The 109,204-nt window shown below is 32.4% G+C and overlaps 5 protein-coding genes across 10 annotated transcripts; 3 read left to right on the top strand and 2 right to left on the bottom strand.

Annotated features, from left to right (window-relative positions):
* The first annotated feature begins 3,352 nt into the window (after nucleotides 1–3,352).
* Nucleotides 3,353–44,973, top strand: LOC131853324 (paired mesoderm homeobox protein 2A-like). Its single transcript, XM_059204184.1, has 4 exons — nucleotides 3,353–3,581; nucleotides 17,042–17,238; nucleotides 38,091–38,307; nucleotides 43,903–44,973. Exons 1-4 carry the CDS (start codon nucleotides 3,353–3,355, stop codon nucleotides 44,103–44,105), a joined length of 846 nt encoding a protein of 281 aa, XP_059060167.1. The 3' UTR covers nucleotides 44,106–44,973.
* A 4,233-nt stretch (nucleotides 44,974–49,206) lies between these two features.
* LOC131853217 (muscle-specific protein 20) lies at nucleotides 49,207–51,380 on the top strand. The gene is made up of 4 exons (XM_059204049.1): nucleotides 49,207–49,308; nucleotides 49,629–49,840; nucleotides 50,157–50,277; nucleotides 50,868–51,380. The coding sequence occupies exons 1-4, from the start codon at nucleotides 49,279–49,281 to the stop codon at nucleotides 51,057–51,059; spliced, it is 555 nt and encodes a 184-aa protein (XP_059060032.1). The 5' UTR covers nucleotides 49,207–49,278; the 3' UTR covers nucleotides 51,060–51,380.
* A 22,245-nt stretch (nucleotides 51,381–73,625) lies between these two features.
* Nucleotides 73,626–84,973, top strand: LOC131853300 (muscle LIM protein 1). 6 transcript variants are annotated; one of them, XM_059204160.1, is made up of 12 exons: nucleotides 73,626–73,734; nucleotides 74,337–74,470; nucleotides 76,589–76,751; nucleotides 77,751–77,874; nucleotides 79,165–79,261; nucleotides 79,472–79,556; nucleotides 79,749–79,817; nucleotides 81,068–81,364; nucleotides 81,725–81,857; nucleotides 81,941–82,128; nucleotides 82,849–83,002; nucleotides 84,137–84,973. In XM_059204160.1, exons 2-12 carry the CDS (start codon nucleotides 74,356–74,358, stop codon nucleotides 84,257–84,259), a joined length of 1,548 nt encoding a protein of 515 aa, XP_059060143.1. In that variant the 5' UTR covers nucleotides 73,626–73,734; nucleotides 74,337–74,355; the 3' UTR covers nucleotides 84,260–84,973. The 6 variants fall into 6 exon arrangements, 5 of the variants coding, with proteins under 5 accessions (XP_059060143.1, XP_059060138.1, XP_059060141.1 ...); XM_059204155.1 differs by lacking the exon at nucleotides 79,472–79,556 and having other exon boundaries at nucleotides 79,721–79,817; XM_059204158.1 differs by lacking the exon at nucleotides 79,749–79,817.
* On the bottom strand, nucleotides 83,155–83,843 carry LOC131853304 (selenoprotein F). Its single transcript, XM_059204163.1, has one exon. The coding sequence runs from the start codon at nucleotides 83,708–83,710 to the stop codon at nucleotides 83,201–83,203; it is 510 nt and encodes a 169-aa protein (XP_059060146.1). The 5' UTR covers nucleotides 83,711–83,843; the 3' UTR covers nucleotides 83,155–83,200.
* Nucleotides 84,974–86,261: 1,288 nt separating the features above from the next.
* Nucleotides 86,262–93,805, bottom strand: LOC131853305 (DNA repair protein complementing XP-C cells homolog). The gene is made up of 10 exons (XM_059204164.1): nucleotides 93,258–93,805; nucleotides 92,052–92,167; nucleotides 91,501–91,777; nucleotides 89,756–91,285; nucleotides 89,373–89,662; nucleotides 88,743–88,984; nucleotides 88,029–88,254; nucleotides 87,488–87,656; nucleotides 86,909–87,063; nucleotides 86,262–86,545 (listed from the first exon to the last, which is right to left on the bottom strand). The coding sequence occupies exons 1-10, from the start codon at nucleotides 93,622–93,624 to the stop codon at nucleotides 86,348–86,350; spliced, it is 3,570 nt and encodes a 1,189-aa protein (XP_059060147.1). The 5' UTR covers nucleotides 93,625–93,805; the 3' UTR covers nucleotides 86,262–86,347.
* Between the last annotated feature and the right edge of the window lie 15,399 nt (nucleotides 93,806–109,204).

Below are 109,204 nucleotides of genomic sequence, written 5' to 3'. Positions count from 1 at the left end.
AGTGATCACATATTTTATTCTGGCGTGTTTTTCATTCAGGGACAACTAACAGTAAATACGTGTACATTAGAGATGGTTCTTCTGAACTCGCCGCTCTGATAATGAATATTTGCGTGAAAATAACATCATAAATAATTTCACTGAGAAGGATAAGCTATTTTTTCAAGTGATTTTATAGCAATACCTTATATAAATATACAATAACTCTACGGTGGCTCACTTGACGTGCTATTTTCTTGGAGTAGGAATATTATAATTGACGAAATAATGATCCATCATAGTGATAGCCGATTGTTCAGCATTAAAAAAGGTCGTACATTTGCTGTATTAGATAAGTATTGGCCAATGGCTTCTTGAATATAAAAGAGAAGAACAAAACAATTATTGTAGAATAGGTATTCTACAAAACTTCAGGAAATGCACAATATCTTTTATTTTACCTCAAAACTAGATCCAAATTGTGAAAGAATTTATTAAGTTTTTCTAATTATTCGACTTTTCGAAAATACATTTAGATTCAAATTAATAATCTCTTTTGTTATGTAATATTCTTTTACCAGTGGTTTTAATTATATTTAACAAGAGATTTTTTTTAAAATTACCACTTAACGTAGGTTATAAAAGTCTTTATATTTTTAGTTCACAGTGTGTAGAGTGGTATGAGTTATATATGAGTTATTAATGTAATTTTAAAAGTCAAATAAAGAAGTAGTAACTACTTAATGATAGTTTCTGTTGTCTGAACATATTAGTCTTATTGTACTTTCCTTACTTACTTCAGACATTAGTTCCAGAATATTCAATCTTGCACGAAGTAGTAGGTACCTGAATATGTAGTAATGAATACCTATTAAGAATACCAAAAATTTTACATTCTTGATCTAGAAAGGTTATATAGCCTTTGGTAACTAACTCAGTAGTAAATAACTCAGTTCAGATTAAAATAAATTACATTCCATTTTAAAGTCATCATTTTAGTTATTTTATCTTGATATGTATTTTACTGTAACATACATAACAATGTAATATTATTTCCACAAAATAATAGACATCAAGTTCTTACAACTTCGCAGATTTTTCAGAGAAAATCAGAAACTTGCAGAAACAGAAAAAATACTTGAAAAGACTATTTACATATTGAGAAGCTTTCTTTTGAATGCAGTTTTGTACAAAATGTTAGTTTGTAAATATTGCTGTACTTACAAGTTTTTACCAGGAATATATTTATTGATCTGTCTAATATCTTTGTCCCAAATATCAGATATGTTTATTTCAAATTTTATATCAGTTAGTTGAGCCATTAATCGCTGATATTTTACCGGGAATATTTTACGCACACACCCAAGTTTTATGAAAAATATTTTGGAACGCAGAAGGACAAACATGTAAATATATAAATTACTAATTTTATTTACCTATAAAGGCTGTAATTGTAAAGTGCAAGATATATATTATGACACCAGCGCGTGTGAGCGGTAACGGCAAGCGTACAAGCGTACAAACTGGGGTAAAAGAGCGCGGTGGAGAGCGTTCGCTCGTATCCCGCGGGATTTTCTGTACACTTGGGATGTCTGGGATGCCGCTGCGCAACGCCGCACCGCGACGATTGTCGTTGCAATGTTGAAAATATTTTATGCGCTATATTCTCATGAACCACCCCTTCTTGGTGCATTTACCACCCGCAGCGATGTGTTGTTGTTGTAATTCTAATATTCATTAAATGTAGTTACAGAATCAGATTCACAGTTACAAGAAATTATATTAATGAAAGTGTGAATACCTACTGGAAAATTTATCGACCAGTTGTATTTTGATCTTAAAAGCATATTTAAAGCAGATAGATATATCTACAAGTAAGAAGTTTTATATTGAAATACACAGAAAACGAAAGTAACGGATGAAAAGGACTTTTAAAATAATTACAGGAAATTAGGAAAAGGTATAATAAAGTTTATTTACTTTGTATATTATTTTATAAACGTAAACCTAATAGGTAGTTTTGTTTTCAGTATGTTATATAGTAGGTAGTAGGTAATATAATGGTTATCTTACACACATTTCCATTGTAATATAGATAAGATATACCTAATATGCCAGATATTTTCACTCAGTTTCTAGTACTAACGGAACGTAACTAAGAAATGCTACTTAGATGCTACTACGAGTAGGTAGTTCATTTTTTTGTTGGTCCTGCGTTTGCGCCACGCGCCGCCGCGTCATCATAAGCGTACCTAATAAAAACCGCTGTAAAATTATAGTTTTTTTAAATTGTTTGTTGAAATCGTTGAACATTTATAGATTCTTTTTATTGTATTTAATTATCTTCATTATATAGTAATACACTACTTATTTTCTACTTAATATTTAAAGTGCTCATTATTACCATCAGAGATTCAATAAAATCTTTAGAAGGACTGTGCAATTTAGTCTGTTTAAACCTACTTCTGCAGGTTGCTAAGCAAAACAGTTTGTGAGCAAAGATCACAGTGAGATTACTGAATATGATTATGGTATAGGTAGGTTTACATTTACAGAAGTCAGATTTAGTACCTATAGGTACTATATACAAAAAGAGTTTGGGTGCAATAACATCTTATAAATACAGGTAAAACAATAAATTAAAATGTTTACTCTAGGGAATTAGATTTTCCAGTAGAAACATCATTATTATTTTCTTCTGTATAATCATCATTATTTTCTATTGGAATTATTAATTGTTAATGTTACCAAAATCAAAGTACCAAAATGTATGAAATACGAATTGTAAAGTTTTTCAACTTAAAAGTTACAGAATTTCAATGAAAAGCAATGAATACATACCTAGAATCATTCATTAAGTGGGTACCTGGATCGTTAATTACGACTTTTTTATTTTCCTCAATGACAAAGGAACTGTCGGCGAAAAGAAAAGTAGACAAGTGTCGTGACACGCACCCCTATACGAGGGGTGCGGGGCGGGGTGCTCAGTCGACCAATGAGGGTCTCAGGCCAAGCAAGCGGTCGCGGCCATTGGCTTGTCATCGGGGGTGCGCGCCCCGCCCCGTCCTCGAGGTTCGCCCTTATTGAATTAGGCTTATCATTCGATTTCGAGTGGGGCGAGCGCGCGGTCCTCCGCGCCCGGCAAAAACTATCGCACGGATCCGATACCATCTGTAATCGGCATAATTCGATATAGTCACAGTTCATCCAATTATGCGGTTGTGAGCCTTGGCGCTGCAGGCTTCGACAGAAGACGCACGCGCCCCGCGCGGCGCGGCGCTCGCCGTCCGCTAAATTTCCAAAACAACCGCTGTTTTTGTCGGAGCACATGTTAGGAAGTGAGCTGGTTAGATAGCCAAGGCACTTAGCAGCCATGGAGTACGGGTACTTGAGTGGGGCTGGTGGCGGATTTGAGAGCGGCTGCCTAGGCTCCGGTGGCGGCGAACTGTCGTGGGGCGAGCTGGCATCATGCGGCCAGATGTCGCAAGCAGCTTATCGCTATCAGGGTATGCGCTACCAGCCACCACCGCCACAGTGCGCGCGCCCTCAGGACGCGGCTATGAGGAATCATCATATTTTCCCGCCAACCATGAATTTACAACGTAAGTAATTTTCAAAGTTACATAGAAGTTTTTTCCGACGGCTACGTACTAATTATGTACCTGTGACCACAAGAATCACACCCGGAACTTCGAAGTTTATTGTTGCTGTCCGACCCTTATAGGCCACAGTATGATGATATGTACCTACTATACTCGTACTTTCAGTGTAAGCGCACACAAATGATGAGGTATACTAGACGTTGGTTTGCTGTGAAATTATGCGTAATACTGTATACTGTAGTATAATTTCGTGATGCATATTCTTGTAAATATACCATATCATATGTGACAATAGGTACTTCATATCAATTATGAAATACCTATTGTCAATATTAATAATACGTCTAGTTTAAATGTTTATAATAATAAGTTTCATTTAAGAAAAATATTGCTATTATTAGAGGGTTATCTATTTGTATCTGTATTTTAATAAAATCAAGTTGAAGTTCGAAATGCAATGTAAATTCTTTCTAAAGCTGCACGGTAGTAATTCAATAATAAAATAGGTTAATATAATTAAGTACAACAATAAACGTTTTGTAAGAAAAGTGTAGACCGCTGCTACGAGCCGGCGGGTGTAGCGACGTAGAGCATTTGCTACGTGGCTTTTTTATCCTACATAAAATACGTACGTAGGTATTATTATAGTTTCAAATATTTGTAACATCATTCTGATTTATTTTATTAACCGTCACATATGTCTATTCATTTATATTTTTTTATGTGATTGATTTAGGAGTGCAGCAAATACTATTTCGTCATTTATATTTATTATATGAGAGTATAGAATATAAATTTATATTAATAATAATAATATTTCCTAATAAAACATACATACGAGAAAATAACGTTGCTACCAGGTCTGCAAGCATCTAAAGTATATTGTTTCTATTGAACGATACTCAATTCATTGACTGTTTTATCACAGATATGAGAATATGTTTTTGAATTATGTGAATCGATTTTCATTCTTCTAATGAAAAGAGTATTTTATTTTCGTATTGAATTCTAATTTATTTTCTAATGCCCCATTTGGATTAAAAAAAAAACTTTTTTTTTTTATTACTTTTTCACCAAACACTTCTCAAAATGTAAATGTTTCTTCGGTGATGCTAAATTAAAAAATCTTTTAAAATGTTAACTTTATAGGAAACATGCGACTAAATATTGTGGACATAACGATAGGCATTTGAATTCTGCAAGGTCCACTATTTTTATTACAATAAACGTTTTGAAGCATTTAGCACTATTTTAGTATTATTATTATTATACATATGCCATTATGTCATTAAATATATCTCTAAAGAAAATAGTACTCTAAATAACATATAAAGGATTATCATCTCTAAGATAAGCATTTATAGCAGTAGGTACTTCACTTTGACTTTACTGTTATTAAGACGTTGACTTTGGGAAGATGAAATGCATTATTTCATCTTAACGGCCAAACCATACTGCAGAATGGTAGCCCAAAATAGAATATACTGGAAAGCATTAGAGGATGACTTTGCCGCAAGACACTCTGTACTGAGGGATATAATATAAAGAATAAAATACATATAAAATATGAATCCGTAATAAAATTAAAACAATGAACAATTATGTAAGTTATATTAGTAACAATAAATCTATTTTGTATTCTAATAATGGGGACAAGTAAAATATATAATATAAAAAAGTGCAGTATAAATACTTCTTCATGTTATTGCTGAGATGTAATCAAAGATTAATTCAAATCGAAGGGCGACTGAATTTCATATATCCAATTTAATACTAATACTTAATTACTCAAGTAAAACCTTGAAATAAGGCGTCTGTGTGCACTTCAGTCTCACCAATTTAAGACACCAAGCTTGCTTTGTAAGCCGTCTTTTGGTTGAAGTTATAAGTTGCAGTGAAATTACAGTCTATGGAGGCATAACATCTTAGTCCTCGAAAAGCAACGCATGAGTGATATCACGGGCATTACATGACAATGTGATGTTCACGGTTCTGTTCATTTTTGTTACTACTAGGTGTGTGTTAGTAAATATTTTATACTACATAATTGATATACTCAGAAGCTTTGTATAAGCGACAATATTAAGAATAGTATTTTATTACTTTCGTATTGTAATTTTGTTTAGATGAAATTAAGTGACGTGTATTAAAGGTCTTTTTAATATTCCGTAACGTTATTTTGTGTCTCACTTTTTATGCATGATTGAGATGTGCAATAATATCTAAAATAAATATTATTATCTGTTAAAATTTACGTCTATTTTTATTTTATTTTTAATTATTAGGTATATTAAAATTTCTTCACTGCATGTAAATTGGTCTTTATTACCAAGAAAGTTCATTGATCCGTTATAGTTCCGAGGCAGTTACTAGAAGCGGCAATAGTTGATTTACAGACTAATTTATATACAATGGAATATTTACATGTATTAGATACATTCATTTGTTAATATGTCATTATCTAATGTCCTCATCTAATACTATGCTGTTTAGAAAAATGCAGATAATTTGATAGCAGACTATTAGAGTCTAAACCGCTGTAACGAATACATACGTGTATATTAAATTAGCACTCTTTAATTTTCAACGCACACTCTAGGTTTTAACTGCTATTATTTATTCTATAACTACCTGAATAATAGTAAATGTTTTACACATATCTTAATATGTAAAACTTTGCTTTCTCTGTTGATAAGCAAATGGTGTCAATACATTCAAGTAGAAATATTAATATTTCTTATAGATACTACAAAATTACCTAAGGATAACAAGTGTAGATTGTACCTATACATACTTGAATTAAATTATAAATATATAAAGTTCAGGATAATACACAACAATAGAATAGAAAATTATTTATTCAAATAAACTTACATTGAAGCACTTTTGAATAGTCATTACATTTTTTTAATCCACCGGATTAAAAAGGAAGTTCGGAAAGCTGTCTCATCACAAGAAGAACGAGCAAGAAACTTGCGTGTTGCTCTTTTAAATAATTTTATTATTACTTTACATTTTTAAGTTTAAGTATGTGAATACAAACCACCAATTAGCACTAATTCAATTAAATACTCAAATAGAAAAAATATTTAATATATAACTAACTTAAAAGGTTAAACAATTAATAAGAGGAAATCAGTCATAGTGATTAGAGCAGACCAGTCCCTTCAAGCAGCACCCGTTCACGAGTATGACGGATGAGCCAGCCATCACTACGCTCGACCATATTTTAGGGAGCCCAATGACCCGGCCCACCACGCCGCCACAAGTCTGGACATTTTAGTGAGCATGACTACTCAAAACACTAGTCCACGTCAAAGCTACTTACAATTGCCATCTGATAGGTATAGTATTCACATTTTACATAAGAATGCATGTGGCAATCAATACAAAAACCGCTACGCTTACATATTTCTAAAATCAATCAATTAAATCAAGAAAGCAATGAGAAAATTAAATTATAACGTTGTATGCTAATAAACTAATTATTTACTTGATATGTTGTCATCTATGAATTCGTCTATCCTGTAATAGGCTTTCTTACATAAAAATTGTTTAATATAAGATTTGAATTGCCTCTCTGTCAGATTTAATGCAGATTCTGGCAGTTTATTATTAAATTTTACGCAATTACCATAGAATGAATTACTGATTTTGTGCAGATGGCATTTAGGAAAAATTTGCTTATTTATATTGCGTAAGTTTCTACTTGTACAGTCTTTGAGTTTTTTAAAAGTTCTTCCGTGTATACATGATATTTTCATAAATGTATTGTGAAGTAATAGTAATAGTAAGATATCCACCTTCAGAGGACTTTCACAAGCAGTTGATTAGAATAAATCAATTATACTTAGTAAAGAAAAACTTGAACAATTTTTTCCACTGAATGAACTTATGAAAAATGTAGTAATAGAGTCTACAAACTTTACAAACCAAAATGAAAAATGCGTATACTATATGTATCAGTGTAAAATATCTTTTTATACCTCTTTTCTGTAGTTTTAGAACTGAAACCATTTCCATTTGCTGAATAAGTATTCGGGATTGGACTAGGGACAACGATCACTAAACAAAGACTAGACGTGTGCTGGGCGGGGCGGGTGCAAGTCGGGTCGCGGGGGTGTTCTTGCCGCGTGAGCGATTGCGCCTCTAATTGGCAGTGGCGTCCGCGAGAATCTTAAGGGGAGGACAACGAAGCTCGAGCGAGCCTTCTCCACGTCTTGTGGCTCTCAGCTCGGCGTGGACCCCTCGCCTCCCGACCCGCGGACGCAATTGTTTCACCTCCGGCGACTCCCACGCAACACAATAACTCACCTCGAGCGGCAACGCTCACGTAATCCCGAGTAAGTCGGGATTATACCCGTTAATCACGCGGAAATTAATTACAAGTTTGCGTATTAATTGTAGTACAATTACAAGAATTACAAGGTTAGGATTGTGATTATTTTGTTAGTGACGGGTTGCTGTAATTATTGTTGTACTATTATTACATTTTCCATAAATGTTGGGATGTAGAATAGAATAGAAAATAATTTATTCAAATAAAGTTACATTGAAGTTCTTTTGAATAGTCAACACTTATTTTCTTTTTGTCTATCGTTCATTCCGAAAGCTGTTTCTTCACAAGAAGAACGAGCAAGATACTTCTAACATTGATTTCCCTTTACAATAATATGAATAAATTGCATTACTTATTATTATCGTATTAAAATTAACTGAAAATTATATTAAGTGAATAGTAAATATTCAGTCATACTCTGAACTATATTTTTTGTATTTCAAAGAATATTAGCGATCCGTACCGAATTCGACTAACTATCAAATAATATATACTCAGATTAATATTATGATCGATATTAAAACATTCTGTTTTACGAGTACCTATTCTTACTATCAGAAGTAAAATTTGGTAATTCTGTTGAAATTATTATTATATTATTAACCCTATTAATATTACAAAAGCGAAAGTTTGTGAGTATGGATGGATCGATGGATGGATGTTTATTACTCTTTCACGGCAAAATTACTGAACGGATTTTGATGAAACTGTACGGTAATATAGCTTTTACATTAAAATAACACATAATTAGGCTATAAATTTCATGAGAGTGAAACCGCGGCTACTGTGTATATTTATTATTGTACATATTAATAAATAATTACTGGCATATTGAAGATATCAAGACAAGACATATAACGTTACTTCTGTTATAGACCACCTCATATCGAAAAATGCCATATTACATTAAACAATAGTAAATATTTTTATTTGTCTCAAACAAATAAATACTTTGAAGATATCAAAGATTACAATATTTTATTATTTCCACTTGGTGAATATTGTCGTTTTAACATTTTGTTCATTACAGAAGAAAATGTTTGGTGCCCAACTCGATATCGCTTTTTCTATTTCCATGTCTCCTTTGTATGCAAGTGGACGGGTTAATTCGATTTGGTGCCAGGACGGAGGGCAATATTTTATCGCATCATGTGATCTATTCTGTCCCAGTATAGTATAGTAGAGTGGGCCATAAAAAAGGCAATATCTCACAGTTGAGCTGCGCCGGGAGCCGCGATCGTAACTTCCACAATGTTACTGCGGTGCGGCACACTCGACGAGGGTACCCACTTTTATTTTTACGAAAGAAATTATTGTTTTCTTTCCATCGTGTACATTGTAACACATGAAAATGGCTCTAGGTGTCGTCTAGACGGGTTTTATTATTTGGACTCTTAATAAAATATCTCCGTTTGAATGAATAGTATACGTAGAATCTACCTATATATACATACATATATTCGTAATATTGCATGGATGATTGATTTTAGTTTTTATAAAAATAGGTCAAATTATAGTAAGGTTTATTAACAGGTTTTTTCCGATTTTATTTATGCCTTTTAATATCAGTATTAATAGTGTAATTAGTATAATACTTTAGATAATATTTTTCATAAAAGTATAAAATATTTTAAATTCATTGACTTGTTTTTACATAAGAATATAATATTCTGATTATTATTTAAAAAAACAGTATGTATCTAATAATTTTTGGGATTAGCTGATATATTATATCAGCGATAGGTATTTTGTTCCTTTTGTTGGTGGTATTTTTTACTCCAAAAACATATTCATTTTTTTGGTTATGTTTGTGCGATGTTCACTTCAATCAGTTAAAACTTTTTCATTGTATTGTGAATTATATTTAAAAATTAAATTAAAAAAATATATATTGATAATATATTATGGGCTATGGGTACAGGCAGATAAAACTGTTACTGTTACTGTGCAGCTACTTCGTTAAATTGTAACTTGTTTTAACTATAACACTTTGGTTTTCGATGGACCACTATCACAGATTTTATTAACTGTAGGTACTATATTATGAGGTATACAGAATTGTCGTGGAGTTAGTATGTCGTAATTATTTAATAACTGTCATTTTCAGAGTATAAAGTAGGTAGGTAATTTAATTGTCAGTTACTTTTTTCATTTTTTCGTACAGGTTTTAGTATACCTATACCATATCATCAAAATTAATTGAACATAAACGATTTTAAATACTGCTTTAGACTATTCCTATACTAAAACAATGTTACTAGTTAGTTTTGTCTCCTTCTAGGAATATGAGATTTTAGATATAAAAACCATGAATGTGCCTTTTATTATTATTTTTGCCAACAAACCACGTTGTAATATTATTTTTTTATGATTACCATAGCTACAAAAGCGCGTCCCGCGCTGTGTCGTTCTGCCTCATTCCTTTACAATTTAACTGCGACGTCGATGTATTCCCATTTTACTGCCACCATTACACAAATTTACCCACATGTTTATTTGCAATATAAAATATATTACCCTATACATTACTCTGCGTATTTTATAACTTCAAATACAACAAATATCGAGTTGCATTAACCGGTAAAGTTTTTCAACTATTTCAATTCTGGCTATGTGAAACGAAATAGGTTCTTGTAGTAGAAAATGGCTAAATGATAAATAAATAAATAGAAAAACGTTTATTTCAAAAGATGACACATAGTTACAATTTCTTTTCCTGAATATAGACAACTTTATATAATTCGCTTTTTAATTCAACTTTACATAAATCATTAAAAATAAAAACTATGACTACTTGTGTTAAGTGAGAAGTGTCGGTAGGTATACTTAATATTTCACTGAAAAAGTCAGTAAAATCAGAGTACATTAGTGTAATGTAATTAGAAATAATTTATAAAGATTAAGTATAATACTTAATACTTAAGAAAAAATATAAATAATTCACCATGCACAGAGTGGAACTGAAAAAAATATCCGAAATTCCTGTTACTTGTTTTTGTAGTACCTAAGTAGTATTTCTATATTTTTATGTGTGTATGAATGCATTGGTAAATATTATGTGAAGTAAAGTACTTGAATGATATATTTCAGGCAATCTTACAGTAAATTTCTAACTCATCTCAGCCCCTAGCCCCTAAATTCGTCCCACGCGGACTAGAAAATAAGAATAACAATTATCTTTCTTAAACTCAAATACTACGTATACTTATATAGATATATATACATTGCTCTAAATATCTATAAGGGCCCTTGACTTTTTTAATTGTTCAAATTTGTCTCGGGTAACTAGAACTGTGACTGAATTTTAACATGCAGTGAGTTAAGGAGACGCATTGTGATGTGTGGGATTTTAAATGCATAGTTGTAAATTATACATTAAAGAAGAAAGAAATTGTTTAGAAGACATTAAAGAAAGAAATTATCTGTCTGTTTGTTCTTGTAAATCTCTGGTACTTCTAGACCGATTTTGACGAAAATTTCACTAGATAGCTAATGTTATAAAAAGAACCTTACAATACCCCAAGGTTCCCCTTATATTAGAAATTTTATCATTTTAATAAAGAAAAGCAAAAATATAAGAGGTCTGTGATGAAGTCAATTCTATTATAACATTTAAAATAATAATATTTTGACTAAAAATGTTAACTGTAAGAACAACAAGTACATATAGCAAATCATTTAATTTTTTAACGGACATACAAGAATGTGACTGTATAAGAGTTTTATACCTTATGATAGCTATCATCCTGGAAATAAGAAAAATAAAACAATAAAAATATTATTATTAACAATAATTCCAAATTAAATAAAAGCAACTGATGTTTACATTAGGGACGTCTGATATACAATACTGAAGAAACGAAGGAGTCTTGTGAGTCGGTAGCGGGCCTTCATTAATCTACTTGAAGGTAGCCAACCCTTCTGTAGTGGGGCGTGTGAGCGTGTGGCCTCGAGAGTCGGCGTCGGCAAGCAATATGCTGCCAGATCGCGATGACGTGCCGACACCGTCTGCATTATGAATGTTGGAGAACTTTTCGCGTGACGCGAGAAAAATGAACCACGGCTCGCCTAGATGGATTGCGATACAATTTACTACGAATCTGTATGGTGAAAGCTGTTGACAGGAACTGATTTGCATTGATTTTAAATTTATATGACACGTTATAGATACTAAATATTAAACAGCGTATTTTGTTTTTTTTAATGAAATGGCGAACAATCTTACTTCGGCTTATCTGTAAATAAGTGTCAACTGTCTATATGTATATAACAGCATAATGGGTATTATGTTATAAAATATAGCCCGTGGTAACACGCTATTCTGCAGAACTAACTATGCTGTCACTGCAGTAGCCAATAGTATAAATAAGTCATAAAATGTATTTAGGTCACGTTTACTAAAAATAATTTTCTATGTAACCGCAAAATGTCTTAAAATGCAAAGTCCTTAGCGCCCTCCAAGCAGTCTCGCCGTCTAGTAATTAACAACAGGCCCCGAGCTCGGTGGGGGGAAGTCGTCTAGAGAGCATTTCAGTACAGGGAGAGAGGTGCGGGGGTTGTGGATCATATCACCTGTGAATTAATCGGTCTCTGACGATTAATTAGCGCCACGTGTTTCGGGTAACGTGACTTGTGTTAGCACGGTGTTATATATTTATTTATACGTAGATATATCTGTATTATAAAAATATACTCATTGTTGGATTTGATCACGTTGCTTAAAAAGAATTAGAAATAAAATGTAATTATTTACATTTTATTACACATAAATATTACTTAAAAATAAATGAATAAATAGCCACTATACAACACACATACCACAAGAAGCAGAAAGAAGAAACTATATAAGCAGTGTTCGCGTTTTCGAGGAAAAAATGTTGTTGATAAAATTTACAATCAATATAAAAGACATGTTTGTTGAAAACAAAATAAAAATTGAAAATGTAGAATATATAAATCTATTAATTTTGCACTCAAAGTCTAATTCTAAATACGATCAAAGTATAAATAGATTATATTATCGTGCTTATGAAGTATACAAGTATTTTCTTTCTCTTTATCTATATATAAGATTTGGATATTTCATATATACCAATAAAGATAAGATTTGATTGTTTGTTTCTTTGCATTGAATTAGCTCGGAAACTACAATATCGATTTAAAAATATTTTACCATTAGAATCTTATTATAAACATTATCCCTGATGAACATAGTCGATAGAATTCGAAAACCTTAGGAATTTCTATGAAAATTCGGAAACTGCAGCAATTATAGACAGTAGAGCAAAGTAATGTAGAACTGTTTAATAGAGGACAGCATTATCAACAAATTAAAAAATATGAATAAAATAAAGAATAAATTTATATTTTGAATTATATATTTTTTATATTGTTGTGAAATATCTGTATAAAGCTAAGGCGGTTCGCCTGTATACTACATTGTAGTACAATATTGTTTTGATACAATTCTTTTCATACCTAAACATTACAAAATAATGTTAAATCTGTTAGATATAACTTAAACTTCGCAGTTACAATGACGAGGCAGAGAGGCCTGACCCATGAACTGCAAACCCAAATTAAACATCTTATGAACAGAAACATCTTGCCAAGATCCTCTTCATTAGGTTCTGCAAATTGCGGGGTAGGGGGTGAAGTCGGGAGAGGTGGGGCAGTGACACGGCGTTATGCCTCCCGCAGCCCTCGCAGCCCCAGCAGCCTCTATTAATAATGCAAATGAGACCGCAGCTCGGCCAAGAAGCGAGTCTCGATTAATTCCGGTTCATTTGAGGTAATTGTCGTGCGGTCTGTGGTCCGTTGCGGCCCATTGCTGCACGCCGCCGCCTCTAATTTCTAACACTTGTTATGGTTCCATGGGATTTTATAACTAATTACGTTAGTAGTTAGCCATAAAATATTAAACTTGAAACGCATTGCAAGGAATTATATATCGTAACTAACACTAATAACTTACATAACTAAATTAATGGTTTACACTTAAATATACGGTTAGATTATTTATTTGTATAGGATTTTCTATATCATCCTAAATATATAGTTAGCTAAGTATCTCTTACTAATAGTATTATAAAGAGTTTTGTGTTCACCGATTCCTAATGTATGAGCCAAAACCAGTAGTAATTTGCATAAAAGAATTATTATAATATTTTGAATTCATTTACAAATTGTATTATTATACGTAACAGTAATGTAGGATACCATTGGAAAAAATATAGATCAAATATAGATAATGGTATAAGTTTACTACTATTTTCTATTTTTATAAGTGTATTTAAGTAGCAAAATTTCATTATTAACTATCATAATGCATGCTCATGGTTCTTAGAGTTATAAACCGAGAAAGGAAATGAAAAATTATCACTGAACTATATATAAGATATTGCAAACCTTTATTTTATTCACAGTGAATCACAAAAATAATTAATTGGTATTTGATTTTCCAATAATGATTTTATATAAGCTGTAACGATGCAATAACTTCTTGTAATAGATAATGTAACGTACAAAATGAAAAGAAACGTTACATTGCCGCGGATACATGGCCGTAGCGAGCTACGATCGATACCTACGCTACGCGACAGGCCAGAGATAGCTACGAGTTTTTCTATCACACTTTACGAGTATGTTTCGAAGTACCTTCTCCAACAATCTATAGAATAATATATATGATTGAGAGTACTGCGATTTTATATACGTAGAGATGCACATGACTAAAATATGTATATTGCAATGGCTTAATGTAATTATCATATGTATAATATATAAAAATCATATTAATGAATGTAATCAGGAAAGAACAGTATAATCAGTATTTTTTTAAAAAAACGAACGACTACAACAATTTTATCTACAGAAATGTGAATATAGATTTGTCATGAAGGTACTCTCTTAGAATAATTAGCAAATTCACAAAAAGAAATGTAATAAGTTTATTTCAAAATCAATTCTTAATAATTTAGTGTCAAAAGTGTGTAAAATATTTCTATATATTTGTTTTTATACCGCGTTTCAAAATGCGGGATGGGCAGCATCTTCGAATTGAATAGGATAGAATAGAAAATCCTTTATCAAAATAAACTTAATTTAAGCACTTTTGAATAGTTATAACGACTTTTTATCTACCGCTCATTCGGAAAGCGTCTCATAACAAGAAAAATGAGCAAGAAACTTGTGTGTTGCTCTTTTAAATAAGCTTACATTTTCAAGTCGAAACGTGTGAATACATACTACCAACTAGCACTAATTTATTAGGGTCAAATATACATACACAATATACATACATAAATTAGTCGAAGTAATAAGAACGAATATAATTTAAAACTTTTGCTTCATCCACTTTTGACTGTTGATAGCTTGGTAGGTAGTGGCCTTATAGCTAGTAGTAACCACATTCAGATATTTGTGTAGTATTATGATATTTTTTGATCGCAATGTGTACAATTTAAAGATATCCCGGTGCGTAGTACTTTAAAATTTCGATTATCTTTGCCGATGTCCTGATATTTCTTTAAAAGATCATATTTCTTCTACGACCTATTACGACTATTATTACTATTACTATTAGGACCTTTTCCTATTCCATTTTATTATTATAAATTGTAAATAAATATATATTTCATGAAAATATAATGGTAGGTTAGAAATATTAGAAACTAATAATATTGACTGACCAGACCAAACTGATAAAAACGATTTGTTTTATTTTTATATTATTTTTGATAAATCAAAAACAAAATTCCCAAACTTTTTGTGTCGTAGACCCCTTGCCATATTTTTCGATAGACCCTCCATTCTTACCTGGTATTGATTTTTTTTTAAGTTTACAATTTCTAACTGTAGTAAAGTTTAGTGTTAAAAACATAAAGTAAAAGCAGTAAGATGACCGCTGTCGTAGATCCCTTGCAGTTTGTCGTAGGAGTCGATATAGACTACTTTGGGAATCACTGACGTAGGTCTATTACAGATACCTACGTCATTATTCATCAGAATTATTATGCCTATGGCAATTTTCGCCGTACGTAAAAAACAAATGAACATATGCATTTTCACATTTGTAGATAACATTCCTAATTTATACATATAATATAAATGTCGTATAAAATAATATATTTTTTATCCTAATGAATAATATACTAGATTTATGCTAGTCAATCAGCAGGTATTTTACAATATTACCGAAATACCGTTAACGTGTGTTACTGTTATATAAATGATAATTGCTAACTACTACTTATAAATTAATTGTAACAATTTTCAGTAACGTCACAATGTTTAGGTATAATCGAGTGATGTAGACGCCTATTTATTTCAATACCATATATATAGGAGGTAGGTATATATAAGAGGGCGCGACTACGAGAGGGGAGACAAAAATGGCCGCATACAATACTTGAGCATCTACGAAGAAAGCTCTATTTTGGAAGCAATATCGCTTCTATATTTAATTTTTTCTTCATAATAGAAATGCTATTTTTCTTTAGATATCAAAATTTTTATTTAGATATATAAAGAAAAATGTAGATTATTCAATTAATGTAAAAAATGTAGACTATTCAACAAACTGTTCCTAATAATTAATTGATTTTAGAAATGTTTGTTATTATTATCCTTGCCTTGTTTGTTGTTATTATTAAACTTACGTGACATATACTTTTGTGTGTAATATGATATTTTTACATTTTATCGTATCATTTCGATCGCATGTGCATCCTGCGATTATAAACACCAAAAAACAGGATACGAAAATAAAATAAATAATTAAATTAATATAGTTCGACATTGTAAAAAAGGGACTATTGGCCCTTAATCAAACTATTCGACTACTACATATATTAGACACAATATCTTTATGATTGATTGAGTATCCGTACATGTTTTTTTCCGTAGGGATTTAGGAATCAATTTCACCTTTGGAAAGTTCTGCCTTTTTCTACCTATTTTCTTTTACATTGAAGCTCTATTAATATAGTACAATTTCATACTTACTTTGTCTTAAGGGAAATGGGTTAGAAATAAATAAAATATATCGCAATACACCTGTTCGATTTCATTGTCATGTGTGTTTTTTAGAACGGTATAAAAGTAATTTTATTTTCAACAGCTGGACTACCTTACAAAGTGTACGGCAGCCATGAAGGTTCATTGACAGAAAAACGAAAACAGCGACGAATCCGCACCACCTTCACTTCTGCGCAACTCAAGGAGTTAGAGCGAGCTTTTCAAGAGACGCACTATCCTGACATTTATACTAGGGAAGAAATTGCTATGAAAATAGACCTAACAGAAGCGAGAGTACAGGTACGTAACTTATAAATTTATAATTTCAATACATTCGTTTCGAAACAAAATCGTAATTTGTGTAAGTTACATTATTACTGCACGATTACATAATTAAATTGTGAACGAAGAATATCAAGAAGACATTATTTAGAAGAAAAAATTACGCAGCATAAAATAGAGGCTCGACAAAAAAAATACATTGCTTTTCCTGCGCTGTCCGTCACATTTCCAGAGGCCAATTAATGTCTAGTAATTCGGCTGCGGCTGACGGGCTGCCTACGTAAAAAAAGCAAGCCGACATTTCGCGGTTAACTCTAGTTAATTTCATAATAAGCGCTCATTTTTATGTGAGTCGGGTGTAGGAGACGTGTGCTCCTTCTGAATGTTTAATGCAATCCAGAATCGGGAGTGAGCCGCGCCCGCCCTATAGTTATCTGATCACGTATAAAACCCAGAGGCGACGCGCGACCGGCGAACTGGCGACCCGACGACCTTATCTCATATTCTGGGAGATGACGCCCCCGGCGCAACCAGCGCTCTTATTGTTTCCAATGGAACAACATAGCACTTACATTATCATTCATCTTCATTTTTGGAATATATTTTTACCTAAATTATAACTTTGGACTGATATATGCTGGAAATAGTAAAATAAAAGTAAAAAATATACTAAAGGATTTAATATATTTTTGCTACTACCTTATGCAGGTATATTAATGACATCGAAGATCGATTGTAATGTGTGTGCAGAAGTGTACCCATATACTTACCTACCTATACTTTGTTGCGGTCTCACACCACCATATTTCCGATGGTTGCGGCTTCAATTCCTCGCACTAGACAAACATTTGTATTTATGAGTATGTCTGTATTCTATGTATGTATTTACAGAAAAAGTATTTTAGTATCTATCTATCAGTTGTCTAGGACTTAAAACCTGCCTGCCAAGTTCTGCCTGCCTCTGCCCGCTTAGCCTGGGAGTAGTGAATTGTCCTCGGTTATTATTAGTATTCCAATTTGAAGGCTGTAATAGGATAGTAAAATTATTGGGTACCGAGACTTCTATATGAAACTTATTTGTTTTAAGGACTTGAATTCATAGAAATGGTAATAGACAAAAGCTATCAAAGGAATTACAGAAGATATTGTGATGACCTGCTCATAAAGTCTATTGGGGAAGGTTATCAGTAAATATGATTAAATTAGGTCTGTAATCATATTTACATTTTACACTTAACTATCATTTTGTACCTACACCAAGTAAATATGTATACACATTGTGGATACATAACGTCGTATATATTTACATATATATCTGAAAAACATGGCACCCTCCTGCAACAACGAGCGCTCATTACGTTAAAAAGTGTATCGGAATGGCGGGGGCCGCCATAAATATCGCGAGCGGTCGCGTAACTCAAGCGCGCGCGACTCCTGATAATTAAAACTCGCCTGGAAAATACAAATTTACACGATACGATTAAAACAAAGCAAATGCATCGCGTATACCTGCTTGTATCTTGAGTTTACATTTAATTTTATTATAAGTATTGTTTTATAACTGAATGTAGTGTTACCAAATATATTTTATATCGACATATTAAAGTTTTACCATAGTGTTTCGGTTTCTAAATTAGGTTTAAATACTTTACAAATAAAACATATTAACAGAGCACTTATTACATAGTTAATATGATTTCAGTAAAAACATGCTATAGCAAAATAAATGTGAATACCTAAAACAAGACCATAAAGCATATTCTTAATCAAAAGGCTTGCAAACGGTATTAAAAATCATTTTTACTACGTAATTGAAGACACATCGCTACATAAAAGTAATTGAGTGAAAATACCTAGCCGTTAGCCCGCGGTGGGCGCGAGGAGGGTCCAACACTCCAACCACACTCGCTTTTCAATTATTAATATTCATTCCCCAAATTTTACTTTGCATTGCGATGGTGAATTTTCCTGTGTCGACGACGTGACTACACGGGAAAAATTAAAATCATTTGTAAATTTTTATGTAAGAACAACAAAAATGTTTATACGTCATCCATTTTTGGTGTGTAAGTTTTTTATTTATATTAACTAAAGTGAAATAATGCACGAAATTAAAACTACTTTTCTTTCATTCACTTCCTTAACTTTATTGTTAAATATACTTGTTGTGGAATTACATTATTTTATAGTAGAGTATCTTCAAGCTCCATCATTAAAACAATATATACAATAAAAAACATTACACTAACAAATATTTAATTTTCAGGTAATAATATCATATGGAAACAAATTCACGCCCTTTCAAGCTTATACAAAATAAATGTTGTAAAAAAGAAACATTTTATAGTTCGTAGGTACTGAAAGGAATCTCTCAATTTATTAGTAAATAAACTCAGTTAAACCAAATGATTCCAATATACTTAAAGTTAAAAAACATATAGAATAATTTATTTTGGAGCTATATTTTATATCTCATTAAAAAACAAATATTACCTGTAACAGAAAAACCTTAGCCAGAACCTGTTATATATATAATTATATGTATCATTTTCAGTAAAGAATTCCAGTCAAAGTTCAAAAATCCTTTAATATACATATACTAACGGTTTTTTTTTATTTTATCTACACGTAAATTCATTAGAGGCTCTTGGCAAACAGAGTAGGTACGATGTAAGCGTAAAGCAAACGCGCAATTCGTTCACATCATGTGAATAAAAACTCGGCCACCTGCTCGCTTAGAGCAAAAGGAATCATTTGAAAAATGACCAGCTGCTTTTTAATGCAGAGCGTATTTTTTCTGTGCCCACGTTGTCATAGGGATGGGGCAATTTAATCCATCAAGCCATGTAGCTCGAAACCATCCCAGCCAATAATTTCTGTTTTACTACAGAACATTTTGGTTTTATTGTTATTCCCATGTGGTAAAAAGATTAGTTTATTACAAAAATTATATTTAAAACAATAATACAAAATTCTTAACATATATTTGTCTATAGACAAAACTATAGACATTAAGATTATTAAGAATTCTTTATTCTATATATTATTATTCAAACTATTGGAACTGTCTCTAAATGCTATTTTTTACCGACTTTAAGTAGAAGAAGAGACTTAACTTAATTGAATAAACTATTCATGTGCCTTATAAGATAACTTTGATACTTTTACAAGTTTGGTAATATTTTTGTTGACACTGAAACTTATGTATCTCTGTAATATATTCGGCATTGTATGTGATATATGATATATCATTTTATCAACTATGTTTTTGCATAGTCCATTTGTTTAATTGTTTACGTTCACATTAATTTTTACCGCCCTAAAAATATTTGTTTCGTTTTTATTTTATTATCAATAGCATTGGTTTGTATTGGTCTTATACCTATAAATTCTAAGTCTAAGACTAGTTATTTAACCATTTATTGAGTCAGTTTAAGACGTATTCAATAATTTTGTCTAAAACTAATGTACATAGGCATATATCTCACATAAAATAACATGTATACATATCCACAATGGTGAGGTAGTGGGCACTCTGTATTATTGGTGCGATTGTAACGGTCACTTGTGACGTCACGGGAGACGGCACAATAGCCAACAGAAGCTCCCGAGGCTTGCAATAAAGATTGACGTGCCGGGCACCGCCGCCGCGCCGGGAGCTGCCAGCAAAATGTCAATCCAGCTTTCGATCTTACATCTTGCGCCTATACTCTCTGTGGGGATTTGCACTCTCTACTTCAATATATAATTGAATTAATTAATGTATAACGCAATCTGTATGGAGCAGTAGTCGCCCAGTGGCCATATTTTTTATTTTGAACGTTAGTATGGTTTTTGATAAAGAGTTTACTCGTACCTTTATATTCATAGTAGTTCTTTGTATTTTACTTCATCTACATGTTTATTATATATTATTTAACGAAAAATCTATATTATGTACGTTATTGTGTTGCTATGATTCAATAATTTCAAATTTCAATATGTTATGGTATGTTTTATACGTAATATGGAATTGGAAAAGAGCCCACGAAACGTGTACACACAACAAATGTTGTCAAATACAGAAATTAAATTACAAATAATTAAAACAATCTGAAATTTAATAATATTTATCTATTAAGTCTGAGATAAAAAACATATAACATAATCTGTTACTTATCTCAGAGACAAATTTAACATGATTTATGTCGCCACATTTTTGCAATTCTTAAATAATGTTGTGGCATCGAAAATGGATATGAATTACCCATATTTACAGTTTACTTAGAAATAATGTCTTAAAACGCATTAACTTAACATTAATAAATGAATGTTCATAAATATAGGGATGTTGGTTTTAATTAAATATATATCACTAAACCCATAGATAAGATAATATTACATACGAAAACATAAACTAACTGCCTTTGTAAAACAAATGAACTTCGTATGGTGTCAGATTTAAAAAAATACACGTATTTAAAATATTCTATTCAGGTAATTAAAAAAATATTTGGTTTGTAGCTTTATACCGTAAAACGTAAAAAAAAAATACGAGCTAAGTTTCTTGTCAGCTCTTCTCATCTCGAAATCATTCCGAACTGACGGTAGATTTGACATATCATATGAGTCTGTAATAAACCTACATGAATAAAAATATTTTGAATTTGAATTTGAATTCGTACTTAATGTACGGGTACATAATATACAAACGTACGTGATGTACGGGAACCATATAAAAGTATTTTTATGTTGTGGAATATATGTAGGAAACTTTATAATGAGAAACCCATTTAAAATTTAAAAAAGCATTCAACAAATCGGCATCGCTTCACTACACAGTTACAGCTCGAAACATTATTAGAAACTTTAACATTTACACCTATCATTTTAGTCTCTGAGATTAAAAAAAGACTATATTCGCTATAAAACTGTTCACTTTATTATATCGTCCAGTAATTTCAATTAAACAGATTACATGTCACATAATCAGATAAAATCTGTGATAAACAAACAATTATGAACTGGCTATTGTTGAGTTTGACATTAAGGGGTGTGATACGCAAGTAGAGTATGAGTGAGAGATGAGAACTGTAGTTAATCTGATGGTGGGGATGCACCGAGCAGGTGGCGCACGCGCCGGGAGAGTCCGCACGCGCCAAGCACGCGTGCACTCGTACCCTTGAATGATTAGACACACTTGCCACAAGTGTTTGTCATTGCCAATCGCAAATGGGGTATAAAATCAGTCATTTTGTTTTATAACGCTATCGGGATTGTTATGAAACCATAATATTATTATTGGTCTATTATTCTGTATACATACATATTTTTAGGTTATGTAAAAGAAGGAGTCGAAACATAAATTTATCAGAGAGAAGAAGTCGTTTGGACAGCAACGTGCTTTGATTACTAGATGACAGTGACGACATTAAGTATATAAGATAACACCTTAGTTAGTCCTTAGAAATATGTGTGTGTGCAATAGACGACATTAACCTTAACAAAATTACTTAGTACAAATGTAATATTAGATAGTACGATTTTCGTACAAGATACTTTATATTACAATTAGGAATGGAATTGGCGAAGACTATTACCAACCTACTAAGACATTGTATATAAAAAATACAGTAGCATACATAGAAAATTTTGTTTTTGAAGTCTATTGTATACTACAAAATGTATATATATGTGTAACGGAATTATAACAGTTATCCGTGACGTCAATAGATTTTTTAAAAATAAAAGCGAGCCTACAGTGGCCGTGATACATGTTTACTTCAAATTTTATTGATCCATGAACTCTTTAGCTGTGAAAAGATGACAAACAGACAAACAGACACATTCGTATCTGTAATATCAGTATGGAGTACAGGATATCAATAAATATAAATTGTTTGTTTGTTTGTTTTAAAGACATATTTACTCAAAAATAGTTTGTGTAATACATCGCGGTTGATTATTTCTCAAATCGTAATAGTGTTTAATTCAAATAATAGCGACGAAGTAATGGTAGGTTTAGCGTTAATCCCTAGTTAATCGCGTTGATTGCCGCCGGTTGATGCTACGAGGATCAAGTAATCACTTAAGCGGTGGGTCGATTCGTCCCGTTCCTCCTTTCTTGCTCGTGCCTCGAGGGTGGTGTGATTGGACCATAGACATAGACAACTACAATTTTCGGAACAGTATAATCGTTTTTAAATATTTGACAAAGTAGTATAAATTACAGTGATTTAATTAATACTTATTAAATATTATATTTTTTGTGTACTAAATCCAAATCACATCTGTTACGTAAAAAATGCCAAAAGTGAAGCATTAGTGATTTTGTATTTGAAGGTTTGACAATAAAAACTCACACAGACAAATTAAATACTCTTCATTTTAATTATCCTAAATTAAAATTACAAGTTTATGGTTTACAACAAAATGGTTTACTTGTGTATTTTATTTATGGATGACTTGTATGCGTACCTATGTTTTTGGCCTTTTAGTCTACAATATAAAAATAAGTCTGTGTAATAAAGAGTTGATTTCGCTCAATACCTACAGTTTCATGTATGCTACTTCAACATAATGTTAAAAGATAGAGTCACTGTCACTAGCAGTGCCTACGGTTTCATCCGCTTGAAATTTATAGAATATGTTATTCGGATGTATAAGTCATATTACTCTAAAGTATTCTCAAAATAAATAAGCTACTGAACGAGTTTTTACGTGAAGAAATAACATATATATCCATCGATACTTACAAACTTTCGCGTTTATAATATTAGTAAGACAATATTTGTATATTGTATTTAAAACTCGATAGAATATTATTATATTTTTTATTGTACTCATTATCAGTACCACCAATTATTAAAATATTATCATATATTCTTAATATAAAGGAGAAGGATAAACACAGGTACAGAGACTTGTGTTTCGCCGATCTATCTCCTCGAAAATGTCTGGACTAATTTGAATTAAATAATAATTGGTTCCTGGATTGTTTGAAAACCTGTGTAATTGATAATAAATTAGTTTAGAATAATAATTACTTGTATATATTACAAATAAATAAACACAAAAACATCATTCTATGATAATGTAATAATATTATTACATCTCGAAATTAGCACTTGTAATTATCATTTGCTTCTATTTACATAAAAATATTACAATAGGGAAGTTACGTTTGTTAGGTTATGTGATAATGCACGAGGGGCTTGACATTCGATACGGTAGACAGTAACAAGGTCGATATCACCGGACAAGCATGTCAGATTACGCCGTGGGAAGTGTCAGTGGAGTGCTCCACGCCTCTCCCACGGGATGCAGATAAATGATAATTCGTCTCGACTAACCGATTAACATCTCACTGATATTTTTCGCACGAGTTACACTACTCTGTAATTTGCACACTCGCTATTCCTTTGAACTATTCGTCTTTAACTTATTTCGAGATATATTTTTAAACGACTTTAAAAAGAAGGCCATTCTCAAACGATCCTATTACCTTCTAAGTACGATATATTTTCTAAGTTACATTCTATTATGATCGTTTTGTAATAAAAATATTTTGGTTCATCGGGTTTTTTGAATACTGATTCTGTATCTTGCGGAATAAAATCTTGTATTATTACTATAAGCGAAACAAATATCTGTGTAAACAAATTACAGTTAATATAGTGTGACTATAAATCAAAATGTACTGTGATATATAAACTATTATAATCAAATGATTGCTTTCAAAATGTGGAAATAGGGGCATAAAATTGCATTTGTAGTAAGTATAATTCCATAATACATTATTTTTCTATGAAAAGCCATTCTTCTTCTTTAGTTATTCACGATAAAGAAGTGTTGCAAATCGTAGCAGGCACTTAAAGTGATTAAAAAGTAGAGTGAGGATGCGTAGCGGGGCTACGGCGTGTATCGTAGTCCCCAACGGAAGTGAGAGTAGGTACCACTTTACGCGTCACCTTCGCTGCGCCGGGACTACAAACTGACTATCAAATTATATATTCCTCAGTAATATATAACATAGCGCCTTATTTGCAACGAAGTTCAATAAAAGTGTAATTGTCATTTTGCCCGTATTTTCATATATACACGTACATATATGTCACATGACATCCTGACTAAACTTTTAAAACCGATTATAATTATACTATTTATTGTTACAATTTATTGATGTGTTCGATCTATTAATTTACGACGGTAGATTTCATAGTCAAATAAATTATTTAACCAAAATTAGTAATATTTAATATAATAATATTTATTATAGTAATATTTAATATTTCTGCACATGACAACGTGGGAATCCTAGTTTTTATTTTTCTCATATTAACAGGTCTCCAAGGTATATACACAAGCCGCCCTCTGCCACTAATAATTATAGTCCTAATAGTATCTACGAACATTGCTATAATTTTATTTTAGGCGACACATTAATTTCTGTTTCGTTCTCCCCGCTGTGATTTCAATATTTTTGTCACTGTCATCGACCACCCTATGCGAGGAGTAACTGTACTGCAATTATTTTTCATTTAGCTCGCTACTTGTTTTGTGGTCCCGAGGGATGTCGCGAGATCAAGTACAGCTACAGATTCCCTGCATTGAAACTATAATTTGAATGTGAGAAAATTGTTTCATGGTGTGGTACTAGATGTCTTGGGACTTGTAATTTGGAACAACCCTCGTATCAATAATGTGCTTCTATGCTATGTTATTTTTAAAATGTTTTCGTTGTTCTATGGTTATGTTCTATTCTATAAACCTAATTGATATATTTTTATTTTATTCTCAAAAGCAAAATTATACTTCGACGACAATTCTTCGACTTCGGAAATTAATAATGTTGCTGATTTATTTATAACGATTTAGAAATTTAAGATTATTTTTTACCTAATTCTAATTTAAGCAGCAATTCCAATGTAAGATGCTTTTAATAAATAAGATCCACGTACTTTATTATTCTAATAATAATATTTTAGTTGATCATATTAAAAATATTATCGATATTGTTTTATTCTTTCTATTCGAAAATATATTTATAGATTTAAAGCACATAAATAAAAGGAATTGTGAACTGAAATCCAATATATCAGACAGTTCATTAATGTGTAGATACCATAGAACAATTGCGGCAAAACTATTCACTCAATAAATTTTAAATCTCATTTTTATCAACAACTATTCGTTGTACCTGTTTTAAATCACGATTCATTCATCTTTTTGTATTTATATAGTCGACATCACTGGATAAAAAATAGTTTATTATTATTATAATAATTCAAAACAGCAAGTTCATCGTTGCTCTATTGTGGGTTCTGGGTCCGTTAGGGGAGCATAGGCGAGCCGTCAGAAGCTATCAAACTGCACACAATATATGGATATCATAACCGATTCACTCGGTTTGTCGCAAGGAGGGAAATGGCAAGCAATAATCTGAAATAACTACAATTTAGAAGTCACGAATGTATTACGTTTCTATAAATATGCACATATTTATGGGAGCATCATTACTTAGGTGTTGTTTAAGTACAATATTTATTAAGTATATTATTTTCTTCATATAGACGGATACATAAATTTATTTATGGTTTTGTTTTACAAAAGATTGATGTTAATCGTGATAAATTTTATATCAGACCACGCGATTTGAGATACCTACTAAATATTTTACGAAGACTTAATTGTAACCTTCCCAATATCCTATGCCAGTTGTGTCGATGTCACTCGTAGATACATATATATAAAGGTAGATAATATTTCAAAATAAGGTTTAAGATTAAGGTTAAATAATAAATAAAAAATTAGTAAGTAATGACATTTTGTTAACTATTGGGGCAATAATAATATTGATATATCTAATTTCTAGGTATCTTTTATATTGTAAGTCCTAAGTCAGTTAATTTTATAAATAAATTACTTACATTTTAGATTTGAGTTACATAGTATCATCATATTTATGATAGTTTGTTGGAGGTAAGACAATTTTAATATACATTAAAATAGATGAATCGATAAAATTTAATATACCTACTTGTAAAATACTACAAGTTATGCTAGTACTCTATCAATTTCTTAACAAATAACATACATTTATTTTCATTATGGCTATAGGTTACAAACACATTAACATTTGGTCAAAGTGTTCTTTAACACTATTTTGTTCTCACGAATCATTTGGCAATTACGTATGGGCGACTCTATCTGTGTACTGTCATCGAGGGGTATGTAACAAGCTGACGCGGTGCGGTCATGTAAATATTATCACTGTGTATCCAACTTTTTTCTTTATGTTTATTAAGAATTCGAACATTCATTTTTAGTCATACTGAGCGCATTATATATTTTAATAGTACAATTAATTAATTTACTCGCGTCTTAGTGAAAAATAAAAAATATTACTGTAAATAAAAAAAGCGTTGATATATAAAGAGTCAATGTCGGAAAATGAAGTCAATTTGAAATCTAAGAACATTGATGGTTAAAAATCTATTTTTAAGTTTTTGTCTAGCATCATTAATATCATCTTAACAGGACTCTATCTATTCACAATTGGTCACGAATATGTTCTTATACGGAGTTGATTTAGACATGTCAATATGGTTTCATAACATATGGATAAAAAAATGAAAACTCATAGGTTTCATTTTTTTATCCTGATGCATTTATTTTTCGATGCATCACCTTGTATCTTGTTCTTTGTATATTACAAGAAATAATTGGTATAAATACCCTTAGTGAAACTCATCAATATATATATTGTATCTACATTTGTACTGTTATCTAGACATATGGTTTACTAGCAGTTGCCTTAGTCTGCTTTTTTACGATAAGAAATATCCATCCTAATATTACAACCTATCGTTATATCAAAATCCGTAAAAAAGGTAATAAACACATAGACATAGTTTTAATTTATAATATTAGTAGATTGGAATATCTAAATTAAATTTAATTCAATAAACTAATTGATTAAACATAAGGGTTCAAAATACTTTAAAATAACGTTCCGGCAATAACGTCGAATACAGTCACAGTTAGAAACATCTGCCAATTGCGATTACTATCGGTTATTTGTCGTGTCGCGTGCCGTGATCGAACTGATTAAATCCCATTGTTTCGCGAAAGCACTCCAAATACACATAGATCACGGTGATTCGTCATAATCGATTCAAATCTGTTCCATTTTTAATAGAGATTCGAATAGGGAAGTTCCAAAATGATTTATAGTGAAATGCCAACTCTACGATTGAATCAAAATTATTAATATAATAGATTTACTTACAATTTCAAATATAAAATATATTTTTATATTTGTTTATTGCTTTACCTGTAGGTACTACTATACTTTGTACTAAACATACAAATGTAATAAAAATATATTATTATAAAATATGTAGAAAGAACGGTTGCATATATCTACGATTACCTCATTAAATTGGTAGAGAAAAAATATGATAAACATGACTAGAGGTTAAATGAAATGGGTGTTTATTTATGAATCTACAAGATGAAAGGGGCTGCTAGCGGGTAATCGAGCGTTCAGGGTAGCCATGGACACATCTGTCATACAGTTTGTAATATAAGAGTCCTTTTATTATCTAGTGCCAGTATTAAAAAATCATTGACTAGTCGATTAACATGTTGGAAGCTAAGTTAATGTTAATTTTAAAATTAAAATATATGTATAAATATACATTATTATATATGACTAAGTTACATCACTGGTACTGAGATTTTGAATAGGTATCGCAATAGGTAATGAAAATAAATTTGGTATGTTCTAATTAAAATATTCAAAGGAAAAAGGCTGTTTATTTTACTTCCACATTATGTAGGCGTTTTGCTCTATGTTTAATTGAAGAATCTATACTAATATTGTAATACGAAAGAGTAGCTGTTTATATATTATTACTTTTTGATAACTAAATTGCTGAATGGGTCATAATAAAAATTAACCGGTGGATAGATTGTACCGCAAGGAAGTATAGATTATCCTTTATCTAAAGAAACAAGTCGCATGGATTTATGGATCCATGCATGGATAAATTGTGTATGAATACAACTTGTTTGGAATAAGTAAAACAAATCTTTAATCAAACGCGTAGGTATATATATAATACAATAAACAATAGCGGAGTATAATGATTTAACCTACCTGTTTATTTAATCAAACAAGATGAGTTTGCGTCAGTACACCTGTCATCAGAGCTAAATGTTGTCGAATAGCCGACATACGGCCTGAATAAACGATGTATTCATCTCTTTATTATGATGTGTTAGTCCCGGATTATCAGCAAATGTTAACACATGTTACCAGTTACTAAAAAAAATAAAATGATCATGGAATGACGTAACGATTGTTTTGACTATAAAGCGAAATGAACTGTAACGTCCTACAAATAGGTTTTATTTATCAACTTTGGTAAGAAGGTGATAGAGTGGATGGATTATCGAGGGTAGCTAATATTATTCCGGGGCGTTTGGTGTTGCCTTTTCATCCGCTAAGTATAAACAGGGGGGTGTGTTCGCGAGGTTTGATCAAGCTCGACCGCTTCGTAAAAGATTAATTTACTCTATACCTACTTTATTGACTAACGAAGTGAAACAACGTTTATGTTGTATATATTTTTTAAGTTACTTTAATTATTATATATTTTGAGAAACTTATCATATTAAGAATTATACATATATGTAATGGCTAGCTAGATTTATATTCTATGTGATATGTTCTCCAAATTTTTGAAATAGAACATTGGTAGTGTTATTTGATGAAGTTATATATATATTATAACGATCAAAGTGGCCGTGGCGTGTCGTGGCGGGTGGTAGCGGGCGGTGGTCGTGGCGTCAGCGGTGGCAGCGGCGGTGGTGGCGGGAGCGCAGCGCAGCCCGAGGCAAGCCGATGCCGGCTACAGTCAATATTTGCCCGCCCGCCCGGGCCCGGCTAATGAATACAATTAGATCATTCCGCGCGGCCTCACGTTTTTCATACGCCTCGAGGGTCCGCCCTCTGACAACGTGTCAAATAAAGACGCGTGTCGACCCAAACCTCTGTACATAACCTTAGTTGACAACGCAAATATATTCAAACGGCTATGTTATCGTATCAAGTTAAAACTTAAGGTGTAAAATTAATTAAAACATCATGCAAACAACGCGAGTCGAAACGGATTTACAGTATTTTACAGACAAACACTTAATAGGATAGTTTGCAGTTATACATGAATAGAACAGGAACATTTTAATACATTTATTAGACGTATTGATTAAGTAATGTGCATAAATGGCTAGCAAACCCTCTGGTTTCCGCTACGTTAGCTGCGCACTAAATATTTTTTATATTACAAGTGCTAAATAATGGTAGTACACGTGACACTCCCCTAGCTAATTCGATGAAATATGGTGTTAGCTCAATGATTTTCAACTTTGTGCTTCTTTTATCATTTTATCTTCATAAATAGGCATCTAATTGGAGACCATCGTGTGCTATGTTTTAGTTTCAGTCGTTCATTAGAAAATTGAAGACAAAGTTACAAAGAGTAAGTTTGTTGTAGAGTAGAAGGAGTTGAATGTACAGAGCAGGGTTGACACAAAGAGGTAACAAGCCGTGTACAGGATAAGTTGAGCTGTATACATTAGCCACTGTTTGGTATTTGCCCACCACGACAGCGCCACATGGCGACGCAAAGCTTTGTTTATTTTAATACTCAACCATTGTTGGTTGCCACTGTTTGTTGAGGGAACTGTATTAGACTACCCTTTGTACAGTTGTATTTATTGTAAAGTAACTGACAGTAGCCGTAAATAAATTGAATGGCAGAGCTTTAGCATCGATTACGTCTATTTTACACAGTAGAACTGAAATAAATATTGCATACCTACTTAAGAGTCTATTTCTTATTTTTTTATTTTTGGTGGAGTATTTGTAGAGAATTCTGGTTATACTTTAATTACAACAATAAGGTTTAACATAAAGTTAGGTACCTACAAGCCAGATTCTATTTAGATATCTTCAGCATTAAAGGACTTAAAAGTGAGTCAATATTATATTTTAGATATTCATAAAATGAAAATTACCTGTATCCTATAATAAAAAATAAAACATATTTTAAAAGTCACCATTGTAAGAAGATATGATTTTGAGAATTTGGGCCTTTAGGTTTGTTACGATACGATGTAGATACCTATAATTATTTGAAAATACAATAAATTCTATTATATTACATCGTAGGATAGATAGGATTGTTAAAACTTCTTTTATAAACGAGTGCGCAGTTATTCTAGTAATCGTATTGACAACCCCCGTCAAAGACTGACTAAACTACGAATATACTAATAAGGATAACTAAAATTGCAGATTTCATTCTTTCATTATTGGTTTTGACCTAATTTTGGTAATGCATTCCAACGAGATGGCATCTGCAGAACGTGTGCATCTCGCGTTTAATTACATTTGTCAATGTTCTGACCGCCCCGCACCCCAGTGTACCACGTCGCGCCCGCCCTCACGTTCGGGTTCATTCGGTTCATTTGCAAAGTGCATTTCGATGCCATGCTCGATTGTTCCAATCCTCGGCTTAATTGCCTGCTCGTTATTTATTATTGACATTAGCTTGCACATTTACTAGTATTTATCTCGTTTCATTAATACAGTTGTTCACTAAAATAAATCTTCAATGCAATAGATAGTTATATATAGGCAATGATAGCATTGGCACGGTAATTTTATCAATTCTAAATGTCGAATTTACTGCCACAAAATTTGATGAAATATTTACTCTAGGAGCACGCATCGCATTCGATAAACATCGTAACAAATTCCTACAAACACATCGGCGGACGTTTATTTGCCTCGGGCCCACGCTCGGCTTCACTTCGACTTCACATTCCGCTCGCCGTCGTATCGGTACTCATTTGTATTGGCGGCGGCTCTTGTATTATTTGTTTGTTTGCGAATGCCGCATACGTTGGTAGCTTTGATTTTTTCCAATTCGGAAATAATGCGGAAGGCGTGGAGCTCAGGGCGATCGGGTCTTATCGACAGTCGCGAGCACCAATCAAGCGTATTGGTGTGTTCGTTAGTCGCCGATGCCGGCGAGCCTTGCCGCTTGGTTAACCTGGGCACGTACGTGGGACCTTTCCACTCGGTGGCACTGATTTTCTCTTAGTTCCAATAAAATGTTGAAGTTCAGTATTCTTCGTATTAATTTATTCGTTAAATGTAGGTACTACTTTGAACATATGCAGATATTAAATATTCCTAATATATTTTTTTTCTAATTGGAATGACTACCGGCCCACATGATTATTATTTAACAACCGCAATTTTACTCATACGTTGGCAACGTATTCCAAAGGACTAATATCATACTAGAATATAGTAAGTAAATAATATTAAGTAATTTCGCTGTCTAATCTTGCACCCTACAATCTAAGCTCACCGTACAAAGACATTTCATATAAAACCAGATATCTTCAGTAGGTATCATAAACATTGTAGTATAATTTCAGACGCCAAGTAGCTTGTTTGTATGGGTAATAACAATAATAAGTATAATACAAAACATAAAATGTTTCTACTGTGTAAACTTGCATTCTATAGATATTCATTATAATCCGTATTGTCTCATTCATTACTTTTAAATTTTATTATTATATAAGCAGCAATTGTATTAGTTTTTAATTGAGACAAATAAAGATGATTATTATTATTATTATATCCGCACAGAGATGTCACTGTGATTGGGATTGGAAATACAGAAGTACCTACTCGTACATAGGTGATGCCTATAATTTTGTACGTATATAGAAGATATACGTTGGTAACTATTTTTTATGAGGTACGTAGTTAAAAAGTCTTTTAATAAAGATATAAATAATAATTTTTCCGTGATGACTAAGCACTATAATTGCTTATATTTCGTGTAATGGAATATATGTGATATTATAATCGATCCTTTTTCTTTAATCAATGTTACGGAAATTGAATAAGGTGCTGCTGTCGGCTGAAGCATAAAAAGTATATGTAAAAACGTATGTTATTAGGTATAGTTATTTGAGTCTTAACTTACCGCTAAAAAGATTCCATTTATCGTATCTCCTCAGTTTCAAGACACTCTCCTTGATGTGAAGCCAAATCTCGAGGTCCTTGGCGTTGATATCCAGTGACGTTCAGTTTTGCGGTCATTTGGAGGACAAGGCTAAAATAACCTCAAAAAACGTTGGTGTGCTCAGTAGAGTGAGACCGTATTTCATGGCGGCCCATCGCTTGCAATTATACAAAGCGCAGATCCGGCCGCACATGGAATACTGTTCTCATCTCTGGGCGGGAGCACCACAATACCAGCTACTTCCATTTGACTGCATTCAGAACCGAGCAGCCAGATATCATTGGTAATCAACGTCTATGTGACAGACTCGACCCATTGGCTTTACGGCGAGATATTGCATCTCTGTGCATTTTCTATCGCATATATCACGGGGAGTGTTCTGAGGAATTGTTCGGATTAATACCAGCTGCTGAGTTTCACCACCGTACCACCCGCCAGAAACTGAAATACCATCCTGATCATTTGGATGAATGGCGGTCTTCCACAGTACGGTTTTCTAGAAACTTTTTGCCTCGCACAACCACATTGTGGAATCACCTTCCAGCAATGGTATTTCCAAACCAATACGATATTGAAACCTTCAAGAAAAGAGCTTATTCCTTTTTAAAAGGCCGACAACGTACTTGTAATTCCCCTGGTGTTGCGGGTGCTCATGGGCGGCGGTAATCACTTACCATCAGGTGAGCCGCGTGCTCGTTTGTCCCCTGTGTTATAAAAAAAAAACACGAATAATTTTATGGTAAATAAAGGTAACTCTGTACATTGATCCAACAATCCGACAACCACATAATAATAATAATCCAGGACAATTCACATAACGCCCCCTAGTCCCTAGCTAAGCGGAACTTGTGTTAAGAAATGAAATAGGATAGGTAACTGATACAAATGCCTAAATATTTTTTGGGGAAATATATACATAATATAGGAAATACCCAGCCCAATACAAAAAATCATACCTACTCATTTTGCTAGACAATCTAGTGACGGTTGCTGAAAAAACTGCTGTACCTATTTACCGATATTGGCAACGGTAACCATTTATCATCAGATGGGCCGTATTGGCGTATATGGCCGCTTGCATGCCACCATCGTACAATTAAGATAAAATTATATCGCTGTACTCCATTCAGCTCGCAGTACAGCCAGTACAAACTAGGTGTAAAACGTCAACAGTAAATACCTTTATTTCCCATAAAATTATTCATGTTTAGACCTCATTACCTTTGTAATATATGTGTACTAAACACGAAACATAAAAAAATAAAGATTAAATATTAACGTATGTAAGTTGGTATGTACGAGTATATGTATAAAATAAATACCGCGTAAAAGGCGCGTTACTGAATTTGAATGTTTGTATCCATATAAATAAGTCATTTTCTATGTTGAAATTAGAAATAGCCTTTATAGAATTGTCACGAGCAAATTCACGATATAAGACACGTTGTTTTCATTTATAAATAAAGTATATACTTAGTTACTAAAACCCTGCGTAAATACATACAGATATGTTTTTACGGTATAATATGTTTAGTAAATGTCAGTAGTAGCTGGCACATATTAAATAACACAATATTTATTTATCATCAGGGTGTGTTGCTTCTAATGGGCAATTAAATCATAATGATTTATGTTTATCTAAAAATAATTTTACATATACAACATAATATGACAGCAATGTGTCGCTATGGACTGTATGTCATAACACTTGCAGCATTTATTATGGGATCAAAAGCTATACATGTCTGTCAGAGTGACAGATTTGAAATTGTGAGACAAGATTGTGGAGGGAAGTTGACACAGACACGCGGATGAGTGTAACTCCAGGCGGGATGCACCTGTGCACTTACTGACATACAGTTGGCATCAGTCTCCTCTATACCCACATTACTAGCAACAATATATCTTCAGTTTCAGTGTCAATGATCACACTACATGTAGTATTAGGAGGTCATATCCCACAAACAGAACTATTTATATACCTTCGTGATAAAATAATAATGAATTTTAGTGACTATCAAAGCCCCCGACATTTTACAAAGCAAAACATCTTACTTTACAACTTTTTCAAAGTCGTTTTCGTGGGTACCTCTGTTGAACTTATTTCTACCGCTCAGTAGGTAGCTATGTAAATTGAGTATCAGTTGAATAGTCAAAGTCAAATTACACGGTGTGGGGAATGTCATCTTAGTCCTCCGAAATAGTAATGCATTTAGGTATAATAGGTGATATCTGTGCTGCTGTTCACATATATAAGCGACGGTTACCTTTTACCATCGGGTGGACCTTTAGCTTATTTTATATTCTTCTTCTTATTCGATATGCTCTTGACAGAACGGTCGTGGTCATTATGTAGTGAAGTGACAGGCAGATATCATCCGCCTTATGACAGTTTGCCGTCTCTTGCTTCACTCGTGGAGTGGACCGCCTACCGATGTTTTGATTTGGTCGGCCCCTCGTATGAGTGATCGTCCAAGGTAGTAATTTGACATTCTAGTGACATAAAAGAAAAATCTGAACCAATTTTGACGGTTCTCTTATATATCTGTAGAGTCCTATTGGTCCTAAACTAATTTCGTTGTGAGTTAAGTCGATTTACTTTTTGTGAAAAAACAAATTATAATTAGTAGTAGCTACGACCTAACAACAACAACTTAGTAACAGGAATCTATTAGATGTTGGGGAAATTAAATGTAGAGAGTAACTATGTCGCGATGAAATCATTATGACTGTTATACAATGTTCTGTAGTGGTCACAGATATTTTTAAGCCAAGAGCCATTTTCGGATGTCTGTACAGAGTATCTCTGCTAAACAGTAATAAAGTATACAAATCTTTCTAGAATATCATTGGGTCATTAACGTTTGTCACGATCATTGCCAAGGCGAATTTACGCCGACATTTGTGGGTGTAGTGTAATTGTACAGAATTATGTATTTTGATGTTATGGAGACTTATTATTTATGACGTACGGTTTTAGGCGTAGGTATTTTTTCTGTAGTTGCACAACAAGCCTTGTTTTATATATAATTTGTCTCAAAAGAAAGACAATACAGCAAGCATATTAAATTTCGATGGAATAAGTTATTTTGGGATTCAGTAATTACAATTATTTCCTTCATATCTGTCAAGAAAATAACAAACATTGACAAATGAAAAACAATCTTCTTATACTCATTGTTTACCTGACTGATGAAGTAATAATATAAAAATAAAAATATGTTATATATATAATAACATGTCATTACATATTAAAAAAACACTCTTGAGGAATATTTCGATGACATAGATGACATAGACACACAAGGTGTACAACCTTGTCTCTATGTATGTCACTGAGGTTAAAAGAAAATACATTGTACATTTGTGCACGCTAATATAAGTAATGATTTAACCGGATTTCAGTAAAGTAATGGTATTGTAGCTAGCTTTCTGTAGTTGTAATATCTTAGTGTTTGTTTCGTTGTAATCGGTTTGCACATAAAAAGTTACCCATTGTTACTCCGAATACCGTACATACGAAGTCGCAGGTTCAACACTACCTTAATAAATGTACTGTCGTTATTGGACTACTGTGTAAATGTAGTAATAATAGTTTATAACTTGCATTATATTTGCTCAATAAAAATAAATTTTGATAAATAAATTTTATATCCGTAAATATTAACACCAATAAAATTAAAGTTAGTATTTACGGCGATAACGGGATGATTAAGTAAGTGATATAGTCGTTAGTCGTAACATTTGAACTTTCATTTTAGCCAAATGAAGAAGGATAAAGGCGAGCAAACATCATCAGCGTACATAGCGATGAGCAAATAAGGTATGCGTACATATGATTGTAGCAGGTCGGCAGTCAGCCTCCCGGGGTTGCGGGGAAGCGGATACCTGTGACGCATTTTTTACTCGTACCACTGCCCAATCAGCGCCAGTGGCAGTTGCAATTATCTCTCGCTACAAATCGAATTATGATCAATTCGGATTTGCGCGCATTCGAACGAATATAAAACGGTTTGCATTAAAATTTGGCGCGCGATGCACGGGATGCGTTCCCATTAGTCGGGTCGTGAGCTAACTTTGTTTGTTCACTCGTACACACGTCCATCGCTGATGTTTTCATTAACTTTTTGTTGTTTACAGTCTTATTTACGTAGTTATACGCATCATTGGTGCACAACATTTTAATTGTACATTAACTGATTGTTTTATGTATTTTTATTCCTGGTGTGTGTGATGAAGAAATGATGTGCTATTAGTATGTAATGTACCCAGGTGACGATAAAGCATGAAAGGATATAGATATAATCATATCTCTTTTGAACACCAACTAACTTAAATTTTGAACTCTGTCTAATATGATTAGATAATTCATAAAGTTTTCAGATTCAAAGTATTCAATAACTTGTCTAAACAAAAACCGCTAAGTTAGAAATTTGAAGTTTGTAGAGGAATTTGATTTTATAAGTTGTGTGCAAAAATAAACTTGATTAAAAATTATATCTAATATCTTAATGAGAACTTTGTCTTCGCAATACAGTTGCTAAGTCTTTTTTAAATGTTCCTATTAATTTGTTATTAGTAGAAGCAGAGCTACATCATGACGATATAGTACGTAATACAGTCTTAGTCTTGACTCTCTATGACTTCTATGGTGAGGTTCAAATTTATACATACCATTTTTCATGAGGCAGTCAGTTCTTTCGAATTAAAAAACAATATATTTTGTATTTAAAATTTACTGGAATTCAAATGTATTATTTTTTTAATTTTCAGGTATGGTTCCAGAACCGAAGGGCAAAGTTCCGAAAGCAGGAGCGTCTAGCACAGCAGAAAGCGGGTGAAGCCCCAGTGAAAGCAGAGGGCAAGCGGGACAAACCGTCTTCTCCAGCAACATCCCCTCATCCGGCGCCACCTGCATCGGCGCCCCAGCCAGCGCACCATGCTTTGCCTCATTTATCTCCGCCCGATTTGAAACCTATCACGTCAGCAGGTAATTATAATAAAGTTTTCAAGATTGTTCTTTTACTGTCCTATCTGTATCCCAGATACGGTATTCAGAGGCATCGTAAATTGTCGAAATCGAGATTTCGTGGTGGACGCGACACTTCCCTTGCTCACATTTTGCTGTGTGTATTTAAATCCAAAATGGCAGGGGTCAAGCCTCTACCTCTATTTCTTTCTCTTGTAATAATTTAGCTTTTATAGCCGTCCAGATTCTCCTACTGCGTCACCGGACAGTCAATCAGAAATATAAATTAACGCACATTTTTTCTTGTGGTATTCCGGCCAGATTAGATGTGACGACTTTTTGTCAAAATTTGTAGTAACCACGAGGCCGTGACGCTTATTTCGTAATTATGTTTATTATAATTCTGTTATTTTTTAGTGATTGTGAAAATAAAATAAAATATTAGTTCGGCCTTCGGCCTTTACTCATGAAAAGTCATGTCGTATATATAATACCTATTCTGTGTTACTACTAATATTTTATTTTATTTTACGATTAATATATTTCAAATATAAAATGTAATAAATTAATCACAGGCAACTTTCACAATATTCAAACTAGAGGCATACCTAGATCTTACTGCAAAGCTTCAAATTTTTATTTCGTTATTGCATTACCTAAATCTTGCTTATGTTAAAAGCAATATTTAAGGAATGTCAGTTAATACTTATTCGAAAATAACAATTATTATTTGTGATATTACAAGCACGATTTCATAACATTTTTTTATTTGGCAATACAAACCACCAGTAATTATTTGTGTAAGGTATTTTTAAAATTTCATTTAATGTTATTATAAATATTATTCAGTTTGTCTTAATTACCATTTCTTATGCTTTACTAACGAAGTTTGCTATACATATTATACGATAAACAGTTTTGAAATAAATAAGTAGTCACAATAAAATCACACCGCAACTGCTATAAATTGTAGTAAGTGCGTGATAAAGTATTCTGAGCGCATCTTTAATTTTACGCTTAAAATAACGGACGGGAAAACGTGACCATGGCGGTCTTCTACAGGTAGCTAGTAGGTACTTTAGTATCTCTATTATATATATAACTATTAAATATCTGTGGAATTAGATGTACTTATTAATATTATATTTACGGTGGTAAAAAAATATAAAATATATAACTTATCAGGTACACAAAAGCAAGAGTGATAATTATAATAAAATTGAAGTTTTATTATTTTTATTTATATACATACATTTTAAAGCGAATGTTTGTCTGGCTGTCGATTAGTTTGTTACATTTTTTCGATTAAACGGCTGAACATATCGTAATGAAATATGATGTGAAAATAGAATGTATTACCATGTTTGTAGATGACATAGTTTTATCTAAATAAAACCAGACGTACTTAGTTGCGGTTAGTTGCAAGTATTCTATAAATATAATGTTTAAAACGAACAAATTTAAATGGATTTAACAGAAACCGAGAGTATCTACCTATACCACTTATTTTTGCTCGCAATTTTGTTGGCTTGAAATATGTTGATATTCCTGAGTATTATATGCCATGAACTAATATCTATTTTTACTCGATTATTTTGGCTTTGGATGACGTGGTCAACGAAAAAAAACCGGCTAAGAACGTATCGGACAGGCTTTAATAGGAATCCGCAGATTCCATGTTGATAGAAAACTATCCATCACTATACTTGTTCTATGTTTAATTAAAAAATAAAATGAAAAAAACTAGAAATTTTTCTACACAGAGAGTCTTAGTTTAGCGCCTTTAGCGAAAAAAATGTTAAAGGAAATCTTACCTATATCATCTCATATAGTGAAAATAAAAATATATATTTTTGTAGTTGCAATATTTTTTTCGAATAGTTAATAATATGTTCTTTTTAGTTACGGTGTTCATTATAATTAAAGAGATTATGCTAGTTAGAATATTTAGAGACATAAACTTCTTAGCACTCCATGGATTTATTGTGTATCTTGGGTCAGGTCCATTGCGTGGCATGAAGACAATTTAGAACCTATGTGGACTATTTATATTATATAACTTAATACTTATACAATACAACTACTTATATACTTAAGGGGGTCTTCCTATGTGACGGCCTGTTTTTTAGGGATATTTTAGGATTTTTTTTCTACGACCAGTAAATATTTAGAGCTTCAAGTTTTTTATCATTTATTAACACATATTTGGACAGTATAAATATAAAATTTCAGCTAAAAATATTCAGTCAAACTAGAGTTACAGCGCTCTGAACACCCCCGCCTCGAAAAAAAGAGCTCCCACTTCCTCCACGATTCCGGCTGATCGGCTTATCTGAAAAAAAAAAAAACGGCGTTTTAATTTGTAGGCTTAAAAGCACGGAATGACCTATAATCAAATGAATATAAAAAAAATTGGATTTTTGATAGACATTTGAAATAAAAGTTGCAAATTAGGCGTTTTTTTTTTTGTTTTTTGCTATAAAAAAATCGAAGTTTTGAAAATTTTCGATTGATGAAAGTTCATTCCATGCGTTTACATATATTGAGTGTGCCCTGTAAATTTCAAGTAATTCGGTCCAGCCGTTTCTGAGATACAATGGAGGAAAGTTTGAAAAACACAGTTTTGAGAAAAACGCGTTTAAAGTTTCAAGTCCGTTAAAAACTATTAAAATATCAACTTACTCTCAATCGGCGATGCCTGGTCCATAGAGTATTCCTTCCTCTTCCTCGTGAAACTCTTTTAAAGCAGATTGTTCAGCTCTTGAGTCAATCCTGGCTTGTTTAACGACATCACTTACGCGCCGCTCAGAGCGTAAGATTCGCTTTTCATCCCGTTTCTCAAAATACGCTTGGGCTTCACGACCAACAGGGCATCCCATAATCGACATAACTTTTAAAATACCTTGAAAACCTTCATTAAAGATAATAACTGCTAAGTAGCTAGCAATTTCAACAACTTTGGGACCAGAATGAAGATGTTTAGGAGCGAAAGTCCAAATCAAAGAATTCAAAGATTCGTTATTGTTTTGTGTCTCTGCTCCTAAACAACGAATTAATAATTCGTCTTTCGATAAATCTTCGAAAACCGGTTTGATAGCTTCTTGGACTTGCGGAATTAGAGGTGGTTTATCGTGATGAAATTGGTCCAGTTCATTATTAGCTTCAGCCTTATGCCATTTACACCAACTGTCTTCGCCTTCTGGACAAAATTGATGCTGAGGGTTTTCATCAGAAGAACATTTGTGATAGTACGTTGCCCAAACTTCCTTTCTCATATCTTCAAGCGAATCTGGATGGCGTCGAATTGCTAATCCGTAGAATTTTGTAATTTCTTGGATAACTTTATCAGTAAGTTTACCTGCTCCTTTTCCTCCTATTCCTTTATTGGTTTTATCCTTTTTAAGTCTGTAGAAACGTGTCTAAACTTGTATAAACAAATATATTAATAAAAGGGAGGCCAGGTATAAAGCCGACGGTACACAATAGGCCCGGTCTCTAACTGCCAACTCACCGCTCCGAACCGCTCTTTCTTTTACCTGCTGTATCTTTAAAACGACTTCGAATTTTCTAAAATCGCTTTACTACCGTATTCTAGACATGTTAAGGGAGCAATTTATGAAAAAAAAAAATCGATTTTTTCAACCCATCACATAGGAAGATCCGCTTAATAATATAAAATAAATAATATTTTCAAAATAAAATGGCCTAAAATACATAGAGTATTTTAAGCTATTTTATTAACATTAGCTATCTACGAGCGAAAGCCCCGTTAAAATTGGTCTAGCCGTTTCAGAGCTAAGCTAGAACAAATTATTTAAATAAAGTTTTAGATGTAAATACCGTACATACTTTCATATGCATTTAGAGGAAGGCTATTAATTTGAAATTCCAAACAGACACCTCAATTTTATTTTGTGCATACATTAACATTTTGTTATATAAATCAAATAAATAGTTTATAGTGTTGATTAGAATTAAATATAAATTTTAGTAAAAAAAAAAACATTTTGTCAGTTAGCTATATAATAATAAACATACAGTCTGAAGATATTGACAAATCAAGAGTAAAAAATTAAAATAAATCTTATGTCATTACAATATCATATTACACCTTTAATGTTACACGAATTTATACTAGTACAAAATACTTACCTACAAAATACGTACGGAACTACCATTAAACTAAACGGCGATGTAAATAAACCACAGCGGAAAACGCTGTTTACAATTTTACCAATGTTATATTTTGGGCGGGGGCATATCAACTGAAAACTTACGGCTGTTGCATTGATTGCTGAAATTATAGAACGATGACTCACAACTTCAGAAACATCTACCAATAGCCGGAGTGATTACGTTATTTTAGTTTACAAGTTTTGTTTGCGTAGGCGCAAATAACAAGGCTTTCCACAGAATAAATATTCGATTAGAGGATTGTAAATATAGAATGTATGAAAATGTGACTACCGTTAATGATGTGCGTGCGCCATTTAAAATTGAGTATTCTGTATTTATAGGACAGAGGAATTTAGGCCAAGTTCATCATAGTTATTTGAAACATATCTTGCATTTAATTTTCTATACTTTGATACTTCTTTTATAAAACCTGGGCAATTGTATAAGTTAGAGTTCTTTTTCTTTTTTAATTATTATTATTATGTTTAAGTATTTATAAGAGTTAGGTTCGAACGGTTAAGATACCGGTTAAGTTAAGTAGTAAGGCAGGACAGTAGCTACTACGCATAAAATAAAATTGTCTCAGACTGGGTCTTCATACCCGTATAACATTTTCCTAAGCCGATACAAGCACTAAATTTTAAGCGAAGTTTAGCACAATATATATAATTAAAACAGGTATATTTTTATTATATGTATCGATAGGAAGGGTACATATTCTATTTTTAGTATAGGTAGTTTATTTTTTTAATGCAGTAACGTCCGTTCGTGGGTCGCATTGTGAGAGATCAGTAGGTTCTGCAAGCTCCATAACACAACATGGTTTACCGGCTAATGGCGAACTTGCGGCCATATTAATCACATTACCGCCACCCACGCCCGCACGCCGCCGCCGCAACGCCGCCAGATTTTCACTTCGGCTCATTTGCGCTAATTGTGCGCGCGATTGTCACTCAGGCTTGAATAAACAACGGAGCTACGCGGCAAGGATTAGGTGATTAGCGCTTAATTGCGTTACCACGATTGTTTCATATTCGCCCGTCGAGCTGCAGTCTGATTTTGTATTCGGACAGTTTTGTATGCACGAGTTTTGGTTGTTTGGCGGAATCACGTTAGCAATAGGTGATTTAAATGATTAAATTAACTTATTTTAACTAAACTAATAAATCAATTTATATGTCTCGATAAGATAGCTCTGCTTGAATCAAATTTTATTAAGCGTGATTGTCAATTTATTTATTGATTGATTTCACAATAAGTCTTGATAACAAATTATATATATATTCTTTATTGTCACTAATTTCATATTGTAAATTACACATATATTCTATAACTGCTTCATAGGATCTTCCATGTTAAAACATTAGCCCAATTAACTAAACTTGTATTATATGTATTTCAATAATCGATTTAACTTACATTTTTGTTTTTTTTTTGTAGCAAATAAACTATGTGACGAGCTAAATAATGGTGGTGGTCCAGGTATACCGCCCGTGAGTGGAACTGGCAGTAGCAAGTGGGCCGGCGGCTGCGGCCTGTTGCGACAGCCCTCAGGATTCCCACTGCTCGGTGTCGCGCCTCCGAACTACCTGCTCTCAGATCATCTTGGAACTCTCGCTAAAACGAACAACCATCTTTTCTAATGGGTATAAATCGTATTATTAACTCACTGTTTTTCATAGCTGAGTTAAGGGGAGGAGATATCACAATAAATAACCATCAATTTTCGAGCATCCTAGAGACATCTGAGTGACAAATTGAAGTGAACATGATGCTTAAATTACGAATGGTAAATTGTGTGATTTCGCTACTAGTGAAATTAAATTACAAGTGCCAAAATGTGTCCATTTAATTGTATTATTGCAATAATAAACATTAAACGAAGTTTTAGATGTATTTATATTGCTAAAACGGTTACACGATCTGGTTTTCATGTATAGAAGTGTAATATTTCAAACAGAGTGTATTGTTAAGAATTCTTGTATTAGATACCAATTAATTGATTTATTAGGTCAATATAAAATAAAATTTTGTGTGATAATGTCTGTAAATACGAACTCCAAAACATCGTATACGTCATTGAAGTATACTCACTTAATTGTAAACGAAAGAAAATAATTAAATATAAAGTATTGTATTCTTTTTTTATACATTAATGTCGATTTTTTTATATACAGAATAATTTGTTTTTGTATTTTATCTGTAAAGGAATTATTAAAAGAACTATTTATGATGTTTCTGTGTCGATGGTTGTGTTTGATTGTGAGCGTGATTTGACATCAAAATATTAACAATCTAGTCATAAAATACATATATACATTAAATATAATTTATCTTTTGTTGCGTTTATAAAATTTTACGTACCTACATTCCAAAGTAATAGTTCTTAGTTAGGTATATACAGTGCAGACTGGCGTAGTAGAATGTGTAAATATGTAATCTAAAGTAATTTGTAAATAATACATAGCGATGTACCCGAGTGCATGTATGTAATTAAATTGAAGAATTTGTGGAGGGTGTTTTAATAAAGACATGAATAAATCTATTGATTTACTTTTAATTTTTATCCCTATCGTTGTATCGTCATCTTCCTGCTTGTCTTATCCTTGTTCTATTGAACATTTGGAGTCGGCATACTATGTCTCTGTATATATATTATTTAAGAATCTGCCTTACTATTACGACTGGCGTGTGCCTGATATCAACATTTTTTTTGTCAACAATCCTGCGCTCAAGTGACTGTAAGTGGTAACCGTCACCACTATGATAAATAACACTATGGACGTCGGGAAATTCATACCTTTGGTGTCATTATTTAGAAATATTTTGGTTAATGACTGAACCGTCTATAGGAAGGCGTAGGAAAAAAAGGACGAATTTAAAAAAGAAATATTTATAGTAGTTACTTGATATATCGAAGGATTTGAGGGAAGAGACTTCAATTATGAAGGACACTGGTGTATATGTAGTGTCTGGTATAGGTATGTGGAGTATTTGTGCCTATGCATTATATCTACTTTATGAGTACCACTATGTAACCATTTCACATAATAGTCATCTATTATATGTCAGGATTCAACCCACAAAGTTACATTTCATTTCCGATATACGTTATTCTAATTTCTCGAAATGTTAGAACGAAAACGTCCTACTAATATTATAAGCGTGAAAGTTTGTTTAGATGTATGGATCATACATATGTTCATATATGGATGGATGTTTGTACCTTTTTAAAAAGCGTCAAGTTGATCGAGAAAAAAATTTTCGATTAGAGAGCTAACTTGACTCTTACGATCTATACAACATAGATCGTAAGATTTACAATAAGATAAGGAATAGTGTCTATTTATATATTATATATATTTCTCTTAAATAGTTATAGTAAACCTATGTAATATATATTTATATAATAAGATTTTATAACCAAAATAATAAAATACTTCTTCCATTTGGATACTGTAATAATACACCCGTATTTACGTCAAAATAAAGACTTTTTATTTATGCACTAAATTTATTTATTTCAAAATAAATATGTTTAGGTATCCGTTTTAGTATTTAAAATAGTTAGATTTTTATAGATACTAATCCTTATTAGTCCAAAATATAATCCAATTCCTTAATTGGACATATAGTTATGACGATGAGAATCAACTTTTCCAAATGAGGCAGAGGGCTCATTCTATGTATATCTATTCTATGCTCATTCAGTGATAGTATACGAGTACAATTTAACAACGCTGATTACGTGATTATTTATTTCTTACAAAGTTACATATCAGGAGATCACTTATAAAAATAAATTCGCAGATTAAGATTCGCGGGTTGTCGCTAGTGTATATGTTTCAGTACGAAAAGCAAATAACCAAATTATTTTTATACGCCACGTAAATGTTAGAGTGAATTTGAAAGATTACGTGCGTGGGCAAGTATGGTACGCGCGGCGACAATGATAACTCAGCGGGCACTCATGACGCGCACGAGTGGGCGGGGCGGTGCGCATCGCGCCGACTGCCAGAGCTTTTGACTATAGATGGACTTTGACACATAAAGAAATTATTACTATACTATCTCACAGTGTAAGAATAGTTACTACACTAATCGAAATATAATAGCAGTAAAGTTAAGAAAACATATAAAATAAACGTACACAATAATAAACTAGAATAAGCTTTTTCTTATAATTATTTTTTTTATATAAAACATAGAAATAGATACCTGGAACTTTACGGATTTACATCAACGTTTATTTCTCTATATAAACCTACTAGCGGCCCAGTACTCGTGTTTCGTATGGATTTTCAGTTAATAAAATATTGTGTTTTTAGAGGAATGTTTTTACACACACACACACTTGTCGAAAATAAAATGGCAGTAAGGTTAAGAAAAATATAAAATTAACATACACAATAATAAATTTTAATAACAGATTTCTTATAATTATTTTCTTCTTTAACACTTAGAAATAGATAGTACATGGACATCTTCAGTTTTACATTATCGTGTATTTCTCTATGTAGGTATGTAGCGGCACTGTTCTCGTTCTCGTTCACTGTTGTCGGATTTTCAATTAATAAAATATTTGTTTTTTTATATATAAAATTTAGTATAATATAAGTAATAAAATTTATGTTCGTTATTTACTTCAATAACGACTGTTCGTTTTTAAACTAAATTTTTATAAAATTTATAGATTTTATTATCCGATAAAAATATGGATACAACTCCACATATAATCTGTGGTTGGTGGTGAGGTCCGAATTTTGTTACTCAAGGGAAGGTTCTGAAAGGTTTTTTAATTTAAATTATTTAATTAATAATACCACCACCATCACCGTTAACTTCAATTCTTATTTAATAGCATATTATTAAACGATGGAATTGTCAAGGAAAAATTTTAAGCTATTTAGCAAAAATCAGTCCAACAATTGCAATAATATTTTTAGGTATAAGATATAATATAAAAATCCAAGTGAGTAAAGTAGTATGAATATTTAGTGGGTGATCAGTTTAGATAGTTAATAGTTACATTGATACAGTCACAAGAGAAGATGAAGGAGTTAATAACTTATTTACAACTTTTTTTATTAATAAAAAGAAACAATTTTATCTATAAGCAATAATAATTTCTGTTTGGTAAGTATTATATACCGTAGGAACTAGTGTACTAATACTACTACTTTTCTATTAGTAACACATGAGATGATTGTTATCTTTCTACAACACGTGGATTTGTTTATCTAACGTGTCTCTGAAAAATTATGTGTTCGACAGGAACGCAATCACTTTCAAATAATCAGTAAAATATAAATATATGTATACAAGTTAATTATTCTTGTTACTTATCTTAGAAGCTTTTCAACATTATTACGACGTCTCTATTATAAAATTAGGAAACATATTTATTTAAAAATTATTACATGTAGCCTTTTATTTACACGTAACTATTCTTTAAAGGTAAACTATATCTAAAATGTCTTAATCAAAAATCTTTTTATAATCTTTACCATTCTGATCACTCACGAGTGATTCTGGTCCATAGTTTTCCTAGGAAACATATTATTAGAAGTTATTTATACATATAGATTATAAGCGCAAAACTAGAAAAACATAACCTACTTCGTACTTTTCTTTTATTAATTATCTCCAACCATTCACAGGCAATTAGAAGTAGATATATGGATACAGATAAAACTGTTGTAAAATATAGTGACACAAATTCACACATTTGTTATTCCGGCAATTGACAATAATCCACGTACATCGCGTGTTTGATGTGTATGTACCTAGTTGTTCAATTGGCTTAGGGTAGCGTAATTAAAGTAATTTATATGACAGGAGAGAATTCAGTCTTTATATCTATGAATCTTTCATTTGGAATACGAATGAATTTAAAAGTATCTTAAATAATTAAACTTAACTTATTGACCTTTGTCATTATGCAGAACTGTTTTTTTTTATTATATGAAAATTATATACTCTACTTACGTATATTTAATACTCTACTGTAACTATATTACAGTGCATTAATTTCAAAACATTTTTGGTGACTTACTAAATAAAAAAAACTAAACAATTTAATATGGAGATTCATGTCTACTAATCCTCATTTCTATTTATCAGATATCAAAGTATTCATAGATAATAAAAATGTAAGGTATCTAAATATATATATTATTACTTATAAATTCGGGTTCCATGACTCCTTCTAGTATGGATCTGTTGAGTACTAGGCATGCAACTTAGAATATACCTCTAATTGTATCTATTTCTTCTTTTATTCCACTTTTCAAATGTAGTCTTTCGTACACGTGGTATGCCGCAGGGCCATGTATTTGTAAGAAAAACTACTTTTAAAGTCAGTCAAATGGATAATCATGTTATGATGTCAAGGGTAAGCAGTAGGGTTTAAATTAATATGAAATTCAGAGTCTTCAAACGGGAAATATTTTAAATCAAAGTAACAGAGTAACAAATGTAACTGAAGATGGAGGAAGAAGAGGGTAGGTACCAGTAAACTAAAGGTTAGGAAGGTTTTATTGAGCAACATGATAGTGACTGATAGTCGAAATAAAGAAATATTTTAATAAAAGTGACAAAGAAATGTATCACAACTTTGGATAAAGGTTGTTGAGTCAGATTATTATTTGTAGCAGACTGATCATCGCCTACACCCGCGAGTTTTCCAGAAGGGCGCAGCCTGCGAGCGCACTATAAATACGTGGACTCAGTTTTCAGGAGTTCAGTCTAGCGGTGCTTCGGAAAGCGCACTATATATCCTCTTAGTATTAACCAGACACAGGCACACAACACAACATGTCTCTGGAACGCCAAGTCCGCGCCAAGGTAAATATTATTAAAAAAAAACTAAAATCTATAAGAAATTACCAAACATCTAATTTGATTAACTCGTTATAAACTTAAATATATTTTAATAATTATATTCTTTTAAAAATATAATTTAAGAAATTATAAATATATGATAATTAGATAATATCACAACACTAAATAACAACCTTGTATTTGTATTTTAAATATAAAAGTATGTTTTTATAAATTTCTGATAACCCATAGCACAGCATAAATATTATAAAAAAAACACTAAACATCCAGTATGGAAATTCATTTTTGCATTTAACTAATTCGCAAATTGTTGATATTCACAGCTCGCTTCCAAGCGCAACCCTGAACAAGAGCAGGAGTGCCAGCAATGGATTGAAACAGTCCTTGGTGCCAAATTCCCCCCCGGTGAGGCTTTTGAGGATGTCCTGAAGGACGGCACTGTCCTCTGCCAGCTTATTAATAAGCTGAAGCCTGGTTCCGTTCCCAAAATCAATACTTCTGGTGGACAGTTCAAGATGATGGAAAACATCACCAAGTGAGTAAAATGTCACTCTCATTGTATTTAAATATTTTTAAAGTTTTATCGGTGTAGTACAGCTAAAGGAGGCATTTACCTAAAGTCATACGAAATTAATCAGTAGGTTTTTCTAGTTATTTGTGTATTCCTAATACTATTTTTACATAAATATAACTATTCAGTATACTTAAACATACCAAGAGATTACTGACATAATATTTTCAACATTGATTGTTTCTACTGAAAGCATTTTTTTAGAGAATTAAGTAATTTTATATTTGTATTGCTTTAAATATTACGTATGAGTTTGCAATGTATTGTTATCTTGTTACAGCTTCCAAGCAGCCATTAAAGCGTATGGAGTGGTAGACATCGATGTATTCCAGACTGTCGATCTCTGGGAGAAGAAAGACATCGCGCAAGTAGTTAGCACGCTGTTTGCTCTGGGTCGTGAGGTAAATAATTAAAAACATAAAGTAAACATAAAGTTTATAAAAGTAGATAGAATTTAATCTGTAGTTATATCTACATAAACTTACTTAACAGCAGTTGACCTTAAGATAAAAAGTTCAAATGTTGTTTTCGCGTTATTAATACACCTGCGTATCCACCTAATCATCAACATAATCCATGTTTGGTGTTTAAACTGTGTATATATAGTTTAATAGCACATTACGCACGGACCTGTAGCAGTACCTGAAAGCAGCATTTGACAGTTAATACACTATAGCAGCGTAAACTTTAGGAAAGTTTACGATCACCATATTTGTTTATGATCAACAAGCACCAAAATAGAATCGTATCGTTATGAAAAATAACGCGTTTACAGTATGTTAGCTTGATACGTTTTGAATTTGAGAAGTTGGCAGCTTGCCAAGTTCAACAAAATTTACGAGTTTTGTGCCACATTACCTCAGTTTTCATAAATATCCAAGGCCACGTGGTTAGGTAGAGGCCGAATGGGGCTATTTAGGTTCAGTTCAAATATTTCCACGCATTGTAAAATTCCAATAATAATATTCTTTGTTATTTTTGTCTTTAATAGACCTACAGGCACGCTGAGTGGAGTGGACCATACCTCGGCCCCAAGCCCGCTGATGAGTGCAAGCGTGACTTCTCCGAGGAAGTGCTGAAGGCTGGTCAGACCGTTATCGGATTACAGGCTGGTTCTAACAAGGGTGCCACCCAGGCTGGTCAGAACTTAGGTGCTGGCCGCAAGATTCTCTTGGGCAAGTGAACTACTCGCCACTCCATACGCCAAGTGATATTAATTTGTAAGAATTTTGTACAAAACAAGTGCGGACGCTGTATGAGAGACTATAAGCCTAGCCTAGCCAACATATGAAACCTTTGAAGTGATTATGCATTAGATATTTAGTTTCATTTAACGTGAAAATCCTTACGTGTCTGTAAACATTATTTTGTGGTTATAGATGTCTCATTGTCTTATTGTTCCATGTAGCGCCATATGATTTTGTACGTATCTAAGTATTTAGGATAAGTGAAAATATTTATTTCCATTTTATTACCTTTTTATAATAAAATGTATGGTATATAATTTTATTTTTTTGAATACAAATAAATTTACCTTTTAATAAAATTTTACCTTAAGTCTATGTGTTTCGGAAAACAAATCACTAACACTATGTAATATTATGTTAGCTGTGCTAACACTAATCAAATCACAACACTATTTTGGTAAACACCACCTTTTTGATTGAAAATTACATTACAAACACAGGGCATAATCTTTTTTGGCGAAGTAGGTATGTTATTGATAGAATAAGATTTGGATTAGTATTGCACACTAGCCTGATTATCATTCTATCAAGCACAGCCCAAACCTACAATATTTTAGTCTGGTCAAACGGCAAAACGACAATAGAGGTTACTACTATTAGGTTGCATTCGAATCAATGATGACCGGGGATATGCTTTTAATTTTCCAACGATAAATGTCTATTAAATATTCATTGAAGATAAAACTTATGAGAATGTTTTTTTTTTATTTTATTTATTGTTACAGTTGAAGAAGTAAATAGTTTATATATAAAATAATACATATATATATACAAAAATAATATATATATAAAAGTCGTGTTTTTACTTCAACTCGATTTTGTGCTAAAAGAAGCACATACTTATCAATAATAATATCTCCGGACACAGCGCCATCCCAAGATAAACAAATCTTGTGTTATGGGTACTAGACACCTTATATAAATACCTACATATATACATATTTTTATTGTAAATGCACCTATAATAGATATAAAAAATACACAGACCGATACAAACAATCATATTCATGAATACAAATGTTTGTACCGTGCGTGTATTTGAACCCGCGACCATTCGACCCGCGAGGCGGTATGTTACACCGCTAAGAGCACCGAGGCCGTCAAATATGTATTGATATTGTTGACTTGTTTTATTAGATATGTCAAGCCTACAAGATTGTCTGAAGCAAATAATGTTTGGTGCACAATGCGACATTTTAGAGAAGTTAATTAAAAAAAGGATTGACAAACATCTTGTTAATACGAAGTATTACATAACAGACAATTTGGATACAAAAGACATGTTGGAACATCGGATGCTATCGTACAACTAATTGATGATATAATCGTAAAACTTAATCAAAAACAAAAAATAAGTGGACTGTTTCTTGATTTAAGCTCCGCATTTGACTTGGTGGGTCATCAAATATTATTTACAAAATTAGAATATTATGGTAGGTATACGTAACAATGAATTAAAATTATTAAAATCATATTTTAAAAATAGAACACAATACGTTGAAATAAGCTCATCGTATATCGATGATGTCATTTCGTAATGATGTATAGATCAAATTTGACATTAATTGAGCGTGGTGTGCCGCAAGGTTCTATATTGGGGCCATTATTGTTTCTTCTTTTCACTAATGATTTGATTACATTCATGCAGAATTCAATGTCTGATTTAAATTTAATAGTATTTGCAGATGACACAAATGCTGTAATCTCTGCAGATACATTGCAAATCTTGGAATATAAAACAAATCAGGCACTAAAATTGTTTAATATGTGGTTTAGAGCCAACAACCTAAAAGTGAATGCTAAAAAGACAAATGTAATTTTGTTTAAGTCAACAACAAAACAAAAAGACACGATGGACATAAAACTGGATGGTGCACCAATAGAGTTAGTAGAAACAGTTAAGTTCTTAGGAGTACTTATAGACTCACATTTAAATTGGAAACCCGAACTAGCAGAAATAGTTAACTCTGCGTGATGAACTAAATATAAATCATCTCAAGTCTATGTATACGCATTAGTTGATTTTTTTTTTGTGGAGATAATGGAACTCTGCGGTTTACGATGAACTAAATATAAATCATCTCAAGTCTAACACAATGTACCGCGTGGAGGCATTAGTTGAGCAATGGGGTTATCCAAATTGCGATATAGTATCCAATTATGGGGTAATAGTTTCTATTATAATGTAAATTCTGCTTTTGTGATTCAAAAAAGGGCAATTAGGACAATAATGCGCATTCCACAAAGGGATTCATGTAAGAATTATTTTAAAGAATTAAGAATTTTGCTAGTGCCTTGTTTGTACATTTTGGCGACTGTTTGTAATTTCATGAAAAACTTAACCCAGATAGAAACTAACGAAGAAAGATTCATCCGTGAAAGTACTAGGAGAAAAGATCTGCAATCCCAAATGATTCCTAAATTCACAATAGTTACACACAGTACGAAATATCAATCTGTAAAATTGTTTAATAATTTACCAATACATTTAAAAACTGTTTATAGTTTCACATTGTTTAAGTCCAGATTGAGGTCATATTTATTGAATAAGTGTTACTATACCGTAGATGACTATTATAATGATGGACATAAAGACTTATGAGGACCTACTGCACTATGCTGGCTGACATACCTAGATTTAATATTTAAGTTGCTATTATGTTGTTGACAAAAATTTACTGTAATGTTGCAATTATGTTATCCTACACAATTAGTTTTGTTTTGGATGAAAAATAAATAAATAAATACCCTTTCTCTCAATATAAGCATTAGATCAGATCAGTTAGCCCATCATGAGAAATTCACAAAGAAGTTACCATGACGGTTTCCGAGGAAAACGCGTGGAAGTCGTCTTAACCCATGTACCATATGACATCCCTGACAAAGGGATATATTTAGTTACTACGAGTACTTATATCTTTTTCAGCTGTATTCTTCCAGCCTATAATAATGTGTGTAACATAATAATAATATATTGGTTAATAATAAATAACTGTTTAAATATTTGAATGTTAAGAATAGAGACTTTAAATATTTACAGTTTCTTAAAAGGCAACATTGTAGTTCTCCTAATTATTATTTTTAATATTGATATTATCAGTACAAGCCAGTCGGTACGAAAGTAACGAGGAAATTAACATTGCAGTAAACAAACGTGTTTTTAATTACAAATATAAAAAAATACATGATATAAAACTATACTAAATTACTATCTACTTTAGATTTGAATGATTGAGAAAACACGAACACTCTGCCATCTATCTGCAATGTCGAGCAGTATTGCTGCTATGCTGCCGCCATTACTGCCAAGAATAACGGCTAACGAGAATAACGGCCACTGCCGTACATCGTAACTGTGAAAATAGCCTGTCGTTACTTTGAAATGTAACCTCAAAATAACTATTCCTCGCTTCTCAATTTCAGCTTGCGTTTTATTTATAGAAAGTGATTATAAAAGCCTGCGTTATTCAGTCAGTTGCGCGCAGCGGAGCCTTACGCACCGCCGCGCTCACGCTGCTTCCACTGCCAGATGGCGTGCAGTTCATTTAAAACGTTAATTCAAAGAAGCTCCGTTAGATGGAGCTTAATTTAATAAGATGAATATATAAAATAGATGTATAATTTATAATGAAGACTGATTAGGTAAGTACGCATATCTGATATAGCATACAATTTGATTTGATATTTAGCATCCACTATATTAAATAGCAACTGTTTCCTATATAAAGGAAGAGCACTACATGTGGCACCGGTGATACTTAACCCTCATTCGATGTCATCCCTGTGATCTAAGATGTCATGCCTTCGTATCCTGTAATTTCAGTGGCGTATCTCGTCATGTGAAACACAGCTTCGGTAAAATCAATAATAAAAAGTAATTAATAATTCGTAAATATCAACAATGACATTAAATTTTATAATAATAATATTTAACTTTAATGCACCAAAATAAAGTTTAACACATTGCGGCGTTATCTACCAGTCAACTATGAGTGGTGCAGAGTAACATTGTTGCCGGTGCACAAAATATAAATGAGACACGTAAATTATTTAAGGCTACAAATATATAAATAACATAAATACTTATGATACTTGATGATAATAAATATATTTTTTCTTATTTGTTATTATTTCTGTCTAACATATTGTTGTTTGTATTAGAATCCTGACGTAGAATCTACATGTGACTTCTATTTTTCATGATAAAGCAAGAAATCTATGCCATATCACATATGTTATTTGGCTAGTTCAGGATTTATTTCTATAGTGTCAAATTTAAAATAATTGTTCTAAAAATAGTGTGGTATAATTTATCTTTTTACAACAGAAACGGAAAATATTTACAAAATACTATAAATCTATGATAAACAATACCTATATTAGGTATAATATATATTTATGAATAACATTCAGAAACTCTTTCTGGGATTGCCAATTAAAATTAGATTACCACAACTTATTATGTTACAAGATGTAACAGCTGGTATGTAACTCGCAGCAACTCAAAAATAGCGTAAATGTAAGCAGGCGGCCTGTACGAACCCAAGTCGTAACTTTATGATCTTAAGCAAGTCGGTATTTTGTTAGTGCATTATAAATAACGATAGTTATTATAAGTTGTTTACCTATATTTTGTCTCAAATTTATAAGAGTATGAAATAGATTTGTAATTTATTTCATACTCTTATAAATTTTTAATGAATTTAAATGATTAAGTTATACCCAAAATTCAACAGTCAATTAAATGTATTCTAATTTAATTAATCTTTTGTATAAATTTAATTAAAGGATAAATTATGTTATAATACATTAGTGAGTATAATTGTAAATATTATTTTCCATTATCAAAATTTTCCTGTATTTTTTTTATAATTTCATTCTTTCTCTTTCTTTCAAGTTATTTTGCCAGGGTTGGTAAAAAGAGAGAGAATGAATGAAATACATAGTAGCATTAACAATTATTTTCAATAACTAATTTTTATAAAATGGCACAAACTTTTATTCTTTCTATTTATTAAAAATCATTGTTTAATAAATTGTGAGTAACGTCGCCACAATGTCGCGGGTTGTATATTATTAGTATTAGTGCGTCTATTTTAAGATGCCATTATTCACTGTTGATAAACAACAAACTGCAATGACAATGTTTATTATTAGTATTGTCAGCTTATGACGATTCTGTGAGTTGGCAAGTATAAATTGTATTAGCAATCGGGATAGGTATTTGTCTAATAGTGGAGACTAGAATTGGGAGATGACGCATACGCTGGGCATCCATCCACTTGCGTCATCAACGAATATCAGCTACTGTCAACGAACCCTCGGACTAACCAACAACTAAACTTTCCATGACAAACGGTATCCATTACTATTCAAAAACACTTTTTCAATAAAACTGATATGTGTTCTGATCATAATTTAATTGTAAGTCTTTCCCTACTCTTGTAAATATTAAAGATATAATAATCGTTACATCGTGTGTATATAGGTAATAAATATTAGAATAACAATAGGCGGCAGTTATATACTCAGAGACACTTACGGACGGTTAGATATTGGGCTATGTACATGACCTATACAAAACTTCTGTACATTAAATTTTGTAGTGTCGGCGCTAATATTTGTTTTTCACCAAGTTATTGAAGTCGCTGGCGGAAGACGTAAACTAAATATTTGTTTTTATCAATTATATAGGTGTCCATCATGTGTGAATTATAATTAATCTAACAAGAAACATTTATCGTCATGCTTGTATAATCGCCGTTGAGGATGTGTCGTAATACTTGAATATATATGAGATTAGCAATTATTTTTGAAGCTTAAGAGAATATTCGTATCCGATACTGGTAGGGGTTTCAGTTTCACAGTTCTTCAGGTGTACTTGATTAGTCTTATATTTCCATACTGTAATTATTATAAGACAGCCCAATATAATGGTATAATCGTAGTATGAAATAGGAACGATTTTGAGGTTTGCTCGTGTGTAGGATGCTGCAAGATCACCTTGTGCTGAATTTCATGATCTTGTAAGTATTGATTTAAGATTTACATAACATTTTATGGTCAGGAGTCATATTCTGGGAAATTGCAGTATCTTCAAGGTTGTCCTATTATTATTAATGTTAGTTATGAATTCCGTAAAGAAAGCAGTTTACTTGCTACAGAAACCCATTCAGAACGATATCGTAGTAATCTCTCATCTACTTCCATAGCCAAATTTAACTGTTGACAGACTGGGTCGATAGATTGCTTGAATATAAGATTCTGGCATGACCAGAAGTTGATGATCCATCTTATCTCCGCAGACATGAATTTTCATACTTCGGGCATTCTGCTCTATATACACATAACCTTTCCTGTTAGTTTAATCAATGGATAAGATTGAGGACCTGCTTATATTTATTGGGAGCTACAGCCAACTTGTATAAATCGTAACTATCTGAGGAAAATATGGGTATTTTAAAACTAATAACTATCTGATTATCTGAATAATAGAAACCTGGCTTAATTATATCGTAGTATACCCTAAGTTCTAAGTTTAATATTCTATCCTTACCATAAATCTTAACTAACTTCTGGACCATTTTGTTTAAAGTATCGATTTTAATCATAGAATGATGCATAGAAGAAGCGCGAATGAAAGCTAATATATTTTCGATTCTAAATAGTTCATTTAATACGTCGTCTATATTTTCAGTTATAATTGCTAAGTATTGAGCGAATTTAGCGTATTTTATTAGGTCGTTATCTGAGTGAGCATCGTTATCGTATAACAGCTGCAAAGTCTCGTTAATTTTTACCTGATTTTCAACTAATTTATTAACTATATCCGTATGTTGAGCCATCCACTCCTTACTGAGGCTGATATGACTTTCAAGCTCATGATTTACTTTTATGTCATTACTTTGGAGAATTTTGATAGCATTGTCATACTTAATAGCGTCAGATTGATCTAGGTTTCAAGTGATACTTTTTATTATAGAGCCTATACCATCGACGAGACCTCTCCGTACACGCTTTGGCTGTAATGTATCTAACTGATCTTTAACCTTACATAATTTATTAGATAAATATTCTATTTGAAGTTCGTATAGTATGTATGTATCATTAGTTAACATAATTTTATAATCTAATAGCTGGTTCTGTACTAATTCTAAAAAATATTATCTAATTGTACGTGCTGTAGAAAGGTATGGTAATGGGTTATAAACCTTGTTGTTCCAAGTCGGAATGGTAGCAGTCCAGGACCATCATCGAGACTCTCAAGTGTTATCTCCTGATTGATCTCTTGAGGAGTTATCAAAGGAGCAACCAGGATCAGAAGCACCCTGTAACAATTGGGCACTTTTAGGGGTTCTCTTTAATCTGCGTTTTGCGACGGGTCCCTTTTTCTTTGAGGTATATATATGTATAGGAAGATCGGCAAGAACTGTATCCTGACTATATCTAGGGGCTATTTTCTGACGGCTAGCTAATGGGTTACTAATATATACAGTTTGTTGAGGTTGATATTCAAATTCTGGCTCTCTATTTTTATTACGATTTTCCATTATATGGGTGCGGCTTTCCAGCGATGCCTCTCCTATTGTGTCGTAAACTAACTGCATTCTTTCTCTATGATTTTGTATATACTGTTGAAATAGGTGCCTACTTATATCCATGTCGAGAGGATCTCGGGGATCTAAATGGCCTGTTATAATATCATAAGGTCTGCATTTTGTAAAAGAATGTATAGAACTATTATAGAAAATAGCATACGGAACTAGATTAACTACGTCCTCGTCGTTATGTTTTTAATACGTAAATGTTCTAATAAAGTACTATTCTCTCTACTATTCCATTATCATTTGGGGAATGCGGTAAAATCTTATGATGATTTATTTTATGCAAAACAGTAAATTCATTAAATAACATATTTGTAAATTCTGTGCCGTTATCAGATACTATCGATAACGGTAGACCATGGTGTGTGCAGAATTTCAAAAGGGCTTGTTATACTAATAGCTTTTATTACGTATGTGGTATGCCTGTGCATATTTAGAAAACACATCTACGAAGTTAAATATTTTTCATGATGTATGAATATCGATGTACTACTTCAAAGGGCTTTGTAGCAGATATATGGAATACATTAAATCGTATTTTGACCACAAATGGCACAATCATTAATTATTTTTGTTACTTTTCATTTTATAGTAATTGATAGTAGTTCCAAGTAGCAATATGATAATTTTAATTATATAATGTTGTCTTAAGTATTCTTTTACATTCTCAACTTCAGACGTAGTCAATACAAGTTGCATCGCAGAGCTTTTAAACTTATTTTGAATAATTGGTATATATCATACATTGCTAACCGTGGGTTAATAAATATTTTTAATTTTAGGATTAACATATTCTTTCATAATTTCTACGATATCGCTTTCTAAATTTGTCTCGGATACTTGAGCAGATATCCTTGTGTGTGTTTCAAAAGGCTTCGATGTGGTAGCACGCTTTCTGATGTCACTAACTACGGTAATGACGAGCTGTCTATGAAATTTATTCAGTGGTTGGTCAACTATTGGAATCTCTAATGTTTTCTGTATGAGCAGATAGAGTAGATGAATAAAGAGGGCGTTCAGATGGGTTGACATTAGCTTCCGTTGTGAATTTCAATACGAGAAAGGGCGTCGGCGTTAGTATTATTTCGTCCCTTTTTGTAAATATAAAAATCGAACTCGGATAATTTTAAACAATTATTCTCGAGTTCGGTTCCTTCAAACTCATTACCCATTGGAGGGGTTTATGGTCCGTGACAATTTTGAATTTACGACCAAATAGATAACGGCCTAAAATATTTAGTCGCCCAGACAATAGCAAGAAGCTCCTTTTCAATCGTACTATAGTTGGCTTCACTGTCATTAAGGGTACGCGATGCAAAGCAAATGGGTTTGTCTGAACCTAATGTACCCTCAATATCGCGCCTAAAGCTACATTAGATGCATCAGTCGTTAAAATGAAGTCTCTTGCAAAATTTTTCTTAAAATTCGTTAGTTAAGAGAGTTTTACACTTCTCGAAACAACTAACATTTCTGAATTAACTGTTACTTCCTACCTTTTTTCAGACATGTCGTTAATGGTTTAGCATGCGAAATCGGGAATAAACTTTCTGTAATATCCAACCAAACCAAGAAATTGTTTGATTTCTTCGGTGTTTTTGGAAGAGGATAGTTCTGAATAGCTGTAATTTTGTAATTCCATCCTTGGTGATTATATGCCCTAAATAAGCGGTTTCAAGCTAGTGAGAACGGATTTATCCATCTGGATTTTAAAATTCGATTCTCGTAGTTTTTGTACCTTGTCAAGATTGATCATGTGTTCCTGGAGAGAGGTACTGAATACAATGATATCGTCTAAATATAATACAACGTTTTGAAGGTCCTTAAGAACATTGTCCATTATTGGAAATATATTTTTGTTTAAATTCATACGTCCGTTCTCAACGTTGAATGCTGTTTTAGCAATATCACTGGGTTCCATCTCGATGATAAAACCCAAAGATAAAGTAGAGAAGTATTGACAGTTTATAATCTAGAACATCTGTAATATTAGGAATATTATCGTCATATGTTTTTTCGTTTAATTTTCTGAATCTACTACTAATCGCCATTTAGTTTTACCCGAAGCGTCAGCCTTTTTGGGTACGACCCAAATAGGTGAGCTCCATGCAGATTCTGATGGTTGGATAATACCCTTATCTAACATCTTGCCTATCTGATCTCTAACTTCATCCCTATGTACGTATGGGTACCGGTAATTTTATTTTTGCACTGGTATTTCGTCCGTAGTCCTTATTATGTTTAACTTTATTCGTAAAAGTTAATGATTCTGTCAATATAAAACACATCCGCATATTTAGTACATAATGTTTCTAAGTTAGCGCGTTCCTCCGGATTTAAATATCTGTGCGTAGTCGTGAAGGAATGCGAGGGTAACAATGATTCCATGTTATATGTTTCAGCTTGAATAGCACGATCCATGGAAAATATTATATCATGATTTGTTGGGTTTGCACTTTCAACAAATCCGCGACTATTTTTTACTATAGTTACACAGTCACTAACGATACAATTAGAAAAAAATTGTTGCTTAATAAAAGCTTCACCGTCTTGTAAATTAATTGGAAGTCTTAGCAATTTCTTTGAATAAGCAGGAATAACATCCTCGTATAAATTAACGTTACAAGAATTATATAAATTAATGGGGATACTACTATTACGGGTTTTAAGTAATTTATTTTTATTCAATATTTGATTCTAGTTGTTCCAGTAAATCATATCCAATTAAACCATCAAAAGTTTTGTGAAATTTATAAATGAATAATTTCATTCCATCTGGCTCCCTAAACTCTTTAAAGTAAGGAATAGTAATAGAATAATTATGTCTAGACGTAGTATGGGCATTCGTTACTTCAAACGGTTCATAGTTTAAGTGAACATTATAGAAAAATCGGTCTACATAGATATGAATTTGATTCGCTCCAGTGTCTATAAGAAATTTCATAGGTGGATTTGAAATTTGTATAAATGGTAATTGCTGTGCATATTAATTTCTATTTTGATTTTTCTGATTTCCCCCGCTTGGGAAAATCCTGCTCCTCAATAGAACTTGTTGAAGGTTGAGGATCCGCAGAGTTAAGTATGATCCTCATTCAAGTTATTAAAATCTTGGTCGTTATAATTAAAGTAATCCGTCTTATTTTCTAAATCATAATTATGTTCGAAATAATAGTTATCATAATCGTAGTATGGAGAAAAATCGGTATAGTAATAATAATCATTATAATTATAGTCAGAACATTCATTCATATTCATATCCCTAGTCTTAAAATAGTTCGTTGGAGGCGGATTTCCATGTCTATGCCAATCATGTCCAGTTAATTGACCCTGTATATAACATAATGGCTTACACCACTCATGGGTAAGTTTTTGAAGGTAATTGAAACTTATTAAATTGAGGGTTATAATTTGGGGGTGTTGACCTAAATATCTGTTGTGTGCGTGAAGGTATACCTGGAGGTCTGTATTGTACAGGCTGGTTATGCGGATAACTAGCTTTCCATGGTTGTTGCATGGGCGGTGATTGCCACTGATGCAAAAGAGGTGGTCGTACTAAGGAATTGATCGGCTTATAAATAGGCATAGTACTAGATGGTAAGGCCAAAGAAGACGGTTTAGGTAGTGGATTATGCATATGTGCCTTTTTATCATTATTTTCATTACGGCCTTGCAAATAAATACGTTCAATTCCTCTTGTACAAACTCGAGAGCTTTCTCGACATTATCAGGACGCATGCAACGTATTCTAGAACCTAATGGCTCTTTTAAGCCTCGAACAAATGCATCTTTAGTTATTTCCTATATAAAATACGTTTCGCCTCGACAGTAGTGCTAATAGTTTCGTGCAAAGTCACATAAGTCATTATAGTGCTGAACATGTTAACGCAATGGTCATAAAATTCCTGTGGAGACCTATTTCCTTGTGTAGCTAACATAAGATCATTGTAAAGAGCGGTCTCGTCTCTTTGATCCGAAAAATTATTAATTAAATCTTTTTTAATGCTATCCCAATTCTCAGATAATCCGTTAGAATTTACTATGCGCGCGGCTGGTCCAGTTATTTTATTTAAAATAGCATTTACAATACATAAATTAACAAACTCGTTGCCAGGATTTTCCTTAATACAATACTCATTAACAAATTGGTCACAAAGACGGATAAATCTAGGTAAGACGTGAGGATTACCATCAAATTCTGGTACTATGCGCATGGCCTTCAGAATATTATCTACGTCACCCATATTACTATATTCCGACTCCTCGGACACTGATTCTAAAGTTAAATCTCTATTTCTATCTAAATTGAGCCTACGGGATAGCCTATCGCGCGCAGGCCCTCTAGGGGTGATTTTCCTAGGGTGGAAAATGGTTGCAACTAAACTATATAACTATTCACTAAATTTTACACCTTGAGAGCAACTTTACAGGAAAAATGTATAGTGTACTCACATGCGCTGCATATTGGTAGTTCTAGGATCGATGTCTTGATTTCTCTTCCAGCCAGGAAACTTCAGGTTCTTCTTTCTGGATACTCGTGGACGCGAATCGCTCGCGACGACGATAGCGATCATAGACGACACGGTAATCGATGTGAGATATACCCTATTTCTATTCTCGATACGTCTCGAGTATCCTACCGACTGCGCCAGTTATTGAAGTCGCTGGCGGAAGACCCAAAAAAAAACCAATTTTTATAAGTAAACTAAATTTAATTCTAAAAATTAATTATTACAATCATATAGGTGTCTTCGGATCGATGTGTGATCCGTAAGTGCAATTATATAAATTAAAAATCAGGGAAATGGGTATTATTGCTGTGGGGACTAAAATGCTGATTCGACGCAGGTGGTTTTCTCGGTAGCGCACCTTCTTGCGTCATGCTTGGTGGTCCGATCCGATCGCCGTTGAGGATGTGTCGTAATACTTGCTAATCTACTATAACAACCATCATAATTATAATTAATCTAACAAGAAACATTTATCTATCGTATAAGGTACTGAATATATATGACTTAAAGATATTCGTACCTTGAATCTTTAACAGCTAGGTCTCTTCAAGTGTTGGTGGTATATCGAATAACGGTCATGTTAAGTGTCACACCGCATTATAATCTTTGACATATAACAAAAGCTCTAATAAAAATATGGAAATTATTATAGTTATTAGAAGTATTGCTACAGAAACCCTTAACGATATCGTTAATTCAAAACTGCAAATTGGACGATAGCTAGTGGCATGACCAGCGACCTATGAATTTCTCAAAGTTTAATTTGGATTACTACAAGATGAGATGGGTTAATTAATTCTAATGGTAGTAGATTTAACTGATTGTTACCAAAATAATACTTTACTCGGTAATCCGCATGTTCGGAGAACCAATCAAACTATAACCATAGACAGGCTCGCACAGCCAGCACATTCTAATACAGAAATAGCGCATAGTTACTCGCTACGTCCGTTTCTATTGCTTTTTCGAACCCACATTAGGAAACATTCTTCTTTTCATATAGACAACCATCCATTTCACAATCATTTATAAATATGTCATAAATATAATGCATTTTCAATAATTGAAACACAAGTATCATTATCGGCCAAACAAAAAGTCATGTCTTGTATATTATAAGAGAAAATAATTTATGGTACAATTTTACTCTGGTTGACGTCTAAAAATATCTGGCTTCGTTTCTTGAAAACTTAAATCTATAGCATAGCAACGTGCTTTCGAGACAGACCCACCTACTTACAAGAGTAGATATAGTTAGGTCTTTTACCATGTCGATATCTCAAGATTCACAAATCTATAGGATACTTATTACCTAATAAATAATCGCTTGTCAGAAGTGTTGAAGTCCCTAAATAAGCACTCGTTTCTTTAATAATACCTAATATACTATTATTTTTTTATAAATTGTTTATCAGAAATATAAATTTTTATTTCAAATATTACTTAATATCTTTCACATTAGATATTATAAATATCTATCTGCATAAAAATTTTTTTTTTACTATAATTTTTCATTACATTGTTGTTGATTAGTGGAAGGACGAAATCGAATTTGCTTGTGTAGATATATGTAAATACATTAAATCTAATTCACATTTTTATTGAATTAGATAGTAGTTCCACATAATTTGTTATATAATAGAATAATAGTAAATTAAGTTTTATCGTTCCTCACAGAACGATATATTTACATACATCACCGGCTTGACCGACCGAAGCCGCGTGGATTTGGGTTTTATTTCGAGATTTCCTTGTTTTGAACTGGTGTAGCGTGCATTGTTCCTACAATCGCCAGTTACGACATCCTAAATATAAAGTAGTGGTAAAACATTGTATTCTTAGTTGGATATCATATAGATTAACAAAAAGTACACATTTGAAACATGTAAGTTGGTACATTTTCAAGTATCAATGAATACCAAAGTCGTAATTAACATTTTTCTTAATTTTATTAAGCTAACTCGCAATAATTCGATGCTTTCTACCTCCTAATGCCTACGTATGCCAACTAGGTTATTATTCTAGTGCACGAATGTAATTTATGCGCTAGTTAAACGTAATTGAGAGTTGTTTTAATTTTTGCGAAAATAAACTTTTTTAAAATAATTATATTTTTGTTTAAATATACGTATAAATGTGAATGCAAGATCATGTCTATCTAATAAAGGAGTCTTTATAATAGAAAATATGCAAATACGTACCTTTATATTTTAATTACCTTCCTTCCATCCTTTCATTCTTCGTATGTTATTAATGTTTATTTTTTACTATTTCATCTAGTTTTATTATTTACTTCTGTGAATGTAAATAATTATAGTCAATGTTTTGGACAAATAGCCAAAATGCATACAACACTAAGAAAGATGAATCCAAGCAAATTTCCATATATTTTACTACTGAGAAAATTCAGACGCTGAACATTTGTTATACATAGTTGGAATTGTAATTAAGCTGACGTCCCACCAGATCTTTGCCTATATATATAGAATTATATCTCTACAGACTATAACATGCAATGTCCGTGGTACCATTTAATTGTAATTCCGGAGTACTGGGATGTTATGCTTGCGTATTCTTCACTGCCTTATTAGAATAAAATAAAATAGATTTTTTTTCATAGAAATAAACTTAAATTTATGCGCTACCTCTAATTTGGAGAGCTTTTTCATCATATGAATAAGCAAAATTGTGTTGCTCTTTGAAGTAATTATTGGAACACTACATTTTAAGCTATAATGCATGAATATAAATACCAAAGAGCAATAATTCATTAGAGTAAAAATACTAAAAACACAGCGAACTGGTTGTGTAATTAAATACGTAAGACTATTACTCTATGCACTCTTTGACTGAAACATATTTTACAAAACATAGGTACCTACTCCTTGGGGGCTGAAATAGGTGTGAAATTTTACCTCGGTAAATCAGTTCAGTTTTTACAATGATATATATATCGTAATATGTAATACGTACACATGAAGGTTCTATTTTTGGCAATTAGTTAAAAACAAACGCAATGAGAATAAGAAAATTAAAAACAAGTAGTAGTAACAAAACCTTGATATAAAGGAATTTATATAGATAACAAATAATTACAGAATTAATCAGTTTCGCTGATCATCGGACCGGATAATACTAATGTTTTGTCTGTCTAAGACAGAAACAAATTTTCATGCTGACTCATACCTACATTTTTTGAATTTATCATTATGACAAACTCTTCTCTTTCAATAGTGTAGCCAGTTTTTTTGGTTAGATAAGACGATTAACATTTTGGACTGAAATTAAATTATACATTTCAGCATCAAGCTTTGTTTTATTTCTGTTTTTATTTTTGTTCAGGTAAATTTAAAACTTCTATTTACATGATTTAAGGTTTTTTTGTTCTATATTTCTTTTTATTCGTAATACATAAACTCAAAAAATATTTTCATAGCTGATTTTAAAACTTATGGATGAAAGATCATCTGTTGAAAACAGCGTTAGCAGAGATGTGATTGGCATAATATGTACTTATTCTGCGCAGGTAGCAGAGCAGATACAAGTAGTTCTAAGCAAATAAATCAAATAATAAAATGGTAGTAGTATGAAAAATAAAACTGTTTGCATGTTTGTCTGGATTGATGACTCTCGTCTTTTAAGGCATTTTAGTGCAGGTATGAATAAACAAAGTTCTTGCAGAGAGTCGTGCGTTTTCCAATCGAGTAGATATTTATGAAATTACCAAATAAATGACACAAATAAATCAACTTCAGCCAACAATCCATTAATTGCTGTATACATTAAAATATAATTTTACTCTGGAACAGTTGTACAGATGAATAGGTCTAGCGATTTATCACAGCGCCTTCCGATTGTCACGGGTTCGATTCCTCGCATTATACTAACATTTTTATTTGTGATTGATGAGTAGGATTGTTTGTATGGGATTGGGTGTTTTCTATGTATTTAAGTATTTCTACCAGTTGTCTAATACCCATAATATAAGCTCTACTTAGCTTGGGACTAGATGACGCCGTGTGGATTATCCAGGTTTATCACTATTTTTTGTAAATTTAAGGCTTTCATAAGGATTTAAAACGAAATATAATTTATATTTTTCGATATTTTATATTACTCAAACTCAAAATAATTTATTCGTATAAGACCATTGTCCGGGGAATGCACGTCATATTTCTTTGTCACTATTCCTACCGTCCAATTCGTCTAGGTACTTGAGTTGAGAAGAACTGGCAAGAAAAACAACATTTTTTTGTTGTTTTGTTTTATTTAATCAATTTCACGACAAATTATTTTTAGAACTATGATGTACGATATACATATATGCGGTATGTACTGTTACATGGAAACTGTTACTCAGATCGAGACTTGATCTCTTTTATTACCAAAGTGTTTGTAGACTGATTGTTCAGGTAGTGTTTCAGTAGTAATCTAAAAGTAGTGTATGAAATTTTAATATGGCGTGGGTGTCGTCTGCCCACGACGCAGCATGAGTAATGCCCTGGCCCACGAAGAGTTCTGTAGCGACCGCTGAGTAACCGCCGCTTTCCATGTTATTTTAGCCACGGCCCACGCCTCCGCATGGAGAGATCCACCACACCTGCGAATTGACTCGTAAACACCTGAATGTTATTTAATCTTGCAATGTATTTAATTTTCTTAATACCTTCATGATATAATAGATTTAAGTGGCATTGTTATATTATAATGTTTAAATGAACGGAGTTTATGTGTAACCTGTATCTCGCAGTGTTGCCAGAGTGAATTCAGATAAATAGTATTCCAGTTAGAAACAGGAACTATTTACGTATCAAAGTTCATTGTAATCCATCCTATTGTTTGTCACTTTGGACGTAGAATACTATTCTACGTCAAAAGTAACAAATATCACCTACCCTCACAAACCTTCATGTTTATTAATCCACATTACAAACAATCTCCTTCCCCATCCTCGGCAGGTATTTCATTCCACAATCTAAGTGTACGCGGGAGGAAGCTCCTCTGAAACTCAATTCTTCAGAATGAAGGAAAAGTGGGACATGAGTTAAAAAGACAACAAGAACTAAAAGGGAAATAAATTGCGATTTGGCAGAGATTTTGGAGCTGGTAAGTGATTGAACGCTCCGAATACAAGAGTGGAGTGAATTACACAACTGAACGGCCTGGATAGAAAAGGATTTAGAATAGAAAGAAGTGGAAAGAGAGGGAAATCTGAGAGGGAGATAACACACTAGTAGACTACGGAGAGTAGCTATTGTTCTCAGTGTGATATGCGAATGTGTAACGGTCTTTTAGACATCACTTTGACACAACTTCACCTTTGAGATTACACATTGATTTGTCAATGCATTTAGTTTTTTTAATACTATTGTATATATATGTTTTTATTGCGTATATAAAATATATTGCGTATTTATGTCTATGTGAGGGGAAATACCATTTTTTAAATAAGTAGTTCACATGAGTTAAGACAGAGACAAACTTAAGTTCAAACAAATACAGAACTAGTACGTAATTGTGAAATAACAGGATATTGAGGCAGAACATTTTAGTCCTCCGGAATGGCAATGCATGAGTAGTACCGCATCATTACCATCCGGTGAGTCGTTAACTTCTTTGCCATTTATATTACATAAAAAACCACTACAGTGTAAACAATTTTTATATCATAAAGCAGCAATCTGTTCTATTTTGTTATGTAGCCATCTGAAAGGCATAAAAACCCAACGATATTTCTATCGATCAAGAGTGAGAACTGGCAACACGTGAAGTGTAACATAGACAGTTCAGAAACATAATTTATCCTGTGATAATAATAAATATGTTATCATGTACATAATTATGTCGATATTTATACAATCTGATGGGCCGGTTCATAGTTGTTCCCCAGTAGGTTGTATAAAAAATGTTAAAATTATAATACATGTGGTATGTAATTAGTTTGACAGGTGTTTACTTTTACTCTGTGAAGTATCGCACAGTACAAAGCAGCGAGATCGAGAGATATGGACAAGTTTGAATGCGTGCCAGCGTGCAAGCGGTTTTTGACGTGGGACATTTTTAAGGACGATTTCACGGGTATAAATTAAATGTCATGTATGATAAAAAGGAATTATACATAGTGATGCTTCCATTATTCAAATGAAAAAAATATCTAATTATAAAAATAACTATAATGTAGATAGCGTGATTTTTCTTCTATTATTGTCACGGTCATAGGGACTTCCGATAACAAATAGAAGAAAAGGTCACATGACAAGTACCTAACTATATGTACACATAGTGCATACATTTGTGCAAGTAGTATTTGTATGTGTCTCTGTGGATTGTATATATATTTTAGAGGTAAAAGTAGATTTTTAACGTACCTATGGTCGTGACCTAAGAATAACGAGCATACAGGTTTTTTAGTTCGTGACATACAATAAGACATGTTAATTAAAGGTCATATAAATTATGTTAGTTACATTCTACAAATTCATTTATTCATGTAGGACATTTTAGCCGCTTATGAACGTCAAGTTTTACATTATAATTTTTTTTTTCCCTACCGTACCCTACACCAAATCATACCTATCTAAAATGTTAACATTTTTATGATTAAACTAATGCAAGCATATGGTCCGTGTTTTATCTTACGGTTTAGATGTGCCTACAAGGAAATTGACCTAGACATAGAACGATATAACCTACTTCGTAATGACACTATATCTTTTATGGCACTTGATGACGGGTACATCGGCAAAAAACATAATCAAGTAATAATTTTACTTAATACTTGGTATTAACTTAGGTACAGAATCATTAAATGTATAAGTGGAAAATGATAAATATATATACGAAAATATTTCATTTTGATGAATTTTTGCGTCTTCTACTACTTATTTACTAAAAATTAATAACCATTTGTTCAGATTCAATGTTAAAACGCGGATGAAATTTTGCACTGGAACCTAAGATGTCTAAAAAAAGATTACGGTTACTATGCCACACTCTGATAGGCTAATATAATATTTAAGAGCTCTAGGACTACTATGATGAAACAATTGTTGTATTGTATTATGCTTTATTTTGTTGAGAAAGGGAAATTAAAGCCTTTAGATCTGTCTATGTAGTATATCTAGGTAGGTGTGGCATACATGGTTATACAACATCAATAAAGCAAGCATAAATCAAGCCTAAAAAACGAACATTGTATTCTAATAATAGTCGATAACTGATTAATTTATATTGTTATATAAATTAATCAGTTAACGACCGCCGAGTAGAAAATTATAAAGTACTAATATCGGTATCGGTATCGGGTTAGTTAGGAGAATGAATACTTAGAATTATACGTATGTACTTTTTAATGCCAAAACAAAAAAATGGGTTCGAAAAAACTACTTTTATCACTAAAGGGTATGAAAAATAGTTTCCGTTCTATTCTCAGATCTACTGAATTACCTATCTACCTACACCAAAATACATAAGAATCGTTCAAATTTTGTCAAAAAAACTGTTACACGAGAATTTTATATATTAGATCATAACTTTACTTGCAAATACTCGTAGGTAACCGGGTATTCTTGATTCATTAATGCAATTCTAATGCTATAGTAGTATGTAAATGTATAGTAGTATGCTATATAGTATATAAAATACTCGTTAGCATCAAAATTAGATGTAACGTCTTTATAAAAAATATATTTTAATGATATCAATTAATAGATGATTCAATTAGTCTCTAATCCTAAATAATTTTACCTTTCTTATTAAAACAGTAAAGCTATTTTTGTAAAAATATTAATAGATAAGCAGGTGTGCGCAAGTTGGCAAACAGTGTCTCTATGATGTGACATGTGCTGGACTAATTGTAAACGTATTAAAGAATATGTTTCAGTTATTTTTATCTTGATAATTGTAATCTCTTGTAGCATTGTCACCGCTTCCATAAATAAATTTCTAAATTCATAAAAAATAGTCAGTACAAAAAAACTGTAAGCTTTTAGATTTGTAGTTATTTTAAAATTACAAGTTATAAAAATGGTAAAAATTAAGGTAATTCTTTTATATCTCTCTATTTGTATTTTCTACATATAAAGTAGATACATTCTATGAAACAAACTAATATTTGTTTCATGGAAACAGTCAGTGGAAATTTTTGATATCATCATTGCAATATTGAAAAAGGTAAATTAATTAAACTTTAACCGCTTAAGTGAGAATGATTCACGTGATTTATCCAGGGTTAATTACTTTAAAAACAATATACCACTGCTATGTCACGTTTCCAGTTTTGGGCACTCATGTAAGAATAAAGTATGATAAAGTTTTGAATAGCTAGAATAAACATCTGTTCGCGCGACGTGATTTATAGACAAGCTACTTGTAGTTACAACTACTTATAGAGATTTTTCGTAGTGTGTTCCTTATTCATTGCCGAATTACATATGGATACAACTTGCCAGAGTTATGATTCATGATTTCTTATTTTATTTTAATCATTAGGAGACGAATATAGAATGTCGCTCTTTGAGCTGTCAGAACATTGTGTATTTGGTCTTGTCTATACAACGACCTTAATAATGCAGAAGGCATGGTGCTTCGCATAAATTCAATACCGGCTTCGTTTCCACCTCTAATAAAAATATATTTACTGAACCTTGGTATTCTGGGTGTGTATTCATCCGTACATGTGGTGGTATTAGAGACAGACTGATCTTTTGATACGACTGACTAATAGCTCTCGATATAGACATAACATAAAATGATTTTGCACACTGAGGTACACTTTCTACAAAGTCGTCAACGTGGGAATATTTATCTCACCTATTTCAGCCCCCACACAGCGGTTAGTAACAACGCTTACCATCAATTAGATGTTCTGGATGGTCATATTTATATAAGTCATATGTTTCCCCATATATGACTTATATAAAACATTAATAATGTATTAGATTTAAGAAGTTTAAATTTAATATAAGCTTTAGTCTCACTATATGAAGACAAATGCAAGGATTCTGTGCGTGTGTCCACTAATCACTACTTAATTATTTACAAACCATGCTATGATTTAATGTCAGTCGTCAAGATACTTTTTCTATATAATTTAGGTATTTTTTATTCTTACAATTATTTAGGGGCTTTTATCATACCTAATATGATAATGCCAGTCCCATCGTATCTTATTACTAATCTTATCTTCCACTGTACATTGAAAATGTAATGCCTCTATCAAATCCAATTTTCTTTCCCTTTAATTTCTTATTATTCTCTTAACTAATCTTCCTTCATTCTTTCCAAATGTATGTGCACTATTAAGTATATTTATATATATATGTATATTTCAGTTATATCTATATGTTCTTATTTTTTTCTCTAACCACCAAAAGGTGGTCTGGAAGAGATTGCTTAGCGGTAAGACCCCCTTTTGTATCAGTCGATGTATATTTTCTATTTTAATTGTTTTTTATTGTTCTGTAAATGGTGCAATGAAGAGTATAAATAAATAAATTGAAAACAATAATTTTGCTGGCGATGATACAGGATCAGATAATATACCACGGTACATACCAACATCAAGTCGATTCAGTCCAAATAAACCAAATTTAAGTATTATAGATTTAATATTCCAGGTATGCCTCCTGGAATATGCCTTAGATACTAACGAATAATGTCAATATTTTGTATAAAACTGTCTTTGCTGTAACACAAACGTAGCACAAAAGTAGTATTGAAAAAATCTATTACTTTTCGACTAGGAACGACTAGGATTTGAACTTTAAATTCTTAGATATCTAATCTATTATTGAATGAATTATTTGAATTGATAAAGACATAGCGGTAGTGAAATTACAGGATACAGAGTAAAGCAATATTAGTCGTTAGAAATGCGAAGCATATCATGTGGGATACTAGCGCAGTCAAATGATGTGATTTCATGCACTTTCCATCTGATCGAATTTTCAGCTTGTTTGGCATTCCAGTTACATAAAATGTAAGTTACATTATTCCAAGTACTTGGAACTATAGGTATACTGGTACATATACTGGAAGTATAATTCAGCTGAACATGACTGCCGCTGACTGCCAAAATGAATAATCTTGTGAATGTATATTCCCTGAAACATTAATATTTATATATGTGTATTTACTATATTTTTTGTTTTAATCTATACGAAATAAATAAATTTCGTTCTTTTGTATGACCGCTTAGTATTTGGCAAGGATATTGTAAACTGTGAACACGAAATTTGTTTTACTTACCATATTGCTAGAAGGAATGATGAACTGGTGGTGGTAAGGAGTTAGCATGGGGTGTGTTGAGGGCGAGGGCGGTGGCGGTGGCGAGGGCGGCACATGGTGCCCCTCCACTGGGGCCGTGTGCAACTCGCGCATAGACTACGGTTGCGCGTTGCCCTCGCGCATCATTCGACCTCCGCGCACCGCAGTCTCGGCATCACCGCCCTGAACTGTATACGCGTCCGGGAGCTCGACTCTCGTAGCGACTCGACGAACAGGTCCGTGATCTGGTGAAAGTGCAATACTGTCATAACATAAATCCACATAACCGCGTGTGTTCCATTTTCATTCAAATGCATACTATTATTAGAAATGCAATGCGGCGTTCCAGCGTAACTTTACCTGAACACCCCAAATTAGGAGCGTAGACAAAACCGCCCACGCGCACCGTGTCCCGTTTCCATAAAATTCCAGAAGTTTTCAAATACCGTCTCTGATTTTGAAGGAGCTTAGTTTACATACTTATAGTTTGTTACATGTGCTTGTTGAGCAATAAGTGTCAGTTTGGATGCATTTGAAGTGGTGCAGGCGACTTGGATTTCAGCCAATGAACGGTGCAATAACTAGAACAAATTCTGACAACGTTCAAATCTTTACTTGATCTACGGGGAGGATTGCTTTAGTGCTAATCGTGGAAGTTTAGAATCAACATTACTTTGTGAAGTCAAATTTAATACAATTGGATATCTGCAAAATACCTGATCCAATTTGTAAAGTGCCGTCTAAGTCATTTAAATTTCGTAGTGAATAAAATCAAATCTATTATGTAGATTAACATCGAAGTGGTAAAGGGAATGACCTCATTTTTATATTGTTTCAGGATAAGTTAAGCGAGCACAATGCCTTTCAAACCAGCAGATAATCCGAAGTGTCCGAAATGCGGCAAGTCCGTATATGCAGCAGAAGAGCGAGTTGCGGGTGGACTCAAATGGCACAAGATGTGCTTCAAGTGCGGTATGACTATATTAAGAAATAATTATGAAATACCAACCTAGTTTAGTATGTTTGAATCGCCGAATTGTGAATTAGAGTTGTTATCGATGTTGGAAACACGAAGATTTAATCAGGAATATTAATAGACACAGAGGTTTTTTGTGTAGGCCGGGCTTGAACTAACCGCTTTGGAGTTTATAAGTCGAGATAGTTAACCACCAGACTACGATGCTCTTAATATAAATAATAATGAATATATAAATGAACAAGCACATAGGAAGCATATTCTGAATAATTTCTAAGTAATTTAAATTAAAATATCGCTTTGTCTTCACAATCCGGTCCCTTACAGTACAAGCAGAGGGAAATGACTAGAAGTTACTAATAGCGTATAATCAATATTGTCGTAAATTAATAAGCAATAAATAATTATAAACAGTTATAATTAGATACATGACGTAAATATTATTATGTATCAATATTCTTAATACATCATTAGATACTTATTAATTTACGTCAATATAGGTGCAAAAGAAAATTCTGGATTTTGTAAACAGTAATAAAACATTTCTTTATTAATGTTGTTTTAAAACGGCCATCTCAAACATTTTCATATGTACTTTGATTGTTTTATAAAATTTTAATAAAAGTCTATGGCCTAGAGCATTAATTCGAATCTTATTCAAAATGGAGATTTCTGAACTATTCTTGGGTTTTGGTATTATAGGTTAGAAACATGCAGTAGACCTAAACTTATCTATAGACAGGTCAAATCAATATTATGGATGAAACAAAAATCACCTTCATCGTCGGACATATTGTAATTAATATGTAATAATAATAATAATAAAACTCTTTATTGTGCATAAAAGAAACAAATAATTACAAAAAGGAAATAAAAAAATCAAGGATATGCATACAAAAGGCGGCCTTATCGCTTAAAGCAATCTTTTACAGACAACCAGGTATGTAATATGTAATGCATAAGTAATAAAATCTTTTATAGCTTGTACATCACAATAGATTACCTATACAGTACTTAACTGCCATCATATTTAAAATTGCAATAATAATATTCATATACAATAACTAATAACTATAATGTAGATACATAGAACGATTATATGAAAAGTAATTATAAAATGTAGTAATGTTGAGAGAAGAAACGAGTTAGATATTGAAATAATTATGTATGAGAGTATTTACTAGGATATCGCCTTTCGTGACTTCGGAAATTTGTTTCAGGGTGAGTAGGTACGGTGCTTTCTTGCGAACAATTGTCAGAAGGTAGCTTTTGTCGTACTTATTAATTAAATTCCTGTTATATATCCCCTATAGCTATAAAAATATAAGTCTAAATTTGAACATAACTTTTAAAAGTAAGAGATTCATGCTAGAATCTTCTATTTCTGTGCTCAGTTCGTTCTGCATACCTTGTAAGAGAACTGATTTGAACATAAATATATAATTAAATAAGAGGATGAGAAATTTCTCTTGATCTGCATAACCGTTACTCTAATTACAATTACGTATAACAACCTAACCAAGGTTCTCATTTGGTATGCCTTGCTAATCAGTTTTTTCTAAATCGAATTTTAATTAAAAGATTTTTGGTAATGCAGATAATAAATATTAATTTCACTTTACTTGCATATGCACGTGGTATATGCACTTGCACATTCATTACCAATTGGCTTAAAAATATCCTGAATATGGTCTGGACAGACAGACATACAATTACGCATTTATAATATATATTTTTTTATACTAAAAGGGATTATTATTATTATATTTAGACCCGTCTCTAGGTTATATGCTGGAGTACGAAGCCAAGTTTACCGTTTAGCCATCTGATATTAAAATAGTGCTATCTATTTTAATATCAGACGGCGTTAGTAATGACTTATCAAAATGATTATCCGACCCTAAGCACGTTTAAAGGCTTCTATACTCAAGTGCAACTCTTGCATCTCTAAGTAGGCACGGTTATATGTGAGCTATTATTGTAAAACTACAGTTTAATAATGAATTGATTGGCGACTGAAATATCCATCCTACTCCAAAAAAATTAACAGAAAATATCCACTCTTTTTAGAAAACATGGCAGTACCTATATAATTACGTTATTTGCTTATTTAGGACTGTGCCAGAAGTTGCTGGATTCCACCAACTGTTCAGAACACGAAGGTGAACTGTTTTGCAAAGTGTGCCACGCACGCAAATTCGGACCCAAAGGCTACGGCTTCGGTGGTGGTGCTGGCTGCCTCTCCATGGACACCGGTGATCACTTGCAGGAGAACGCGTAAGTACCAAACCCTCTTCGTACTCCCGCCGCCCGCGCCACTGAGGGTCTTTCCTTATCTATGGTCGCATCGACGACCGGCCTACAGGCCCGTACGTAACAACATTAACCGCGTGTACATAAACTGATACTTTAGTAGAAAGCGCGCGCTCGGCTGTACATTATGCGCCGCCTGACACGTGCATGATCAGTCTCCGTTTATGTCGCAACAGGAATTGAGCGCGAGCAGCCATGCAGCAGAGCTAGCGGGTCGCCGACACACATCTCGGCCAACCAGCGGCATCGTGAACGCACGCCACTGTACTTTAATTACTTTAGGATAGGGTTATTTATTCGCTATGCTTAATTTATTTTGTTTATCGGACTATTATTTATAATTTAAAAAATAATAAAGTGAGTCGACTTCCAACCCTGAGTTGTGTTAACGTGTTGGAGCGCGGTCGAGACCGGCGCGGGCCCGAAGTGGCGCCTGTAAGGGTACACGCCGACTCGAGCGCGCTCCTACCCTGACCGAACCCTCCCATCCGACCGGGGTGACCCGAAAACAGCGGAGCAACGGTGAGAAACCAATATGTAAAGCCTCAGCACGGCTTGTGGCCTCGCTCCAGACGCACCTAGGAGGCATGCGCCGATCACTACCCTCTGTCTCTTAAGTTTCCTCGCTACTAACAATCTCTAACTCTCAGCTAACGCTTTTGTATTAGCTTTAACCGATAGTTAGTATATGTGATGGGATAAGGAAAGCGCCCTCTATGTTGATATCTGTGTAGTAATATAGCGAGGCCGGTGCGGAGCGGGCGGCCGGGAGCCCTTACCTTCTCCCATTACGGCGGAGGTGCGCCGCCGGCATCAGCTGCTTCGCCAATCCATTTGGCCGGTGTTACTATGTAGGGGCAGCCGGAGTGCTCCGGGGCCTATCAGGCTTCTAACTACTCTTCTATCATCGTTGCTCGACGAAAACAACTGTTGAACAGTAAATCACATAAGTTATGTATACAGGGGTGTAAGGACAAACGGAGCATGCTTAGAGCCAAGAGTCATCGCCAAGGCTCCACCAGGTGAAGGCTGTCCACGTTGCGGTGGCTATGTCTACGCGGCGGAGCAAATGTTGGCTCGTGGAAAGGTCAGTGGCCAATAACATATTCACACATTATAGACAGATTTGAAATTTCATAAACCACTCACTGCTTTTGCTGAAGCTTATGTAACGTTTTGTAATATAATATATATGTACATTAACCTATTACATACCCATAATGAATTCGAGATTCTCCGCGGTACGTATAGAATCTCTAGTAAAAAACTTGTTAATGTGTGGTCAGTTTTATGATGACAATAATATATTGAGAACGAATATTAAACTGGTACATTATTATAGATAATGTACCAAAATTTTTGTATACACTGGTACCACAGGTACACAAACCTAAATGCTTAAAAGTTGCGATTTCACACGCCTAATCGTATCGTATGTAGGTAAGGATACGAGGAAAAATTACAATGTTAACATTTGCACTTTGTTACAATTATATTTCAGTGGTAGTGTGTAATTATAATTAATTTGTAAACATATTTGGGGTTCTCAGTAATGTCACTGTGTACAAAGTACTATAGAGTTTCTACACAGATCGCAACTAGTAGGTAGAATTATAAAGGGAGTAACAGTCGAATGAGATGGTATCGTCATATTCAGCTGGATAACTTCGTATGTACCTATTTGAGTTGTTTAGTTCTATAATATATTGTCATTCACTGTTTATAATTAAACGTTTTCTAAATGATGAAACCAACACTAAATTCAATGACTATGTTGCGTTTAGGTCTGCTTTAATCTTAATGTGATATATGCTTATTCTTACATTTTGATCAACCTAGTTATTGACAGTAATGGTTTTCCTGTAAGAATAAATAATGTTACAAATAATTCTTATTTATTGATAGACACATTTTCTACCAGACAATATTATTTACTTGATATTATCTACTGCAGGTAGAGTATGTATGTAGAGAAAACTATTTACTCTGAAAATGAGAATTGTTTTTAATGTTACAATTTGTTTAAAAATCCTATGGAGTTTCATACCCTTTATATAAATTATTGCGAAGAGAAATATAGCCCTATGTAAATCTTAAATATGTAATTGTTATACTCTAGGGCTATCACAGGAGATGCTTCAAATGCTTAAATTGCAACAGGACTCTTGATTCAATGATGCATTGTGACGGACCAGATAAAGAGATATATTGTCGAGGTATCTGTTGGTTTACTGATTTGGGTTGGGTTGATAATGAATTTCCTCCATTGAGCTGTTTTTGTGCAATAACATCATTCTCATTGTGATAACATTCTGTTCCTTTATATTAATTCGACCATGCATGCGTGACAATCCTTCACTCTTCACTATATGTCCAGGCGTGGCACAGGGAGTGCTTCAAGTGCGGGGACTGCCTGAAACGTCTGGACTCTACCAACTGTTGTGAGGGGCCCGATAGAGATATTTACTGCAAAGGTTTGTTTCTTCACTCTATTCATAAAATCTACAATCATTCCTGACAATTAAATAACGATTGAGTTTACTTCAAAAGTTTTGAACAACCAAGTACTTACCCTTACTTGTAACTTTCTCTCAATTTGTGATTATTGTTGCATATAAAAAAATCCAACGCATGTATACCTTTTTGTTAATATTACATATATTTACTTGTATTTTTTTCTGTAGTATGTTATGGGAAGAAGTTTGGTCCTAAAGGATATGGTTACGGAAAAGGAGCTGGTGTTTTGCAGAGTGACCCTTACGCCAATGGGTAAGAAAAAGTTGAAAGAAAGAAATTCCACTCATCTGGCGAGGGCACAGTTTATTTTAAATAAATTTTTTTACTACAGTTCTGTACTTAATAGATAATTATTGAATTACGCTGTGTGCTCCTCAGGTGTAAATAGTAATATCGCTTATTTGCTTTTGCTGTAGGATGCTACGCAATAAAGTTTGGTCCTAGAGGTATCGGACACGGAGGGATGTCATCCCTGGGTCTCATGTGTGATGTAAAGGACCTGGAGTGGCAAAGGTATATTGATAGTGTGTTGCCGAGACCCCAAAGGATGTAGTCTATAGGACTATAAATCTTCATTATTAACAGTCATTTAAGATGTATTTGCTTATAGACTGCTTTAGCAAATGTGTTAGATCCCTTGACATTTCGTCATTAGATTAAAGAATGCATCTAGAGATTGACGTAGCTAGACTATCCTATCCTAACATTTATATAACATTAAAATGGATTTACAAAATATTTTTTAACAAGACACATTCATAACTTCTCAGGTTACAAGGCAGGTTCAGGTTATTTCCATCGCATAGTCACTTTCATAAAAACAGCTTATAATACAAACAAGAGATGGCAACGTGCCAGCGTGAAAATAGCACGCGCTCTGCGCTCACGAACAAACTAATTTTAATATCGGCCACGCGACTTTTGAGCTTACAACATGGTAATCTGCGGCGAATTCACTCGTATTTAATGGGTCATTCGTCCTTATTCTCGTGTTATGTAAGAGAAAGTGGCGCTGTTACGTGTATCATCTAATATTACATAATTATTCTATTTCGCCATAAATACCTAGAAGTATCATTAAAGTATTCCTGTTCACAGTAACTTACAGTAACTTTTAAGAATCTTTAGTTATAGTCATTTTTTTATGTTTGTTACTCATAATATTGTTAATCATAATTACATTGAACATGTAGGACTTGAGTAGAAGACGTTATATGTCTGTGTATTACTAGTAGCTATGCAATCTGTATTTCGGTTTGATGATGTAGGTAATAAAATTACAGTGTACAAAGGCACAATATCTTTCATTCTATCAGGTTGTTTGACATTACTTACAATTACTAAGGCGTTTTGCCATGCGTTCAAATATACCTACTTGGTTACCTCATCATATTATATTTATTGGCTCATATGTTATTTGGTCTGGTTAAGTTTTTTACTCAGAAAACTAAACAGAAAATTCATATCACCTTCGTAATGTCTTAGTTTTAAAAGTAACAAAATAGGAGTTCTTTAATTCTGTTATGGACATAGCATCAAAGAATATTGAATATAATGAAGCTGTTCATGATTATCGGCGACGATCTGAACAGTTGGCTACTACATTTTCCATCACATCGGCCAGTCTATTTATTCCCAGTACTTATCTAATTATAGGTTGTTATAAATCAACTTCATAGTCATAATTTTAACTAATTACTAACAACATACAGGTACTTACAGTATAAAATCGCTGTGATAAATGATTAGGTAATTTTTAACAGTGATCAAGCCCCAAAGACAACGGTGATTGATACTGCCAGTATCAAGGCTCCACCCGGCAAGGGCTGCCCACGTTGTGGTGGCGTTGTTTTCGCTGCGGAACAAGTCCTGGCGAAGGGTCGTGAATGGCATCGCAAGTGTTTCAAATGTCGGGATTGCACCAAAACTTTGGACTCGATAATAGCTTGCGATGGCCCAGATAGTGATGTCTATTGCAAGACATGTTATGGCAAGAAGTGGGGACCCCATGGCTATGGGTTTGCCTGCGGCTCAGGATTTCTGCAAACTGATGGTTTAACGTGAGTATTAAAATTAAATGCTTGATATCGGGAATGACTAAAATGAGCCAACCACGAGGCAAACTCTATGTGCAACTGCACATATGTAAGTAAAAGTCTACAAACGGTACCTGTTTGTAGACTTTTTGCCATATGATATATTCTATAAGAACCTTTAGGTAGAAATAACAAATGCTTCAGATTGAATATTTCATTCAATTGTAAATTATGTTGTATTAATTAGGTAGGTGCTAAATTGCGTGTAAAATTGATATAACCTGGGTACATTCCTGAGTATGGGACAGATATAGGTTAGTCACATGTAAGGTAACCGAAAAGACTAGATCAATGAATCAATAGTGCCTTTATTGTATGTTGCAGTGAGGACGAGATTTCCGCCAGTCGTCCGTTTTATAATCCTGACACTACCTCTATTAAGGCGCCCAAAGGCCAGGGTTGCCCACGATGTGGCGGCATGGTCTTTGCCGCGGAACAACAATTAGCAAAGGGCACAGTAAGTGGCACAGTATTACTTTTTGTAAATTTTAGTGTAATAAGTTTTAGCTATTACACATAGACTTAATTCTATTTCCACAGATGTGGCACAAGAAATGTTTCAACTGTGCCGAGTGCCACAGGCCTCTGGACTCTATGTTGGCGTGTGACGGCCCTGACAGGGAGATCCATTGTCGTGCTTGCTACGCCAAATTATTCGGCCCTAAAGGATTTGGCTTCGGTCATGCTCCAACACTTGTGTCCACGGATGCTGAACCTACCATTACATAGTAAGTTTTTAATAAAATAATGATATGTTACATATGTATTATACCTAGTACAATACTAAACTCGTGACGAGCCGAAAACGGTCTGTTTGTAACACACAAATGTTTCACATAAAAAATGTAAATACCCGTCAAAGAGGCAATAATAATTTTTCTGAAATATTTTAATACACTAGTTATAATATTTTTCGTTCATTAACCTATAGATCTCAAAAAGAATTTTTAAAGAAAAATTATATAGAAACTGTTAACTAATAAGTAATAACATAAATTTCTAGTTATAAAATTAAATTAAATATATCTATACATTATTTATTGGTTATATATATATAGCCATTATTTATTGGTTATATATCACAGCACTTACTACTACACTAAACTCTATCTATATAGGCTGTAAGTGATCACATGAATGGCTGATGACCATAAGCTTGATAGAAAATAAATTATGTCAGTTTTGAATTAGCTAAAATGTCATGAAAAAAAAGAACTATAATCTCACTAAAAAAAGAACTGTATAATTAAAAATCTTCTATCTGTATAATTATAATCTTGTCTGATCTAGTTTAAAAATGTGAATCAATTTGTATTTCCTTGATTTCAAAGTTTAAATCAATTAAGTAGGCCATGAGTCACATTCTTCTCTGCCCACAGAAATAATGATGCCAGAATGTATTTGTAGATTATAATGCAATACAACTAATAATTTCTAATATTCTACAGCACAGAACAACTACCTTTCACTGGACAGAAGGCAGCCAAAGGTCATGGTTGTCCTCGATGCGGATTCCCAGTCTATGCTGCAGAACAGATGCACTCTAAGAATGGCACATGGCACAGAAGGTGCTTCTCATGTGCGGATTGCCATAGATCTCTTGTAAGTAGTTTCTTTTTTAACTATTTACATAACTTGACATATTTATATATTTTATATGATTCATCCTCAAGTTCAAACAGCTAAGGATATATTTAGTAACAATTTACATTACCCAAAGCCACAGTGATTAAATTTATAATGAAACAATATAATGTATTATTATGCTTATTTATTTAATAAGATATAAAGGCACAATATCTAGATTTGATTAGTCTTTAAGTAATGACGGTCGTCGTCATCTTCTTTATCAAGATGTGTTTTCAAAAACTCTTCCACCGAGTCTGTATTCCATTTTTCAATTGCCACAGTATCTTTTACAATACCATCTTTATCCAGCAACTTAATAATGGGGTCAAGACCTCGAACGTACTTAATTTGCAAATTAGGGAACTTGGCGGGTCGATCACTTTTCACAAATGCTTGAATTTGTGGATAAGCCGGAAATTTGCAGGTACAAACTTCAAGTATGGCACGCGCGTATTTTTTCTCTTTTGGTGCGGTTTCATCTTTATGGCAGCATTCCTTGCAATGTACTACTAGATCGTCTAAACTGAAATCCTTGAGTTGGTCACAAGAGGAACATAATAGATTAGCTTTTATAAATCCTAGTGATGCACAGTCTTCGGTTGAGAACTCCGCGTTTATGTTATGCACGAATAATATTGAGTAAAAGAAAAGCGATAAGCAAAACATATTACAAATTAACATTATTATTAAATAAAGATATACACCAAAAATGGAAATGTATATGCAATAACTATATTTCTTAAATTGAAGAGATTATTTATTTATTAGATCGATTCAATAGACACAGTTCATTTCGTTGACATTCATTTGACACATTGATGACGTTGACATTTTATTACTGCTAATCTTTTGACTTGTATGCTAGTTTATATTTTCATACATTGCTAAATAGAGCAAAGAACTTTTACCTATACAACCTTATTATAACGGTAGATTTTCATGTATTTTAATATCTTATTTAAAAAAGAAGTAAATTTTAATATTAAGTAATAAATTAACTATTTAGACAAAAACATCAAGATTTACGCTGTTTGAATAATCATATATTTTTACAATATAATTCCGATGTTTCATATTAAATAATTTGTTAATATTGAATTGTTTCAGGATTCCACCAATTTAAATGATGGACCTAACGGTGAAATATACTGCCGAGGCTGTTACGGTAGAAATTTCGGGCCTAAAGGTGTAGGTTTCGGAATGGGCGCAGGCACATTAACTATGGCTTAGATAAACTATGAAGCTGGACTTTATAGGATTTAAATAACAAATATATAGAAAGGTAGCATGAAAGGAATTTAATCTATTACATTATGCTGCTACCCCTCATCTATTGATCTTACCATTTATTAAACTGGTTTTAATAATGGTTGATTTTATCCAAAGAGACTAATGAAGTAAATATGTAGGTATATATATATAATAGATGTTATGTAAGTGCAATAATTTTATGATAGAAAGATATAAATTAAAGGTTACATTCCTTTCATATATGTACAAATTGTGATGAATGTGTCTGGGCCCTTAGTTTATAGATTCGTCATAAAATATTGTAGAATGTAAGGCGTATAGACTTATTGTAGAAATAAGAAATTAAACATAATAAAAACTAAAAAAAAATCGAATTAACTATTAAAAATAAATAAAAATAAATATGGCATTGTGATTATCCTTCACAAATCACTTAGATGTTGTGGGGTTAAGAATCAAAACTATCCTGTAAACGCGGATAAGATTGCAAATAAGCAATCGTTTCGACCGACCAGATCTTAATGACAAGGTCTGAAGTGTCTTTAAAGCCTGATCAGAAAAATAAGAAGTTATCTTGAGCGTATCAGCAACAATTGCCAGTCATGATGTAAGGTTTAGGTTTCAGATTGATATTCCAATTTTGAGCCTAATTATAACGCGGTATTTAGTATAATCATTTTACACTATGAAATCTTGTTAAAGAATAGTTAGCATTATTTCAGTGTATCTTACACACAATTTCAGAAAGGCAAGAAAATAAACAAGTCCATTACGATATACATAGACAATTTACATTACACACTGCTCAGTATCATAAAAGAAAACGGCAACACAGTTGTTGTTGTGTTGAGATTTTTATTTTTCTCATCTGGCTTTACATATTTTTATACACCAAAGATTTTTGTACATATAAATTTTGATATTTTGTCGTATATTATTGCTTCCAGCACACTAAACTGTGCGTGTAAATCTTTAACTAAGTATATATTTCGCTTTTGGAGCTTTTGCTACATAACATGAACAATAAATCAGATTTAATGTTTAAATTAAGACGGCTTAATGCATATGACAATAATTGTAAGACAATTGTATAATTTATCATTCTTACTCAATAAAAAAGTAAAATAATTTTGTTTTTTCTTTATTGAAAATAAGTAAACAATTTTGAACATGCGTTTTTTAACAAAATATAACAGGTATAACATAATAAAATAACAGTATTACTGACAGGTGCGTATGCGATGTAAAATTTGTTTAAAGTTTATTAACATTAATTAAACAGAAAATAGGAAATCCAAAAAGTACCACATATCTACATCTGACTAAATTCTTAAGTGTTAGTAGGCGGTCATGTTTACAATTAATTTAAACCTGTTAAAATTAGGTTCTCAATCAACAAATTTTAATTGTAATAAATTTAATAAATATAAATGTTGGTCTATTCATGTCTACCTGGCTTATCAGTTTTTTTTTCACTGCAATGGCAAACAAGCTTACGGCCTACCTGATAATTAGTGGCCTCTGCCTATATAAGCAACATCACGGAAAGGGTCATCATGTGACATTAATATGTTGCCATTCTGGAGAATGATGTTATACTTCTGTAGCCAGTAGTAATTTACTTACGGATTTACCACACTCTTCAACCCCGAAATCTTACAAAACAAGTTGTCTAGCAGCTGAAACGAGTAGAGGTATCAGAATGACTTTGTACAAAGTAATCTCGGTAGTATTTAGATAGAAGACTACGGATGGGAATTTAAGTATAAAGCGAGTATTATTTATAAAGTAATGAACTATAAATTCAGCAAGGCAAGCTTGCGCTGTTTAGTATGACGGTTTTATATAATAAACCAAATATAGATGAATAGATTTTACATAGATACTTCCTATATATAAATCAAAATACCCGTAAATTGTATTATACTAAAATTTATAGATGATGTAAAAGTACATAATACTTAACTAAATGAAAGTGATAAAACATGCTGCAATGGTAATTCACTGTTCTCACTGATTATTCATTCCTTGATTATAAATGGAATAGACATCAATAATATATAAGATTTATGGCTTTTTCTTAACAACAAGTCTAGGCCCTTTTCCTTTCTTATTGTCTGGCTTCGAACTGGTACTTGGCTCTTGAAATCCATATTTGTACTTGAGGCGTTCTCGTATTAGTAATCCTTTTATAAGTCGTTTCCAATTACCGTAAACTCTAGCCTCTGTTTTTTCTATTTCTCTGCGATGTTGTTCTTCTTGATCCTTGAAATTAAGTTCACACAGTAGTCATGTATATAGTATGTTAAAATATGGCGTGATAGGCTAGCTTAAACTTTATTACATATCGGTGTTGCCAAAGACCGAAGGTGTATATATATATTTTATATATATAAAATACTAGCTGTTCCCGCGACTTTATCCGCGTGGAATTTAACTTTATTTTTCTAAAATAAGTTAGCCGGAACAAACAGACAGACAGACAAAAATTGTAAAAAATGTTATTATGGTGTATGTATCGTATTTATATTCATATGAATGTAGTAAAAAAACGGTTATATCAATATTACAAACAGACACTCCAATTTTATTTATATGAATAGATAATTCCATTACTTATCATCATACCTTGATCCAAGCTTCCGTAATAATTTCCTCGTATTCCTTGCACACAACAAACCCATCAAAAACGGGGTGTGTCCAGCCTCCATTGAAATCAAACCCGGTCATTGCAAGTGCACAGTCTATATTTAATTTCCTGGCCACTTTGTTCAGGCCTGGCACTAGAAATATGAACATACCACAAGGTTTAAGTGTATGTATATCATAACAGTAAAATTACAGAATTTGAAGACATAATAGTCCTCAGGGATCAGGAAGGAACAAGAGAAATGTTAAAATTTATTGTGACGTGAGGTAGATTTATATAGGCGACGACGGCCAATCAATCATATGAACGCCGAGTCATTAGTGTTATTTATATTAGTGTATAGAGTCTTAATATTGTTTATTTTTTTTAATGTTACAAAATAAACAATAATATTCTGCTAGCACGAGGACAAAAACAGTTTCATTACTTAATTCCAGGAATTGAGAGAGTTTCATTCATAACTAGTTATGCCTACAACTTTATTTGAGTAATACATCAACCATAATGAAATAGAGAATTGTAAATAAATACTTCATTTTACATTTCTTATTACTTACATTTGATATGGACTGTTCCTTTCGGAAGCATGCAATCTTTAAACAGTTCAACATTTCCATATGCATTACGAGGAACTATTCCATTCTCTGCTACCGGAGGCTCATAATCTTTCACTTGCCATGGTCCAAATATTTCAAGGGGTCTGTCAGTTATTATTTTGTTGGAAAGCTGAAATAAATAATAATAACAGATAAATAATAACCCTGGATAATTAACACAGCGCCATCTACTCCCACGTAAACAGCTTGTGTTATGGATATTAGACAGCTGATATAAATACTTAGTTTTTTTTGTAAATACATAGAAAATACCAGGACCGATACAAACAAACATACTCATGAATACAAATGTTTGCACTGTGTGAGAAATCGATCCCGCGATCATTAAAGGAAAGAGGTGTGCAAAACCACTATACCACAGAGGCCGTCGTGAAATAATTAAAATAATAACACTTGTTCAAATGACGAAATATCAATTAATGTACAATATTATATAGTTAAAATATTATATAGTAAAAGTAATCAATAATATATAGTTTACCCTATCCCATTTGGGTCTTGCTTTAACCACTTTGTATGGCTTTTCACCCAAACGCACCACCTTCGCCTCTTTCAGCCATGTATCTCGAGAATGGCAAACATAAACACATTCTCTGGCATACACCGGTTCTTGTCGCACGAAGCCTAGCGTCGCTGCGTCCGGTGGATATATAGCTTCGAATTTCAATAAATGACGTTTTAAAGCGTATAATGGGTGATTTTTGTATCTGAAATTATTATCGGTAAAGTTTAAAATAGAAACATGTATATTGGAATAAACATAATATAAGAACTTTTGAATAAATATTTTTATATTATTCTATTAGAAAATAAGCAAGGAAACACAAGTTTTTTGCACAAAAGACAAGAAATTTTGCTGTAATGTTGTAAAGAAATGTAGTATTTTACAAGTTAATATATTCCGTTTGTATTATCAATCTTTTAAACTCTGATTAATCAGACTTCAGGAACAAATTAGTTATCAGAGAGCAGACCCATCCTTAAAAGCAACACCAGTTTTAAGAGCATTTCAATAAATAAATGTTATTTTAAAATAATTTTACTCATAAAGATGACAGGTCATGCACGCAGTGCCGTATTTAATAGGTTAAAGTAAGCATACATTAGGATTTAGGAGAGACTAGTTTTGTAAATTATAACGGGAATTCATCAAGATATTACTTTAAATAAGCAAGAAAGATTATGTGGTACTAACTCTGCAACACTTTTAGGCAATGGAGCTTCCAATTGCATTCTATCCAAGGCTTGGTCTTCCTCTCTATCCCTGGCAGTTTTAGGACCTAACCAAGGCTTTATTGCTTTGTTCCACCAACCTAGCTCTGCACGCTGTTTTCTTGTAATTGTATTCCAGTGTGGCACGTAGCGACGGGTCACATCCTTTAGATAATTGTTGTTATCCCAACCAACAACATAGCATACAGGATGAGTAGCCCGACCCTAAATTGTAACATTTAACTATTTAAATATTCCTATTTCTCTTAGTTTGAATTCATTAGGTAGGGATATGCACAAGGTTGTATAGGAGATTAGTCCACATAAGTAACTTTACACTTTTAGGAACAAAACATTTGTCTATGTTAGTTGATAATTACATGTATGTAGGTATATATAATATCATGTATCAATATATATTGATATCAGCAAATTCATACTTATAAATTAGTGTAACACAGAAACAATTTCAAGAGTTTTGTGCATTATCTTGTCACTTCAACTGTTATTTTCTGTTACATTATTCAATGTCAGGTAAATTAGCACATAGTCTCATAAATGTATCAAAAATTGTAGCATAGTGTCTGTATTTGTTAGGTAGAAAGATACTTACATAAATATAATCAGTACAATGAATTTTTCCTGTAATAACATCAACACCAACCCACTGCTCAAGTTCCTCAACAAATACTTCACACCATACATCAACTTTTTTATGTGATGTTTCATCATCAGACGATACTACACGACGATCTATTTTACGACCTGTGCTTGATTTACGACTCGTACTTGGTTTCGGACTAATTTTAGAGGTTTTGAAATCTTCATCACTTACAGATTCCCGTTTATAATTCTCTTCTGGTAAGAAATCACTATCTGATTCGGAATCTTTTTTAACTTTACCTATAAATATAAATAGATACATGATAATTTACCGAAATAGATCAAAAAATTGACAATTCATATATTATAATTGACAATTCACGTTACACAAACCTTGAACAATACGCCGTTTTGTATCCTCTTTGGCCTCTTTGACCCGACCTTTAATAATCTTTACCAAATCGCCAGATACATTATTCACGGAAGAATTAGTTTTAGATTTGACAATATCTCTGTGACTCACACGTCTTTTGTCTTCCAATATTCTGTCTTCAGCTTTTAAGCTTAATTTTACTTTTCGTTTTTTAATTTGATCTTTGTGATCACTATCACTAAAATATTTACTTGTTTCTGTTCCATTTGGAGCACTTTTTGTTCTTTTTTTGGTTTTAATGACATTAACTGTACTCTTCGTTTCCGCATATTTTTGCAAACTAGGGTTAGTGGTTTGGGATCTTTTTCTAGGATTCTTTAGATTGTTACTATGCTTTAAGTTTTTATTATCAAAATATTCACTTGATACATTCTCAGTTTCATGTGTAATAACAATTGCTGGTTCTTTAGGTGTAGCTGTATTATTCACTGATAAGGATGCCTTTTTATGTGTACTATTTTTATTGACTACTCTTCTACGAGACGTTGAATTATTACTAGTACTTTTGTTAACTGATTGGTTACCATTAATTGTAGATTTTTTTGGCGATAATTCACCTATGCCACTTTTAACTGATTTATTCAAAGCAGTGGTCTGCTTATTTAAGTTATCTTTCGTTTTGGGGGAAATTTTTTTTGGCTTAGGGCTTGGATTCTTTCTTGATATTTTTGATGGAGATACATCTCCTCTACTAATATCATCATCATTGACTGTACTCTTAGCTTTAGATCTAGTTTTTCTAGTTGTAACAGTAAGAGTATCATCACTTCCGTCTAATTGATAGATATTCTTATAATTAAAATTATGACAAAATATGTTATCATCATTACCATCAAGTTGTGATATTTTACTAGATTTTCCTTTGTTAGATTTGTTTTCATTTTTTTTGTTACAGCTAGATTTACTAGCATCAGATTTATCAGCTGTATTTCGATTTGTTAGTTTTGTAGATAGAGAACACAATTCTGAACTTGGTGGTCTAATTGGTAATGTAACAAAATTAAACATTATACGACATTGTAATCCAAGTGCTCTTAACATTGACACAAATATAAATACTATATATTTTTTTGTAGTAGCAGCCCTACTTTTGATTTGTCCCAACAATATATCTTTAAGTGGTGGTGCTTTAGGTCTAAATTTACTTTCATTTTTATCTTGTTTTAATAATAACTTATCTTTATACCAAGTTGTTATTTGTTCTAAGTACTTCATGTCTACTCGTTCTCCTGGGTAGCATTCTTTAGCTGGAACCATTTTCAATGCAGCTCCTAGTACATCCATGTCATTTAAAATACGACTAACATAATTTCCATGACCTAACCAGCACAGAACATGTACCTTGTGCATGTATATCTGATATTCTTTTTTTACTCTGTTCATTTTACGTTTCATCATCATTTCTACATCTAATTTTTTTGTTTTTCTACAAAGAGCTTCAGGAAAATCAACAATAAGTTGTAAACCTTGCTGAGGTATTACTGTACCTTCTGAAATGATTACACATGAATTAAACAATAAATTATTACATTGAAATTAATCTTTTTAAAATAAATATAAACTGAGCTATCAGTTATCACTATAAGTACATAATATATATTATTTACAAACTTTAATTGGAGTGAAACACAACTCTGATGGATCTAAATTTATCAAGCTTTGCATACATATGTGATAAATTTATAACAAAAAGTTGAAAAAGTACCTTTAACCTCTTCCCATTCTTCCATATCAGAATCACTGTCCTTTCTGGCTCTTTTTGATTTAGCTTTCTGTTTTATTGCTGTAGACAGTGGTAAGACTTCTTCACCTAAAGCTAACAAGTCCTTTACATTTGATTCTTCATTTTCCTTCTCTACTTTAGCGGAATACTTCTTAATAGAAGATTTAGTTTCTTCTAACTTTGTTTTATGTTGTTCCAATTCAAAGAATTTCCTCTTTGCAATTTCTTCACTTTCATTTTGGATATTCTTTGTCCAAACCTGTAAAATTAAAATGTCAAACTTACTGAACACTTAATTTCAGTTTATCAATGTAAAATTGATTCAATAAGTGCATTTTTCAATATGAAATATTCTATATCTCAAACAAAATGATATTATCATCCTATTTGGATTGACATATCAAAAAGGATAAGGATGTATTTTTATACAATATTACAATTACAATTTGTAACAATTTAATGATGCCTTAGTATTAAAATTGTAATAGCAAGTGTCAACAATAAATTATTTTTTAATAATAAATTACACAGACATCTTTATATTCATTATTAGATTCATTATCATCATCAGAATCCATGTTGTGATCCTGTACATTGATAGTTGTATGTACACATTTCTTTTCTTCTGGCGATTCATCTTCACTACTATCTGTAATAATAAAAATTAGTCTTGTTAAATACTAATATTATAAACAGGAAAATGTGTCTGTTAGATAAACTTTTACAAATAAACACCTTAATAGATCTTAATGAAACTTGCTGCGGGGACTATGTAATAGGAATAATATAGACTACTAAAAAGACAGACAAAGTCATAACAGCTAGTAGTTTGAAAAAGTGATGTGCATATAGCACATCACTTTTTTCAAAGGTCTAGCAATAATTTTTTTCATATAATAAGATTGGCAAACAAGCTGACAGTCCACCCGACAGTATATAGTGATCTATAATCACAAAGAGCTCTACAAATCAAATCAAGTTAAAATATCTTTATTCATGTAGGTCAGGTCTATTCCAGACACTTATAAGAAGTCAAATCTTAATAATATATATATTTTATATATTTATTTATATATAATATAATAATATTATAAACACAAAAATGTTGACGTTTGAAACTCTCTCATGCAAAAACTACTGAACGGACTTTACAGTAAAATAGCTTGTGCATCAAAATAACATATAGACTATATTTTTTATTTAAATTTAACACCGGTGAAACTGCAGGCCTGGCTAGTATACCATAAATTTGGAGAGCTTTCAAGCTAAGGACAACTTTTAAGAGTTAAGATTTAGTTCTTATTTGTTTCAAACGAGCTTGTATACAATTACGAAAAACAGAAACATATTTAAATTAAATTAGGAATAATGGAATGACCACCACCATATCCTATGATGTGAACAATATATCATCACCTTACAACCAAAACAGAGACTACAAAGCAAGCTCCTTCATAACTGAAATAGGGGATAGATAGTTATGTAGATGACCTGATATTAAATCTACCTCTGATGAGAAGTATTCTTAAATAAATTAGATTTTACATAACTATTAAAAATACAGATATAGTGTATGAACACCTATTTTAATTACTATTTGGAAATCATTACTTAAATGTTAAAAACATCTGATAGCGCTGTTTTCACTACTATTGTAAAAACCTTCCATCTTCAAATATCACAGCATACGCTCAACTGGTATAAATAATAGTATTACATTTTTTAAATATATAACTCACCACTTTCAGATAAATTAAGTACCGGCGGTAAAAGCTTATCAGCGTCTGTTAGATCTTTAATTGAAAATTGAGAACTTGAACCATCTGTATATTCATTTTTGTTACAAGCAGGTATTTCAGATTTCAATTTATTGAGCAACGGTTTTGGCTTTTTACGTTTATTTCCAGGTTTTGCTTTATTATTTTTTGTTTTCTCATTTTTGAACTCATCGCCTGAAGACACAGCATGCTTTAGTTCTTCATCCGTACTGGATTCTACGTCTGATATTTTTGCTTCGGATCCAGAATCGCTAAAACAATCAGATTCTTCTTCGCTGTTTTCATTTTTATAAACAGTTTTAATAATTTTTTTACGTGTAGTAGGCATAATATGTTTGTATTATTAATTTAATACGCAGTTTGTCGTTGTAAATGTGCACGTATGACGAAATAAAATACAATAATCAATAAAATATAACAATGCAAAAATTAATATTACTAATAATTATAAATCGTACTTTATGTTATTGCTACTTTGAAGCAAAAATTATGAACACTAATATATGTATTGTAACGATATACTGACTGACAGTTTCTGTACAGAAGACTGAAGTACTGAACGTCTGAAGTGAATGAATGACGCAAATTTTAATAATGGACAGCCAGACTGACAGATTGAATTGGGGTATAATATCAATAAAATTATTTAAAGAGCCATCTATACTCTTTACAGACACGATAGGGGATTGTTGCGCAGATACATATTTTTTTGCTTTGCTTTACTTCCTCAAATTGTAGCAAGTGGCTACCACAGAGAACTTTCGTCGGTGTGTGTTACAATTTATTTATAGCAAACCATAGTATATAATATTTTAATGTATTATTGTAATGTGAATATTTACTTTTAATGAAATTATTCGCTGATACATTTAAACCAAAATCTTCGTAAAATAATTCTATAACACTATTCGCATAACAAATGATTACGTTTTTATTTAAGTTTACCGATCGAAATACAGAGGGCGTCGTTATACTATTATTTGCATTTGCATTACTCTAATATTAGAAGATGTTATATTATAATCACAGGGATTATAATTCTGAACATAAATATTATATATAAATGTATTTCGTTCTCATAAATGTACTATCCGATGATGATAATGATTTAATGAATGTCATTAAAAGTTAATATGTACCTACATATAATGTGTGCTTATATGTGCAAATGTTGTACACTACGAACAGGTATTTAAATTACAGTACTAGAAACATAATTTGGCTATTTGACAGTTGTAGAAATAAAATATGAAAAGTATTTTTTATGGTAGCTTTTTAGTAAACAGTAATAATACAATATGTTTTTTGCATTAAAAAACATTATCTATATTTTATTTTTGGAAAATAAATCTGAGTTTTTTTTATCTGTGGTTGACATGGAGCGGCCATGATAGATCATCGTATGACGTCATAATTCAATAAACAAAACATTGTTAAGTAAAGTTGTTTAAAGTTTTACGAAATGGAGTTAAGCTATATTAAAGCGTATAATGCAAATCTGCCCAGAATAGATTCGTTTATGATCGCAAATCTCTTTGCCTTTCTGATTTTTCTGCTGCTTTTATTATTTAATGTTTATTTTACCAATAGAACCAATTATATATAGATAGAATATACTTTATTTGTAACACACAGTAAAGAAAAGGCATAAACAATATATTAAAGGACATGTATAGTTACAATAAGGCGGCCTTATTGCTGAAATCAATCTTTTCAAGGCAACCTTAGGGAAACGGATTGAGAAATGAACAGGTAGAATAATATACATATAGGAGAAAACTAAAAAATAACAAACATATATTGATGATGGAAAATAATAATAAGTATAATACGAACCTAAAATTTATGTAAACAATAATAATTATATATGTAATAAACTAGATACACTTTCATGAACTATATACATAATTTTAAAGTAAAATAAAATAAACTAAATATAAATCAAAATGCCATACTGAATGAAATCTAAATATTGAGGCGGAAGTCTTACTAGTCGTTTAAAAATATGAATGGACTTTGCAGTTCTGATAGTTACAGGTAACGAGTTCCATAACTTGATACCAGTTACAGTAAAGGAATTGTGATAGAGTTTATTGGAATGTGAAGGAGTGGAAAGTAAGAGATTTTCAGAAGAACGTAAGGATAAAGAGTGAGTAGAAGAGGAGAACTTGAAACGTTCTTTGAGATAGGACGGAGCTCTAAAAAGGATGTTGTAAAGGAATGTAAGGGTATGCAAATCTCTTCGTTGTCGTATAGGAAGCCACTTAAGTTGTGTACGATATTGTGATACATGATTAAATTTGCGCAGGCCGAAAATAAACCGGATACATAGGTTTTGGAGACGTTCTAATTTATTGAGTAAATCGGAATTTAGGTCTGGATAGGAGACATCAGCATAGTCAAGGATATACTGTATTAAATGTAATTTTCCATATCTATAGGTAGTTATAAATAAAAACACAGTATCATTAGGTAGAAATTAGGTTTGTTTATTCTATAGTTTAAGAAGTTAGGTTAGGTTTCATTTATTTTTTGGAAAATCAAACATATTGATTTCTTCTAAATACTTACATCAAAGTGATGCTCACATAAGAATATCGCAGACATACCTATCAGACGTAAACTGTAGGTCTCGGCGTGCCAATTTTTTTTTTTCGTCGTTTTGAGCATTTAGGAACGTGTATAAACAATTTGTTGGGACATTTAATTGTCGTACTTCGACACATAGGCACCGCACAAGTTTTGTAGCTTGACATTTTTACAATTCCAATAAAATCTGTAAACTTATCACTCAAAACCTATTCGCCTATTACACGCCGTATTAGCCTTGTTTCGTTTATTGAAATATGACGTCATAGCTCGGAAATGTCACGTGACATAGTGTTTTAACGCGAATTTGAAACCAAGAGAAATACATTCATGTTTTCTCTATCAAATAAAGCTTATTTTGAAAATTAGATAATTGTAGGGGGTTTTAAATAAGTCTACAAAAATTATAAAATATATTTCGAAAAATTGTCGAGTAGCTAGTGACTTCATGGATGTCACATGACATTGTAATATGAGTATATAAGAAACGGTTACCGCTTTGCTACTATCAGATGGGCCGTCTGCTTTTTACAAAATATTTTAGGAATTTTTCTATAAAAAGCTTTAAATAAACAAATAAATTGGTAGACAAAGGGGTGTCTTATTGTCTATATTAATGCTGTTTATGGCAATTCCGCATAGCAAAATGTGTTTAAATTTGTATAAAGTAAATAATTGTAAAAATATTATGTCTTTACGATGTAATAATATGCCAGTTGGTCAGAGAATTGGTCGGGAATCGACGTCGTTATATACGTTACAATTGACTTGCCCACGGTTCGGTATTTAAATTCGATGTACCAAAACCTATCACCGGAAAGTCAGTCAGAAATATAAATTGATGCTAAAAGATTTCTCATGTCAGTCACATATGAACTTACGACCTTTATGTAGACCCCAAAGTTAGCTAGTAAACCATTACATAGGGCATGATGCTCTTAAAAAATAAATTAGGAAATGTTAAGAAAAAAGACATATTCCTTTGTCAAACCTATACATAAAGGATGGAGTCCTTGTTTTAGATAAACCGATGAGAGAATATGTATAGCAATGTGATCTTGTACAAGTAGGTTTGTTACAATGATGATATTGAGATAAATCATAAATACGTAGGTACTTACCCGATCTCGTTACAGGGACTCCTTTCCTTCGATTTCGATTTGCTAAAAGGTTTTATAATTTACCATAATGGAAAGGTTGTGTTTGTTTAAAGAATGGTAAATGGTTTGAATCAATCCCGTTAAGTGCTTTTCAACGGAGCTTTATTGCCGGTATAGCGATGTTGAGTGGATGAACAGAGGTTCTCTGTCCACAGTCCTACTGACTTTCTTTCTAATAAACATTGCGTGTAAGGATATCCGAGCCTCGTGAATACCATCTTCTTTAAAACTTAAATTAAAAAATTGAAACTGTTGATCCGACTTCAAAGTCGGATCAACAGTTTCAATTTTTTACATCATTACATAGTGGCGGTCGCTGTCCGTCCGTCCCTATGTATGCTTAAATCTTTAAAACTATGCAACGAATTTTGAAGTGGTTTTTTTTAATAGATAGAGTGAATCTAGAGGGAGTTTTATATGTCTAGAATAAAACCAAATTTAAATAAAAAAATATACTTATAATTATAGCTACATTATTTAAGTGTTATATGCATGCATAAGAGCAAATTCCAAAATGTAATCATTGTATTTGAGCAGTTAAAGGGACACTAAAGAGAAACTACGGGGTACGGAGGCATGACAGCCTATTCCTCCGGAATGGTAATAAAGCACGAGTCGTCACATAATGAAGCGATGACCGTGGTGCTGTTCATGTAAACAGGCAACGTACGACGGATACCACGTATCAACAGGTAAGTAAGTGGTCAGCTTTTTTTCTATTCCAATTATATATAGTAGGTATCTGCCTTTATAAAAAATAGAATATTCAACAAAATAATATACAATAGATGTTCGTGTTACAATGTCTTGCTTGATATGAGAGGCTTCAAATATTGACCTTTATAGCATAAAGATCTGACGTCCAACATGCAATATCAGCGTGCCCTTTATTAGTAGGTATTTTTGTTTTGGTCCCATATAGTTAAACTTGAATATTGAACTATAAATAAGCTGAAATATGGCCTAAATATCCCTATGTATTAAGGTATATAAGGCATATTTCACTCCGCTTTCGAGCAAATCGTATTTCCAACCAGGCAGTACTCGCCATAAAGCATAAACTAACATAAATAACTTCAATTGTTTGCTGCCTTATTGTTAACTTTAATTACATTTTGAATTAATTTTGTAATTAAAACGGAAGCTAGAGCGCGCCGCGTGAAGTTTAAGTGGCTGGAAACGGATCGACCCAGCGCCCGCGCGGGATGGGGTGCGCGGGGGCAGCGGGGCTTTTAGATGCAATCTCTGAGTGGATTAATTAATTCTGAGGTGCCGGTTATCTCCTGTTATCATTTAATAAAGTTATGTAAGGATATAGAAATTTTGCTTTATGATGAGAGATGATTTCCCGAGCCTTTTCGCATTGCGCTACCGTTTCAAGCAAGTAACGACATTGTTAGGAATGATAGCGACGTAGGCAATTGTTATTTTATTTTCACATGTGGAATATTATGTCATTGATACCTATTGTTAAATGTTTCATGAGGTACCTGGGCATCACCTGGTGTGACGAAAATAACAAATTCAGAATGCTTTTCAAAACAACACTCAGCCTGCGCTACATTATGCATGAAGCACTCCATTTGCTGATCCGCTCAGGAGTCCCGCTCGCGGCTCGTTAAGCGCTTACATTAGCTACAAACACTTATTGATTTTGAAAGATTGACGTAATTTGTGAGAGACAAACGTTACGGCCTGCTTACTATTAAAACTATGGATAGACCTATCTATTATTAGATAGACATTACAGAGCATGGAACAATTCTGAAAAAGGAAGTAATTATTAATATAAAAATAAAACACAGAATATATCTAAACTGTTATACCAAATACATTTTGTTCATAGTTAAAGTTAATGATTAAGCAAATATAATTATAGACTAATTATATTACTAAATGGATTTTAATGCAGTTTTTATGTAGATAGAGTGATCCAAGAGGAAGGTTTATATGTATAATACATGCATGTTATAGTTACAGAACAAGCCGAGAAATTCAAAGATTTGTAATGTGATGATGTGAAGCTAGGACGGGTAGCCAGTAATGTACATATATTACTTAATGGAAGCGTTCTAAGTTTCCAGTAAGTACGAATATCTAAATATGTCTATGCTATATCCCATCTTAATTACTTATTAGACTTGACTAGTATTTTTCTTCTCTACAGAAGCTCATCTTGAGTTCACTGTTCTTGGTTATGATAAATACTAGACAAGAACATTTGAGGACAAGCATCAGAAAAAGTACGCGGTTTATACCTGATATATTTTATAAAACAAAGCATCTAATGTCGCTAACATATGATAAAACTAACGCTTTTGGCTAATATATGATAAAACATAATACACATACAATAACATACATCATATCCCTTGTATTAATTTGTTGCATTTATCATCAAGTCTTGCGCCTAACTACTTTTATTGTCACATACATCGTATTTCTCAAACCTAGCTGAGATACAGGGTGCCCGAGTAGTGAAGACTGTTGGGGTTTGGCTAGGGGGAATTAAAATGCAATATTAATGCAGTGCCGAGTGGTGGCTCGAGTGCATTTACTTAATGGATCGTAGGCAAAATGTTTACACTGTCGTCGAACATGAAAAAAACAAGGAGTCAGAAGTCGGATAGAGAGGAATCCTTTGGCAGGATTATTGCGACTGACTGAGGACGTGCTGAGTCACACAAATAAAAAAGTAACTTCATCTGCTCGGATAAAAAAACTTATAAAACACCTCTACTACAGAAGGAAAGTGTGGGATACATTACCGGAGTGGAAAAGTTAAAAAGCTTAAATGTATCTCTGGCGCGGCTAAAAGTGTCTGACAAAAGTTCGACTTCCATTTTAAAAAGCTCCATTACAAAACATCGAGATTCGCTTCCGCCACGCCGCCGCGAGCGCGAACTGACAGTGGCTTCAGGAGGCGGAATTAAACTCGAAACTTTTCAATTTACTTTATATGAAATCGAGCATGGTGGGGTAATGTGATGCAGGAAAAGCGGATGTTCATTTCGCTACTTTTATCGGGTAGTTGCGATGCGATACATTGGAAGAGCATTTCTTATACATTGGTGTCCAAGTTGTCGCTTCCATGAAAATAGTGTGTCAAAGTCAACTTGCGACCACAGCGAATCGCATGGAGGGCTGCTAGCCGGTGCAGCTTTGGAAAGCCGCCCCGTGCGACACTAAACTTGAATTCGTTACGTGTCTCTATAGAGCGCCTAAATAATCTTGATGTCATTGGTATCAAAATGACATCAAGTTTATTTATTAACTATATACGTCTATCTAGTTCTTGATTATAAAACTACAATTATACATACTAATTAATTATATATACCGGTTATTAATAAATTAAATATTTAAAATAAATTACAACTCCTTGTAATATTTTTCGTAACAAAATGTCTACTTTTAATTCTACTATCAGATATCTCATGTAGTTGGTTGAAACGTTAAATTTCAGTTATATTTACTCCTTATATGGAACATTTAAATTTTTGCATGCCGTATTTGGAAAACCTATCTACTAAAATTATTTTATTGCAAAAATCTAGTGTAAACATTTCTCTAATCATATTAACAATACAGATAATTATCTATGCAATATTTTATGGATTAAACTGTTCTGAGTTACCGTTTGTGCATTAGCGAAAATACATAAACACTCTAAATTATATGTATATGTAAACGTATATGTATACATCATATACATATACGTTTTTTATTCAAATATTACTGCATACTACGTTTTTCTTAAGTTAGTGAGTAGGCTATATATTTGCTATGGTCTTAACTACTTAAAAACAATTCAAATGATTTTACTAAGAGCACATTCAAGATAATATGACATACAAGTTTAGATGTGTAAACTTTTAGCAAATAACATATTACACATATTTTGAGTTGCTAACTGACGGTATATGTGTATCTGCATATTTGTACATACTGTAGATTTTCTAAATTAAATATTGAACTGTTTGTTTTTTCTTTAGAAAGTCTACATACATTTAATTATAAAATATGCCTACTGTATAAAACATATCTGCAATATAATAACTGAGTAGAAAACTTTTGCTCTGATATCTAATATTCATTAAAAAAATATATTAGTAGGATTAACGTATCAAAACTGTTCATATAGTACTAAGAGACATCCGTACGGGCACCTCCACACAGAGTAAAGTAAGTTGAATTTGAGAAGAGTTGTAAGGCTTTGGCTCCGAGATAGTGCTTTTAGGCCCTAACCCCGGGGGTGATGCAGTGGGTCCGTGGAGCTTCTTAAAATGTTTTCACTTATGTATATATGGGAATACATTACCCCTGCCTCCGGGTTACTTGAGGCGCGCTCACTTACTTTTAACACAAAATTGAAGTGACGTAAAGCCTTCACTCAGTTCTCATGTGTATGTACACTTAAATTACGTTTTATTGGAAACCTGAAACATTTCACCAAAACATGGCATTGAGAAATCAGTGTTAGGTATCTTAGTGTCATAACCTACCCAGATAAATATCACCTCTATTTACCAATAACACTGTATTAATGTAGGTAAAGATTAGAATGGCAAGTAGGTACTCATATTTACCTATATCTATAATGAACAGATCGATAAATTATATTGAAAGCTATCTATTAATTATTACTTCATACAGTAACCTAATATTCATTTATGCCACATGAGGCCGATTAAATTATTTGTTAGATATAAATCTAATATTTACGGTCTCTAGCGACTGCATATTTTAAGTCTTATTGTCTAATTTTATATTGAAATAATTAAGGGCATCTGGTATTTCGAAAAAGAAAGTTAATCAACATATTCTAATGCGAATATGTTATTAGAGACACAATGAGCAGACCACATTACACTTCAGTGTACTTAACGTATTGCGTTCTTCTTTACTAATAATCACTTAGCTTAATTGCGCCGTTAATTACCGCCGATCTCGACGGTTCAAATTACGTACTCTAAAACGCATTAGCGGCTGACAGCTGGAGATTATCCGTCTAAGCGGCGACGGCCGGCCGCCGCCCGCCGCCCGCCGCGGGACCATTGCTGTAATGAAATTTAATGAGCCTTAATTGTTGACGACTTAATGCAGGAACTGTAAAGATAAGTGCTTACGCCCATCGTTGAGTGCCTGAAACAAAACGAGATCACCCGTTGCCAGAGAAACTTCTCCATTCTCTTCTATAAATATATGATAGCATTTTCCTTGTATGTCAGTATTTAACAGGATTACGACGTTAAAAGGTTTTGTAATTCTATAGCGAAATATACATAGGGTTTTGTATCAGTTACAATCTGATGAATAGAGCTTGGCATGTACCTGTGTTTACATACAATAAAATGACCTTAAATGGCATTCCGCATCGCAGGAAAGTGAGCATGTTATTTTGGGATCAAATTTATTTATCATTTAATGGTATTGACAGAATTTATATATTTCTATTGGATAAGGTTCTTCTGACCTAGGGTGCCTCACAGGAACATACGATATTTTAGAAAGAAAGAAAGAAAGAAAGAAAGAAAGAAAGAAAGAAAATTGTTTAATTGGTACACTGAAAATAATTTTTAAAATTATATTTACATTTTATATTAATAATTAGAGTATCAACTAGGTCTCCGCTCAGCATATGTCGTGACGGGGTGCCACAGCGCTGGTTTTCAGCGGACACCTTATATACAATAAATATAATAAAATAATAATAATAATACACATACATACATAAATCCAGGTGATTTTAATTGTTAGAATTATTTTATAGCTAAGTAGATATACTATTGATAGTCTCTGAGTCCTACAACTAGGATTACAGTCATGTCAAAATAATTTGTTTATTATAAAATTATTCCCTGTTCATTTACTAACAGTTTTTCAGTACAGTCTTTATCTATTAACAGTGAACATAGTTTTTCTTTACGTAAAACTAATACATTAAGTCCATAAAATCTAATCATTGCAACTTGATTTGCTTGTTACATAGCAAGCAATTATCATATTTTGAAGTAAAATCTTATTATATTTTTAATGTAATATAACTAGTTCAGCTTTGTAATGAAGACTTAATTAACAATAAAAGTAATAATTGACATATCAAATGTTATTAATGTAAATAGAAAGTCTAATGTCACGTGTAATATTTTTTTCTATTCCATACCACGTGCGCCTTCTAGTAAGGATAAAAGTTTATTTTCATTTATTTTCTATGCATTTGAAGTACATTAGTTAATTCTATTATTTATCTATAAATAACGCATCTCAAATAATTTGTTCTAAAGCCCCTTTAAGATCTCTCATAGATTACATGGTCTCATTTGGAGATAACCCGTTTTAAAGGAAGCGTGGCATATGTTTACGAATCACAATGGCGTGTAGTGGATTTCTTGTTAACTGATTAGAGGCAGTCGAGTGGTGTCATCTCAGAACGTTCCAATTACTGGAAACGGGGAGGGATAGAGAGGGAGTGCCGGGGTGCGAATGATCCATTTCGAAAACTAATTTAGAGTTGGCAACTAAACAAAGAGCACTCCTCACAGATAATAATTAACGCTTGCGGTAAAGTTCCACTTAGTCTGTACTGGTTAGACCTCACTATTCCATTATATTATTAGTAAAGTCAATTATAGTTTTTTTTTCATGGCCGCAGATTAACGGTTAACGTTATAGACACGTTTGACAACTTGTGTTGCGTTAAGTAACCAGCATACTTAATTTGGATCCTGTTTTCAATTCCCAATCGACTATGAAATGGAAGTTTTTAATTCTATGGCACTTTTTTGTGTGTTCTTATATGTTACTTTCTCTTTATAGTATATTCATATCATCTAGATATTTCAGAAAGAAACAAAAATATATTTACTTAACATTTTTATACTCACAAACACAAGTGTTTTTATTGAGCAAGGATGATCTGCCTACCATCTAAAGATAATACAGTGTGTTACATCACTAACCTATACTTTAAATTAATGTAACTATGTATATCTTTATTTCATAAAATTACAAATCTTTAAATAAATACATTTCATTTCTTTCCATACAACATCCATTCTAACAATTACTACATGAATTCGCTAAAAGGAAAATACATATATAGAACTATATTTATGTAGTGCGAGTTATGTTAAAGTGAATGTCTCTGTCCTTTGACTGTTTGTGCTGCCATCCGACCGTTGTCCAGATAAAAGCTTCTCCATAGCACGAAAAAGCACTCACTCCAAATATTGATTTGTTACTTCGCCGCTCCTAAAATGGGAGAGATATGTCTTGGCTTTCATGTGTCTATATTTAAAAACAACAACTATACTATTCTTGGTATTGGTACAATTTAATACATATAAGAAAAACAGATATAAATTCCAAACAGTGTTACAAGTTTTAACAATTACTCATATAATTTAGTCAATTATGTTTTCTTTACATTTTGAAGTTGTTTTACGATCATCACAACCCGTCAGTTAATCATCTTATGTATGAATAATTTGTATGTAATGTAAACTGGCCATTGTAAAATGTAAAAGCAGTTTTGTATGTTTGTTTGGTTTTCAATTAACTAATCGACTAACCGAATTGTAAAGAAATTTGATACGGGAATATTTGAAGGACAAATATTGTATATAACGTTAAGTACAAACGAATATGTGTAATGTATTGAAGGAAATACTTATATAATATACGTGTTGATACATAGATCAAATGTATTTTTTATATTAAATGTATTTATGCGAATGACAAATAAACAATCAATCCTACCTTATGGAAACTGATAGTCGTCATCGCACGAACAGCACCAAGATTCTCAAGAAATATAAAAATATATTATAACGTCTGTGAAACCTTTCTTAGCTCCTGAGGATGAAGAAGTTACGGCACAAAATCTTATAATTTAATTGCCACATTGGTACATATTTTGAGGAGATGAAGCTGGTGTAAGTTATTCGTGGTAGAAATTGATAAGACCCTTATCAATATATATATATATATAATATACAGTTCACATTAATGTATTAAAAATATTGGAAAGAATATTGTGCATACAATATATACTGATTATGAGTATATTAATCGTAATAATAATTTAATAGTGAACTCATAGCATCTGCTCACGTCTTGGTTTCTAGAAACGTACATTCAAATGTTCATTTAAGATAAATAACAATTTAATATTCATAATATATTTTGTATTGTGATACTCAGTATATTACAAAATTGTTATTTTTGGCTGCATAAGCATAGCATGTAGTGGAAGCCATTAAGGAAGGCTATACTTTATGGTAGAAAGCATTGTTTCAACGGCGAGATAGCGAGATGATAAATAACAATTTAATTTGGATTAGGCACGTAGTTAATTTTTCTTGTTACTAGGTGCATAATCAACATCATTTAGTAAATAAGAACATTAATATTATTTAATGCTCAATATAATTCCAAGATATTCCGAATCATAACTTCGAATCCGAAAGGCAATAACAAATTCGTGCCCAGCCGTTTCGTTTATCCCAAATCCTAATTAACTGGTTCATTAGAAGAAAAATAAAAAACCTCGTAATCTTAATTACTATTTTTAATTAAATCTTTATGAGACACAACTTCTTAATTTATACATTTACAATATAATGTAATCAAATTATGTTTGGATTAATTCCAACAACATTTTTTGCATATGCATAAACTAATTTAATCAGCTATTAATATCAATACCAGAAATAGATTATTATGATAAAGTTTTCGAAGACTATCCCGTCATATTGATAAAAATATAATGCTGTGGTATAATAATCATGGAAAATAACTACTGTATATTTTTATACAATAAGTATATACACTTTTATATCTCCCAATTTTTTTCTAGAGTCAATGTGTAAAACATGCCATCCATGTTCTCGGGAATGGAAACGCTTTTATATCACGGGCGTGATAACATGATGTTCGTGTATGCATAGGTTATAATTGTCACCTATCACCAGATAAGCCATCAATTTGTTTGCTATTTCAACAACAAGAAATGACTATCATAATAATTACTTAATAGCTGTAGGCCCATATAAACATGCTACGAATGAGACTAATTAATTCTTATATAGGAAAGTATGTTTGGAATGTTACTTATTATACAAAGAATTAGGGTATTTCTTTATTAATTCTGCGGGGCACTAATTGCAGGGTAGGTAACCTTTATTTTGTTGTGACGAACCTCTCTGGAGACTAAACAGGGCCGTATGATGTTGCAACCATGTTTAATACAAAGTAATTCGTAATATAAACTAGATCACATGGGAAATTACATATTAGTAGGTTTATGGTTCATAATTGAAACCATTTATTGTTTCCGTTATTAATTTGATTATTAAAATGGCAGTTAGTTTCATTTTCATCATCAAAAGGTACTACTAGTGTGTTTATTTATCCCTATATACAGCTGGTACATAATTAATATTATAATAAAACATAAATCACTGTTCTGCTGTATAAGCCCATTGTCAATGCGTACAATATTAATTAAGTTGTAATATAAATTTTAAGTTAGTTTTGATAATATTTAATGTATGTTAGGTACAGAAAAATATTTTGAAAGGATTTTATTAGGAGTAAAAATTACCTTAAATAAGCAAAGAGTACAAATAGTTATATGTTATACAGTTATATGGGACTTACATCTCGCAATATTTTTCAATAATCTTGAATTTTGATTAAACTCTAGCAGCTTCTAAATTACATTAATGTTTCATTAATTATTGACTTAATTTATGTTGATCAGTCGTTTTTTTATTTTTATTATTATAACTTGTTGTATAACAATAGATATTAGTAAGGCTTGTCAATAACGTGGTGAGTTTAATTGTAGTCGGCCTAAATGCGCCCCTGACGCGCAATTACTGTACCAATTACTTATTAACTTTCAACCGCGCTTACTGGTTTCCGTATAGCTATTCAAAACTGAATGTCGGTCTAGAAAATGTAGTGTTCTTTAATTACGAGACCTTATACAAACAATCATAATGAGCTTTCATATAAATTTAATTATATAGAAGAATTTCAATTCTTTACATACGGAAAAGTCACATTTATAAAAATTTTTAAATAAATAGTTTATGAATTTGTATTATGTCTTTAATGTATCTTTGCATTCATGATATTAACCAGTATTCAATAATTGAATGTTTGCGATTTCATTATAATAAATTATTTTATTTCTATATATTTTTACACAGGATTAAATGTTACCTACTAAAATTATATTGCCTATACCTATAATACGATATGTTTCTTTCTTTTAAAAATGGTAGGTGATTCTATATTACAGTACGTAAAATTGTAAAAAAATGAATAATGCTTACACAATACCTTCGAAATCGACCGTGTTCCAAATTAAAAAGTCAAAATTGGAACGAATCCGGTTATTGCCTTAATTACTAATTAAATTGAACATAAACGGTTTATTTTACATTAATTTCCCATGTTATATACGTAAAACTACTGTTGTACAAGTACGAGTTGCAGCATACTAGTCGTAAGTGGCTACAATAAAGCTCTCGGTACATTAAGCTTCCGCTAGTGCGCCGTTAGCGAGATAACGAGACCCACTGCCCGCCGCACACATAATTTATACCGTCCGAGCTCGTTAAAAACTTATAAAGACGCACATTGTTAGTGTGGCCAATATTCGAGGTTATCCGACGATATACGAGCGTGCTAACGACTCCTTACCCGGTTTGAACGAGTGCGAACCATTGCACAAACGACCCTTCAACGGTTATATAAAACAAAATTGTCGATAACTCTGACATGATAAAATGAATTTCTGTTTTCGGGGGTTCTCGAGGACAGATTGTGATGAACGTTATTTTTTATTCTACATAGTAAGGACACAAAATATGCACTCTGTGCTATCTAAAAGGAAACTATATGATAGAAATACTTTAATTCATTTTTTTAACATACATAAATATATTATGCTCATTGAAACACAACATAGCCATAGTAATAGAAAAAAATATTTCTTTAAATTTGTGTTCTAAATTAATTTTTATATAAAGTAGACAATTTTTCAAAAAACAGTCTGAAATATGAAATATGTCGCTACAATTGACATACTATAAAAACACGACAGAACGTTAACTATTAGCCTAATAGCAGCACTAAAAAAATTATACATGTCTATGAAATGTAACGTTTAAAGCATGCATCGATAACTTGTAGTACCTACCTATCTAAAGAACTAGCCCGTAATGGAAAATCCCTGTGCTGATCCAATCTGCCGCGAAGCTTTTAGGCCGGCCGGTCGAGCTTCGTTTTTCACTTAGCCGATATGCGAGCAATTACTGGCTTTGCACGAAATGCAGGTGTGCCTGTTCCCCCAGTAGAAGAATTTTAGAATAAAATACATTTAGTGATAATAGTTATACAATTTTAGTAAGTATGACTATTTTTAATTGCTTTAAGTACAATTAGAATGCTAATTTTGTAAGTTTATTTGTAGACGTCATCAAGTTAATTAAACGGCAACGATAATAAAGTGTCTAGACAACGATATGGTAATCATATGTAAATAATGTAAATAAGTGGGGATTGATAGTAAGTAATAACGTAAATTACTAGCTTAACTTCCGCGTTATGTCCTCACTTACAGATAGATTATAACCTCATGTTACATCTATGTTACTTTGTGGTATGCATTGGCTCGAAACTGAAATTTTGCGTACATTGTTGTTACTGGTCATAGTTGTGTGAGAATAATACTGTACAAACAGAAATCTGTTTACAGGGGTAGTAAAACATTTGATAACCATTGTTGTTGCTATGAAATCAAAGTGTTGTCAACTTATTTACATATCAGCAATAACTATGTATACAAACAAATACGTAATGTTTTTTTTATATGAATGGAATGGATAAGACAACAGTTGATGGTAAGCTGAAGGTAACCGTCGCCTACATGAACATGGGCGGACATCACATGATTATATGTCGACCACTCATGCTTTACCACTCCAGAAGACGAAAATGTCATGCCTTATAATCATCATCATTACAAAGTATAAAACAAAGTCGCTGTCGCTGTCTGTCCGTCCCTATGTATGCTTAAATCTTTAAAACTACGCAACGGATTTCGAACGGTTCTTTTTAATATATAGAGTGATTCAAGAAGAA

This window comes from Achroia grisella, unplaced genomic scaffold (genome assembly GCF_030625045.1).
Source record: "Achroia grisella isolate CSIRO2021 unplaced genomic scaffold, CSIRO_AGI_Agris_v1 utg900, whole genome shotgun sequence".
In the NCBI taxonomy this organism is placed as follows: domain Eukaryota; kingdom Metazoa; phylum Arthropoda; class Insecta; order Lepidoptera; family Pyralidae; genus Achroia; species Achroia grisella.
Note: the sequence above shows the minus strand (reverse complement) of the source record. Positions and strands in the feature narration are given on the sequence as shown.

Coding starts and splice junctions, on each gene's coding strand:
- LOC131853324 (XM_059204184.1), top strand. CDS start 3,353: ATGGAGTACGGGTACTTGAGTGGGGCTGGTGGCGGATTTGAGAGCGGC. Junction 3,582..17,041: donor GCCAACCATGAATTTACAAC/GTAAGTAATTTT, acceptor TATTTTCAACAG/CTGGACTACCTTACAAAGTG. Junction 17,239..38,090: donor TAACAGAAGCGAGAGTACAG/GTACGTAACTTA, acceptor TTTAATTTTCAG/GTATGGTTCCAGAACCGAAG.
- LOC131853217 (XM_059204049.1), top strand. CDS start 49,279: ATGTCTCTGGAACGCCAAGTCCGCGCCAAG. Junction 49,309..49,628: donor AACGCCAAGTCCGCGCCAAG/GTAAATATTATT, acceptor TGATATTCACAG/CTCGCTTCCAAGCGCAACCC. Junction 50,278..50,867: donor TGTTTGCTCTGGGTCGTGAG/GTAAATAATTAA, acceptor TGTCTTTAATAG/ACCTACAGGCACGCTGAGTG.
- LOC131853300 (XM_059204160.1), top strand. CDS start 74,356: ATGCCTTTCAAACCAGCAGATAATCCGAAGTGTCCGAAATGCGGCAAG. Junction 79,262..79,471: donor TAGAGATATTTACTGCAAAG/GTTTGTTTCTTC, acceptor TTTTTTCTGTAG/TATGTTATGGGAAGAAGTTT. Junction 81,858..81,940: donor AACAATTAGCAAAGGGCACA/GTAAGTGGCACA, acceptor CTATTTCCACAG/ATGTGGCACAAGAAATGTTT.
- LOC131853304 (XM_059204163.1), bottom strand. CDS start 83,710: ATGTTAATTTGTAATATGTTTTGCTTATCGCTTTTCTTTTACTCAATA.
- LOC131853305 (XM_059204164.1), bottom strand. CDS start 93,624: ATGCCTACTACACGTAAAAAAATTATTAAAACTGTTTATAAAAATGAA. Junction 87,657..88,028: donor CAAGACCCAAATGGGATAGG/GTAAACTATATA, acceptor TATTTATTTCAG/CTTTCCAACAAAATAATAAC. Junction 86,546..86,908: donor TTACGGAAGCTTGGATCAAG/GTATGATGATAA, acceptor CTTAATTTCAAG/GATCAAGAAGAACAACATCG.